The sequence below is a fragment of the Pecten maximus genome, chromosome 5 (genome assembly GCF_902652985.1).
Source record: "Pecten maximus chromosome 5, xPecMax1.1, whole genome shotgun sequence".
Lineage (NCBI taxonomy): Eukaryota > Metazoa > Mollusca > Bivalvia > Pectinida > Pectinidae > Pecten > Pecten maximus.
The window spans coordinates 4,040,837-4,162,538 of record NC_047019.1 but is presented as its reverse complement, the minus strand read 5'-3'; the positions used below and the strand labels follow the sequence as shown (position 1 = coordinate 4,162,538).

Sequence of the window (121,702 nt, the reverse complement as noted above, 5' to 3'; positions counted from 1 at the left end):
AGTTATTGATAATTTGATATATAATATGCCAACAGAGATTTATGTTTCCTATATATATGATATATGATGATTTTAAATAAATCCGTAAAAAGCTTATTAAAACTGTAATTTACAACCAAAGTCAGACACGTCACGACGTTATTGACTATCTAGGTCTCTGTCCAAATAACTTCGTGACGTTCGCCAGAACCCTTTGGGCTGATTGTGAATGTATTGCGTCTAGCACAACACATTCGATTCTAGATTAATTGTAAAATCTGCTTCTTTGAAATAAACACTGTTTGATGAATGTTCTCCCTTGTGTAACCAGAGACCTATATTAATTAATTTAGTATATATAGGTCTCTGGTGAACACAAACGCTGCATTAGACTATACAATTACGACAAACATTTATTCGACAAATAATGCACCAGTTGAATTTCTTTCAGTTGGCATTCATAGACAGTATAAATGTCAACCTGGATAAAGAGGCAAATTCAATGAAGTGCCTATTATGTAGTAATTATAAATGACAAAGCTTTGTAGGAAAACATCACGTTGTATTTACACTTTGGTGGCAAAGCCACGATATAAACTAAGTAAAAAGATTTGCAGTCTATGTGCTAGTGCACAATATGACGTTTGTTTGCTAAGCTCTGGCATCTATATCGACCATAAACACCAAAAAAAAGACAGTTTAATCCTTCAATAACCATATTCCAGAAAATATCGGTAGTATCTAACGTTACAATATTACGTCACAATAATGATGACATCAACAATTGTGCTACACCATTCATTGACTATGAATGCCATCTGAAAGCCGTTCAATGCTTATATTTACCATCTGCGATGTTTTATTTGTCGTGCGATTTTTTTTTTTGAAATTTTCAAATTCAAATTGTTGGCAGTTCATAAGCTGGTGAACTCGCAACTGAATTGGTAAGGTTATATAGTGGCAGTGCCATACAATGGTAAATATAGAGATATGAATGCCATTTAACATTGTTAGAACTGCCATACAATGATAAATATCGCTTTGAACATTCACACAAGTGTAGAGAGCATCAGATTGCTCATCATCAATGGTAACATAAAAAAAACTCCCTTTTTGAAGAGGTCGCGGGGGTGTGGCGGTAACATCTATGGATATTTCTGGGCGATGAGATTTGGCGTTCGAGATCCGGACATACAACTATGTGTCCGAATTTGTCTCGAGATCCGGGTGGACAGAAAAGGAGTCAGCATTAGCCTTTCATGGTATTTCTTAATGCAAAGTATCGATGTATCAGTGTGTGTTGATTTGATCATGGTTTAAGCACAGGAGCTTGACATGTTCTTATGACGTCATCTAAGGGTTCGACACTAGCTTTTTTTTTCATTCTGTGTCATAAGAACGTGTCAGGTCCCTGTGGCTTTTAAAGGTGTATGAACAGCCTGTTGTAATTGTAGGTAATATAAAAGTTTACATACATTACATACATATATATACGCATTAACTAGTTTCCCACGAGATTAACAACAGAATATCATTCAGATTATAATTATTTTCGATAAATATCATCATTAAACGTAAATAGAGAGATACATGTATACAATTATAAATATATGCGTGGCCTATTTTGGGCCCTTTGAAATACAGCCATTTCATGATTTCGATCTGTTCATTGATATGATATGTCTATAAACGGTCGACAGATCCGGCTTATTTATCTTTTTTTTTTTTTAAATGCATGGACATTTATTCTTCATATCTACAAATATTATCTATTACATACGTAATTGTAGTGATGTGCATCTCACGCGCTAAGCAGGATATATCATGTTCAAGAATATATTTTTCTCTCTTTTTTTCTCTCTCTTTCAATAATATCACGTGTTTTACGTCAACAACTTAATTTCAATGATGAAGTCATATCCTTGTGCACTCGGAACACCTCGGCCGATTCTCCTAACCTTAGAGAATCGGCCGAGGTGTTCCGAGTGATCCTTGTGTGGATTTTGATATTCCTGACCATTTGTGATTTAAATACAGTCGATATTATATCTAGATCCCGGTTAAGATATCATATCATGCACATGTTACTGATACTTAGCCCGTCAATTTACGATATATGTAGATGGCATTGCATAACCAGGTCTCTGCTTCACATGTACGCTTGAATCCATCGTCCCTACACCCCACTAACTTTAAAATATCTGATTTGAGGGAGCAATACTGTAAACAATCGGGTAAATATATTAGGCGCCGTTTTACTATGATCTATTCGAATTTTTTACATAAAAGAATAAAGACATGACATTATCTTAACACTTATTTAGCATGTATACTTCTTATCGCATGAAGGAGTCGTGTAACCGTCTAGATGAATGAAGATTACAGGTAACTATCATTTCGCATTTGTATTTTCCCGCCTGATGTACTGTGGTTCAATGTTAAAATTAATTGAAATTTTGTTCTTCTTCTTTATGTCTTATTATTATGAAAAGACTGGGTTAATAAAATTGATTGTTGACTGTGTGACAAAGTCTTTGAAGACGGTCATTATATCATGTATATATAATTCATTTAGCGGAGTCTGTGCTTTCCGAAAGGAATATTGAAATAGACTATAACTAATGAATGAAATCGAAAGTTGAAAGAGAAAGTGGACGATGTCGTAAATTACCTAGATACTTTACGGTGAAATGGAATGGATTGAGAGGGTACATACTTATTTACGGTATAATTGATAACTTAACTTGATATTAAATTTAGAATTATTTCAATGAAATACTCGTTTTGTTGATAATATAAATGTATACCGTAAAGTGGTCGTTTCTCCATGTGTTTAAAAGATGGCGGTCATAGTGCTCGACAACGGAGGCGGTTTCGCTAAAGTTGGATATTCTACCGACAAGGAACCAAGGTACCCGTTGTATAATGCACACCTGGTTTGTTTGTGCATAGCGGAATCTTTCTTTTATAATACTTGTCAAACTGCACACTTTTCATCTGTGTATGCATTCATTATGTTGCAGATTTCTATGTTGTTTATGTTAAACTCGTTTCCCGGTGCTGTGTTATAATGGATTCAACAAACTTGAAGACAAAAAACCATCATTCCATTACATGGTTTGATAAAAGAGATATTGGAGACGAATATCACTATATTTTTTAATGTTCGACCTTAGATATTGAAAGGAGAAGTTTTACCTCATATTTCTTCATCTTGAATAAATTTATAAAAATGTAATAATCGAAATGCTTCAGGTTTTGCGAATCAATGTTGATCACAATTCAATGTTTTGTCACAAACTCCTGTAACAAATGTCTTCACTATTAATGGTTGTTTTGTATTTTTTAATTATTATATGTGATTATAGTTAAATTTGGCAAATTTCTACCCTTCTTTTATATGGTTGTGACAAGTAAAACTACTTGTGATATAACGTAGTATATATTTTCTAAATGTGATATAAATCACCAGAGTGTTACCAATACATTGCACATCTATAAAAAATTCATACTGAAACATCTTATGATATGATATGATGAATAATGGATGCAGGCAATATGCCTCTATATCCATATCTCAATTATTGATTTAAAATTTTAGTATTTCTTCCAGAAACTAGAGTCACTAGAATGGTAGTCAGAAATCATAGTATTTTGTTATTGTCCAATAAATAAAATTTGACTCAAAGTCGGGGAGGCAGAGCTTAATTATTGCAGGAATGAAATACAATTTGTTAATTAGCATTGAGACATGGACAGGCTATCTGCTTATCACCAGGTATGCATGTACACCTGCTTATTTCTTGAATCATGTATTAAAGTACGAATATACAGTCACACCTGTGATGGCACACGCAAAGGCTAAAGGTACACATAACCTGAGAATCCTATTGACAGCAGATCTAGACATGTGTTAAGTTGGCAGCGAGTACTGGACTACATACACATGACGTTTATTGACAGATCCAGACTCTTGATTGAATTATGGAGATATGACATATAGTATATGTCCATTGCTGATAAATTATGCCCTGTGATATGTTTTTGTCATTCAAATAAGAATACTTTGCAGTGTACTAATCTGCATGTTTATCTCTTATTTATAATAATCATGGTATATATCATTATGTACATATACATTGTATTCAACATTATCATTTGAATTATTATGAACAGTGCTGTATGAAGTTCTTTGTTACCATCTCTATATAACAACCACATGCACCTGTCTATAATAAGTTTTATAATAGTCCTGAACCTTTTTACTATATAATGACACTGTATATATAACGACCATCTGTATTTAACGACCACTGTATATAACAACCACCTGTATATAACGACCATCTGTATTTAACAACCACGTGCACCTGTATATTATTTTTATAATGGTCCCTAGCCTTTTTACTATGACACTGTATATAACAACCACCTGTATATAACAACCACCTGTATATAACAACCACCTGAATATAACAACCACCTGTATATAACGACCATCTGTATTTAACAACCACCTGTATATAACGACCATCTGTATTTAACAACCACCTGTATATAACGACCATCTGTATTTAACGACCACTGTATATAACAACCACCTGTATATAACGACCATCTGTATTTAACAACCACGTGCACCTGTATATTATTTTTATCACGGTCCCTAGCCTTTTTACTATGACACTGTATATAACAACCACCTGTATATAACAACCACCTGTATATACTATGACACTGTATATAATGGCCACCCTTTATATAACGACCCCCTGTCTTTAGCAAGTTTTATAACAGTCCCTAGTCTTTTTACTATGACACTGTATATAACGACTCCTGTATATAACGACTGTTTTGTAACAGTCCCAAGTGTTTTTACTATGTCATGACACAGTATATAATGGCCATCTGCAAAACGCAACCAACAACTGGTCGTTTTGATCCTAGAATCTTAAGTTTAACGATATCAGTCAAAGATTGTCCATGGCAATATACATGTTGCTTTCCTATAAATACATGCATGCATAGGTGTTTCTTTTGCAAGTAGACACAATTAAAAAATTTGTTGCAAGAAAGCTATTAAATAAGTTTAATATACACCTTGTCCTTTGCATGAGAAGTATGAAGGAATCTTTAAAAAGATCCTGAACATGTCGGGCCAAACTAGCGAAACGCTCACAAAGGCAGCAGCATCCTCAGCCTAGAGCTACCAGTGACTAAAATCACCAACGGGTAATTTTCTCACATCAACCACACTGACAGAGAATTCATTGAGTGCCATTGTTCAAAATGTGCAATGATTTCATAGATCTATTAAAAGTTATGAATTTTTCATTGGTGTTGGTTGCTCTTTTAGTTTACATTGTATTATTGAATTGACTCTGGGATCTGATTGGACCTCTCAGCATGGTTGACGCGAGAAAATCGACAAATTAAACAAATCCATGAAGTTTGATATGAATTTTCTTTCATCAATTTCACGCTGAGAGATTACACTGACAACAAAGTTAGTAATATTAATACCCTTCCTTTTTTTATACTGCTTGATACAATAATACATATTTTGCTTTAAAGACCGATAACGCATGCGCATGTCATCTCATGTAATCTCTCAGCGTGAAGTAGATGTGAGAAAATTCACATCAAACTTCATTACAATTGTCAATCATAAGGCGACCCTAGACACTCGCCACTTTTACTAGCTTTTGTTAAGTTTTGACAAAGTTATTTAAACAGTGCGTACTACCAACTGGTTGTACATAGCAGTATAGTATATAAACAATTACAATGTTATTCAAAAAGAAATTTCATAGAGTTATCAAAACTGTGTGTAACTCTTTAGGAAATTAAGGAGCATATATAGCAGGTCTCTTCATATTGCCTTAAATCTTGATCTGGAGCCATTTTATTCCTGGATATTATTTGGTTTGTTTGGTTTGTTTTTGTTTAACGTCCTGTTAACAGCCAGGGTCATTTAATTAAGGACGTGCCAGGTTTGGAGGTGGAGGAAAGCCGGAGTACCAGGAGAAAAACCACCGGCCTACGGTCAGTACCTGGCAACTGCCCCACGTAGGTTTCGAACTCGCAACCCAGAGGTGGAAGGCTAGCGTTAAAATGTCGGGACACCTTAACCACTCGGGCACCGCAGCCCCCAACCTGGATATTAAATATCTGGTTGCATTTAAATTTGAACCATTCAATTTATGAATATGTTTGCTCCTGGAATTAATTCTTAGTAAAATAGTTCAGACTTCACTTACCTGTAAGGTAGAATATGTCTGTGATTTCCTGTACAGAAACACCTATATTCCATATCTCTTTTCTCCCTCAGGGATAGATCACAGTCATGAAAATCATATTTTGATTAAATTTCAGCTATCTAGGAAAAATTTACCAGTGGCAAGAAATCTTTTTGAAGAAATTGGTTTTTAAATTTTCATGTTTGGTAATTCTTCCTTCCCTGCGGAAGTCTTAGTCCGGTAGCGAGAATAGTATACAATTCTATATACAAGCAATGCATTAAAGTTCGATGACTAAAAAAAGTGTACTTTAAAATCTAAATCCACCATTGTTTCAGAATCGGTGATCCATGCTCGTAGATGATCTTAAATCAGATGTCCATAGGATGTGAACACTTTCTGATAGTTTAAAACTAGTGCGTCCCAAATTTAAAAACCTCATTCAAGGAATAAGAACCGATTATGAATATCAGTTTTGTGTCACTGTTAATTAACCCCAGCTGTATTCATCGAACTGGTAAAACAGAACATTGTAATTTGAATTATGTCAGTCAAGCGTGAGTTATATTCAGTATCTACGCAATTACATGGTGTACGGTTTGGCATTGTGTCAGTTACAGTTACATATAGGTTCTACCTTCGAAATGACACCCTGAATACAGACTCTGTTTAATAAAGAACCAAAATAGAGGTCCCGTCTGGGTCAGCGACCACAAATGGCCGTTATTTGGAGGACGATTTTAACTGATTATGTTGAAGTGTCTGTTGAGTTATTGCACGGCTGGCCTATCTAACATTACCGCCTCAAGTAATTAATAAATTCTTTGGTTTTCGGTATACAATCTAAATTTGTCATTGTCGCAGGAACTAGACGTGTATATGTATAGATATATAGTTTTATCAGGTAGATATATAGGTAAGATATGTAGAGATATATTTGTGAGGAAGAAATCTTGTAGTCCAGATTTGAATGTTAATCTCTGAAGATTGAATGTATGTAGATATGCAATCTTAATGAAAACGTATCAAAATAATTTAATAAATTTATTTATGAATTAAATACAAGCTCCACTGATGTAAGAGTACAAATAACCTGTTTTAAGCGGACAACTGTGGATAAAGGATAATTGGATTTAAACGTTACTATGCTAGTTTTATCTACCCTAATAAAAAGAGACATAGGATATGTGCTAATTATTTTATAATGCTATTTTGTAAACAACTGTCAAATTTTGAATGGAGTATTATTTCAGGGCATTGGTCGTTTAATTGTAGTATACATATCTCAGTCGTCTCTTGGATTTTAGGTGGTCTCTTTGAAACTTGATACTGTTTATCATCTTAACATGTATGACTGTGCTTTATATATAGTGAATTAGTGACATTTAATTCAACAATTTTTGTAAGAGTTAATGCCCTTTATTTATCTATTTAAAAAAAAAAAAAAATTGTCATTTTAATTTTAAACTATCCTGTTCTGAGATTTTCTCTATCACATTTCAATTGATCTCTTAATAATGCCATGCCATGAGGGGGGGGTGGACATACAGTGTTACCCATGTCCGTCCCCTCCCATCGCCGCCCAATGTAATGTACATTTGTAACTAGCTGATCTCAGGAACTGGTGATGTGATCCTCACCAAACTGTGTTTCAGGTTATCAAGAGGCAGCGGGGGCATTTATGTCTTACAGACATTTTCTAGTTTAGATTAATTATGACATGTACAATGTAGTTTTGCCTTCTAGGCATTTATGTTCAACTTTTCCATGCACTTTGATCCAAGAATGTAAGACTTTTGGCATATTGGGTAGGCATGCCACCCATTTACCCGTTGTCACTCTAATGTGTTCTTAAACAGTGTCCTAAAATTTCCAGAGTTTCTCATCACCTCTTAGATTTATTCATCTACACAAAAGTTTTGAGCTGAAAGTGTGATATAAATATGAAATATTTATTATTTTTTTTTTCTGAAAAAGTTAATTGTAACTCTAGCATGTTATTTATAGGAATCATGTTAAAATTATTTCTAAGTATCCCTGATATATTTATGTAATTAGTTTTCACAGATTATTAATTACCTTAATTAAGTAAGTAAGTAATGGAATCAAAATTAGATTGAAAACAAGGTAGTTTAGATTTCTGTCATTTTGGTTATTCCAGAGTTTTACCAAATTGTGTGACAAAAGCCAAAAATGTCAGGACGCGGATTTTCATTGGTGACCAGATCGACGATTGTAAGGATCTATCAGGACTCTACTACCTGTTGGCCTTCCAGAAGGTGGGTATATAGGAAGTCTGACATTAGTAGGGTTAGCACAGGCCCTGTTGGCCTTCCAGAAGGTGGGTATTATATAGGAAGTCTGACATTAGTAGGGTTAGCACAGGCCCTGTTGGCCTTCCAGAAGGTGGGTATTATATAGGAAGTCTGACATTAGTAGGGTTAGCACAGGCCCTGTTGGCCTTCCAGAAGGTGGGTATTATATAGGAAGTCTGACATTAGTAGGGTTAGCACAGGCCCTGTTGGCCTTCCAGAAGGTGGGTATATAGGAAGTCTGACATTAGCAGGGTTAGCACAGGCCCTGTTGGCCTTCCAGAAGGTGGGTATATAGGAAGTATGGCATTAGCAGGGTAATTAGCACAGGCCCTGTTGGCCTTCCAGAAGGTGGGTATATAGGAAGTCTGACATTAGCAGGGTAATTAGCACAGGCCCTGTTGGCCTTCCAGAAGGTGGGTATATAGGAAGTATGGCATTAGCAGGGTAATTAGCACAGGCCCTGTTGGCCTTCCAGAAGGTGGGTATATAGGAAGTCTGACATTAGCAGGGTAATTAGCACAGGCCCTGTTGGCCTTCCAGAAGGTGGGTATTATATAGGAAGTATGGCATTAGAATAACGTAGGTGATAGCTGTACTCCCTGTCAGCCTTCCAGAAGGTGGGTATATAGGAAGTCTGACATTAGCAGGGTTAGCACAGGCCCTGTTGGCCTTCCAGAAGGTGGGTATTATATAGGAAGTATGGCATTAGCAGGGTTAGCACAGGCCCTGTTGGCCTTCCAGAAGGTGGGTATATAGGAAGTCTGACATTAGCAGGGTTAGCACAGGCCCTGTCGGCCTTCCAGAAGGTGGGTATATAGGAAGTCTGACATTAGAATAATGTATGTGATGGCTGTACTCCCTGTTGGCCTTCCAGAAGGTGGGTATATAGGAAGTCTGACATTAGCAGGGTAATTAGCACAGGCCCTGTTGGCCTTCCAGAAGGTGGGTATATAGGAAGTCTGACATTAGCAGGGTTAGCACAGGCCCTTTTGGCCTTCCAGAAGGTGGGTATATAGGAAGTATGGCATTAGAATAATGTATGTGATGGCTGTACTCCCTGTCGGCCTTCCAGAAGGTGGGTTTATAGGAAGTATGGCATTAGAATAATGTATGTGATGGCTGTACTCCCTGTCGGCCTTCCAGAAGGTGGGTATATAGGAAGTATGGCATTAGAATAATGTATGTGATGGCTGTACTCCCTGTCGGCCTTCCAGAAGGTGGGTATATAGGAAGTATGGCATTAGAATAATGTATGTGATGGCTGTACTCCCTGTCGGCCTTCCAGAAGGTGGGTATATAGGAAGTATGGCATTAGAATAATGTATGTGATGGCTGTACTCCCTGTCGGCCTTCCAGAAGGTGGGTATATAGGAAGTATGGCATTAGAATAATGTATGTGATGGCTGTACTCCCTGTCGGCCTTCCAGAAGCTGGGTATAGTAAAGTCTGGCCTCCCAGTAGATGGGTAATGACTTGTTTATTAAAAAATAAACTTTATTTATGCTACAACAATTGCGAAACATCTCGTTCCCGGGTTTAATATATTAGAAGTACATATTTGTGTAACATTACTTTCTACTGACAGGGCTACCTTACAAACTGGGATATCGAGAGACAAGTCTGGGACTATATTTTCGGCAAAGATTTTCTCAAGGTAAGATATATTTTATGTACATGTTTGAGTGTTTCTGGTAGATACCATTTACCACCTGGTTCCCTTATCAGGCGGTTTCCACTTTACTGGACGTTTGGAATTTCATCCTCTTGTTAGCCACATTTTTAGCTCACCGGTTATGCTAATGCTGTCACCCTGGCGTCGGCGTCGGCCTCGTCGTCGGCTTCCCACCCCACTTTAAAGTTTTTGGGATCAGTTTTTGGAAAGCTTCTAAGTCCAAAAGTGTACACCTCACACCCTTCTAATTTGGTTTATACATTCATTAGATGTCCAGGAGTGATATTATGGCAAAATCATGCAAAAAAAAATTGTGATTTTTTGGGGGTATTTTACCATTTAGTAGACTTAATTTTTTTGGCACAAAAACCCTCTTTATAGATTTTTGGAAAGCTTGCAAGTCCACACCCTTCCTATTATCCCCCGCGAAACGGGTTTGCGGGGGATATTAAATTGGGCTCCGTCCGTCCGTGCGTCCTTCCGTGCATCCTTCCGTGTGTCCGTCCGAGATTCTTTTCCGGGCTATAACTCCATAACCGTTCAACGCAGCTCCTTGAAACTTTCTGTATATATCGGACTAGTGCCCTAGTTGTGCCTTTTGCTATTGAGGACCTTCCATTTTCAGTATTATTTCTGTCACCATGGAAACTTAGTCAAAAATACCAAATTACTGTTTCCTTTTGTTTCCGGGCTATAACTCACAAACCATTCGACGCAGCTCCTTGAAAATTTCTGTATATATCAGACTAGTGCCCTAGTTGTGCCTTTTGCTATTGAGGACCTTCCATTTTCGGTATTTTTTCTGTCACCATGGAAACTTAATCAAAAATACCAAATTACTGTTTCCTTTTGTTTCCGGGCTATAACTCCATAACTGTTCAACGCAGCTCCTTGAAACTTTCTGTATATATCAGACTAGTGCCCTAGTTGTGCCTTTTGCTATTGCGGACCTTCCATTTTCGGTATTTTTTCTGTCACCATGGAAACTTAGTCAAAAATATCAAATTACTGCTTCCTTTTGTTTCCGGGCTATAACTCAAAAACCGTTCGACGCAGCTCCTTGAAAATTTCTGTATATATCAGACTAGTGCCCTAGTTGTGCCTTTTGCTATTGAAGACCTTCCATTTTTGGTGGTTTTTTTCTGTCACCATGGAAACTTAGTCAAAAATATCAAATTACTGTTTCCTTTTGTTTCCGGGATATAACTCAAAAAACGTTCGTCGCAGCTCCTTGAAAATTTCTGTATATATCAGACTAGTGCCCTAGTTGTGCCTTTTGCTATTGAAGACCTTCCATTTTTGGTGGTTTTTTTCTGTCACCATGGAAACTTAGTCAAAAATATCAAATTACTGTTTCCTTTTGTTTCCGGGATATAACTCAAAAAACGTTCGTCGCAGCTCCTTGAAAATTTCTGTATATATCAGACTAGTGCCCTAGTTGTGCCTTTTGCTATTGAAGACCTTCCATTTTCGGTATTTTTTTCTGTCACCATGGAAACTTAATAAATACCAAAAATACCAAATTACTGTTTCCTTAATAACTATTACTTTGAGCTTGATATATACATGTATTTGGGTTTTCATACCAACTGCAGGGCGCGGGGGATAATGCCAAGCTTTGCGGCTCCTTGTTTGGTTTATACATCCATTAGAGGTCTAGGAGCGATATTATGTGACGTACAATTTCAAAATGACATGCTTATACATACATAAAAAATGAATGCATAGTGTGATTGCTGCCGCCGGTGAGCTTTCGCAATCATTGATTGCACTTGTTTATAAAGGGACTGACCAGAGATGTAAATATGTGGCTTTATTCAGAAGTATAGCCAAATGCAAGCTAAAAATTTCCCTCAATAAAGCAAGGACTAAAAATCTCACCCAAAAAAACCAAAAAAAAAACCACAAACAAGTTGTCACATAAAAGTAATTTTATGATAAAAAAAACCTCTACAGCCACCTTAGCTGTTAGGGACTGCAATTGTTCTTACACATTGTTGTTGTATTTACATTTACATTGTATGTGACAATAAAAAGTAAATACATGTATCTACTCATCTGTGACTGCAATGGGTAAAATGAGTGAGAAATTATTCAGATCACTGGAGTAAAGTAAATCTGGAGAAATGTTTGTTTCAGGTCGACTTCAACGAGACCAGTATCATAATAACAGATCCGTACTTCAACTTTGCATCCATCCAGGAGGCCATGAATGAGATTTTGTATGAGGAGTACCAGTTTAAATCTGTTCTCCACTGTAACCGTAAGTAAATACTGTAAATCTGTTCTCCACTGTAACCGTAAGTATATATATATATGTAGATGCTGTAAATCTGTTCTCCACTGTAACCGTAAGTATATATATATATGTAGATGCTGTAAATCTGTTCTTTACTGTAACCGTAAGTATATATATGTATGTAGATGCTGTAAATCTGTTCTCCACTGTAACCGTAAGTATATATATATATGTAGATGCTGTAAATCTGTTCTCCGCTGTAACTATATGTACATACTGTAAATCTGTTCTCCGCTGTAACCATAAGTATATATATATATGTAGATGCTGTAAATCTGTTCTCCGCTTTAACTATAAATACATACTGTAAATCTGTTCTTCTCTGTAACTATAAATACATACTGTAAATCTGTTCTTCTCTGTAACTATAAATACATACTGTAAATCTGTTCTTCTCTGTAACTATAAATACATACTATAAATCTGCTCTTCTCTGTAACCGTAAGTACATACTGTAAATCTGTTCTTCTCTGTAACTATAAATACATACTGTAAATCTGTTCTTCTCTGTAACTATAAATACATACTGTAAATCTGTTCTTCTCTGTAACTATAAATACATACTGTAAATCTGTTCTCCGCTGTAACCATAAGTTCATACTACAAATCTGGTCTCTTCTGTAACCATGAGTAATGACCATGAGTAATGGGTGTACATACTTACCATAATCCTAAGATGTACTGGTATGTAATTTTAGGAGATGCGTTCAATAACCAGTTTAGGGACTGGAACCATTCAGCATTTTCTCAGATTGGTTCAATTTTGATCCCCACATTTTTGATTTTTAATGCCATAACTTTAAGTATAAAATAACAATAAATTGTAGCTCATATCTTCATTTAAGGCTTCAATCAACAAAGCCGTATATACAAACACCATAAAAATCTGATCCCCCAAAACTAGCAATGTCTTTCCAATTTCTTGCTGCCATTTTGTCAGGGGCCACAATAGCTCAGTCGGTTAGAGCGCCGGCCACGTAATTTCAGGTGAAGATCTGAGGTGTGTGGTTCAACGCTCCCTACCCGTGTCGGTTTGCGTTTCTTGGGACGCTGAAAAACAGGACCGGTCTGTGCTGTCATGGTTGTGTCCTTAAGCAAGACACTTTACCCTAATTGCTCTGGATGGCATGTGACAGAACTCCCATATGTTGTTCAGTGATGTAGTCACCAACTACTACAAGGAGACTCCACCGTAAAATGACCTTGGCTGTTCATGGGGCGATAAACCAGCAAACAAACAAACAAACAAGCTATTTTGTTGTCGCGATGCAAATTGTAAAATTAAGACCAAACAGGAACAGAATGGTTCAACCTAACAAGACCATACTGTATTATAGATAGTGATGGGACAGTGACCGCATAAAATCAATTACTTAATTGTTTAACATCAACTGATTTGATTATTGATTGTACTTTTTCCATAATCAATCATCGGCAGATTGATATTTTCCTGTGTTTAAGATTAAACATTTCATTGCCTACTTAGAATGCATATTAAAGATGTGAATCATAAGTGAATCTTAGATATAATTAAAGTGGCCCACTTTTAACTTAAATTTACACAAAAATAATATGACAACAACTGATAATTTATTTATTTTATAAAAAATTTGAATAAACTTGTCATCCAATCATGTTACAGATAAACTTTACATCGGAGCGCCACCTTTCTGATTATAACCGATAATCAATTTTGAATTTGCAACCAATTTATTGTCACAAATTATTGATTTATTTTCTGTTTGTCTGGATATCTAATTGCTAATGTTAATGGCCTCAGGTACAACTCTCTTATTTTTTTTGGTTACTACTCGTAGATGAAGGTTTGAGATGTTTTGCTGTTGTTTACTTTGACCTTTGACCTTTACAGCGTCCTATCTCAGTCAGTATAAGTACCAGAAGGAGTGTCCAGAGAAACAGTTCTGTACCATGGTAGTGGACACTGGCTATTCCTTCACTCACCTCGTACCCTACTTCAAAGGCAAGAAGATCGAAAACTCCGTCAGAAGGTATATTAAAATAAAATATTTTTGTGAATATTAAGTTCAAATTTTGAGGTATTTTTAATTTTTTTTTTTCAATGAAAAAGTTTGAGGTTATTTGATTTTGTAGCTTAGAACACTGAAAAAATAACTTATTCATTGAAATTGAGATTGAAAGCAGCTTTTAGAAGTGAAAGCAGATATCTGAGATTGTATAACAGCATTTCTACTGAGTTTTTTCTCTGACGCTATTTAACTAGTAATTGTTCTAATGTAAATGATATTATTATTATTGCATTCGATTTTCCTAACTTTATGCATAAGTTATGTTTTGAACTATTTCACAGCTTAAATGACTATTGCATGGTCACATGCGAACTATTGAACACCTGTAACGTATCAGAATTTAGTCCTACCCTTTCAAGCATCTAAGTCACTCAGATGTCAACACTGCCAGACGACAGTCATGGCGACTTTTAGGCAAACAGGAAAGTCGAGATTTCAGTGATTCTAAGTGTGTTTTAGTGATTATAAATCAAGTATATCAAGGGTGTCTGTGCAATAGTCCAGAATATTTGACACGAGGTACTGGTATTAAATTATAATCAACTGATGTTCTATTGCATGCGGCGTTCGACTATTGCATGCACCCTTCGGCCCGGTGCAATAGAACATGGGTCAATTACCAGTACCTTGTGTCAAATATTCTGGGCTATTTCACAAACACCCATGATATATTTGTATGATATTTAGTGTGTGGTAAAGGGTTACTCATGGACATATAGAATCCTGGACTATTTAGATATCTTAACACAATTCTGGTTTAATAATGGAATTATGCAATTAATTGTTACATAAGGGTGACACAATGTATATATTTATAGTAGTTTTATTTACACATACTACACCACGCCAGCATTTCAAAGAAATTGGTTTATATAGATCTTGAGTTTCTACTGTGTAATCAAGATTTACTATATTTTTTCGCTGTAACATTAAAAATTAATTATCTTTTGCAGGATAAATATTGGAGGGAAAATCCTTACAAATCATCTGAAAGAAATTATTTCATATAGGTAAGATATAAATGTGGCAGAACTGGACTGGGTCGAACATCGGCGACCAGGTAGCTCAATTGGTAGAGCATCCGGCTAGTGTTCGGAGGTACTGAGTTCGAACCCCGGTCTGGCCTTGCATTTTTCCACTCCTCCTCCTACCTACATGTAAGTAGGTAAATTTCAACAGCCTGATCTTGTTGTTAACTGTCAGTATGAATATCAACCAAAGTTTTCTCTGACCCCAACACCAGACATTGGACAGCTTTACTGAGTTTCCTCTGACCCCAACACCAGACATTGGACAGCTTTACTGAGTTTCCTCTGACCCCAACACCAGACATGGGACAGCTTTACTGAGTTTCCTCTGACCCAACACCAGACATGGGACAGCTTTACTGAGTTTCCTCTGACCCCAACATCAGACATGGGACAGCTTTACTGAGTTTCCTCTGACCCCAACACCAGACATTGGACAGCTTTACTGAGTTTCCTCTGACCCCAACACAAGACATGGGACAGCTTTACTGAGTTTCCTCTGACCCCAACACCAGACATGGGACAGCTTTACTGAGTTTCCTCTGACCCCAACACCAGACATTGGACAGCTTTACTGAGTTTCCTCTGACCCCAACACCAGACATTGGACAGCTTTACTGAGTTTCCTCTGACCCCAACACCAGACATGGGACAGCTTTACTGAGTTTCCTCTGACCCCAACACCAGACATGGGACAGCTTTACTGAGTTTCCTCTGACCCCAACACCAGACATGGGACAGCTTTACTGAGTTTCCTCTGACCCCAACACCAGACATGGGACAGCTTTACTGAGTTTCCTCTGACCCCAACACCAGACATGGGACAGCTTTACTGAGTTTCCTCTGACCCCAACATCAGACATGGGACAGTTTTACTGAGTTTCCTCTGACCCCAACACCAGACATGGGACAGCTTTACTGAGTTTAGAGTTGTCTCTGGCCCAGACACCAGTCAAGGTGTTCTACATTTTGATGGACAGATGTCTTGCGTTTGGCCAGATCACAACCATGTCCATATAATATATAATATAAAAAAATAGAATTTCTCTAATATTATTTGGTATTGCTAAAAGTTTGAGTATATACCAAATGAATTTGCTACGACATAACACCTACCTTATATATTCCATATAATAAGAATTCTTTAGAAGCTGAGATTTCTGGTCAGGACATTTTCAGTAGACCTACAACCTTTCAGTGTTCAAATAAAGGGAATTGAAGCTAATTCAAACTGTGATCAAATGGGAAATTATTTTCATTTAAAAAAATGTTTGTTAATACTAAATGAACAGATCAAGCGTTACCATATTCAAGTTATCAATGGATGACTCAGCAGAAATATCAGAATTTTTTTCTTTATTTTTCTCAGACAACTGATGGTGATGGATGAAACCTACGTCATCAACCAGGTGAAGGAGGATGTGTGTTACGTTTCCCAGCAATTTACCAAAGACATGGACATAGCCAGGTAAGGGGAGGTAACCCATCTGATAATATTACCCTCACTTACACTGATTTCTGCATTAAACACTGGGTGCACTATAAGTAAAAATCTCACTGCCTATTTACAGCTTGGACTTTAGGACTTGAGCTTTATACAGATCTAAAGCTTACTTGATGTTAGATTAATATTTAATCAAATTAAGTAAAAAGTGGCAATTTTAAAGTGCGCTAGCCGCTCTAGACAGCTGGCTGCTGGCCATGCCTACGGCCAGTTACTGGGTTGACCGTGAATTACCCTATCAGGATCAGGGAGGTTTCATTTTGGTGATCCCTCACATCGCCTCAGTTGTGTGGCCTCATGACCTATTGTGTTTATAAGCACTACCTAGTACCTATATGCATACTCAATTACTGTAAACGTGGAAATTTACGTGTGGGGGAAATTTACACTAATTACACAGAGTCCTTTTGATCTCAAAAATTTCCCCCACGCGTATTATTTTGATATCAATTTGCGTTATTTCAAACTACAAACGAATGTGGATCGATCGCAAAAATTATCCCAAGGCGTAAAGTTTACATATCGAAATCACAAAATTAACCCCCTGCGAAAACAACCCTGTTTACAGTACTGCATTGTGACTTTGTCAGTGCATTTCTGTAATATGCATTTATCTTTTCTAAGTGAAATGTTAAAAAAAAACATCACTAAAAATACCAATAATTACAACTAAGAATTCCTATAATACAAACAGAAAAACTGAATTCTAACACTCATTTTAAAGGATAGGGGTAGATTAGTGTTATGCCAAATATTCAGCAATAGCCTCTTGTAGTTAGGATGAAACCTAATGTAAGTGCTGAACACGTAAGTTGGTATGAAACCTGTTTTGGAACCCTGTCTAACATTCGGCAATAAGCCCTTAATATCCCTTTATTTCCTACTAGGGGTGGGTGGCCCTTTATTTCCTACTCAGGTTGGGGGCTGTTTATTGCCAGTTGAGTATGGTATGCTATTTACCATACAATTTGTTCGGGAAATGATTCACAGCCACAGGGACTTGGCACGACTTCCCAACCCACATTATAAGTGAAAATCAACTCTTTCCTCTACAGATTAGTTGGTATTTTATCAATCTAATTAAAATCTAGATGGTCATGAACATCTAACAACATCCCATATGGGGTCACATTCTGATGACCTTTGAGATATGTGTATGTCACTTTCAGGGCGAATTGTCTATTTGTCGATGAAATTGAAGCAAACCATTTCGTCACAGCATGCATCTGAAGCAAACCATTTCGGCACATCATTATTTAGCTATATATGCTTGATGGGACGAAATGACTCGAAACAAATTGACAGATAATGCAAGATATACTCTCTAGTCATGCTAATTCGCACATATAAAAGTCATTTGATTGGCTAATCCAAAAGGTCACCCTGACGTGACCCATAATAGGATGTTGTTAGATGTTCATGTAACGTAGTGAAAATGACCATCTAGATTTTAATTAGATTGGTATTTTATTAAGTTTGTGAACTTGTTGAACAGATTGAAAGGTCCAGCCAACACGATAGCCAGGGACTACGTATTACCGGATTATACTCACATTAAGAGGGGGTATGTTAGACCTCAAGGTGACACTACAGGAAAAGCTAAAGATGGAGAACAGGTAATTTCTTCCTTCCTTTATTACAGGTTTGTAATCTCATCCTTTATTATACATATATATATATATATTCTTATTTCTTCCACTTTCTTCCGCTGAGGATTTCGACATGTTTCTTGAAAATTGTAGGGCAGAATTCCACAAAACTTTGCTTTCAATAGTGTGCAAGAGTGTTTTTCATTTTTTGATTGGTCATGATCAGCTGGACTGTAGTCTCTGATTGGTCAAAATTTAGTTAATTGTCAAATTTTGATAAAATTTGCTATATAGATGTAGTATGACAATACAAACACAGTTGGGATATGAACTACTTTATTTACAACTGTCGTTTGGGGGACATATATAACTGTTACAATAGGCGCTTGTTTCGTATATTCTGAATTTTATTGTCATTTATTAAACTCCAATTCTTGCAATATCTTTGCTGATAAAATATTGAACACATTTTGTTCAAGTGGAGGAAAAACAGCTGTTTTAGTGAAACAGGGTAAAGGTAACTGACTCATGTTCATTATCAAGTGTAAAATTTTCTATTCACTTCCTCAGAGTTAAAAAATCATTTAACTCAACAATTGGAAACCATTTAAAGATATGATTAATGGCCTCTGTTTCACTCTGTACATCAGACCTTTTCTCACTTCAGTCGCGGTGGCCAAGTGGTTAAGGTGTCCCGACACTTTATCACTAGCCCTCCACCTCTGGGTCGCGAGTTTGAAACCCATGTGGGGTAGATGCCTGGTATTGACAGTAGGTTTTTCTCCTGGTACTTCGGCTTTCCTCCACGTCCAAAACCAGACACGTCCCTAAATGACCCTGGCTGTTAATCAGACGCTAAACAAAATAAACCAAACCCGGAGTAATGAATTAAATTGATCTCTATTTTTCGCTGTAGATCATTCGGATGAGTAATGAGAGATTTGCTGTACCGGAGCTGCTGTTCCATCCATCAGACGTTGGTATACAGGAGATGGGAATTGCCGAGGGACTTGTCCACACAATCGGCACTATGCCAGAAGGTAGTAAACCTGAGGATGACTCCGAATATTTTCATGTGTGCAAAACACGATTAAAAAATATGTAACATTGACTTTGTATAAATTGAAAGTCTTGTATTTTATGGTGAATTTGCATTTTAGAGATCATGGATACTTCTTCTTTCATATTGAAAACACAGGGATTTGGCACAAATTCCCAATCCACTGTACATTTATTTTGGTTGGGAATTGATGTCAGGCCACTGTGATGAAAATAATGTATTTTGATTTTTGTCTAAAAATTCTCAATTAATTTCTCAAACATTTGTGAAGAACAATACATTTTTAGCTCACCGGTTACGAGTAACCGAGAGCTAATGCTGTCACCCCGGCGTCGGCGTCCCACCCCAAAAAGTTTTTGGAGTAAGTTTTTTGAAAGCTTGTAAGTCCAAAAGTATACACCTCTTGCCCTTCTTATTTAGTTTATACATTCATTAGAGGTTTATACATTCATTAGAGGTCTAGGAATGATGTTATGGCAAAATCATGCAGAAAACAAATGTGATTTTTTCGTATTTTACCATTTTGTGGACTTAACTTTTTTGGCACCAAAACCCACTTTAAAGTTTTTGGGGTCATTTTTTGGAAAGTTTGTGAGTCCAAAAGTATACACCTCATGTCCTTCTAAATTGGTTTATACATTCATTATTAGAGGTCTAAGAGTGATGTTATGGCAAAATCATGCAGAAAAAAATTGTGATTTTTTTCGCATTTTACCATTTTGTGGACTTAACTTTTTTGGCACCAAAACTCCCTTTAAAATTTTGCACCAAAACTCACTTTAAAATTTTGGGGGTAAGTCCAAAAGTATACAGCTATCACCCTTCTAATTTGGTTTATACATTCATTAGAGATCCAGGAGTGATACTGTGGCAAACTTGCAGAAAAAAGTTCGCATTTTGGCATTTTACTATTTAGTGGACTTACTTTTTTTGACACAAAAACTCACTTTAAAGATTTTGGGGGTTAGTTTTTAAAAGCTTGTAAGTCCACACCCTTCTTATTTGGTTTATACATCCATTAGAGGTCTAGGAGCAATATTATGTGACATACAATTTCAAAATGACATGCTTATACATGTACATACATAAAAAATGAATGCAAAGTGTGATTGCTGCCGCCGGTGAGCTTTCACAATCATTGATTGCACTTATTATTGCTTTTGCATATACAGTAAAACCCCGTTATAATGCCACCTTTTGTTCTGGGAGATTTTGGCGTTATATCGAGTTTGGCGAAAAAACGAATTTGATCCAATAATGAGATAGGCCCGACATGTTTTAAGAAGGCAGTGTTGGATCAACGTGTACCTTTTATATTGTAGAAATGATGTTAAAAATTCACAAAATATATACAAAATATGTTTTTATTATCATACAATTTGACATTTTAAATATATGTAGAAATAGATTGATTGCATAAAATACATCAGTAAAATCAGTCAAAATTATTCACGGCTAGGAGTCCGACGTCGACAATAACAACGATCATGTCACTGTAAATATTTTACATGTTCAAAAAGTCGTACATTGTTTTCTGTTTTGAATTCAATATTTTGGCTTTATCGTTCAAAATATCACCGACAGTTCGTCGTTTCACGGTAATATCCCATATGGTGGAAAAATGATTGGAAATACTTTGTTGCGTAGCCGTTGGATGAGACTCGGCATATTTGATTATTTGAGATTTTTTGTCAATATCCAACGCAGTACGTTTTCTCTTGAGAGAAGCCATGGTAAAAATGAGTTATGAAATGCATTGACAATAGACTGACCACAGTGATTATATTTAAAGGTAAATGAGTGTGCAGGGTGTGAACAACGTCTCACTCGATAACACATGATTTTAAATGCTGATCGGCTGTAAACACAATTCTATTTTTAGCCGAGTGAAATTACCTGGTGGACCTATCGGGGGTGCGGTAAGGGGAAATTGAACATTTGTTTTGAAAAATGTGTGGCGGATGGCGATAAGCGCGTTCGGCGCTAAACCGGGTGTATTAACGTGGAGAGAAATCTGTTTTTTCTAAATGTGTGGCGATAAGTGAGTTTGGCGCTATAACGGGTGGCGTTATAAAGGAGTTATACTGTACATGACAATAGTATACTTTTATGAAAGTATTCAACGCTATCCCAGGGATTAGGATAAGGTACTCTCTCATGTATGAGATCATAACCTCTGGAGTATTAAGGGTGAAAGGTATAGCGTATTTAGAGAGAAGTGTGTACAGGGTGCTATTTATATTTTCACAGATATCCAGCCACACATGTACAATAATATCGTGCTAACAGGCGGTAATTGTCTCCTCCCTGGATTTTATCAAAGGATGTAAGTTTCGACTGAATTAGAATCTTGAATTATCTCCCTTTAGTTCAGTGATAATAAAATTCCCAGCCATTTTCTTGAATTGTGAGAAATTTCTTCAGGTTTAACAGAATTTTTTTTTTCTTATTCAAAGTGTACCACATTGTGAACACAGATATAGCTCTGTAGAAAATACTATCTTAACATGACATAAGTGATCAACGAAGCATGTTTCTACTGAAAAAGTGATGTCTGGATTCTGGAATTGTCTCCCTTTAATTGAATAATGAAAATAAGATTTCCAGTCATATGCTTGAATTGAGAAATTTCTTGATAGAAAAAATGATTTTTATACATAATTTTTACACAGGTATAATTTAAATGTTTCTAATACCACATAATTAACATAGATATATCTCTGTGCAAAACACCATTTTCAAAAATAAATTGACATAAGCAATTGCAGTTTATACTATATTGTATTTCAATTTGAAAATGTAGATATATTTTTAGAGATATTCAAAATTTGTATGAATATATTAAAATTTAATTATTTAATCCAGGGTGGCAGATACAAGGAGTATGGCCCCAGATGAATATGACTTGACAGTCACAAATCCACCCAAGTAAGTCAATCCAAAAATCAGTCCAGTTTGTCAAGTTTGTTTACAAAAACATCTTTTTGACGTAAAGTGAATTAATAATCCTTATGAAATACATAGGGGGAACATTACAAATATGTACAATTTACAAACAAGGGAATTTGTTTAGCATGAGTGAGGAAAGATGAAAATGAAAAAAACATTAGAATTTTGTACATTTGTATGTTAATTGACTGTCCATATACCTGGTATTTACTTTGCAGTAGTTGCAGAAAATTACTAATAATTTGAAATTCTAAATTTTCAAAGTGATTGATATAAAAGCCAATTACCTGTATACATGTATGATGTTGAATATGGCTCCTATTATGAAACCAATAGTTTTCCTCACTTCTGACATCATTTTCACTGTGTACACAGGAAAATGTTTGGTATTTGTTTTAACACGACATATATAAACACTTATACATTAATAGATAATCGATATATATAATAAATTAACATATTTTCATACTGAAAAAAAAAATCACAATTACTTGCAGTGACTAGGATCGTTTTAGCCAATGGTAAATGCTGTACCCTTTCTGTTAGAGTGTATCACTTTGTTAGCCTGTACTGATAACTTTACTTTTTCCGTTCCAGTCCAGCGACGTATTCCTGGTCCGGTGGAGCGATGCTAGCCGCTGACACAAGCTTCAGTAAATTATGTGTTTCACGTGAAGATTACGAGGAAAATGGACACAGTTTATGCCTGGAAAAATTTGATGTGTGACCCATAATGACTGCCAGTAAAATTGAAGAGGCAGACATGAGAAGACTTACCATGCGTCTTGAAACAAAGATTTGAAACGAAACAAGAAGATTTCAGATCGAGTAAGGAGAATCGCCAGACAGCAGAAAACCTAAAAAAATCTTATGGTCTCGTCACTTGGCTACACTGTAAATTGTTACCGCAAATGAAGTGGGCGAGATTCATGTAGATCTGCATTGACTATCTTTTCGTGACTTTATTTTAATGTCGTGTCCGAGTCAATTAATTCAGCCTTACTGATGTTTCAAGAGTAATATCCTCTCAGTAATGAAAACCTATTTCAAGAATATTATCAATGCGAAAACTGTTTTCGGAGGATATTGCAGCGAGAGCTGTTCGTGGTTTTTTTCTTCACACAAACCACAACTTTGTTCCACTGTTCCACTTACAGGAACAAACCACCAGTATTGTGTTCAAAAGATTTTAAAATTAAAAAAATTTTTTTAACACTGTCAGACTGCTATGTGATGTAACATATGTAGATACCTATTGTTGTCGTAACAATGGGCCTGTTTGTTTGTGTTGACAAAAAAGTAGGTCTTTGCTTTAAGGCATAAATCCTGATGGACAAGTAGGTGTCAATACTGGCCATGAAAGCCTTTACCATCTATAGATCTCTGTAGGTCTGTTTTTGTTAGCTCACCTGCCCAAAGGGCAGGTGAGCTTATGACGTGGCGCGGCGTCCGTCGTCCGTCCGGCTGTCCGTCCGGCGTCAACTTTTCCATTCAAGCAACTTCTTCTCAATAACCAAAAGGCCCAGAGACCTAATATTGGGCCTGTAGCATGCTGGGGTGAAGGGCTACCAAGTTTGTTCAAATGAATAACGTTGACCTTCATTCAAGGTCACAGGAGTCAAAAAGGCTAAAATCTTTAAACAACTTCTTCTCAATAACCAAGAGTCCCAGGGAGTTGATATTGGGTCTATAGCATGCTGGGGTGAAGGGCTCCCAAGTTTGTTCAAATGAATGACCTTGACCTTCATTCAAGGTCACAGGAGTCAAAAAGGCTAAAATCTTTAAACAACTTCTTCTCAATAACCAAGAGTCCCAGGGAGTTGATATTGGGAGAGTCCCAGGGAGTTGATATTGGGTCTGTAGCATGCTGGGGTAAAGGGCTACCAAGTTTGTTCAAATGAATGACCTTGACCTTCATTCAAGGTCACAGGAGTCAAAAAGGCTAAAATCTTTAAACGACGTCTTCTCAATAACCAAGAGGCCCAGGGAGTTGATATTGGGTCTGTAGCATGCTGGGGTAAAGGGCTACCAAGTTTGTTCAAATGAATGACCTTGGCCCTCATTCAAGGTCACGTTGATCAAGTATGCTTAAATCTTTAAATGACTTTTAGTGAAAAGCCAAAGTGCAGAGAGACATTATATTGGTCCTGTAGCATGCTTTCAAATAACTGCAGGATCCATATATGAAAAGATCACTGCATTGCAGGTGAGCGATTCGGGCCCATTGGGCCCTTGTTTCATAAACAAATAGTTCTGGTCAATTCAGTCAAACTTAGAAGAAAATCGCCTAGGTGAGCATCATGGCAATAAAATCTTGCAAATTTGCATATACCTGTAATTTTACAAAATTATTGAATCTCGGGGACCAATATGAATTAAGTAATTTTGAAGACAACACTTTGAAAACGTAATGTTCACCAGAAGTGTTCGTGATAGATCATTACATTAAAGTCATATCGCATACATTGACATCACATACATTGACCATCACATACATTGACATCACATACATTGACATCACATTCATTGACCATCAAGTGGCCAACAAGCTGGTATCTATCCTCATTGTCAGACCTGACCAGCATATATGTTAAATCTTGTAGAGGTTTAATTTTGATTTGATCATTTTTGTTTGTTTATAAAGGTAGTTTTGACCAAAGTACTTGATTTCAAGAATGAGTTTTTGAAGTAAAAGTAAAAAATTCACAGAAATGCTCCAGATGCTGGCATCTGAACTGCACCGGATGATATAACATTAAATCAGGTAACTAATTACCACTGTCTGAAACATAACAGATATATGTGTATATACAAATGTCATTGGCATTAAAAATCAATGTACTACTTTCATAATAGTTTGACTTATTTTTTCACTTTCTTGTTCTTGAAGTGTATATTTTGTAGATAGTGCTGTCCTCAATAGAATCATGGTTAGTCAAGAGCAGCTTTATAATACAAGGTGTTTAGTTTGATGTATTAATTTGTGAAGATCTAAAAATCTGCTGCTTTAAAGTTTGAAAATTTTGAACATGTACATTCTCCCCACGAAAATTTTGAGGGTTGCAAGTATGTTTGTTTATTTTCTGGGTTTATCGCCCCTTGAACAGACAGGGTCATCTTAAAGCAGGGTTTCCTTGTAGTAGTTGGTGACTACCTCACTGAACAACATACGGGAGGCCCATTGTATATAGGGAGAGGCGAACCACACACCTCAGATTTTCACCTGAGGTTACGTGGTCAGTGCTGTAACTGCATGTAGTAAGACAAGTGCAATCAATGATTGTGAAGCACAACGGCGCCAGCTATTGCAAAATTCTTATACTAAATGGCAATAACTTATTAGGATAGAAATTCTCACTGCCAAATTAATATATTTTATATACACGTACAAACATCAAACATTTTTGTAACTTGATGTAAAATTCTAAAAATACAGAGCAAAAAATTTGATGAACAATTATTTCCAAAATATGTGAAAAAAAAAAAAAAAAAACCCAAATATTTCCAACACTCAATGGTCATTTTATGGTATCTAGACCTATAACGATAATATAAACCAAACGACAAGGGTATGGTATGTATACTTATGGACTTGGAAGCCTTTAAAAAACTCTAAAAGTGAGATTTGATTGAACAAAAAAATGAAGTCCAAAATCTGGTAAATTTGAAAAATCACGCATTATCTTGCCATAGTATCACTTGGTTTGGTTTGTTTTTGTTTAACGTCCTATTAACAGCCAGGGTCATTTAAGGACGTGCCAGGTTTTGGAGGTGGAGGAAAGCCGGAGTACCCTGAGAAAAACCACCGGCCTACGGTCAGTACGTAGGTTTCGAACTCGCAACCCAGTGATGGAGGGCTAGTATTAAAGTGTCAGGACACCTTAACCACTCAACCACTGCGGCCACTATCTTACCATAGTATCACTCCTAGACCTCTAATGAATGTATTGGAAGTGTATACTTATTGACTTTCAATATCTTGGATGGGTGCCGTGGTGACACCATCAGCTCACTGTTACTCATAACTGGTGAGCTAATAATGAAAACAACAATTAGTTTCATTATACACTTGTATGATACAATCGTGTAATTGTAAGTTATTCTAAAGTTGGAATACAAAAGAAATAGTTTCATTACTAGTCAAGATAATGTCAAACACATATACACAATACTATAAAAAAATATTTAAATTCACATCATGTATATAAAACAGAACAACATACCCAGGCAGGAAACAATTAATATTGGTTTATAACCATTAACAACATCACAATTTCTTTGGCACATTTGCGATAATAGGTTTAGGTCGTGTTTTAAATAGGAGTCTCTTTCGTATGATGGCCTTTACGAGGTAATGAACGTCTCTGTGTTGGTCCATTGTGCTATCCTGGTCTGAAATTGTATCACTGTCCGAGTGTTTCTTTGTCATTAAAGCAAGCGGTTTCTCCAAATCACACAATTTTCCGTACAGAATATGATGACCTATGACCAGCACTGGAATGTTCTGAAATAACAAAATACTAATTTGAAACAAAGTCGACAAAGTTAAATAAATGACTTGACCTACTGTATACCTGGTAATTTTCGCCCTTTGGTGATAGGGCAAATTTAAGATGACGGCGAACATTTCAAGCTGAATTGAAGAATTTACAAGTCATCGTATATAGGCCAATTGTAATTGGAACCGAAACATACCCCTGTGCTTTTCAAGTGTGTTTTATTCTATACCATCACAAGCAACACGTGTTATATATTTACACTAAATTCATAAAGCAATTCACTGTTTTATTTCAATCTATGCATGTGAAATATAATATCTAGATCTAAATCCAGGTCTAGTAAATTTGCAACATCACGTTGAGTTAAATCGAGAAAATGGTCTAAGATAGCATACTAGTAACTAGGTTTAATATATTTGATTTTTAAAAAATCTATAAATACTAAGTAACTTTAGAAATGATGCACACAAAATAGCATCAAATTCCTGTCATTGTGAGTTCCCCGTCGCTTGTGGCTTCCATCGATGTACAAGTGAACAAGAGAAAACACTGGTCAGTAACTAGTCACGGCACAGTAAACTTACCTTTCATTGTGTTTGCTTAAAATCGCCCATGCCTATAGCTACCTAATACTATTTGAATCAATAGGGGCTAAACGTAAATCTGAACACATGTTAACATTGTATATTTCAAACCTGATTGCATTTCACACCTCAGCGGGATATATACAAGGAAAAGAAAATAGGGGAACTCGATAACTCCAGATCGCGAGTGCAACTGTATAGAGAATTTCGAACAGAATTTTCCGATTGTAAACGAGGAAAAGACATTTCATAAAGTAGTTTAGTGCGAATTTAAAACGGGGCGAATATCTTTTGTGTTGCTCAAGGGCGAAAATAACATGGGTTGGAAAATACCAGGTATACAGTATATTCATGATCAAGGTCACAGGGATCAACTAGGCAAAATCTTTAAATGACTTCTCACTAATCAAGAGGCCAAGGGACTTAATATTTGGCCTGTAGTATGCTTCGCTAAAGAGCTACCAAGTTTATTTAAATTGAATGACCTTGACCTCCATTCAAGGTCACAGGGATCAAATGGGCTAAACTCTTCAAGCAACTTCTACTCGATAACCAAGAGACCCAGAGACTTAAAGCTGGGTGTGTAGCATATATGGGGAAAAGGGTTACCAAGTTTATTCAAATTAATTATCTTGACCTAAATTCAAGGTCACATGGCCATGGGTCAAATAGGCTAAATCTTTAAACAACCTTCTTCTCAATAACCAAGAGTCCCAGGGACCTGATATTGGGTCTGTATACGTAGCATGCTGTGTTGAAGGGCTACCAAGTTTGTTATAAATGAACTAGACCTCGATTTAAGAATACAATACTGGACTTCAAGACCTGAAATTAAGCCAATAATATGTTCAAATGAAGGACTAGAAAAAATGATTAAATGAATAAAGCTTTTTTTTAAGCCTACTCTGATATTTGAATAAAGTGGTTATCAGCATAGTATCTGCAGAAATGACTTAGATCAACTTCAAATAAAGTTGCTGTAGAATCAGGTGAGCAAATCGGGCCCATTAGTCCTCTTGTTTTATATGTTGCACTGGTACAAGTACAATTCAAAATTCTAAATACAAGTGTATTGCAGATCGGAAGCTAAAAAATTGAAAATTTAGATGATTCTATTGGGATGCAATGTAATGCATTCATTTCTCAGAAATGATAATTGTAATGTTAGAAATGATATTTAATTAGATAACATTTTAATACACTTTTTGTATACAGAATGTATATATATAGGGCTTTTTCTGGTGCTGTTAATGGGCCCCATTCCCAATTGAATTATTTCATATTTAAGCCAAATATGCAGTTTATTCCTGAAAAAATCTTTCCCAATTAACCAATTTTCTTCCCAATAGGCCCTTTCCCAAACCAGCGAGAAAAAGCCATGTTATACATGTATTAAAGTAGCCAACCAATGCAATCTGTTATGTTTTTTTCAAGTATCATGAGAATTTTTCTTTTTCAAAATTATAAGAAATAAACTCTTACCTTGTGTGTAAAATGGAGATCACCAATGAACCGTCCCTGGAGAGAAACATTGTTCCGAGTCTCCAGTCCTCCCTGGAGGTCAATGATGGCCCACTCCGGACATTCTCCAATATTTCCTGGTCTGTTCAGAAATAGAATTACTACATATATTCAGAATAAAAACTTGGTGGCTTAGATCAGTGGACATATTTAAAGAAATGTTGAAATTAATTTGGAACAAATTACATTTAGTCAAATTTATGACCTGCTAAATCTGAATACCGTATTTGACCTAATAAGGGCGCCTACCCTAATAAGGGCGCCCCTACCTTTTTTTCAAGGAAATCAATATATGACTGAGTGTCAAAATGGTGTTAAAAAGTAATAATTCATGTGAAATATTTTACTACTTATGTGTTCAATTTTCTTCAGCAAATTAAGTAACTGGAACACATGTTTTCGCCACATTTTGTGTATTCCTACAGGCTACATATGACATGTCAGTGCAAAGTTCTCAGCACCCAAAACTAAACACACATACAAATAATAACTTACCATCTTTATTTGAAGATAAAGTAAACACTTCATTCTTGTTGATAAATAACTTTTGTTCAGAACAGAAAGCTAGTAAAAGACATTGTAAATCAATTATTAGGTCAAAGAAAACGATGTCTGATATGATCTGGGAAATCACCTGTTTCTATATATAAATAGAACACAAAAGAGTTCCATTTGAACATAAATGGTGGAACACACGTTCTCTGGTCTAAAGATCAGCTGGCATGGTTTACAAGTTTACAGGAGTATTCAAGTGATGTTTAAGCTTAATATATGGTAATGAATAGATATCTTCATCTGGAATATTTTTATGACTGAATATTTTACCGTTTCCACAACCTTGGGTATTCTGCTATAAGGTATAGTCTGTTTCATAAAACTTCAGAATAACTAATCTTAATAAGGGCGCCCCCACTGTCATTTACCCGCGCCCTGCGCCTTTATTAGGTCAAATACGGTATGTGTTTATTTAAAACTACCAGCTGATATGAGAGCATGTATACTACATATGAATGTTTGTAAAATATTTGCAATATTACATATACAATGTATATGACTGTATATCAAAACTTCCTGAAATTGAGTTAAATTATGCTGCGTAACCCTTTCAACCCTAAGAAACTTTAGTGGACTCTACCATTCTTTCATAATTTGAAGTCCAATATGGTCAGTAGGGGTGAAAGGCTTAATAACAATTCAAAAGTGACACCTGTATTGCAACATTATGATTCACATGTAGTACATAGTCTTATGACAGTTTCGGTTCAATGGATATTGGATACCAATTAAGTTTGTTCAAATGAACATTACATGACCTACTTTCATAGTTACAGGGGTCTAATTGGTCAAAATTTCCTAAAACTTCTCAATAACCAATCATAATTATTATCTAAATCGAGTAACATACATTGTACCAATGTATTAATAATAATTTGTAATTTCAAACAATTTAATTTTATCAAATTTTATTTAAACAAATAATTATTTAATAGCTTATGATTATCAATAAAAATTTATAATGTACTGGTATGTTTTAATTAAATTACGCTATATGCATTTACACGAATGTGAGATCACAAATTTATCAGAAAATAAACAAAACCTCTCAGATTTATTTCCTTTAAAATGACTTATTTCGACCTAGACGGTAAGTTGTCATCACCAAATCACCATTGATTCATTACCTCACTATAGTTTTTACAAAATGTATGACATATATGACGTATGTTGTGTAAATGTATGTAGGTTGTATGGGTGTTACGAGATCACATAATAGTACAGTCTAGGGGAGATAATCTAACTCCATATGTATATGAGTTATTCCCCTTTGTTGTAATTCTTTTCGTTTGTGAGATACATTTTGATTATTCATATAAAGACTTGGAACAGGAAAGACGTTTGTGGTTTTGTCTGACGATATCATAATGTAACGTACAGCGAGTTCCCATAACTCACAACATTACATGGTGGAGAATCCAAAGCAGTTAGTTGAGTAATGCCAGAACAAACGATTTAGATGTCTCTTAAACATGTATCGTTATTGAATCTTGAGCTTGATAGAATGTTACAGAAGTTTAACTTCTGATATGCTTAGCTGAATATCTAAAGTCATCTGTATGTAAAATCTCTTTCATCTTTGCTATTGTTGTCTAGAAGTTGTATGTGTGATCCATATTGAGCTCAATGGAAAATGCAAGTGTGAGAGTTAGTTATCAGGAATTGCATTGTATGAGAATGATTTTTATACTACCAGGTACATATCATTGATGCAAATTTTAGACATTGTCTTCTGGTTACAGTACTTCAACAATTTTCATAACAGGTCAAATGCAGTATATCTATTTGGTTCAATATTATTTTCACCTTTTCATCATTTATGATAATCTCGTACACCCATGGTAAAATTGTGTATGCCAAATTTTATTTTGTGGGCGGGGATGTTGTGTATGTAGGTTGTATGGGTGTTACGAGATCACATAATTGTACAATCTAGGGGAGATAATCTAACTCCATATGTATACGAGTTATTCCCCTTTGTTGTTATTCTTTTCGTTTGTGAGATACATTTTGATTATTCATATAAAGACTTGGAACAGGAAAGACGTTTGTGGTTTTGTCTGACGATATCATAATGTAACGTATAGCGAGTTCCCATAACTCACAACATTACACGTAACATGCCAGTTGTATCACAGAGGGGAATCACGATATCTGAAGATACAAATTCAAAATGGTGTCCACCAGTGTAGAAAGCATAAAATGAGGTAAGACACTGAAAATACTCATTACATAGGCTTTTCATTGTAGCGAGCATATTCTATACTATAATCTCGATATATCCATACCTCATGTGTGCTGGGACAGTTTGTAGTTATCCGTAACATTCTGACCAAAATTTCGAATCGAAAGGATTCAACTGACGAATTTGATTCAAAATTTGATTCCACTGACGAATTTGATTCAAAATTTGGTCAGAATGTTACGGAAAACTACACTGTTCCAGCACACATGAGGTATGGTCCGTATGGATATGTCGAGATTATAGTATGACATATGCTTGCTACAATAAAAAACCTATGCAATGAGTATTTTAAATATCTTACCTCATTTTATGCTTTTTGCACTAGCGGCTGCCATTTTGAATTCGTATCTTCTGACCATGTGATTCCCCACTGTGACGAGGCACTGACTGGGTCAAGATATTATATATATTGGACCATTGTATACAGGAAGTATATATGCTGGGATGAAAATTATTCAAATGAATAAACTTGGCCAATCGTATCTTTTTGAATGAAGAGGTAATCAGCTTGGCATCCCAATAAATGACATAGAAAAAAACTGAAGTTGTGCTGTCAACAGGTGATGATCAAGAGCTACTTATACATTAAATAAAACTAATATTTTGCTTGATTATAACCATTTGAACATTAAATGGATTATTGTATCTTCAATTTTTTTGGTGCTGTGACCAGGACTTTGTTGCCCAATGATACTTTGTTTACTCATCTGTCCAAAGGACTCAGTTATCAAGTTTATTCATATGGATTACCTTAACCTACATAAACCATTCAATATCACATTTATAGGTCAGATGCATTAAAAAATAAACAGATATACCTAAAAGTAAATGTCCATAGTTATAATATTAGAAAAGTAGTATGCATAGGTGAATGACTATCAAATTTGTTCAATTAAATGACCTTGACCCAAATTAATAAAGGAATGACCGTCATCCACATTCATACATGTATAAGTTAGTATAAGATCACAGGAGTAATGTGTGCTGATATTGTCTCTTTTGAATAACCATGAAGCAAATTATGGATGGTTTGATCTGCTAAAACTGATTATATACTGTTGATTGTGATCATGAACACTTTGAAAATCCAACTGGTTGTTGCCTGTTGATGCAGCATATATATAGTGTAATTAGTTGATCGTGACTATACCTAATTAACACGATAGATCTACATGCATCAGACTGTCAAAATCATATCAATTTCAGTTCGTTACAAATTTCGATGTTTGAATTATTCATAACATCAGTTGTTTTAACACGATCTAATTAAGATGTAATACTAGTTCATGGTTTGATCATTCATGAGTGATGCAGGCCCATTGAACCTCTTATTACTTTTTTTTCAAATTTGGATATTATCAGTATTCATTACAGTGTGTATGGTGCAACTCAATGGCTGAATGTCTACATGTAGGTATATCTAGTACATGCGCTTAGACAAAGAGGTTGGTTGACCAAAACAAACGGAAAAACCTTTTACAGGAAAGGGAAAATGGTCCCATCTAACATCTTATCTTAGATCACAGGGACACGTTACAATAATAATGTATGTATAAAATGTATGGGGGTCGATATAAGCTTAGATTTTGGAAGTTGCACTACTTTGCAGATCAGGTGTTAATCAAGCAGTGTAAAGCAACGTCCCCCATACTTACATCTTGATAGGTATCTGCATGCTGCTCAGATTTTTGTTGTTAATGATTGGAAACTCGGAAACGTTGTTTACAAGCTGACGGAACGAAATTTACCGCCAAGTTTTTATCACATAAATTTAGAGTTACTTCCCTTATCGCGCGTCTCCTTTCACATTTCCGGCAACATGGCAACCGTAGAATCGATGGTAGTTGAAGACCAAAAAGAACCAGAAAAGCCGATTGATAGGGAAAAGGTACTTTTCTTTTGCTATTTCGATGCACTGTATAATGTGTAGATGTTGTTATTTATGTTGCATTAGTAAAAAGGGGACACACTACTTCCAGAAGAACACAAGCTCAAGTCTTGACAAGAGGTTGTATTTCGACATACAAAATCATACAAATAAAATAATTCTGATTATGTTCATATGATAATGCACGTACATTTATCATGTCTATATAGATATATTATGTATAGGTCTTCTATAAAAAAAACTATGTTATGAAGTATATTATTTACTTGATGGAATCAAATTTAGTTTTAAACATGAATAAATGATTACTCATTTGCTTGTTTTCAGACATGTCCACTATTATTGAGGGTGTTTTGTAGTTCAGGAAGACACAACCCACTTAGCGAGTTTGCACGTGGTCAGACACCATCCAACGAACTACAAATTTACACATGGTAATGATATAAACATTCATATATCTGCATTCTTGCCATGCAACTTCTTGGAAGTTCCGTGTGGAAGATTTTTAGAGTGTTCAAAATTTCAAGTCTCAGGAATGAACATTAAGCTTAATTAAAAGTAAACAACATATTTTAAGCAAAACTTGCTTTTGAACTAATTGGATTTTTGAAATCTAGAACAATACAAGCGTACTGATAATGTGTATCTTTAATTTAGGGTCGAAAACTGAACCTCTTTCCCTTACTCATTGAAAGTTGACATCTATGTATTTTGTAGCAGTTGCATTCAACATCTTATTGATCTTTGTATCCATAAAGGTAAGGTCTAGCCACAGGGTTAGTATCAATAGAAAAAAATATTAGCCCCTACTATTACTTCAACAAGGTGTAACAAATGGAAATCTGGAATTCTGGGTTAGCTTCTTGATTCACTTTGAATTTAAGTTAATTCCGACAGAGACCTATATACTAGGGACTCGCAACAACCGCTTTTCTCGCATAGTCACGACCTCACCTATTGTTCTCATAACCGGAGGTATATTTAGCACGAGATCTAGCGAGACCAAGCGCTGCGGCTGCGCAATAGGTGGATATCGGAGTTGTTTATATTAGTGACATGTGCCGTGCAGAGAGATGGCGACGACTGTCTGTGCACATGTGTCACCGCGTTTGGCCGAGATAACTTCATACTGGCGATAGTTATACCTATGCACTGTAATGTATATCGGCAGATGTGAACAACGATATTTAAGTAGTGTCTAACCGAAAAAAGCACCATTTTTCCGTTAAAGATTCATATAGAAACACATGGAAAATGTCGTCCGATTTTCTGCCATTAGACGATGATCTAAATTTAGATGATATAGAGAAATATACTGACGACGATTCTTATATTTTCGATAGTGATACTGACTTCAGTCAGTGCTTCCCTAATTATACCGGACTCTTACAAGGGGAAATATAATCACCTGTGTTATTTTCTTTGTATCTAAATACACTTTATTAATGACAACTGTCCAAGAATTGAATTACAGATGCTTAATCTTTTCTTGCTAATGTATACATACCGACGACATGGCTTTATTTGTTAACTGCCCAGAAGATTTACAAATTATGTTTGGATATATTTGTTAACTGCCCAGAAGATTTACAAATTATGTTGGATTCTGTATATGCATATACCATAAAATGGAATCTGGAGGTCAATGTTGATATAACTAAAATCATGGTGTTTAGAAATTGTGGACAAATAAAAAATAATGAGCCATGGAAATATAATAATGAAAAATAATGACAATATAGAAATTGTTGACAGTTTTAAATTATTGGGTATGCTGTTCAACTACAATGGGAAGTTTTACAAAACACAAAAACATTTTGCAGAACAAGGCAGAAAAGCTTTATTTTAATTCTCTGACAACTTCTCTTAGAAATCATTGCTTGAATGTAGAAACTTATTGTTTTATTTTTGATTCGTATGTAAATAGTATTTTACGTTATGCATCGGAAATATGGGGATTTCATAAAGCACCAGATGTCGAAAGTGTAAATTAGAAATTCTGTAAAAAAAAAATACTTAATTTAATAAGGTGCCTAAATCAACTTGCAATGACTGTTTACTGTGAATTGGGTAGATTACCATTAACTATTATGAGAAAATTAAGAGTGTTCAAATATTGGTGAAACAGTCGGATAATCTGGTATTGAAAACATGTCTTGATGAAATGGTAAATGAGAATGACGTGTGGATATGTGACATTAAGAATGAATTAGCCGCTTTAGGTATTGAGTACATGTTTTATTCTAATTCACCAGTAGACTATGTTTTTAAAAGCATTGAGCAGAGATTGACCGATGTTACAAAACAAAACATGTTAACAGATATCTAGTTCGTCGAAAGGTAGATTATATATCGATATCTGATAGATAGCCACTGTGTACAGTTTTAAACCTATAGAAACTAAATATAAATGTATGTGGAGCATTCTCACACAAATTAAATATAGAAATAGGTAGACATAATAATATTACCCAAAGAAATATAACCTGTAACAATTGTGATTTGTGTGACATCGAGGGCGAGTTTCATTTTTTTTGATATGTCCATTATATACAGGTCTGAGGGTAAAATGTATAAAACAATATTACTACAAAAGACATTCTGTTTTTAAATTAATCCAACTATTATCTGTTAATAATGTTAGAGAGTTGTCAAATTTAGGTTACATGTAATATCTATATTTGGCTTGCAAAAGACAAAATTTATTAGTGTAGATAATTTTATATTGAACAGTTTTCATGTACATGTATGTATAACACTCTCCTGTAACACATCTGTAGTTGTTTAATGTTATATATCTTGTATACCTATAGGCCTTATAGAGCTCATCTGCACCCACCACTAGACCAGTGATTCGTTGATTTATTTCACCAGCAGTTTTACAGTATAAAAACCAGCATTAAAACTATGCCTTTTATCTTTTTTTAGAGATATTTCTTGTTTATTAGACAAATGCTATAGCAAAAGTCTTAAGTAAAATGAAAAAAAAAAAAAAAAAAACTGTCATGTTTGATGATTGATAATATTTTATTATTTAGTATTGAAAACTTTGATAGTACTTAGGTCATGTACCAATGGTAGATCTTTTCTTCTTTGGCATTCTGAAAAAAAAAATCAAGTTTAATAAGTATTGATACATTATGGTATAGAATAGGCAGAGAAGCTTCTATAAGATTTAAATTTGAAACATTCAAATTTCAAATACCCTGCAGTAAATTCATATACCCCAAATGTTGATTAAACAGATTCGTAAATTCAAAATTAACCTAAAAACATATATATCTAAATATGAATGGACTCATTTAAGTTTAATTAGGGAATGAGGACACACCTGAGGGATTTTTGTCTTCCCGAGTACAGGTAAATATTTAGATTGTATACTGCACAGCATGCCTTTAGTGAACTCTAGTATTTTGGGGAGATGGACATGGCCAGCCTCAGGACAGGTGTTGACAATGTGACACACCTGTTGATTCATGTATATCTCAAAGGTAATAAAGGTGTGGTCAATGTCCCTATGGTTTGGATGGAGTGGGGGAGCCCAGGTGATCACCATGACAATATTTTTTTTTCTGTAGACCCAGAAGTACAGGTACATACAGGTATATACTCTACATATATTCTGAATGGACCCCCCTTTGAGTTTATTAGGAGATGCCCCATGACCAGGTGTTAATGTTTTTATCAAAGGTGAGGTGTGATCAATGCCCCAAAGGGTGGGTGGGGGTATATATAGTGGTCATAATGGGGAAAAATATATATATACAACCTTTTGATTTTATTAATTTCCCACACAATACAATAAAATATATACCGCAGTATTTAATGTTTTGCTATGTGCAAAAGATATCATGTTGCAGTCTTAACTGCTGTTAGATCATAGCTATTATATTCCAACACACTCATTCCTCGATCAATCCCTGCAATTCTGTATCAAATATCTGTTTTGAAACACTAAATAATTTACAAAAAGTATAATATTTAATTTAATTTACATTAGACTGATTAATGCTTTTTTCAATTAGTTTCAATTAATGCATTTCTTTCAATAATGGCTTTATTATTCATGAGATCAATGTTAACAGAAGTCATGCTTATACTATATAAAATTCTACAGATTATAGCTATCAAATCACTAATCTAATTATAAATATGATATTAAAGACAATGAATTACACAACAAATTTGACTAAACGCGATAGAGTAACTACCGAGCAACAATTATTTGAAAACCATTTTGAAATTGGTCAATAAATAAAAAAGGAGTTAATTATATAAACTGAAACCATGTAGCACTGTCCTTAACACCAGCCATTCACAGTATAACCATAATTTGTTTTGTTTACTTATTTTCACTGGGCAATAACTAAATATTCACAATGAATTACACAACAAATTTGACTAAACGCGATAGAGTAACTACCGAGCAACAATTATTTGAAAACCATTTTGAAATTGGTCAATAAATAAAAAAGGAGTTAATAATATAAACTGAAACCATGTAGCACTGTCCTTAACACCAGCCATTCACAGTATAACCATAATTTGTTTTGTTTACTTATTTTCACTTGGCAATAACTAAATATTCACAATGAATTACACAACAAATTTGACTAAACGCGATACAGTAACTATCGAGCAACAATTATTTGAAAACCATTTTGAAATTGGTCAAAAAATAAAAAAGGAGTTAATAATATAAACTGAAACCATGTAGCACTGTCCTTAACACCAGCCATTCTCAGTATAACCATAATTTGTTTTGTTTACTTATTTTCACTGGGCAATAACTAAATATTCACAATGAATTACACAACAAATTTGACTAAACGCGATAGAGTAACTACCGAGCAACAATTATTTGAAAACCATTTTGAAATTGGTCAATAAATAAAAAAGGAGTAAATTATATAAACTGAAACCATGTAGCATCGTCTTTAACACCAGACATAAGCTAACCAGCGTGGTAATCGCCGTGAAAAGAACGGTCACATGTGCAGTCTTCCGAACATAAAGTACGACGGAATACGTTTGAAACACCAGTTTACATAAAAATAATTGCACTTACGTTTGATTCCCGTGATTTGTTATCGGACAATAGTCTTCTATGAGCTGTCATAAAGCTGACCGTGTTTCAGGCGTACCTTCAATATGGCGTCTAAACAGTAGGAGCAGCAATGCACTATGGGATAAATTACCCGAACTTCCGCTCGGCGGTGACGTTTGGTAAGCCAAAGAGCTTGTTGCGAATCCCTAGTATATAGGTCTCTGATTCCGATTAAAATATCAAATCACATAAAGTTCAGTAACATACTTTGGTATAGAATCCTTAAATATGAAGGCATGTTATTCTTTTGTTAGTGACAATGATTTAAAGATGAGAAGGTGGATGAAAAGTGATCGCGATAGCTACATGTAGAACGGATGTATATTATTTTAGCAGTATGCAGGGAGGCAATCTGATTGGTCGACATGTACAGCCCTATAAACAATACTCACTCAATTCCGTTCCACAGTCAATGCATCGATCGTAGATCCTCGAGGGTTACACCTTGATGATAAAGTAAGAGTAGATCGAGGCTAATTTTTTTCCTATTAACTCTTTATACGTACTCATTCAAATTTCGCGGTCGCTACCAGAAGTGAATGCTGGGTAGGTCCTTTGTGTATTGGAGCATATGGCTATCACATCAGACGTCGATAAAACAATCTTTTACTGTTGCGTGATGCTTTTTTAAATATTAAATGAAAATTATCGTATGGGACGAGTATTGAGTACAGAAACTCTTTTACCCAATTTTTCCTTTGAAATACGGCGAAATCAACAGGCAGAATCGCGGGAAATGACATGTTGATTGGCACATGTGTCACACGTGTGCAAGTAATCATGCAGCCAAAACATTGTTTTTTCGTTGTATAAAAATATTTTACATATTTCATAATTATTTTGATGATAAAGGTTACTCAATTATATATATTCTATCGTTTTTAATAACTTTATTGTGTTTAACACCTCCATAATCTCGCAGAAAACGAAAGTAAATTTGAGGCCGCCATTTTGTAGCTATGTAAACAACCGCGGCATGAACCGGCAGAATTCTTTGAAATAGACAATCTTAACGAATGAATATGCTTCTGGTACGTAAAATAATTCATCAATACAATATTTACATTGCTTATTATTTCTTAAAAACATCATTTCCGTGTCAATTCCTTCGTATGACTATGCTGAACAAGCAAGTAATATCAACATTTTTCCTGATGTTTTCCGATGATTTGAGTCGTCACAAAGGATTGAAGGCATGTTAATTACGGCGTGTGTAGTCGTCATGAAGGATACAAGAGCACGTTTTTGTGACGTGTGTAGTCGTCGTGAGTACGGAAAGAGTTAATACTAACCAGAAGAAGACCCCTGTAGTTTTGCTATGAAATTGTGTTACCATATAAATTTTAAATCCATTTTTAGCTCACCTGGACCGAAGGTCCGGTGAGCTTATGTCATGGCGCAGCGTCCGTCGTCCGTCCGTCGGTCCGTCCGTCCGTCGTCCGTCCGTCCGTCGTCCGTCAACATTTGCTTCAAATCGCTACTAGTCAAAAAGTTCTTATTGGATTTTGACCAAATTCGGCCAGAAACATCCTTGGCAGAAGGGGAACAGATTTTGCATAAATGGTGACTCTGACCCCCGAAGGGCCAAAGGGGCGGGGCCCAATAGGGGAAATAGAGGTAATTCCTTTAAATCGCTACTAGTCATAAAGTTATGAATGGATTTGAACCCAATTTGGTCAGAAACATCCTTGGGGGAAGGGGAACAGATTTTGCATAAATGGTAGCTCTGACCCCGGAGGGGCCAAAGGGACGGGGCCCAATAGGGGAAATAGAGGTAATTCCTTTAAAGCGCTACTAGGCATCAAGTTATGAATGGATTTGAACCGAATTTGGTCAGAAACATGCTTGGCAGAAGGGGAACAGATTTTGCATAAATGGTGACTCTGACCCCAGAGGGGCCAAAAGGGCGGGGCCCATTAGGGGAAATAGAGGTAATTCCTTTAAATCGCTACTAGTTGTTAAGTTATGAAGGGATTTGAACCCAATTTGGTCAGAAACATCCTTGGGAGAAGGGGAACAGATTTTGCATAAATGGTGACTCTGACCCCTGAGGGGCCAAAGGGGCGGGGCCCAATAGGGGAAATAGAGGTAATTCCTTTAAATCGCTACTTGTCATAAAGTTATGAATGGATTTGAACCCAATTTGGTCAGAAACATCCTTGGGGGAAGGGGAACAGATTTTGCATAAATGGTGACTCTGACCCCCGAGGGGCCAAAGGGGCGGGGCCCAATAGGGGAAATAGAGGTAATTCCTTTGAATCACTACTACTAGTCATAAAGTTATGAATGGATTTGAACCCAATTTGGTCAGAAACATCCTTGGGGGAAGAAGAATAGATTTTGCATAAATGGTGACTCTGACCGCAAAGGGGCCAAAGGGGCGGGGCCCAATAGGGGAAATAGAGGTAATTCCTTTAAATCGCTACTAGTCATAAAGATTTGAATGGATTTGAACCCAAGTTGGTCAGAAGCATCCTTTGGGGAAGGGGAACAGATTTTGCATAAATGGTAGCTCTGACCCCAGAGGGGCCAAAGGGGCGGGGCCCAATAGGGGAAATAGAGGTAATTCCTTTAAATCGCTACTTGTCATAAAATTATGAATGGATTTGAACCCAATTTGGTCAGAAACATCCTTGGTGGAAGGGGAACAGATTGTGCATAAATGGTGACTCTGACCCCCGAGGGGCCAAAAGGGCGGGGCCCAATAGGTGAAATAGAGGTAATTCCTTTGAATCGCTACTAGTCATAAAGTTATGAATGGATTTGAACCCAATTTGGTCAGAAACATCCTTGGGGGAAGAAGAACAGATTTTGCATAAATGGTGACTCTGACCCCAAAGGGGCCAAAGGGGCGGGGCCCAATAGGGGAAATAGAGGTAATTCCTTTAAATCGCTACTAGTTATTAAGTTATGAATGGATTTGAACCCAATTTGGTCAGAAACATCCTTGGGGGAAGGGGAAGAGATATTGCATAAATGGTGACTCTGACCCCAAAGGGGCGGGGCCCAATAGGGGAAATAGGGGTAATTATTTTAAATCGCTACTAATCATAAAGTTATGAATGGATTTGAACCCAATTTAATTAGAAACATCCTTGGGGGAAGAAGAACAGATTTTGCGTAAATGGTGACTCTGACCCCAAAGGGGCCAAAGGGGCGGGGCCCAAAAGGGGAAATAGAGGTAATTCCTTTAAATCACTACTAGTCATACAGATTTGAATGGATTTGAACCCAATTTGGTCAGAAACATCCTTGGGGGAAGGGGAACAGATTTTGCATAAATGGTGACTCTGACCCCAGAGGGGCCAAAGGGACGGGGCCCAATAGGGGAAATAGAGGTAATTCCTTTAAATCGCTACTAGTTGTTAAGTTATGAATGGATTTGAACCCAATTTGGTCAGAAACATCCTTGGCAGAAGGGGAACAGATTTTGCATAAATGGTGACTCTGACCCCAGAGGGGCCAAAAGGGCAGGCCCATTAGGGGAAATAGAGGTAATTCCTTTAAATCGCTACTAGTTGTTAAGTTATGAATGGATTTGAACCCAATTTGGTCAGAAACATCCTTGGGAGAAGGGGAACAGATTTTGCATAAATGGTGACTCTGACCCCCGAGGGGCCAAAGGGACGGGGCCCAATAGGGGAAATAGAGGTAATTCCTTTAAATCGCTACTTGTCATAAAGTTATAAATGGATTTGAACCCAATTTGGTCAGAAACATCCTTGGGGGAAGGGAAACAGATTTTGCATAAATGGTGACTCTGACCCCCGAGGGGCCAAAGATGCGGGGCCCAATAGGGGAAATAGAGGTAATTCCTTTGAATCACTACTAGTCATAAAGTTATGAATGGATTTGAACCCAATTTGGTCAGAAACATCCTTCGGGGAAGAAGAACAGATTTTGCATAAATGGTGACTCTGACCGCAAAGGGGCCAAAGGGGCGGGGCCCAATAGGGGAAATAGAGGTAATTCCTTTAAATCGCTACTAGTCATAAAGATTTGAATGGATTTGAACCCAAGTTGGTCAGAAGCATCCTTTGGGGAAGGGGAACAGATTTTGCATAAATGGTAGCTCTGACCCCAGAGGGGCCAAAGGGGCGGGGCCCAATAGGGGAAATAGAGGTAATTCCTTTAAATCGCTACTTGTCATAAAATTATGAATGGATTTGAACCCAATTTGGTCAGAAACATCCTTGGTGGAAGGGGAACAGATTGTGCATAAATGGTGACTCTGACCCCCGAGGGGCCAAAAGGGCGGGGCCCAATAGGTGAAATAGAGGTAATTCCTTTGAATCGCTACTAGTCATAAAGTTATGAATGGATTTGAACCCAATTTGGTCAGAAACATCCTTGGGGGAAGAAGAACAGATTTTGCATAAATGGTGACTCTGACCCCAAAGGGGCCAAAAGGGCGGGGCCCAATAGGGGAAATAGAGGTAATTCCTTTAAATCGCTACTAGTTATTAAGTTATGAATGGATTTGAACCCAATTTGGTCAGAAACATCCTTGGGGGAAGGGGAAGAGATATTGCATAAATGGTAACTCTGACCCGAAAGGGGCGGGGCCCAATAGGGGAAATAGGGGTAATTATTTTAAATCGCTACTTATCATAAAGTTATGAATAGATTTGAACCCAATTTAATTAGAAACATCCTTGGGGGAAGAAGAACAGATTTTGCATAAATGGTGACTCTGACCCCCGAGGGGCCAAAGGGGCGGGGCCCAATAGGTGAAATAGAGGTAATTCCTTTGAATCACTACTAGTCATAAAGTGAGGAATGCATGTTCTAAAAGCAATTCTTGAGGTCTTTCAGACCTTAGAGAGTCAGGACTTCATTAATCTTTAAAGCAGTTTGGATTCCCACACTATAACCATATATAGCATTGTTAGAGATTAACAAATAAAACAAATTGAATATGAACATTATTTTGACATTTGGCCTAATCCAACCAGGTGAGCGATGCAGGCCCCATGGGCCTCTTGTTTGTTATATATATTCTCTCTTTTCCATCGATATTTATTTAACCAATTAAGCACACTTGCCTATAAGCACCCCCCTCCCAGGTGAGCTACATGTAATTGAAAACATAAAAAGTTCCTTACTTCAGTGATCTGACATTATAATCTAAGTCTTTTAACCAAGGACTGGATTGTTTTCCCAGCAAAAAGGTATGTAAATGAAGGGGGGAAAAATTTATAAAATCCATCCATATTTCACACAGAAACTTTTTTTTGTACATGGTTTTATGAAGTGCACCCTGTTGCCTTATGTCACGGCGCGGCGTCCGTCGTCCGTCCGTCCGTCAACATTTGCTTCAAATCGCTACTAGTCAAAAAGTTCTTATTGGATTTTTACCAAATTTGGTCAGAAACATCCTTGGCGGAAGGGGATCAGAATTTGCATAAATGGTGGCTCTGAACCCCCAGGGGCCGGAGGGGCGGGCCCAATAGGGGAAATAGGGGCAATTCCTTTAAATCGCTACTAGTCATAAAGTTGTGAATGCATTTGAACCCAATTTGGTCAGAGACATCCTTGGGGGAAGGGGAACAGATTTTGCATAAATGGTGGTTCTGACCCAAAAGGGGCAAAAGGGGCGGGGCCCAATAGGGGAAATAGAGGTAATTCCTTTAAATCGCTACTTGTCATAAAGTTATGAATGGATTTGAACCCAATTTAGTCAGAAACATCCTCGGGGGAAGGGGAACAGATTTTGCATAAATGGTGATTCTGACCCCTATTGGGCCAAAGGGGCAGGGCCCAATAGGGGAAATAGAGGTAATTCCTTTAAATCGCTACTAGTCATAAAGTTATGAATGGACTTGAACCCAATTTGGTCAGAAACATCCTTGGGGAAAGGGGAACATATTTTGCATAAATGGTGACTCTGACCCCAAAGGGGCCAAATGGGCGGGGCCCAATAGGGGAAATAGAGGTAATTCCTTTAAATCACTACTAGTCATCAAGTTATAAATGGATTTGAACCCAATTGTTCAGAAGCATCCTTGGCAGAAGGGAAACAGATTTTGCATAAATGGTGACTCTGACCCCCGAGGGGCCAAAGGGGTGGGGCCCTATAGGGGAAATAGAGGTAATTCCTTTAAATCGCTACTAGTCATAAAGTTATGAATGGATTTGAACCCAATTTGGTCAGAAACATCCTTGGGGAAGGGGAACAGATTTTGCATAAATGGTGACTTTGACCCTAAAGGGGCGGGGCCCAATAGGGGAGTTATAGTTAATTCCTTTAAATCGCTACTAGTCATAAAGTGATGAATGCATGTTCTAAAAACAATTCTTGAGGTCTTTCAGACCTTAGAGAGTCTGGACTTCTTTAATCTTTAAAGCTATTCGGATTCCCACACTATAACTATATATAGCATTGTTAGAGATTTACAAATAAAACAAATTGAGTATGAACATTATTTTGACATTTGGTCTAATCCAACCAGGTGAGCGATTCAGGCCCCATGGGCCTCTTGTTTAAAGTTAGAAATTAATTTGTCTTCTTGTGATTATTTTGTTGAAAAATTTTCCCTTATTCATATTGTTGCAAATTTTTATATTTAAAGGAATCATTAAATGTAACTTTTATCCAGTCCTGAAATAGAATGATTGAAACTAATTTTATTTGAAGCATCAATATTGTACTGTTTATAATCAGCCAATTTTGCCAAAGTTAATCTTTGTGTGTAAACAGCATCCTCTAGAAGATTTTCCTGGTTTTACACAATATGTAGTATCGGGTTAATATTTTCTTTCTGAACATTTTGGTCACATCATGACCCTGCAAATTCTACATAAAATATTGTACATGCTATTGGTTGGATAGAAATTGTCTAATCATAATTTTTTCTATGTATTTGATTTGCTGTATGCAAATTCCCAAGAAATATTTTTCTTCTAAACAGTGCCTATTTGGTGATAAGATTTTAGTTCATTTTGACCTTAAATAACCTGCAGAAATTAGGTTGAAAAAAAGAAGTTCTGTTTAATTTTAACTCTGACAGACTAAATGTTAAATTTCCAATTACAGATCTATGTAACCACAAGGTTGTATAATCAACCAAGGAGTTATTGTAGTTTAATACAAATCACTTCTCCAAAATCATGATTGTTTTTATCCTTGTTTAGTCTGTGCTGTACAGACATAAGGACACATTCAGACTTGTGAGGTGCAGTCTTTTGTTCGTTGGCTTGTGGGTGCACCTTGCAAGTTGATCTACATTTCAAAATATGTTTTTATTTCTTTTCATTCTGTCGCTAAAGAAATACATGTGCCTGAAGGTGTTATTTTAGGAATGAGATAGGTACCGGGTATATAAACAAATACAAAGTAATTTAAAGTTAAATGGTAAACTTTGATATGGACGATTCCAGAAAATTCTTATCTTTGATTATATTGGACCAGGCCTACTGACAGCTACACACCAATCTACATAGTACAATGTATAATATATTTAGATTTAAATGCTAAATTTACATACTAGAACTGTACGTAGCTGAACTTTGTAGTTAAAGGTCTGTAGTGTTTCTGGATTTGTTTGGTTTAGACAGGTTTATATGAACAGGTAATACAAGACCTACAATCAAATATCAATGGTCTGCCCAAACTTGACTATTAACCAAAGAAAGAAAGCTCCTACTTGAAATATTCGTAGAATTTCCATCTCACAATGTCCCGCGTTATGTTTTCTGTTTTGAAAGTAAAGCTTTCTAGATGGATCAATTGGTCTTTTAAAGAAATTATAGAATTAGAAATATGTAATCTGAGGAGTCAAAATATAGGTCATATGTTTGTATCATGTACAGTTACCGGTTTAAAGTAGTTTATAGTATGGTAACGGACTTGATATTAGTCCTGTAGCATGCTGGGGTGAAGGGCTATCAAGTTTGTTCAAATGAATGACCTTGACTCACATTCAAGGTCACAGGGGTCAAATAGGCTAAAAATTTTATATGACTTTTCAATAACCAAGGTGCCCAGAGACTTGATATTGGGTCTTTAGCAGGCTTGGCTGAACGGCTACCAAGTTTGTTCAAAGGTCACATTGGTCGAATCGGCTAAAATCTTTAAACAACTTCTCCTCAATATCCAAGAGACCCAAGGACTTCATATAAGGCCTGTAGCAGGCTGGGGTTAAGGGCTACCAAGTTTGTACAATTGAATGACTTGGACCTTCATTCAAGGTCACAGGGGTCAAGTTGGCTGAAATGTTTAAACGACTTCTTTGCAATAACCAACTAGCACTGTTAGGGACTTGATATTGGTTATTTAGGATGCTTGGATGAAGGACTACCAAGTTTGTTCAAATTAGTGATCTTGACCTTTATTCAAGGTCACATGGGTCAAATAGGCTAAAATCTTCAAATAACTTCTAAATAACCAGCAGGCACATTACAGAGACTTGATATTATTCATGTAGGATGCTTGGATGAAGGACTACCAAGTTCGTTCGAAAGGATGACCTGGACCTTCATTCAAGATAACATGGGTCAGCTGCACTAAAATATTTCTATGATCTAATTTTAATAACGAAAATGTCCAGAGACCTGATATTTGGCTTGTAACATGCATATGCTTAGGTGAAGGCTAGGAATTTTGTGTAAATAGTTAAAAATATGATCTACACCTTTTAAAAAATGGCGAGACCCTGAGATCTTATATTTGGTCTCTGATACATCTGTTCTTAATTGTGTTTATGTACTAAAAGGATCACTGGTTAGCAGGTGAGCGATTCAGGGCCCATTGGGCCCTTGTTAGGTCAAAGACTGTTTGATGATAAGCTGGGTTTTTCTAATGTTAAGTTTTTGGTGCAAGTGTTGAAAGGCATAGGTATTAATACATCACTTTATAATTGTACTAGGGTGCTGATAATTGGCAATAGAGTCCCTCTGGAGTTAAACTATCGGATCCCCTGCTGGAGTTAAACTAAAAGATTTTTTGAGGAAAAAAACAGAATTTTCGAATTTTTGGACTTAGAATATTTCTGCATTAAGTTTTTGGTGCAAGTGTTGAAAGGTATTAATACATCACTTTATAATTGTACTAGGGTGCTGATAATTGGTAATAGACTCCCTCTTGGGTTAGACTATCCCCTGCCAGAGTTAAACTTCAAGATTTTTTTGAAAAGAAACCCAGATTTTTCAAATTTTTGGACTTAGAATATTTCTGCGTTAAGTTTTTGGTGCAAGTGTTAAGAGGTTTTAATACATCACTTTATAATTGTACTAGGGTGCTGATATTTGGCAATAGAGTCCCTATGGAGTAAGACAATCCCTTCCTGGAGTAAAACTTTAAATAAATTGGATTTTTTCTTTTTAAATCTGTGTTTTTTTGTTTTTGTTTTTAAATCTTTGGACTTTGTGTTAAGTTCATGTTGTGAGTGTTGAAAGGCATAGTAATACATGGTATTAGGTTCCCTGTGAGGGTTAAACTATCCCTTGCCTGAGTTAAACTGAAATATTCTTTGGGGGAAAAACAGATTTTTTAAAATTTTTGTGCAAATGTTGAAAGCTATTAACACATCACTTTATGATTGTACTAGGGTGCTGATATTTGGTTAAAAGAGTCCCTTTGGAGTTACACTATCCCTTCTGGGAGTGAAACTGAAAATAAAACAATGTGAAAATGCTCACATTAGACAATTTATACCGGTCCACATTTTTCAAGGGAGACAACTCTCATAAGGATAATATTTTATCAAAAAATTGAAGAAATATGTCCAAAAGCAATAACATTTGTATTTAATATATTCATTTAATCTACAACAGCATAGCTTGTCTCCCGAATGTTTGTCAATAAATAATTTATATATATATAAATTGGTATGGTTTTGAAAATTGCATGAATTCACAAAACACAATCTGATTAAGTAAACAATATAAATACTATCAATGCAATTTGCGAAACCATTCCAATTGATATATTTTAATTATTTATTGACAAACATTTGCGAGACGAGCTATGCTGTTCTCCAACAGCTCTTGTTCAATATATGCTTCAATACGTTGTTTTTTTTTTTATCTAAAGGATGGATGCCACGTTGAAGGAACTGACCAGCTTAGTAAAGGAAGTGAATCCAGATGCCAGAAGAAAGGGAACATTTTTTGACTTTGCCATTGTTTATCCCGACCCTCGGACTCCTGTGTACAGAATGCGAGAGATTGGCACAACATGTGCCGGACATCGTGGTCAGGATGACGGCCAATCCTTGACCTCGAAGAGATTTCAGATTGGTGACTACCTAGATATCGCCGTAACCCCACCCAGGGGTGGAGGCGGCCCTCCTCCCCGTCGAAATCGTCCATACTGATCATCTGCGCAATCGTCAATTCTGATAATCTGTTTTCAAAAACTGAAATTTCAACATCATAGCCATTGATATAAATGTTTTGTGAGGTGGATCTAAATTTTCAGCATCTTCATCAATCTAAATGTTTTGTGAGATTGATTGATCAGAACTCTCGACATCATCTTCATCAATGTAAACATTTTGTGAGAATGATCTAAGCTTTCAGCATCATCTTCATCAATTTAAATGTTTTGTGAGATTGATCTGAACTTTCAGCATCGTCTTAATCAATCGGTGTATAATTTGATATGATGTCTGTTACTTTTATTTTGTTTGAATGATAAGTGTGGTGATTTGAAGGCTGTACGAATGGAATAAGTATGAGGATTCATAACAAATCAGGAAAGTTGATGAGAGATTTTTATGACAGTACATTTATTGTAAGATTTGGAGATAGTAGGTGATATATTATCTAGATTGGAGGTACTACTTTTAAACTTAAGTGATAATCCTATCTTTGAGTGCATAATGCACAGATCTGCAGGTTATGAAAAAAATGTAGTGAAAAATGTTATGTTATTATGAAAAGTTCAAATTCTCAAATTGTCATTAATGCATTGAAATATGAGAAATCATATGATTTCTTTGCAAATTTCATTATATGAAGACTAAATTATTAAACAGAAACGGTCAGAAACCCTTTAGCACAAAACAGAAAGACAACAGTAGGTTTTTATTTGAGGTTATCAAGACATTTTGTGACATGAAATAATTTGTCCAAAATTCTGACGATTTTATGTTCTGTTTGGAATTTTTAAACACTCAAAGTTACATTTCTATAATTAATCAAAAAATTTACGTTTCAGTGTTTTGAGTTGGCTCATTTTAAATATTTTTTTAATGAATTTTAAAATAAATTTGTGGATATAAAACAGCTATTATTTACAAATTACATATATGAAAATTAATACCTTAGTCTATACCTGTTAAACAATTTGAGTAGATTTTAGAGAAATTGACAAGAGACCTTCTCATATTGCATACTTGCAAAGGTTTACACATTTCTAGAGGCAAAATTACACTTGTTCACTACTTCAAGCCTCACAACGGTAATTTTATAGATGTACTTTTGACAAACTTACACCTCAAAAAACATATTTTCAACTTCAAATTATAAATGTTACTGATGATTTATGCCTAGATTGAGAAAAAAAGCAAGAGTACCTCTTCAAAGTAGGGAGCATTTGCAAGTAACAGTATGGCATTATAACAGGTGTTTATGTGTATGGCATTAAAAGGCCTCCTTTAATACAGAAATGCCCCATAAAAGTCTGAAGTAAAATTGTAGGTCTGTATGCAAGGTAGTCAACTAGTATGTAAGGTGAATTGGTTGGTGTGCGAGTAACTTGTTTTCTACGATAAATATAACACTGTGTTCAGTATGAGAAGTTAGAAATAAAAGAATAAAAAAATTACGTAATCAATGTTTTTATTGCAGTGATTTAATTTTCATTCGCCACATTTTATCTACATGTATAAGTAAATTCCTTATTTGTTTATATCGAGAATGTGTACATGTAAACAATGCACACTGTATATAAATATATAAACTTCAGATACATTACAAGGCACAAAACATGACATGACTCTGAAAATTGTCTTGTATTGATTTCAAAAATATAAATATATAATTTCTAAATTATAATTCATAATAATGTTATTTGATGAAATTGATGATTTGTATTTTTAGCTCACCTGGACCGAAGGTCCGGTGAGCTTATGCCATGGTGCGGCGTCCGTCGTCCGTCGTCCGGTGTCCGGTGTCCGTCGTCCGTCCGTCAACATTTGCTTCAAATCGCTACTAGTCAAAAAGTTCTTATTGGATTTTGACCAAATTTGGTCAGAAACATCCTTGGCAGAAGGGGATAAGATTTTGCATAAATGGTGACTCTGACCCCCAAGGGGCCTGAGGGGCGGGGTCCAATAGGGGAAATTGAGGCAATTCCTTTAAATCGCTACTAGTCATAAAGTTATGAATGGATTTGAACCCAATTTGGTCCGAAACATCCTTTGGGGAAGGGGAACAGATTTTGCATAAATGGTGACTCTGACCCCCAAGGGGCCAAAGGGGCGGGGCCTAATGGGGAAATAGAGGTAATTCCTTCAAATCGCTACTAGTCATAAAGTTATGAATGGATTTGAACCCAATTTGGTCAGAAACATCCTTTGGGGAAGGGGAACAGATTTTGCATAAATGGTTACTCTGACCCCCAAGGGTCCAAAGGGGCGGGGCCTAATGGGGAAATAGAGGTAATTCCTTCAAATCGCTACTAGTCATAAAGTTATGAATGGATTTGAACCCAATTTGGTCAGAAACATCCTTCAGGGAAGGGGATCAGATTTTGCATAAATGGTGACTCTGACCCCCAAGGGGCCTGAGGGGTGGGGCCCAATGGGGAAATTAAGGCAATTCCTTTAAATCGCTACTAGTCATAAAGTTATGAATGGATTTGAACCCAATATGGTCAGAAACATCCTTTGGGGAAGGGGAACAGATTTTGCATAAATGGTGACTCTGACCCCCCAAGGGGCCAAAGGGGCGGGGCCTAATGGGGAAATAGAGGTAATTCCTTCAAATCGCTACTAGTCATAAAGTTATGAATGGATTTGAACCCAATATGGTCAGAAACATCCTTTGGGGAAGGGGAACAGATTTTGCATAAATGGTGACTCTGACCCCCGAGGGGCCAAAGGGGCGGGGCCCCATATGGGAAATAGAGGTTATTCCTTTAAATCGCTACTAGTCATAAATTTATGAATGGATTTGAACCCAATTGAGTAAGAAACATTCTTTGGGGAAGGGGAACAGATTTTGCATAAATGGTGACTCTGACCCCAAAGGGGCCAAAGGGGCGGGGCCTAATGGGGAAATAGAGGTAATTCCTTAAAATCGCTACTAGTTATAAAGTTATGAATGGATTTGAACCCAATTTGGTAAGAAACATTCTTGGGGGAAGGGGAACAGATTTTGCATAAATGGTGACTCTGACCCCCGAGGGGCAAAAGGGGCGGGGCCCCATATGGGAAATAGAGGTAATTCCTTTAAATCACTACTAGTCATAAAGTTATAAATGCATGTTGTAAACTCAGAGAGTCTGGACTTCATTATTTCTTTAAAGCAGTTCGGATCCCCACGCTATAACCATAAATAGCATTGTTTGAGGTTAACAAACAAAAGGAATTGAACATGAACATTATTTTGACATTTGGTCAAATCCAACCAGGTGAGCGATACAGGCCCTATGGGCCTCTTGTTATAAAATTCAGATTATCAATCATCATTATACACTACGTGAATAAGGGTTAACATACAGTAACTAGTCTGAAATGCTTGTACTTTAATGAATTACAGTGGTATACCTTGGAACCATGTCGGCTTAATGGCAAATAGAAAGAATCTAATGTTACATACAGTTTTATCTATCTTTATTTATCAAAACAATGATATATTTTCATACCTTAAAACAATTAAGGTTGTATGCTACCTTGCTTCATTCACTAAAAATCCTTAAAGGGACATTCAATTGTTTGAATAAAGTTTAAGTCATCAAAATTAAACTTACTGGAAAATATGTACTACATGTTTGTATTTCAAAGTTGTAATCTTTACATCAATAAGGCAGTTTTACCCTCAAGATAATCCGAAGTTCTTTGAGTATTAGGTCCTAAAATTCTCATTTCGACCGGAAGTATCCCTAATTGCGGCAAAGACATACAATATGCCTTGTTCTTGTACATTTCGGCGTTAATTTCATAACCTGTAACCACAAACACTCATATAATCATCGTGCGGACATAGATTTCATCAATAGAAATTGTGCATGTTTCTGATGTCCGAAGGAAGGAATGACCCTTTAAAATATCATGCATGTTGAATTAATTTTGTACTGATGGAAAAGTATGAAAGATACATGATACCTCTACTATCGAGGTATATATATTGTCACAAATCATATATAAATAAGCACTTAACAGGACAATTCATTGAATTATAGTCCACCCAATAGGTGTGAAATTATATGCCAAGAATGCACAGATGATGAATTTGTGTAGAAATTAATTCTACACACTTAATTTTCGACGAACTCATTGTATTAAATAAATCAAATCATTGCACTTGGTGATATAAATGTGAATAAATTTAGGAATATCACAAATTTAAGTTGGTCATATCAATAATATAATGCAACTGAACCCATGCCCCAAGTAAGTTCAAGTGACAAGATCTGCAGCGGTGTTGATCAAAGATAAAACAAATATAGGCTATAGTGACCAACTTTTGACCCACTGCCTCACCTAGGTAAACCCATGTTACAAGTATGAAGTTGAACAGCACTGCAGGAGACCAGATTTTTAATTTTTTTTATGTAGGTCAAAAGTCAAAATATAGGTCAGAGTGACCCATTTTCTTTACATAACAAACTAAACCTATGTGAATTCCTTCCCAATGTATTAAGTTTCAGTGACTACGAGAGAAAAAAAAATTATTAAGCAGAATAAACGTAATAAATATTCTTTTCTCTCGTGTCCTATATACACTTCCGTAGAGAAAAAAAATGATGTAAAAGATAAAAGAAAAAGATCATATATATCTTAAAAAAATAAAAAAAGATGTTGGTGATACCAATATATATTTCTGGCCACTTTGAAACAAAGCATTTTACCTCTAACTTTCTGGACGGTGACTCCAATACATGTCAAATGAGATACAAAATAGCTTTACTCACTACTACAATGAAACCTCACCTTAAAATGATAATGGATCCAATTAAACTATAGGAAGACAAGTCTGCATAAATAACCTGACCAAACCGCATAATAACAATATAAAACGAAATATTGAATATTTCATGAACATTCAAACGCCTACTATTGTATATACATATATGTTTAAAAACATTCACGTATTATATTGCAACACAACTGGTCTTAAAAGGCCTTACTTTAAACATGTTGATTACATGCATACGAAAAAAACTTGGTGAATTATCAATTATCATGGGCAGCTACGGGTAGAACGGAAATCTAAACTCTTACAGCTTATCACTATATTGAGAGCAGTATGATAGAGTTATACAATTCGTTATTATTTAAAGGTAGGCAAAGGCAAAACTTGATAGCGCTCGACATTTTTTCTTTGACTTTTTTCTCTCCACTGTTTGGTTTCTTTTTGCTTAACGTCCTATTAACAGCCAGGGTCATTTAAGGACGTGCCAGGTTTTGGAGGTGGAGGAAAGCCGGAGTACCCGGAGAAAAACCACCGGCCTACAGTCAGTACCTGGCAACTGCCCCACGTAGGTTTCGAACTCGCAACCCAGAGGTGGAGGGCTAGTGATAAAGTGTCGGTACACCTTAACCACTCAGCCACCACGGCCCCTCCACTGATTAATGACATATATATATAGTTACAACAAATTTAACGTTAACAGCGAATAGATGAGTCGATTGTGGATTTCAACTACATTTTATCACATACACACGTATAATGACACTATTAAATTAGCTCGGTTTACCATGGCATAAGCAAATGTCATGTCATACTACCGTAAGACACGTATAATGACACTATTAAATTAGCCTGGTCTATCATGTCATAATGTCATGTCATACTACTGTAAGACACGTATAATGACACTATTAAATTAGCCTGGTCTATCATGTCATACTACCGTAAGACACGTATAATGACACTATTAAATTAGCCTGGTCTATCGTGTCATAATGTCATGTCATACTACCGTAAGACACGTATAATGACACTATTAAATTAGCCTGGTCTATCGTGTCATAATGTCATGTCATACTACCGTAAGACACGTATAATGACACTATTAAATTAGCCTGGTCTATCGTGTCATAATGTCATGTCATACTACCGTAAGACACGTATAATGACACTATTAAATTAGCCTGGTCTATCATGTCATAATGTCATGTCATACTACCGTAAGACACGTATAATGACACTATTTAATAAGCCTGGTCTATCATGTCATACTACCGTAAGACACGTATAATGACACTATTTAATTAGCCTGGTCTATCATGTCATAATGTCATGTCATACTACCGTAAGACACGTATAATGACACTATTAAATTAGCCTGGTCTATCATGTCATAATGTCATGTCATTCTACCGTAAGACACGCATGATAATACTATTAAATTAGCCTGGTCTGTCATGTCATGTCATACTACCGTAAGACACATAATATAGTAAATATAGCTCCCTTCAGTACCTAGTCGCTGTTACGACTGTCTCAAAACCCATTTTGAGCGACCGTCTTAAAACCCCTTTCGAGATGGCAAGCTGTGGCCGTCGTTTGGTAGTTCCTAACTTTATGACAAATGTTTCCCCGGGTACTTCTAATTTTGAACGATTTCCATTTTCTGGATGACACAACCAGTAACACAAGTAGATGAAGTCCAATTTCTTAACGGACTTTTTAAGTAAAGTGTAACCTTTCCGACTCCATGGGTTTTCTCCGGGACCTCCGATTTCATTCCAAAACGGTTCTTTTTAATTCCTTAAAAATAAGATACATAATGTTCGGGGCCTCCATGCAGTTGACCCTTGAATTTTAGCCACTCCATAAGTCAAATCACTATTTCTCAGAGATCTGAATGGTCAAAACCTTTGTCAAACTGATGTTTCTTCAAACCCAAGAGTCGGATCCCATTTTGGGAGAGTCCAAGCAAACTTTCAAGGGTATACTGGAAGCCCTGAAGTTAACATTGATACATTGTCCCAGTTTTAGTTAGTTTTCAATCGACGAGAAACACAAAACAATACGTTGTCTCTTATTTAAACCCACAAAAGCGCACCAAAAATATGCATCGCTCACTGCAGAAACATCTTCAGCACGTGTCCTCATTAATATGGCTGCTCACCAATTTACCATCGTCGGCATTCGTCACATCAATGCACACTGATTCCGATGGCCGGGGCCGGAAGGCTGTCACAACGTTTGTCAATGCACTTAAGGTTCTGATGTTCCTGGACGGAGAAGGGAGGATTGAAGACCATCGCTGTAAAGGCTGAGGGGGAGCAGGGTTCTCACTTTGCTGAGGTACGTTTGCATACATACTAGGGCCAATTGCAAGCCCACTAAGTCTTTTCTCCAACGTCCTCTCCTTCGCTTTGATATTTTGGAGAGTTTGACCTATAACAGCTTCTTTCTCTTGTATCTCCGATTCTCTCCTCTTCAAAGCTTCCTTCTTTCTCCGTAATCTTTTTTTCCTCCTTTTCACTTTTTCCAAATTATCCTGGAAAGCCTTCTGTGCCCGAAACAATGCAAGAGGAGGCAGACGTTTCGGTTGCAAGGGGACGCCATTGATATTTTCATCTTCCTCGCCTCCGTCCTTATGTTTGTCCTCTTCATTGAATGCACCTCCGGCGCGAATAAGCGCGATAGGCGGTAGTTTATTTCGCGGATTTATTCCTAACGGCTCGGGTGCAACGTTGTTTGGCTTGAATGTAGACCGTGGGGCTGTCTGGGTACCTGTAGGAATGAATCCGGCCAAGATGGGACTCTCAAACTGTGAGCTCAACGACTTTTCGTCTGATTCTTGTGTCTGAAAAATTATCAAATCGTTTAAAACGTTCGTTAATACTTGGTATATCTGATATTTTCTGAAATGTAATATAACTAGCATATCGTAAATCGTATAACGTTTTGCATTTCCCTTGGAAACCAATGCCATTACATAGTCATTGTTCTAAAAATTCTTACTTTAAACAGTAGCAATCAAACCTTGATTTCGAGAAGAAGAAAACAACAACAACAACAACAACAACAACAACAACAACAACGTACAAATCAATTCGGCTTTAACAAAAACAGCGTACAAATTAATTCGGCTTTAACAAAAACAACGTACAAATTAATTCGGCTTTAACAACAACAGCGTACAAATTAATTCGGCTTTAACAACAACAGCGTACAAATTAACTCGGCTTCTTTGTTATAAAGTGCTAGATAGTATATGTTTGTATGTCTATAAAGTACAACGTAATAATGAAGAAGAAAAACATACATGTATGTTATAAATGTTTGCAAAGACTGATTCTAAACAAATATAAAAACAAATAACGTCAAATAGAAAAACAACAACATGGACGAACATCGTCTGTAGTATTGGTATATATCAGTTTTCTATATACGGACACAAACCTTGTCTTTACAGCAACATTCTTTGATTTTGTCTCGGTGGAACAGAAGGATCAGGATAATGATCAGTAAGATAAAGACGATGATGACAACGATGATGATCCAGGTATCTATGTAATAGTAAACATGAACTACTTACTAACTGAGGCAAACGCAAAATAAACAATAATTATAACTCAAAAACATGGGAAATATGTAAACAAAGTTATAGATTTGCATGGGGGCCTTCGAAAGAGAACAAGGATAATAAGACCAGGTACTACGAAATAGTAAGCGTCCTCTGCATCACCCGCCATGTGAATCTATAGAGGTGAATTCCGGATTCAATCTCATTCTATACAAATTATAGAACAGGGAAGTATGACTTATATTTTCACTGTATATAAAATGTTAGAAAACAAATATACAATTTATTTACTGTACGTCAGTGGGGCTTTCACAAATGTAAAATATATATCTAATCTATAAATCACTCAAATAACATCTCTAATAATAGATGACGTATAATACATGTACCGGAGACACTATTATTAGAACTAATTCATCAAATTGAAATAAAATATATGAAGACTCACCTTTACAATTGTATTTTCAAAATCATATACTGTAAACGTAGTAATTTTGGCGCACTCGAATTTTCGCGCATTTCCAAATTATAACAAATTAGTGCAATGAAGAATTAGCGCATTTGATATTTTCTGTACATGTAAATAGTGCAATCATAATTTAGCGCAATGCTTCAACAGCGAAAAGCGCTAAAATATATTTACCGCTAAAATATGTGACGTTTACTGTAGTCCTGTGTAATGTAACATAGGTACAATGTACATGCATATAACACTGCCTTCCGAAAGAGCAATGATAATCTGTTGTAATGTTTCCGATTTCTTCCTAAAGCATTGGTTAATTATTTGATAAGTATTAAACACTCACATGATGTGCCTTGCTCTTCACCTCCTGTGGGTGTATTTCCATTTCCGGCGGAAGTGACAGAAATTGTGCGTTTTGGTGTTGTGTTTGGTGTTGACGGCGGTGTTGATGGTGATGGTGTTGTAGGCGATGGTGTTGTTGGTGATGGTGTTGTAGGTGATGGTGTTGTTAGCGAACACTGCGGAATGTCCGCTTGTTGTATATAACCTTTTCCTTTGGAAGTTCCACAAGCTAAAGTAAGATTTGCCAAAGGATTCATGGCTGAAATATATAAATGTATCATGGAATCAAATGTAATGGAAACAGAAGAAGTAGAATTGTTAATATAATAGGTGATATGGCTTCGTTCATTTTTTATTTCTTCATGCAGTTATTTTTATACTTATTAAGCAATAAGAATATATTTAAGAATTGTTGCTGTTACTCACTTAGATCTCGCGAATATTTATTTCACCATCTTACCTTTTCAGACATATTCGCGAAGACATGATTCCGCAAACGCTGATCTAGAAATGACTTTAAATTCACGAAAACATATTCCTCGCGAAATATGAATGATTTACAGTAACTTTTTATATAATTATATGCATTTTGATCTGTCAAAGAAACTTTAATCAACACGTACCTGTAACCAATAGAAAGAATTTTCCTGCGTTATTTCCGAGTGTGTTATTCGCCTCAATCTCCAGATAGTAAGACTCGCTGTCGTAGATGTAAACTGGTATCAGATCAGTGTTTGATTCACAGTCAACGACTGTACTTTTCCCGCCATCCTTTATCGTCAATGATTGGCTACATACACCGGCGTTAGAGGTCAACATAAGGTTAAGAGCACGAATGCGCAGTTGCGATACACAGGAAGCGGTCACTGAGCATGAGTAGGAAGAGGATTTCGTCATATTTCCATCCGGGTACCCAGTGTTCCAAAGAAATACTTCAGCATCTGTTGTACTGGAGTTTCCACTGATGGTTTGTATGTCGTTTTCTAAATAGAAACCGGTATGTTAACAACAACCAATTAAATAGCCTTGTTCAAGAACCAATGATAATGTCGCATTTCATTTTATCTTTTGTGCAATCTAAACTAAATCATGATCATCTCTCAAGAACGACAGGGAAAACAATATACATGCAATTTTACTGCAACATAAGCTAGACCTGAGAACAATATCTTACAAATATTACATTTTATTTTCATGAATTACTTTGTTTTTCTTGTCTTTGTTTCTCTGATTAATTATTTTTGATTAGGGTTTTTATGCCATGGCGCGGGGTCCCTTCACATTTGCTTTAAATCGCTACTTGTCGTAAAATACTTAGTGGATTTTAAGCAAATTTGGTCAGAAAGATCCTTGGGGGAAGGGTAAAAAGTCCTGCATGGATTTGAACCAAGGTCAGAACGATCCTTGGGGGAAGGGGAACAGATTTTGCATAAATGATAGCAGTGCCCTTCCTTGGGCCTGAGAGGCGGGCCGAATAAAGGAAATGCAGGTTATTCCTTTAAATCACTACTAGTCATAAAGTTATGAATGGATTTGAACCCAATTTGGTAATAAACATCGTTGGGGTAAGGGGGATAGATTTTGCATAAACAGTGACGCTGACCCCCAAGGCGCCAGAGCCCGATAGAGGAGATAGTGGTTATTCCGTTAAATCGCTTCTTGTCATAAAGTTACGAATGGATTTTAAGACAATTCAGTCAAAAACATCTTTAGAAAAAGGGGACTAGATTTTGAATGGTGACTCTAACCCCACTTGCTCTAGGGGCATGGAACCCTATAGGGGATATAGAGGTTTGTTTGTTTGTTTGTTTTTGTTTAACGTCCTATTAACAGCCAGTGTCATTTAAGGACGTGCCAGGTTTTGGAGGCGGAGGAAAGCCGGAGTACCCGGAGAAAAACCACCGGCCTACGGTCAGTACCTGGCAACTGCCCCACGTAGGTTTCGAACTAGCAATATAGAGGTAAGTCCTTTGAATCGCTTCTTAGTCATAAAGTACTGAATATATTTTAACCAAACATCCTTGGGAGAGGGAAATAGGTATTTTCGTAAATAGTAACTCTGACCAACCCAAACATATGCCCTGGGGTTATCCCCGCACCCCTATGTACTTCTTTGATATATCTTAAAACCCTTGAGAACCCAACCATATAACCATATATAGCATTGTTGTTATATTTTTGAAACTGTTGAGAGGCCCACCCCATAACCATATATAGCATTATTGGGCATCAAGAGATAAACACAATCCTGTTGTAAAAATGGGCCCTGGGGTCTTTCCACACCCCTAGTGATTTACCAGTAGTGTCTTTGTTATATTTTGAAACTGTTGAGATCCCCATCCCATAACCATGTAGAGCATCGCTCGACGTTAAGGGATAAACACAGTCCTTGTGTAAAAGACGGCCCAAGGGTCTTTCCTCATCCCAAGGGGCCTATAGTTTCTTTAAACACAATCATGTTGTAAAAACAATCCCTGGGGTCTTTTCACACCCTTAGAGAGTCTGGACTTCATTTCTGGGTTATTTCTTTAAAGCAGTTGAGATCCCATCACTATTACCATATATAGCATTGTTTGAGATCGACATATAAAGCTATTAACGACATGAATATTTGACGTTTGGTCAAATCCAACTAGGTGAGCGATACAGACCCTATGGGCCTCTTGTTTTTTTCCCCTGACATTATATATACCTGCCACGCAATAAAAATTAGCCACCATGTAATTTGTCCGGTCCAGAAAAGTATTGCCAGTGCAGTTGGGTGTTTCTTCCCACGAAACAGGCGTAGTAATACATGTTGTCTGCCCATCACAGTTCTTATAATACTCTTGATGCTTTTCACCCTCATACTTCTTCCCACAGTCGTTTTCGTCAAACTCACAGCATGAGGAAGGTACATTTGTTAACGTCATTATGTTTGGACAACCTTTGGAAACAGGTTTTGCGTAGACGTAGACTGATTCCATTACTATAGTCTCCCCAGTGGAACAGGAACCCCTGATGAAAGTTAGGTTTGTATTCCCATAACAAGCCGAGTAACTTTGGAGCTGAGCTCCATAACTATGTCCTACAAAATAAGACATCAAACATTATCTGCTGCAAAACCAGGGGGACGGTTGTAATTATAATCGACAAGGCGGAAAATTTCTTCACACCGAATAAAACATGTCTGTCTAGCAGTCAGACTGAAATGTTTTTGTGTCTTTAATATATACACGTGCAATCAATTCACGGAGATATTTTAAGTATACATATCACATGTATTGCACAACAAATCAAGTAATATTATAAGCACTGGTCCAATTTTACAGCAAACATTAGAATACCCTTTTTCATGGTGACACGCCATACTTAATGGTCGATATCATGATTACTGCTAAGTCAGACCCAATGCATTTTATTTCTGAATGAATAACATATCAATGCATTTATAAAAGTAGTTAGTTGTTATACGCATTGCCGTATTAATTGGTCTGAGATCGAGCCAGAACAAATATATACTTTATCTACATGCTATTCACTGTTTATCATGTCATGTACTTCTTGTATTGTTCTCTTACTTATAATTTCGTTTGAAAGAGTAAAGGTCTTTGTGTTCTATGCTTGAATAGTTTTGCACTACGCCATGTTCAATGAAATTACATTCTGTTACACATATAATGGAGCTTTATTGATCAGGAAGTGATATGCTTGTAACCAGGGACGACTTTTCCTTACTATTTTTATTACTAAGTACAAACATCAAATCAAATTATAGAAATTCGTCAGCATTGAGTAAATTATATTTATTTAGAAATAAATTGTGTTTTAAGTGTTTTATTCAAAGTGGTTCTGTGTTACCTTGGAAGTGCATTGATCGATAATTATTTTATATCTGGAAAACAATTCTGCAAAATGCGCTCACACTGCAACGGTAAGGTTGGCATACAGTAATATATGTATATATAAAGCTGGATAACTCATTTACCAGACTTATTAGTTATATACATACCTATTAATGGTTTAAAACATCAATGACGTCCAAACTGGAACGGTAAACTCAGAATACAGTAACACTGTGTATTTAAAAAACTGGATAACTCATTTACCAGACTTTTCAGTTATATACTTACATTGTACATATTAATAGGTTACAAGCATCAATGAGCAATCTTATAAATAAATTCTTATAGAATAATAGTTACCAATAAAAACATGTAAGTTAATTAGAACCAATTAGAAGTTGTATTGTTACTGATTAACACCCAACAATACTTACCAATTAATAGTAAAATACCAAATCCGACATACAGGAGGTGACCAAACATTGACATAATTTTAGAATTGTAAGAATCCGTCCATTTGCTGCTGCAGCTACGTAAGCACAAATGCCAAATACAATGACATAGACTTAATCCGAATTAACGCCACTGGTAAAATACAATATGCTCTGTCTGCCCGAATACACTGCGCATGTGCGCTAGGCTGTGACCGAACTGTCACCACTGAGCTACAAACCGATACTGAGCCTCAAATCAATGTGAAGAATTCACACCACTGCTAGACAGTTTTACCTCTTCACCTGTGTTGCATTTTCGTGCTATATATATTTTTTATCGACTTGTAATAGTCACAATGTTGATTATAAATCGTAATTTGTTTATCTAACAACAAGAAGTTGATAAGATAGCTATACATGGCCATACACAATTAAAGCACGTAAGGTTTTGGGTGATTTAATTTAAACTGAATGAGTACCCGAGTTAGAGTTTGGACGGCTGTGGTGCATTGTTAGTGTGGAATTCAATAAAACAATCTATATTCTCACACGCATGGAAACTCTATTACACACACATAATAAGGAAGTACAGAGATACCTGTTATTTTTTATGTCTTGCTAACCAAGTGATATCTCAAGCAAAATAGGATACAATAGGGTGTCAATCAAATTAATCTTTAAATGCATCTTTTTATCTTAACCTGCCATATCAAAGCGCGGATGATTCGCTTCATGCTGATCCTAAATGGTGGAATAAGTCATTGATAAAAGGTGATATGATACCATGACGATAAGGCTATTATGATTTTATAAATATACATGTATATGTTTTTATATACACCTTATGGTATCGAAGTGCCCTTTAACGTGCGAGTAAGGAATCATTATTTGTCTACCACACGCCTCATTCCTCTGGTAATTTCAGATTAAATCGCGTCAGATTCTCATTCCCTCTTCCTACTGGCAAAATACGAGTTCGATATTCATGATGAAATCTAAAAGAAATATACCTGGTTTTACCTACTAAATGTATCCAAGATCAACAGTTTAACCTATGATTTAATCATGCGCTCTCTAAGCTTGAACCTTTGAAGGCACTAAAATAAATAAGTTGGTTTCACTGCCATATTTAGTATCTTTATTTACATGTTGTGACGACCCTCTTTCTAAACCCATGCTTTTGATTTTAGAATCAAGCTTCTTTCCAAGCGAAGACCGTTAATTGGTCCTCTCCTTGTGGCTAGACAAATCAGATTATTAAGTACTGCATTACCTGCACCGAGCTTTCAGCTTTCAATTATTTGGCGGTAAGAACCGATAAGCCCGTTGATAGTATCATGTGACTGGAAGGGGTGTCGTACTAACCTGTTCAAGCTATGACATTTCAATCTGATAACACTATAAAAAGTGGTCATCAGTGGTCACTTCCAAAGTGGACAACATTGTCATAGAATCTCAGCTGAAGCGTGAATGAAAGGCTCCTACTACATAAACGACTCCTCTGTATATCGTTTGATTATCAGAATTCTCCAATTTGCAACTTACAAACAGATTTAATGGACGTTTGGACGTTCAGAACTGTAGTACATAGATATGTATTATTTTGTTCACACTATTGGTTGTCTGTTATTCGGTAAGCGCCTGGGATTCTATTGTGTGGATGTTGATCTAACAAAGGAATCGCAATCAGTATGGTTGTACGTGTATATTTTCACGAGGGATCTATTACACCCTTCCACAATCGACACAATGCCCGTGAGTAATGCAATACCTCGTCACAAAACGAGTCCACCAATCGACCCGTTACGCCAATCAGGAAGTTAAATACACAGGCAAAATGTCTTCATGTCAATTCATGTCAATTTCAGGTCAATATTTACAGGTCAAATTGACTTGCAAAGAGCAGATTAGTCAATTCATGTCAAGAAATTGACCTGAACTTGACCTGAAATTGACGTGAATTTTAGGTCAATTTCAGGTCAATATTTTTTATACCTCAAGACATTTTGCCTGTGTACGTGAACTGGTCAATATTCAATTTGGAAAAAAAAAATAAAGAAAAAGAAACAACATTCAAACAATAAATTAGGTTTAATAAACAAATGATTACAACGTAAACATAGTCTACATATAAGAGGAGGAGAATACCGGTATATATAATGACACATTAACAACAATGTGATCCGAAATCAAAGCTTCATTTTTGAAGAATGTCAAACTGTAGCAAGGACTGAAATGACAATCGATTAACAAGTAGTATACAGCAAGCGACATTGCGTCAGCCCTAAAAATAATCATAAAATCGTGTGTATATATTATATTTTTCTGAAAGGAGTATGGATCAATATTAAATCTTTGACAAATACTAAAAAGCAAAAATGCCTATATCATGAACCGATGGAAGATAATTGCTTGGTAGCCTGAAAGCCACGTGTCCGTTTTGGAGGTTGTGTACATACCATGGTGTGTATTAAACGGTTTTTAATTACAATGTAGTACTTGCCAACTACATAGTAGTATCGAGTATTTCACAACTACTCGCGATCAAGGAAGTTGATATACCTAAACCTACATACGAACCAGGAAGTTTATTAACATTTATTCAGTTATTGCAATTACACACTTCTATTACTGACGTGCATTATTAATTACCAAAAAAGTTTTGGCACTAACAAAGAGAAAAACAATAAATAAAGGATCGGTCAATATAACAAATTATGAACACTTAACGATGAAACACTTATTGCCAAATATACATTATATATATTTGGAACCATGCCTTTGAGTCATGATCTCCGATATGAAATCGGTCAGACGAAAAACTTCCTTATCGGCAATGGTACTTAGAACGCACCTATTATTAATATTCTAGTTTATATTTTGAATGCATATCATAAACACTATGTATATCAAATACAAAAATTTACAAATATATGTTGATTATAATATTTCCACTTGGATTTAGGCATCTATAAGTATTTATTGTGGATTACCATTATCATTATTGTTATTTTGTAAGAAATATATGCGTCCATGACGAATTATAACTCAAAAATATCTTAACGACAAACCTAAACTTGGGATGAAATGTGAACATGGGTGAATGTTATTCAATAAAACACTGGATAAAAGGTTATACCATATACATTTTTATTAAAACCAAATGTCAGACAGCATCAATATTTACTGACAAAGGTAACATAGAATTCAAGGGAGTGGTGGGGGAGGGGGCGTGGGCAATGCGGTTACTTAGAAGTGGATCCCGGGTTGGGGGGAGGGGGTGGGGATGGTTGAAGACCGTAACATGAAACACACCATATTTATATCAACATATCTCTTCATATGATCAATAGTAACATTGTATTTAACATGACATTGTGACTCCGTTTGTGAAATATTACTAATATGGCCACTCTATGAAAAAGCATTACCGTACACTATTTATTTTGTCGCACACAAATTTTAGCGCAATACCAACTTATAAAGACATGCACGTTTACAGTATAAGAAATCATTATAAGTGTATCAAAGACAATTTCCTTATTTTTAGAGTGTACCATTGCAACACCATACAGATCAAGGTTTTACGATACCACGGTTTCATTTACCGTTGTAGATGTGGGCTTGATAGACGAACTCGAATCGTCAATCTTTGTTACGTCATCGAAAATTTTCTTCTTTTTGTTCTTTTTGCGTTTCTTTTTCTTACGTTTTTCGTTGTCAGTTTTCTTTTCCTTATGTATTTCTGACTCTATTCTATTACCTTTAATTAGAGACGTTTTAATAATTGGAGGCAGGTTATGCTTTCCGCTTACAGATGGTAGGCGATTCTGCATGAGTGCCGACACAGGAGCCACTTGGGGTAAAACCATTTCCCGAAATGGGCCAAACAGATAGTTTTCATCTAAAGTTTCTGCCTCCAATTCAGACGGGTCCTTTTCAGTATCTGGCTGTATTCCATTCTGAAAAGATAATGCATTCATATCATAATATTAGTCCAATAAATGATTTTAGAAAATATCAACTTTTTATTGTTTCATTATCTGTTTTAATGGTTACGAGTTTATAGTACAATAAAGGCTATAACCATATCAATTAGCCCGTTATGAATGTTGAAACCCCTTTTTCAAATTGTTCAAGACATTGGATTTTGTTCCAATATCATCTGTCACTTAAAAGACGAAAACATAATGCAGGGAATATATAACAACCTTCATGTGGTAAGTTAACTATGTCTTTAAAAAGTAAAATGAATATTTAAACAATTTGATAAGCACTCCACGACTTAAATAAATAGTTAATAAGTATGCAATCAATTTTACATAAGGAAGTGATGATTGCACCTTTATTTTGGTCACACGATTTGGGATTATGCACACTAACATGTTTTGTTATCATGTACTGTAAACAAACTGATTTTTGCGGCGACTTAATTTCGCTATTTCATACATAACACAATTTTCGCGGCGATTTAATTTTGCGATTTACAGTCATAAAAGTCCTATTGTACATATGATTGAAACTATTTCGCTGCGATTACTTACTGCGAATATCAATCGCCCGGGAAATTTGCAAAAATTAACCGCACGCGAAAATGATTCATTTTTCGGTATATATATATATCATTTTTGAGTGGATTTTGACTAAATCCGAAAAAGCATTTACTTCATATTCATTATATTACAATTTGCTTCGGCTATGGTTAAGAAAAAGCATTGCTTCGGCTATGGTTATGAAAAAGCATTACTGTACACTATTTATTTTGTCGCACACAAATTTTAGCGCAATACCAACTTATAAGTGATATTTTAATCGATACTTACTTTGCATTTTTTGATATACAGGTCCTTTATTTGTTTCCTGAAGAAGAGAGCCCCGACGAAAGCCATCAGTAGAACACCAGCTATTACACCAATAATGATTCCTAAAACTTTAGAAGATAAAACAAAATGTAACAATAGGTTATTATTTTCAGACATAACATTTCTTTAAAGAGGCTTGCCAGCAGAGAGATCAGAAAAATTGGCTAATAGAAAAAGATTTTTTACACATGACAGATTGTTGGAATTGTTGAGTTTTTCATTTTATTTTCCTTATAAAACGCTGAAAAGTGATATTAAAACCTCATTTTTAAATATTATTTATTTAATCGCAACCCGCAATAAGTCTAATTTGATTGACACATCAAAGAAACAAGCACGTGCACAGTGATAACTTCAAAGGCAGCGGCGATTTACAAAGAAGATTTGCCGTTATATTCCATACATTTCCCTCTCAGGTTGAGTTTTAAAACGTCTTTTAAATACATATTCTGTAATTGTTTTCAAGAAATAAAGTCGGAAAGTCTCTAATTTTGTCACATAGAAACGTGTACTGACGTTTATTTAGTGATCGGAGATGTGCCGTTTACCGGTCCGTCTGCGGGTAAGCCTCTTTAAGAATATCCGGCACCAGGCGTCTGCATCATTTTAAAGACATTTTCATTCCATAAAAACGTTATATATACACCAAGTCTAAAAGTTATGGTTTGTAATCATCATCATCATAATCATATAAGATCATTATTCTTCTATCATCCATTACAAGTTATCATAATCATGAACATCATCATAGAAAAATATTAGTACCTACTCCAAACTAGATTATCTATATCAACAAGGTGTAACATTTTATTTATCGGAAGTGGGAATGAGCTTGGATTCACTTTGAATCTATGTTCAATCCGAAGTTCATATCAAATGCATACAAGCTTCAGAAACATACCTTGGTTTAGAATCCTGAAATATTAAGGCATGTTGTTCTTTTGTTTCGTGACAATGATCAAAGATGAGAAAAAGAGAGAGCGCTTGTGACAACCAACGATGCATCATCTAAGGAATTGAAGTGGCCTTTAAATTTTACAGTGGTTTTGCAAATCTTATTGCTCGACAGGTCTGTAAACAATACTGACTATAATTGTCGACCAATCAGACTGTCCGTTTCAAAACGGCTCGGAGATAGATAGCCTACTTCCGTTCCACAGTCGATGCATTGTCCGATCTTCAAGTGTTATACCCGGTTGATGTAGGAGACTAATATTTTTGTCTATGACTAGTAACCAGATACAGACGCCTCCGGCTTGATATTGTTTGAAAATGAAATCCGAAAATATATCAAAAGGGGACAGAAACATTGAAACGTTCTTGTTTTCACTCTCTATTCTTTATTTTGTCGCCATTAACCGTTGTTGTATAAGACATACACTTACAACAGCCACATTTAATGCCATCGTGATGTTTTGCGATGCTGAAAAATAAATTGAGGTGTCGCCATTGTTTACTTGACCGACCCACAGGCGTATGCTTCTGGTTAGTATTAATAGAAAAAAAGTATTAGACCCTACTCATACCTAATATCAACAAGGTGTCTAACACTTGAAGATCTACGATGCATCGACTGTGGAACGGATGCAGGCTTGATTGGAAAACAGTATTGTTTATAGAGCTGTCAATCAATCTAAATATACAGGACTATTCCCGTTCCACAGTCGATGCATCGTCAGCGATCACGATCGCGTTTGATCCATATTCTCATCTTTAATTCATTGTCATACGACAAAAGAATAACATGCATTGATATTAGATGATTCTAAACCAAGGTACGATACAGAAGTTTACGTGCATTTGATATTTTAATCGGACTGAACTTCAATTCAAAGTGAATCAAAGCTCTCGCTCACTTCCGGTTTCTCGAGTGTTACACCTTGTCGATGAAGTAGGGGTAGGACTCATATCTTATTCCCTTTTAATACTAACCAAAAGCAGACGCCTGTGACCGACCAAAAAAGGGTTTCTGTCGTTCCCAGTCAATAGATATATTTATCAGAAAATGTCAAAATTCTGGTGTTTGTGTTATCCCGGGCTTGAAATTTCTTGAAGTGCTGGCTTTGCGTACAGGAAGTATTATATGCCTTATCTTTATTAGTTTTTGTTGAGAAAATGTATTGTCTGTGTCACATTGAAAATCATGTAAATAAAATCAAATACAGGACTTACGATTGGATTCGTCCTGTGATACTGATGATTCTGTTCCTGATGAGTCTGCTGTAGGTTCAGATATAGTTTTCGTGATAGTGCTATTGTCAACGGGTACTGTTTTGTTGGGACAATCGGGGAGATCTCCGGCAGCTACTTTTCCTTCCCCTACGGATGTCCCACACGCCAATGTCACAGGGTCATCACCGCCGTCTGCAATATCAAAATATTCTTTATCATGGAGAAAAATAGTAAATCAATCGAAAATTTTAACGTCAATGTCAGGCGATACAAAATATAAACAGTTACACCGATTAAGGACACACACGTTTTTATATTCCCTACTTCTGGATCCCCCCCCCCCCCAAAAAAAAGAAATAAAAATAAAAAAGACAAAAAAAAAAAAGACAAAAAGACAAAAACAAAAAAAAAAAAACAACTAGATTCCTTGTTGATGTCATTTATTTTAGTTTTTTGTTTTTGTTTTGTTTTCTGATCCTTATTACTATGGTTGACAGAAAATCACAGACCAGATTTTCATAGATAACAACCGATCTTTTAAAGTATTTTCTAAATGTAGCTATACTTACCTCCTATTTGGAGAAGAAAATACCCAGCGTCTGTACCCAGAGTGTTGTTCACTTGTATTTCGAGATAATAGGTTTTGTTTGCGACATAAAGATCAGACGGAAGAAAGTTGGTATTATTATCACACGATAACACTTGTGTGTTTGTCCCGTCTGATATGGTCAGTGATTGTCCACAAATCCCTCCTTCTTTTGTGAAATTTAAACTTAGGGTCCGTATTTTGAGAGTTGCGGCACACGTTGCTGAAATGGAACATCTGAACGAGGAATTTGCTGGCAATGAGCCAGTGTCGTTTCCAGAAACATACCCAGGATTCAACAGTATGGCAGTCGTTGTGTTGACACTTCCGTCCTCACTGACGTCTTTCACTTCATTTTCTAAAAGAAAATATTCACATTGTTGAACTGTCTACATTTTTTATTGTCGTCATGGCTTCAGTACAAAAATGTATGTATTTATAGAAATATATGACGTAACCATACTAAATTGGAACTACAAAACAGGCAATCCCAAATCACATAGGAAAATTGGTATACAATTCATAGTATAAGCTAAGTAGGGAAATAATGCTGATTTAATTGTTTGAAAGGAATAACATTGGTAAACATTAGCTAAGCATAATTTTCCAAGCAAATTAGGGATAATTTATTGCAGAAGTCATGTACCTGTGCTGATATAGGTGAGTTAAGCATACTATATTTATCAAAATATTTCCATTGTTTCTGCATTCTCACTATTGTCAAAAAGTTAACAAATCATCATTATCATAAACTTCCCATTGGTGAGGTCATATGAAGGACAATGTTCTTGACGTCACTAGACCACGTCATTCAGTTTGACGTCACTATAATAAGGATATGCTCTTCTGAGGTTTTAGTCACATTGACGTCTCGTTTCGATAAAAAGATTTTGTAATGTATCACCACAAAATAACAATTTTATAATAAGATTGTATCTGAAAAAATGTGTCAAAATTTCAGATTTCTCATGTAAGTAAATTTGTTTTTAGAAGAATTTTATTAAATCGTCCATTTGGTGATCATTTTGAAAATTGCTGTTTCTTGCATTTTGCTCAAATTTCATATTTTTGGACTTAACTGAAACCATTAAAACCATCATTGCGTGTTTCGAATTTTTTTTTGATGTAAAACTTTTTCATGTTCAATACAATGAAATTAGCAAACAACAAAGTGGGAAATTGTTTGTTCCCATGGACAGTTTTTTTTGCCAGGAACGCACGCGTCATTCAATTTACATCTATATCTGCAATCCTCTCAGAATAAAAGTCACTGGGTTTTTTTCCCGAGGATTTATTGTAATGACTATCAAAATAATTAGTAGCAGTGAAACACTAAAATAACACTCCACTAACACCGGAAAATGTAGATAAAAATGATTGACCTTCACTGCATACCTGATATACAGAAGAAGGAAACCTCCATATAGTTTGTCCGAGGAGGATATACAGAGGTGTTGCAGGGTGTGTTTGCCCAGGAAACTGGCGTCCAATAACATGCTGTAAGCGCATGACAATTTTGGTAGTATGTGTTCTTGTTGGACCCTTCATACTCGAATCCACAATCGCCATTCATCGTGCTGACAGCAAGATGCCGATGTATTCGATGAACTTGTCATAGTTTGGGGGCAACCTGATGACAAAGGTTTCGCGTAGGCATATATTTTATCCATCACAATTTTCTCATCACCGGGGCAGGAAGCCTTAATGAAACTATCTGTGGTGGTTCCATAGCAGGCGGAATACGTGTGACGATTCTTGCCCATCGTACCTATGCAGAAAATTCAATTCAAATATCATATAATCAAAAAAGTTCCGTATGAAAAAGAACCTGAGTGAACTACACGTAAATATTTTTCTGAGCATATTGATCACATACGTGAAATTAAAAAAATGATATTCACAAACAACACAGTCTTTAATTAAGTAAAAAAAAAAAAATTCTGTTTTCACTACTTCTATAATCAACTTCCTATCGCAATGTTGACTCATATATTACTGTGGTATGATTTTATTTCTCATAAATAACATAAAGGAGCTTTGTTACGTCACTGTTACATCCATGAGTGATGCTTTATATTCAAATATATACTCCAACCTATCCATCGATAGCTGTACCTTAGCGATTTTACAACACAGTAAAGTATACCGTAACGATTGGTTCAAACTACTTCGTCTTCTTATGTCCACAGTATAACATACATAGGGACAGTCTTAGGGAATCCCTACATAGTCAACAATACTTTAATGTTAATATTTTACTAAATGGATCAGATGATCTTAATGATGAGGAAAATACTCACATCTTAGAAAATGTACTTAAATATGTAAATAACACAAGGAGACTCTGGATGCTGAAAATCTACCTATACAAATATAGATTCACTATCTATGATCATAAATAAGTACATAGAATACATTAATTGAATTAAGGTATACTATGTCTGTCCATCCTTATAACTGTCTATCAATCTATGTAATGATTCGCATTGAACATGTATACCTTGATGCTGATAATATACATGATTAATGTCGCTATGTTAAAAATGTACCGGTGACAAGTATTTCTTATTGCGTAAAATAGCAAATATACACTGATTGAGAATATTAATAACAGCATACATGTTTTCTGTTATTATGATCATATACATATAATCATCATTCACTAGTTAAGTAGTATCATAACAAAGGGCCAGGTAACACATATATACACATATACATATCACTATGAGTCTGTGCAAACTATCTCTTACTTTATAATTTAATAATCATATAATATGTATATAAATATTCAATTACGGATGCTGTCACTGTGTTTGTATGTTAATGATTTTCTAATTATTTTCTGCTTTCTATAGTAATCACTGTACATCTATTAAATGATATTATCAACATACAAATGCATATATATAATATATATATAAACAAAAGTGAATAGTGTCAATGTGATTGTAACCCTCTTAACTAAGCATCATTATATTGATTACATGCCTTACAGGGTAAAGTTGGGTGAGATGTGGTGACTTGCTAGTTATGTATAATTGATTTATCTCCTTACTATGAACAATCTCAATTAATACTCTTATTTCATTTCATTTCAAAATATTTTATTAACAATACACATATAAAATACAGTATTGTCAAAAGAATAAGACAACAGGCTAGGCCTATATAAGTCTTCTTCTGAAGATATTCCGGTTGGACCTGGCAGAAAGATGTTATGTTCCATATTTAGATACTAAAATTAATGATATATTGCTAGAAAAAAAAGCACTATTGGTTACTGAATAGACGGTAGTATAGTATTAGTTATATCAAAATAGAAATAATTACAATTAATGGAATAATTCTCCAAAATAGAATTGGTCAATAGTTAAGTGGAACCATAACATATCAATGCCAGACCCAAAAATGAAAACTAGTATGTAATACATAGATACATATTTGTACACACTAATATAAGAACTCACTCACACATTCATTCACACATTTGTACTAGAAAGGTATAATGTTACAGTATTAAAATATAAGGATAAGAAACTTGCTGCAAATTTTATATGCATAATGACAGAATTTTTACTACATGTAGTTTATTATGTATACATAGAAAAACGCTTTGAAGATTTAATATATAGATTAACATGATAAAGAATAGAATTATTCAAATGATCAGGTGCATTGATGATACCAGATACTAAACAGTGAAGATTTACATAACCTAACAAATTATAAATGGATGTAATATGATGTCTTGAATTGGAATATAAAGAACATTGAAAGAAAAAATGCACTGTATCCTCTTTAGGAGCACCACATGGACAGGAAGCATTATCAATCAGGTGATCTTGGAACCTATCATAATTAAGATCACTTTTAAAATTTCTAAGCTGGCATAAGATTATATTAAGTTTTCTCGGAACAGAATTAATAAAAAAATCAGATACAGTAATATCAATAGTTGTTTTTAGTTTACGTTTAAAGGAAGAAATTGAGACAGAGTCCCTTAGGGAACTATCAAGTGCATTCCACATAGTCATAGTTGCTGGAAAGAAGCTTTTCATATAGCTATTAGTTCGTGCTTGAGGTACATTAAAGACTCTGTTATTTCTGAAGGTATATATATTGTTTACATTTAGAAATGGTTGTATTATATTGAAAAGATATGATGGAGTGTAATTATTAATAATTTTAAACATAAGCATTAGTTTATGGTTTCGTCTTCTTGTACTTAAAGACTCGAGTTGCGTTTCATTGTATAGAATGTATAAGAATACTCTTATTTGATTTGTACTTAATCAGAATTAGACAATTGTATGTTTTATCTTAAATTCTTATATGGTACCAGTTTATATGCGGTAGGGAGATGCGTGTTTGGTCAACACATGAGCAGAAGACTACTGGTATTTACCAGATGGACATTATAGTCTGAAACTCTGTTGTTGATCAGGCACTTGTCTCTCTCCTGCATAGTAAACGAGTTCTCATACATATTTAACAATAATTTGAAAATTATTATAAAGAAAAAGAAAATACATCAGATTATCATTATATATTAATCACAAATACTCTTTCTATATAGATACGGTAATTTCCATTCTTGGCTAATAACTAGATATATTGAATACTAGATGTTATGGAGAGAACTTTAATATAGGCTTAGCCTGATGTTCAATCCATTTGATTTCCAATAAAATATGTTGAAATGAACAATTGGTTTGTTCAGGGACAATGTTTTCTAGCTAAATGTAGATATCATCTGATCTGTGATGTTATTCTGGGTATATATATACATGTATATATATATATATGTATGTATACGCAAAATTGTCCTACCCCTATTGACTTTTCGCTGTACAATCACTTCGAAAAGAAATGTGTAACCGATCGGTACTGCAGCGTCGAGCGGGGTCACAGTCGACTGAACTTTAACTGATGCATATTTTATAGTACACGGAGGTAGCTCAGTTGAAATTGAATTTAGACCATGCTTCTAAAGCTTAGATGAGAAAAACCGAACTTGCGTTTCTTTTTATTCCTCATTAGTATATATTTACATTTGCTCCGCATTTCCCCATTGACACAATGCGAAGAGGCAGTTGCCATCATACGCCTATAACACCTGGTGCCTCAGGCTATAACACCAAGTGGGTCGTGTGGCATTAAAAAAGGCGGGATTTTTTTGTGTTGGTTTAATTATTTTCAAAGTTGACAAAATGGTAAGACAACGTAAATATAAGTATTGAACAGTGGTTTTAATGTTGTTATAGTCGATATGGAAGCAAGATGTATGGTGGGCAAATGTAGCATGGGAACCCTAACGGGATACCATGCCATTTGCCCCACCATACATCTTGCTTCCATATCGACTTTAACAACATTACAAACACTGTTCATTGCTTAAATATGTTCTTTATGACCCGACTGTGAACCTGTGTATCTTAATAATATATATATATTGTCGCCATTAACCGTGGTTATATAAGACATTATTTTACTACCTCCGTATGTTATGACATCGTGATGGTTTGCGATGTCCAGAGATAAAATGTAGTATCGCCAATGTGTTTTTGACATCGAATACCGAAGAACGTTTTTCGGTCGTTCCTAGTCCAATATAAAATCTGAAAATATCAAAATTCTTGCGTTTGGGCTATCATAGACCGCAAATACTTGAAGTGATTGGTTTGTTTACAGAAAGGATAGTTTGTTTTTGTTTTTGTTTTTCGTATTTTTGTTGTTTTTTTGTTGTCTTTTTTTAGAAAATTTATTTTTAAAGTAACATTCAAAATCTTATCAGGTCAATAGATTTAGGATAACTCGACTTTATTTATCGACTACATCATTTCAAATAATTTATGAGATGGGGTTGATTTACTCATTTAAATAGGAAATTCTAATCCTTAATTACAGGACTTACGATTGGAATTTATTCCTGATGAGTCTGTTGTAGGCACAGATACAGTTGTCGTGATAGTGCTGTTGTCAGTGGATGCAGTTTCATTTGAACACTCTGGAAGATCTTTAGCAGCTACTCTTCCTCCCCCCACAGATGCCCCACACCCTAACGTCACAGGATCATTGCTATTGCCGTCTACAATATTTAGAAATATTACATCAGTATGTATACATGGGGCTGAAAAAGCACGCCAATTGTAAACAAAACAACATCACCAACAAAACAAAACAAAAACAAAAAAAAATAAAAAAACAAAAACAAAAAACAAAAAAACAAAAAAACAACAACAAAAGATGACAAACGATATATAATATAACAGTCATGTATAAACATCAACCATTTCCAAATCGATATTCCCGACTCCCTTCTGATTATTTTAACACATTTTTCATATAATAATACTATATATTTGATAATAACCGACCTATCTAAAATAATTTCTAAAAGTGGATATACATACCTCCTATTTGGAGAAGAAAATACCCAGCGTCTGTACCCAGAGTGTTGTTCACTTGTATTTCGAGGTAATAGGTGTTGTTTGTGACTTGAAGGTCAGTGGGAAGGAAGTTGGTATTATTATCACACGATAGCACTTGTGTGTTTGTCCCGTCTGATATGGTGAGAGATTGTCCACAAATTCCTCCTTCTTTTGTGAAATTTAAACTTAAGGTCCGTATTTTGAGAGTTGCGGCACACGATGCTGAAATGGAACATTTGAACGAGGAATTTGCTGGCAATGAGCCAGTGTCGTTTCCAGAAACATACCCAGGATTCAACAGTATGGCAGTCGTGGTGTTGACACTTCCGTCCTCACTGACGTCTTTCACTTCATTTTCTAAATGAAAATATTCACATTTTTGAACGCTCTACATTCTTTGTCAACGTCATGGCCTCATTACAAACATGTATGTATTTATAGAAATATATGACGTTACCATGCTAAACGGAAACTACAAAACAGGCAATCCCAAATCATCTAGGGAAATTCTTTTACAATTCATAGTGTAAGATATGTAGGAAAATATTGCTGAGTCGATGGTTTAAAAGGCATAACATTGCATTGGTAAAGATCAACTTAGCACAATTTCAAAGTAAATGAGGGGAAAATTATTTAACAAGTGATGTACCTGTGCTGATATGGTGAGGTAAGCATATTATATATATCAAAATATTTCCATTGGTTCTGAATTCTCACTATTGTCACACAATTAACTTATGATAATTCTCATCAACGTCCCATTGGTGTGGTCAGATGAAGGACAATGTTCGTGAAGTAACTAGACCACGTCGTTCAGTTTGACGTCACTGTATTAAGGAGATCTGCTCTTCTGAGGTTTTAGTCACGTTGAAGTCTCGTTTCGATCTTGCATAAAACATTTTTTTGTAATTTATAACCACACAATAGCAATTTTATAGCAAGATTGATCTGAAAAATGTGTCAAAATTTCAGATTTCTCATGTAAGTAAATGTGTTTTTAGAAGAATTTTACCAAATGGTCCATATGGTGGTCATTTTGAAAATTGCTGTTTCTTGCATTTTGCTCAAATTTCACATTTTTGGACTTAACTGTTTTCACTAAAACCATTATTGCGTTGGCAATTTTGAATGTTTCGAATTCTTTATTGCTGTAAAACTTTTTCATGTTCAATACAATGAAAATAGCAAACAACAAAGTGTGAAATTATTTGTTCCCGTGAACTTTTTTTTCTTTATTTCTTTATTTTTCTTTTCCCAGAACGCACGCGTTATTCAATTTACATTTGTATCCGCAATCCGCTGAGAATAAAAGTCACTATTTTCCCCAAATAATCCATTTTAATTCTTAAACATGTATATCAATTTTATTGACTGTTAAAATAATTAGTAGCAGTGAAACACTAAGATAACACTCGACTAACACCGGAAAATGTAGATAAAATGATTGACCTTCACTACATACCTGATATACAAAAGAAGGAAACCTCCATATAGTTTGTCCGAGGAGGATATACAGAGGTGTTACAGGGTGTGTTTGCCCAGGCAACGGGCGTCCAATAACATGCTGTAAGCGCATGACAATTTTGGTAGTATGTGTTCTTGTTGGACCCTTCATACTCGAATCCACAATCACCATCCTCGTGCTGACAGCAAGATGCCGATGTATTCGATGAACTTGTCATAGTTTGGGGGCAACCTGATGACAAAGGTTTCGCGTAGGCATAAATTTTATCCATCACGATTTTCTCATCACCGGGGCAGGAAGCTTTAATGAAACTATCTGTGGTGGTTCCATAGCAGGCGGAATACGTGTGATGATTCTGGCCCATCGTACCTATGCAGATAATTCCATTTAAATATCGTGAGATAAAAAGTTCCGTATAAAAAAGAACCTGAGTGAACTACACGTAAATATTTTTCTGAACATATTTATTACATACCTGAAATTAAAAAAAATGATATTCACAAACAACACAGTCTTTAATCAAGTAAAAATATTCATTTTACTACTTCTATAATCACTTTTTTACCGCAGTGTGGACTCAGAGATCACTGTGGCATGATTTCATTTCTAATAAATGACAAAGGAGCTTTGTTACGTTACTGTTACATCCATGAGTGATGCTTTATATTCAATTCTACCACAATACCCTGTGTTATTCAACTCTCAGACCATCAGTTAATCATTAAAGCTGTTGATTAACAATCTGTTTATACCACACGTGGTATAAACTCTGTACGCATTTTGATTGGCTAACACGGTGAACTTTGACCCAAGCTGCAATTGTTATTGATGTCATCAATAATCTAATGACGTCACATCACCGGGTCCCGGACGTCACCGGTACTTTATTTGCATACGCGAAATTATACTTGGCCACGTTTTCCATTGATTCAAGCCGATATTATTATGGTAGAAACAGGTCACACGACTCGAAATTGTTGGATATGGAATTTATTTCACACTCCTAAGTTATTTTTTAAAAGTTGCAAAAAACACTCGCTAAAGCTCGTGTCTTTTGTAACTTTAAAAAATAACTTACTCGTGTGAAATAAATTCCATATCCAACAACCACTCGTTGTGTAACCTCTATATATATACTCCAACCTTTCCATCGATAGCTGTACCTTAGCGTTTGTCCAATACAGTAAAGTATACCGTAACAATTGGTTTGTTCAGGGACAATGTTTTCTAGCTGAATGTAGATATCATCTGATCTGTGATGTTATTCTGAGAATATATATATATATGTATACGCAGAATTGTCCTACCCCTACTGACTTTTCGCTGTACAATCACTTCGAAAAAAAATGTCGTGTAACTGATCTGTACTGCTGCGTCGACCGGGTTCACTGTCGACTGAATTTTAACTGAAGAACACTTTTATAGTGCACGGAGGTAGCTCAGTTGAAATTGAATTTAGACCATGCGTCTAAAGCTTAGATGAGAAAAACCGAACTTTCCTTTCTTTTTTTCCTCATTAGCATATATGTTCTTGATGACCCGACTGTGTACCTGTGTATCTTAATAATATATATATATATATTCGCCATTAACCCTGGTTATATAAGATATTCTTTTACTACATCTGTATGCTATGACATCGTGATGTTTTGCGATGTCGAGTAGATAATATGTAGTATCGCCAATGTTTTTTTGACATTGAATACCACAGGAAGGTTTTCTGTCGTTCCTAGTCCAATATAAAATCTGGAAAATATAAATCTTCTGGCGTTTGGGCTATCCCGGACCGCAAATACTTGAAGTGATTGGTTTGTTTACAGAAAGAACAGCTTGTTGTTGGTGTTGTTGTTGTTGTTTTTTTTTGAGAAAAGTTATTTTTTAAGTAAAATTCAAAGTCTTATCAGGTGAATAAATTTAGGATTACTCGACTTTATTTATCAACTACAACATTTCAAATAATTTATGAAATGGGGTTGATTTACTCATTTGAATAGGAAATCCTAATCCTTAATTACAGGACTTACGATTGGAATTTATTCCTGATGAGTCTGTTGTAGGCACAGATAAAGTTGTCGCGATAGTGCTGTTGTCAGTGGATGCTGTTTCATTGGAACACTCTGGAAGATCTTCAGCAGCTACTCTTCCTTCCCCCACAGATGCCCCACACCCTAACGTCACAGGATCATTGCTATTGCCGTCTGCAATATTTAGAAAAAAACCACCAGTATATATGGGGCCGAAATAGCACGCCAATTGTAAAACAACAAACAAAAATACAAAAAAAAAAAAAAAAAACGATACATAATATAACAGTCATGCATAAACATCAAACATTTCCAAATTGATATTCCGGATTCCGTTCTGATTTCTTTTACACAATTTTGTCCCGATCATCCATTTTGAGTCCTGGAAGGACGAGATAACTATGGAATGTTATTCCGTGACTCAATTTACATTGAAGGATGTCCTCTATTAGTCTTCTTGCACTAAACATCCTTGAAACAATGATGGAAAAAAATCACAAAACAAAAATAAATAATATTAATTGATAGATATTATAAATAATTAGATAATGCTCAATTATATATTTGATCATAACCGATCTATTTAAAGTAATTCTTAAAAGTGGATATCCATACCTCCTATTTGGAGCAGAAAATAGCCCGAGTCCGTACTCAGAGTGTTGTTGACTTGTATTTCAAGGTAATGGGTGTTGTTTGCGACTTGAAGGTCGGTGGGAAGAAAGTTGGTGTTAGACCCACACGATAAAACCTGAGTGTTTGTCCCGTCTGATATGGTCAGTGATTGTCCACAAATTCCTCCTTCTTTTGTGAAATTTAAACTTAGGGCCCGTATTTTGAGGGTTGTGGCACACGATGCTGAAATGGAACATCTGAACGAGGAATTTGCTGGCAATGAGCCAGTGTTGTTTCCAGAAACATACCCAGGATTCAACAGTATGGCAGTCGTGGTGTTGACACTTCCGTCCTCACTGACGTCTTTCACTTCATTTTCTGGAAGGAAATATTTACATGAATAAATTGGCTACATTCTTTATCGACGTCATGGCTTCAGTACAAAAATATATATATTTGTAAGGGCTCCATATGTAGCAATATAGATTTATAACGTAATCAATATGAAATGGAAACTACAGAACATCAAGTTAAAAACTAAACATACAAGAAAATATGAAATTCTAAGCAATGTCAAAATCTTTAAAATCAACAAAACTAGGACATCCTATGATTGTCTTTTGCTTCTTTGAAGACTATCACCGCATATACATATACATGTATATATATGCAATTTGTTATGTCATGCCATCAAATTGAGAAACGAGATAGTGATATTGTGTGGGTTTATGTTTGTTATTGATAAATGATAATCACTGATTTACATTTTGAAACATAATAACAAAAAAATAAACTTTGTTATATTACTCCATAACAAAGTGGTCGACTTAATACAACGTTATCGTTAACCAGTCCATGCAAACTTTTTATAGGGTCGCGAAGCCTTTGCGGTAAAATTGGAAAATATTTATTTGAAGATTTCCACGTGTGTTGCAATTTTGGCCATATCTTCGAGGATGAATTTTGAGTGTTGAGAAATCTTGAGAGATTGACATATAACTTCCTTAATATGAACCAATACGAAAATATAAGGAACATACCAGTTCATGATATAAACAAGAAATGCGGGTATAATAATTGAATATTATGTCATTATCAATTGGATAAAAAGTATTTCACAGGTAATTAATAAGGGAAATTTAGAACACAATATACATTTAAGTAAAAAAAAAATTGTTTAAAAGGCATAATATCATTGGTGAAAAAATAGAAAGTTTCAAGGATATAAATATACCTCAATTTCCAGTTTGACACTATATAACCTTAGCAAACACAATAGAAAGTTATCAGATCATAATTCTTATATGCTTCCCATTGGTGTAGTGGTATGAAGTACAATGTCTGTGACGTCATCACAAAATAAAAATATTATGTGTATTTCTGACGTCACGAATTTTCGTGCTGCCGGATTAAAAAAAAACAGAGATTGATCAACATTACTTGCATTATTTTCTGTAGTTCTGTTGTATAAAAGGCAAATATCCTCACGGAGGAATACAATGGTTAACATTTTGATATTTGTTTTGCCGAGGACGCCCACTTAAATATGTACATGGAGTTGAGTAACAATATAGACATATATAGTTGCAGTGAAGCGTAAATAAATTAACACCAACAAAAGAAGCGGAAAATGTAGATCAAAAGGCTTGATGTTCACTATATACCTGATATACAGTAGAAGGAAACCTCCATATAGTTTGTCCGAGGAGGATACACAGATGCGTTACAGGGCGCGTTTGCCCAGGCAACGGGCGTCCAATAACACGCATTTAGGCCATGGCAATTTTCGTAGTATGTGTTCTTGTTGAACCCATCGTATTCGAATCCACAATCGCCTTCCTCGTGCTGACAGCAAGAAGCATTCACTGAACTTATCATAGTTGAGGGGCAACCTGATGACAAAGGTTTCGCGTAGGCATAGACTGCATCCATCACAATTTTCTCATCGCCAGGGCAGGACGCCTTAATGAAATTTTCTGTGGTGATTCCATAGCAGGCGGAATACGTGTGACGATACAGGCCCATCGTACCTATATGGAAAAATAAATTTAATATAAGTTAATACAAAGATTCATGTAAATACAAAACAGATTGAAGTACAGTATTATTAATCATAATATTATTAATGATAAATACAATATATCAGAAAATAATTAATATAAATGAAAAATAATCTTAAAACATATTCAATATACACGAGAATTGGTAGTAGTCTTCAACAAGAAACTCTTTAATTCAGAAAAAATATTCTTTTTACGACGTCTACAGTCTACCTCCCGCCAAGATATTAACTCTTAATAATTCTGTGTAATGGTTTCATTACACAATTATATAAAACTGAGGACGAAGAATGACATAATTATTTAGATACTTGTCAGACATCGGACAGATAGAGGACGGCAGGACACTTGTGTCCCAACACTTACGTGGATGGGACAAAATAACAAGCTTATATATTACATAATATATACATAATATATTATACATTAATCTATGTTATACCATACCCCTACAATACTATAACCTATGATAAACACATAATTAAATTTTATATTATATACCTTACATATACATTTATATATACTCACCGCTGATGCTGACTACCAACCATAATACTATATAAACTCTTCCTCTGTCCATTGGTAGCTGTACTTTAACGTCTGTATAACACAGTACATTACACATTAACCAGCGGTAAGTTCCGGGACAAGGTTTAATAGCTAAATGAAGATACCATCTTATCTGTGATGTCATTCTGCATGTATATGCTTTATGCTCGGACCTGCTACCTGTGTATTAGAAACAATTGTCTGGCAGGTTTTTGTTTCACGAGTACATGATCATATCATGAATGCCAATATATATATATATATATATATATATATATACACTTGAGACATGAGTTGGCGTCCTGTCATTATTTTCATAAACGGAGAACAAAATTATATTTCCTATATCCGTATCAGATTTTCATATAATTTTTATGTTAACCCTTCCTCTCGTGAATTGGAATCTAGGGGATATATCAAGATTCCCTTCTTAAGATTTAAAGAGGTGCACTGTAATTCCGTCTACTTCTTGTAGATTTTATAATCTTCTTTCATTGTATTTTCGATTGGGAATTGTAGCCTGAGGTCGTGTATATTTCTAAACTTTCTAAACATTTCCATATACCTATCTCCCGTTGTAGATTTTATAATCTTCGTTCATTGTACATGTATTTCCGATTGGGACTTGTAGCCTGAGGTTTTTGTATATTTCTAAACGTTTCCTAGATAGAGGGATAGTGGGAGGAGGAAAACTACATGGTCGGGCTGGTGACCGCTTACCTTTCACATCCGATCGCGAGCACCTCTGTCTTACTCTGATCCGGAAGGGCACGTCGTAACTAGCGATCTAAAAAATTATCTAAAGGACAAAACTACAAGAGAATATACAATGTATATTTGTTATTTTGAGCTTGAGGGCAACATCTTTCAGCAGGGATATTGACATACCTGACGTTTCCAATATCTTTTTGGAATTGCAATGAAATAATTCTACGAATGGATTATCAAAACATATAACAGAGTCAATAATTATTAGTATCAGCACTTTTTGATATTACCCTTTTTCATACATTATATCAAAGATATGGATGTAAGCTGTATTTTGGTGAGGGCCAAGGCTCGCCACTTTTGTCTTTCTATCCCGAGCTAAAAATACAGTTTATATTTGAAGACACTGACCATGTATTCTATTTATCCTGCAACAGTCATAAAAATAAGCATTTTAAGTGAAACGGTATCAATAATATTCCAAATATATTCGCCTTTGAACGTTGTTTCACTAAGAAGTAGGTCAGTCGAATTGACGCACGCGCTAAGATTCTAAAATACAACTGTTTCCCGTCACTACCGAATACAACAAAAATATATATAGGGGATGTATTCCGACAATGCGGAGCCAGTTGCATGATAAAACATATGCAATTCTAATTCTAATTCAATTATAAATCTAGATCAAATCCTGGTCAAGGCACGGGAGTCTAGTTGACAGCTACTGTTGATTAGTTATTCAGGTACTATCGAATCAACCAGGTCATTCGAACATCTTAGATAGGGGGAGCGGGAATGTTTCTATCAAGAAAGGGAAAGTTGACGCTTGTGTCCACTTCACATTCTGATGATATTCCGGATTACCATTGCAGCAAACTGCAGAAAACTGCAGAAAACTGCAGAAAACTATTTTTATGTTATATTATTATGGTTTATTTCATTTAATGTACAATGCATGATTTCCCTGTAACGCCTGGTATTTGGGTGTTGTTCTCTCTCTATATATCAAGAATTATTACTACTATAGTACTTTATCTCGAGCTGCAAGAAACCTTAGTGCACACTATGATAACTCTCTGAACAAGGCGAAACCGTTAAACATCATCGCAACTTCCTGTTATTACCAAATTAGAAACATATGATGTATCCAGTTTTTTTTTCACCACAGATGCATGCAAGGGATTGGTACATTCGTTTGTTACTTCTAGATTAGCCGCTTACGGAGGGTCCAGGGCACTGCAGCACGCCTGGTTTCCTGTACTCGAAAGAGGGAACACATCAGACCAGGGCTTTATTCATTGAATAGGCTACCTGTGTGTTTAAGATCATATTAGATTTTGATGTACACATACAAGGCAATAAATGGAACAGTTTCGGAGTTTTTACATTGACATGTCGCTCTCTACCAGCCGTCGCGACCACTACAATCGGAGACAGAGTTCCAAACTCACGTACAGTGGCAGAGTGGTTAAGGTGTCCCGACACTTTATCACTAGCCCTCCACCTCTGGGTTGCGAGTTCGAAACCTACGTGGGGCAGTTGCCAGGTACTGACTGTAGGCCGGTGGTTTTCCTCCCGGTACTCCGGTTTTCCTCCACCTCCAGACCTGGCACGTCCTTAAATGACCCTGGCTGTTAATAGGACGTTAAACAAAAAACAAACCAAAATCGTACAGTGACTTATGGTAACCGGTGCTTTGGAAAGGCAGTGGCCACTTTGTGGAACATCTTACTAGCTGCTACCGGGAAGACCAAAACACTGGCCTAATTCAAGAAGCAGATTCCTTTAGATTCAGGTTCTTTATTTCCTTTTATTTTTCAACACATCAGAGAGACATTACAAAACAATACAATGTGATATAGTATAACACAATACACAATCACAAAAGTACATGTCCATTACGCTTAATATACACATAATGTATAGGTACACTTTAGTATTACTATATATTATAAAAATGAACATAACGTTATAAATAAACTAACGTATAGTAAATTAAACATTTAATTTTTTTTTAGCTTACTCTATTCAGAAACATTTTGAACACTTAACAATTGTATTAACTTAAAAACACTTGGTCTTCTATAATGATATGGCTTCATGTATGCACTTCGAATATGTTATAAACATTACATCTTGACATAATGTACATATTCTTTGCTCTCTCTGCTGGTTTCTGTATCTTCCTTGTTCTATGTTGAGATTGTGAGAGCTTAATCTAAATTTAGCTATTTGTTTTTATACTGGTCATCTATAGGCTTACACAAGCTATTTTCTCGCTACAATCAGAATTCCATAAATGATTTAATCCTAATTTGTTCAGCTCAGCTTGAATATTCAATAGCCAGCTGTCATTAGATGCTACCCTTTCTTCAAAACATGATTTAAAAATACAATTATTTGTCGACTTCAGTTTAAACAAATATCTGAGAATTTTGAGCTTCCTACATGACCAAAGTGGTAGTCGTCCTAGATCACAATATACCAGATTATTACAAGTTATTTTGTGTACACCCAGTAATCGTTTGCAAAAAATTAAATGTACCTTTTTTGTATCTAAAGCTTTGTGAAATCCTCATATTTCAGCACGGTAACTTAAAATGCTATTAACAAATGTGTCAAAAACTGAAATCTGTGTTTGAATATTAAATTTGTGATTTTTTTAAACTTGCTTTTGTAATATGTCTTTTCCCTTGATCCGCCACATGTTTTCGGGTTACATTAAATTTACGATTGAAGTTGAGATTCAAACTCACTTGTTTATGAGTGCTTTTTAGTGTCCCTTGAAGACATCCAGTACACATTATCATCTAACTGCTCCAGTCGATATAGGTTATATAAATTGTGTACATTGTGTTCATTAGAGTAATTAAAAAAAATTAGATATTGCGCTATATAAATAATGTATACTATTATTGTCATTATCAATGTCGTTCTAGTCCCCTCAATATCGATGTCAAGAGCTCTGAAATTTCCACTGCGGTCTTTCCTTATAATATGTATTTTCGCTTCAAAATTATTATTTTAAAGAATAGCCTTTCCATGAGAGTTTTCGATCTTAAAGAAATAAAATCAATATGATATTCCCATTCTTTCTCATGATATATTCCCGATCTGAAGTAAAATGAGTGCCATGCAAACAATAGATATATAAACCTTTTATCCCCTAGATAAGAGAAAACTTATTTATTCCACTACCGGGTACATCTATCTATGTAGATCAAGTTGAACACAAAGTTAACATATTCATACTTCATGGCAATGCCCTGTTGTTTTCCTATGACCAACAATACATCCATGACTATATGTAACATGTATCAGTGCTCACAGGGGAAATAACTTTTATAAGCTGGTACTCAAACGTAGGTATAACGTTCGGTTTGAAATCTTTTTTCCAGAAGGTAGCATTTTATGAGTGTTTCACGCAAGCCTCAGACCACAATTAGTTTCCTTATATATTATACTGAAGGAAACTTAAAATATTAAAAAATAATAATAATAATAATAATAATAAATGTTTTCATATCATGTTGTAAAACTATTCAAACTGAACCTACAGTGAGCTGGAAAGTACCTCATGACCAGGATTTGAAAAGTGTCACCACCCCACTTTGTTATGGGAAAATCCGAAAAATAAAATATTACAAATATTACAAATCGAACCATATCACTCCCTGTGCCCTGCTACACAAACAAACAAGGAATTGGTGTCAAAACAAAACTCTATCACTAGAACAAATTTTGCAGTTTAAATTTACATATCAGCAAAAACTAAGTCAGAAAAAAATATTCAGCAAGTCCTGAAATGTCTTTATGTGCTATATTTGTGTATAACGACCCGGAAGTATAATTGTGGTCTGAGGCCTGTATATACGTGAAACATTGAAAAATAACAATTTTCATTATGTATGCGATATTCCATATTAATGATTATTTGAACACAAAATTTGATGTTATTCTGTTCAATAATAATAATAATAATATATTTATACATATTTGGTCATTTTACTACCTCTACTCCTGGCCAGGAGCCAATTTTCACAAACTGTGCAGCGTCACCATACAAGCATTGACGTCATGGTGGAATACTTGCAGCGAATTAATTACAATATTACAAAGTAAGTAGAAAACCGTGTCTCTTAATTTTATAATCCTTTAAAAAAAATGAAAAATGATAATTATATATTAAGCAGGTTAATCAGTGAAAACTAGAAAATTCAAGACTTCTGTGTAGATTAGTTAATAACTTTTTTATTTGATACCTCAGTCTGTCTAGCTTTTTGAAGGACACGTTTTTAAAGATTATATTTACATGGAATATAATCAGGGGTCATTTTGTTGCAATCAGGTAATTAGTGGTCAAGTGGTCAAGGGTACACTGTTGTGGAAGTCTACTTATTAAAGAAAGTACAATATGAACTGGCACCAAGCAATGTGATTTTTCACGTTAAGTACTTCTAAGTAGTTACACAACATCTCACCATTTAAATTATTTGTTTCATTTCAAGTTTTCAATAAAATTCATTTCAATGCTTGAAATTTGCAATTAAATTAATTATTCTAAATAAAATACTTCAATAATATCAAGTTATATTATAAGTGTACTTAATTATGCAAAGACAATTAAAATATTTGAATTAGTATGGATATCACAATGAGTTTAATGTGCATAGGTATGCCTCATACTTTACTAATATTCCGACCAAAATCAGGAGCGGCGTGACGGACAAACTTTAAAATTACCCATGAATGCTTTAAAACAAAAGTCCCAATAGTACAAATTTCATTTAGATAGATTTGTGAAATTTGACTGTATATCTACATTATGTGTCCTTCAGTGAGACCATGTCCTTGGACAGGGCAAAATCCTAACATCTGCTTTTGCATTAATAGCAAATTTTCAATGACCTGCTGTTTTGTTAAAATATAATACAAACATATTTAAACTGTAAATTTAAATTGATTTAAAAGAACTGCATTATATTACAAGATACATATATTATACTGTATGCCCAGCTCATAAAAACAGTGCATGCTTTGATGTACAATGTCAAGATTCTTGACAGAGAATGTGAAATTTCAGAAAATATCTTGATTAGTTCAAATGATAATGACCTAATCACCTTGCTATGTGGCCAGTCATTTAACATGTCATCACACTATGTACTACTGGAAAATATAGCCCCTGACTTTGTACAGCATATGTAACTAGTGAAATTTGCAAAAAACGGTATACAATATTCTGGTTTTTACTATTAAAAATATATCAAAATACAGCGTAAAGCGGTTTATTTTTCTTAAAAAGTTCCAGTACACCTTTAACATCTAAACTTTAAATTAACCTCAAAGTGAATGCTAGAAATGTGTTGCAATCACAAATACCGACAGAATTTCGCAACAAACATGTACTATAGGGAACAACCAACCAATTGAACAATAGACTTTTAAACTTTCCCTTTTAACTTGTATACCAGGTTGAGCCAGGGATACAATGTTTGACAGCCACTGATTGGCCAGTATCTTATAAAGTTCCAAAATAGAGATAGACTCATAGGAAATGTTGATATTTGGTAAGTGAGATTGAGTTTATTAGGGATTTCCATTTCGGATGGAAATCCCTATTGTTATTGTTATGTTTTTTCTTTTTCTTCTTCTTATTATTATTATTACAAGCTAACCGATAATAAGTATTTATATATTAAAGTATTTAAAATGCTGCCGTTATCCATCCATGTAAAGAATATATAAAAGAAGTATTGTGTGACCAGTAGCATTGGGTTCTAATACTTTTTTCATGTAGGGAAAGTATAGTCTTTCATTGATATGTGCAGTATTTTTCTATCTATAGATACATTATCTTTAACATTTGTCTTTCAAATCTTAAGCTACATGTCGTATTCCAAGCAACTGGTTTTCATTTGACAGAAATAGTGACATTGACCTTTGACATCCGAGTATGAAAGAGTACTTAAGGCATTGTGCAGCAACCAAATAAGAGGCCATATGGGCCTGTATGAATCACCTTCTTCTCTGGACCTCTTTTTGATACTGAGAAAAAAAGGGTTTAAACATTTTTGACGGCAGTGACCTTGAATTTTGTATCACTTCATCAGCATACTACAGGCCCAATACCAGGTATCTTGGCCTCAAGGTTATTCAGTTGAAGATTTTCAAGTTTTTTTGCACGCCTGGCGCCAGTGGTCTTTAATGAAGGTAAAGGTCCTTCCTTAAAACAAACCTGGTAGCATTCAAGATTTGGGACCATCACTACAGAATGCATGTGCTATTAAATTGTTGAATTGTCCTTTTGTGTCCCACCCCTCCTCCTTGGGAGCCAGCATAGTGCCTCAAGATTCTTAAACAACAATCGGACCAGCCAAATACATGTAATGCCCAAGACCAAGTTTGAAAAGATCATAAAGTTAGCCATACAGAAGAAAAACAATTACCGGGGGTAAACCGGAATGTTATCTTGGACTACTGTGCTGAATATGTGCTGATCTGACAGATCCACCAATTCAAAATGTCCAACAACATTATAGGAAGTTTTAACCAAACTAAAGATTTTATTGAAATTATTGTTAAAAAGGATAGAAAGTACAACAACCATAACAATAAAATGTTACCTACATGGAAACTAAAATGGATTTTCCAGATTTCTTGAACTGGATGAATTGGAGAAATGGAAGTTAATGCGACTCAATACAATAAACCTATTCCAATTTTCACCCACTTTCAAATATCATCAGATGTATATAATGAGGTGTAGAACAATTGGAAACAAATATGAATGTCAATCTGCTAGAATAAGATGTATATAGGAAAGAAAACAAAGGGGCACAACTCTTCAAGTTAGTGAAAATCCAACCCTTAATTCAGCATATGATCATCTGTCATTTGAGAACGTGTTCCTAAACTCAAGTCAACAACTGTATGAGAGCTTGTCAGTGTCTAACTTCCGGTGGCGGGGCAAGAGGAAACTCAGAATATTCATTAATTAGTCTCATATCAAAGGTCTTTGACCTGTTAGAAGGTGAGGTTGCCAGATCTATTGATTAATAAAATCTTACATTCTGTGTATTGAAATCCGACCAAAAGTAATGCAGAATATGTCAACAAGTATTTTTGGATTGATACACCAAATATGTTAATATTAATAAAAAATATTTTCTTATTACTGCAAACACATACATGTATATTCTACAATTATTTCAATTACAGATTTGGAAAATGAAGGAAATATTTCTATATTCGAGTGGATTCAAGAAATATATAACATAGTATTCTAATTAAGTAATGTAATAATTGTGAAAATGTCACTGTCAACAAACAATATGGTGTGGAGCGCAATGGATTTTGAATGCTAAATTCTTACTGTAGTCAAGTTGTCAAGAATCATATTCTACATGACTTAAAAAGTTGTTGCAAGGATTTATAAAACAAAAACCCCACAAAAAAAAATTACAAAACAAAAAAAAACTATACACAGATGAATTTTAAAAGATAGACAATCGAAGCAGGTAATTGTGTAAAATGAACGTTATATCTTCATAACGTGTTTACACAGGCCATCAGAACTGACTGAGAAAAACCCAATTCCATTCTTTTCAAAGTTGTTGTTGACATTTCTCTGATCTTCAATAATCCAATTTTTTTTTTTAATTTCACATTTTCATGACTTAGGCTAATGTCAAATACAGTAAAACTTTCTCTACTAACCTGACTGACTCTCAAAAAAAAATCTTGCATGCTTTTTTTCCCAAAAAATTCAGTGTTTTAGGTAATGCAGATATTTGATAAGAATGTGTAGTCCATTCCCGTTTAAACATCAATCCTGGTCAGTAATACAAGGTATGTGTAAAGCGATTACACTTAATATTTGGGGAAATATTCACTGTTTTTATATGATCAAATGAAAAAGATTAAATTGATAAATATCTTCTTAATCTAAATGACAACCAAGGGAAAAACAGGTTGCCAGTGCTGGAACAAACATAAAAAATTTAAAAGTTTTCCACATTAACGGTAATATACAAGTGTATACCAAAGGAGACAAACACATACATACCGCAGACTCATCAAACAAGTATTAGTGCACCAGCGACCAGGTAGCTCAGTGGTAAAATGTACGTGTAGAGTTTGCAGGGTCTCGTGTTCGAACCCCTGTCTGGCTACTATCTTTCTCCTGTTCCATATTTAGCGAGCTTGCAAATCCTTTGGGAGGATGCTAAAGCAACGGGATATCCGAACCTGTTGTCTTTGGGGGTGAAGATTTGATAAAAGGAGGGAGGAATGTTGCGGAACTGGACTGGGTTGATCATCGGCGACCAGGTAGCTCAGTGCCGAGTGGTAGAGTGTCCGTCTAGAATTGGGAGGGTCCTGGGTTCGAACCCTGGTCTCGCTACTTAGTTTTCTCTTTCTCCTGTTATAACCTGTGACACACTTGATACATGTACATGTATGTCTGTTTACCCTGTAACTCATATCCAGTAAACCTGTGACAGGTTATTAGTCATAGAGTACAAAGACAGGTTACAATGAATTGTATGAGCTCGAGTCATATGGCTCCCTCCCCCCCCCCCTTCGAATTCTGACCACCCGGGATGTCATTTTTGCCAAATTCTAATCTAGCCCCCCAAAACGTCTCAAAATGTGCTATACACTAGGGGAGGAGGGGGTCCAAATACATGTAGCCTGTAACTAATTATCAAGTCCCTGTGGGTAAACAGAAGTATTAAGTCAATGGAGACACAACGTCCCATATACACGTCTCTGCAAGTAGGTAGAAAATTGTAGTAATACAGACGAATCTGTCGTAGATACAGACAGTCATTTATTATGAAGTGTTTACTAAGGGATACGATAGTAACGTGACCCTGTGGTCGGCTGATCATGAGGGTAGTCATATCAGACCTGCAGACCAGTCAATTTTAAACAAAGATGCACTGTACATGAGAAGTACAAATAATTTATACGACCATATCTGTAAGCTGTAAAACGAAAGTAGGTCTAGCCCAACTAGGTGACGCAAATGCTGCTATTTTCGCAATAACTGTTCGTTTTACTTTATACAATAGCAATGAACAAAATCAGTGTTACCTTCCGTTGTATTTTTAGCACATTGGTGTCTCAAAAAATGCGAAAATAATCCGGTATAATGTTCTATGTCTTCTGTTTTTATTATCGTCATGCATGTTTTCCGGGTCACGTTCTAATAGCATGTGGGCTTCCGGTTACGTCATCACATTCATTTCCCGCGAATTTATTGGGAAATCTAAATTTCCACATAAAATGAGCTGAAGTGAAAGAAATAAAAAATGTCTAAATATAAATATTGTGATTTGATTGATTTGATTTAAACATATTTTATTTGTATCAATATATACAAGAGGATTGGGCACAAGTTTTCAAACTTACATTTATGTATATGAAGCCCTTTCCCAATTATCATGATTTTTTACAATTTTTATACAAGATGACATGACATTTGAAATATTAACAATTATATTTGGGGAGAGAGAGAGAGAGAGAGAGAGAGAGAGAGAGAGAGAGAGAGAGAGAGAGAGAGAGAGAGAGAGAGAGAGAGAGAGAGACAGAGAGTCAGGGAGAGAGGTATTACGGTTCGAATTTATTCAAATATTCAATTGATAAATTTAGTTTAATTTTTTACTAAGCAAACAAAACAAATCCGATTTCGATAGCAGAAGATTAAACTGTTCGCTGCACAAAAACACACTGCTATTTCTAATGTTCGTTATATCCTGTTCCATGGTAAGCTTTCTCCGTTCGATCCATTGCCTTCTGGAAAAAAATATTCGTTTCTCTTGCGCTATCGGAATCGGAAGAGACTTTATAAATACATTTTCTTTTTTTTTTTAACTGTCAATATATATATGTATGTATAATATTTCACAATATTGATTAAGAAAAGAGAAAACGGGGAATTAAAATCTTCTTGAGTCATCAATGTATTTCTGAGTGATTTGGCTTATCATAAAATTATCTTCAATGGATAAATCATTGTTTCCATATAATAACAGTTTCAGGTCTAGTGGCATGAAATTGTTTAGATTTCGCAACAATTCGATTCTCTGTTCAAAGTAATTTTGACAAATAAAGAAGTAGTGGTATGCATCCTCAATAGGATGTCCACACTGACAATGGCGATAATCAATAAGATGTGATTGAAAAAGGTCATTTTTTAGAATACTACATTTGTTTCTTAATCTCGCATGCAATATATTAGATTTTCTATTTCCAACTGAGTAATGGGTAGGTACTTGTGTTCTATTTGAGATAGATTTTTTAAATACTGAATATGAGATACTATGTCTAATCTCTAGATCAAGTTGATTCCAAAGTCGAATAGTAGATGGGAAAAACGATTTGTTTGTTAGTTAAAGTTTGAAGTTCGATAGAGAGTAATTATTTGCATCACGTAGGTTATAATGTGAGTTTTCAGATACCAAGGGAGGTAATAAAGTGGATAAGTAACTAGGAGTGAGTTGGTTAGTAATTTTATAGAATAGTTGTAGTTTTCTTCTAGAACGACGATTTACAAGAGGTTCTAATCCACTTTCAGAGTATAATGAGAGCCTGCTAGCAAAGGAAGGTAATCCGGTAATTATTCTTGCAATTTCTAAATTTAATTTTTCCAAATTATCTGCATCACTGAGAGAACATCCATCCCAAACCTCGCAACAATATCCAAATAAAGGCAGAATATATGACTTGTAAATTTTATACAGAGTTTGTCTATTTAAAATATATTTGAGCTTTCTGAGAATACTTACTTGTTTAGATACATTTTTGCATATGCTTTCAATGTGTCGAGACCATTTACAGTTTACATCTAATGTTACGCCTAGGTGTTTGTGGTGATCAACAAATTCTACATCTATATTATTAAATCTAATGTCTATAACATGTTCATATTCATTATTTGAAATTAGTAAGGCTTCCGTTTTCAGAGGGTTAAATTTCACCAACCAGGTTTCTGCCCAATTTTGAATTTTTGCTAAGTCATTATTTATTTTAATTTCAATTTCAAGTGGTGATCGACCAGAACATAATAAAGAGGTATCATCAGCAAATAATTTTGAAAGACTATCGAGATTATCAGATATGTCGTTTATGTAAAGAATAAAAAGTAGTGGGCCCAATACAGATCCTTGTGGCACGCCAGCATTAGTAGTCCTAACGGAAGATTTACTGTTTCCTACAAAAACATGCTGTTTCCTGTTACTTACATATTTTTTTAACCAAATTAGAAGTTTCCCATTAATTCCATAATTCGCTAACTTTACATACAGTCCCTTATGCCACACACGATCGAACGCTTTGGAGATATCACAGAATACTAGACAGGTTGGTTGATTTTTTTCCAAATTTTCACATAAGGTATGGTAAATTTCTATCATTTGATGGACGGTAGAATGACCAGATTGGAAACCAGATTGGTATTTATAAATAAGTGAGTTTTCAAGCAAATAGTTATTCAAATATTTAACTACTAAACGTTCAAAACTTTGCCGATAGTGCTGAGTAATGAAATAGGCCTATAATTAGAAGAAACGTGTTTATCCCCTTTTTTGAATAATGGCATAACTATTGCTAATTTCCAGTGTTCCGGGAAAATACCAGTATCAAGAGAGTATCTAAATATTAATGATAATGGGTAGGCTATAGAAAATGCTGTATTTTTTAACATATTATGGCTAATTCCGTCGTGACCTACAGCTTTGTAAAGAGATAAAGATTTAAGTATGTCGGTAATGTCGCTGAGTTGAAAATGTATGTCTGATATCGTAGCGTCAGTCCTTAGTTCGACCTCTGGTTCGTCAATGTCTGTATCGTCAATGGTAGAAATGGAAACAAAGTAATCATTAAATATATTGGCTTTATCGACGTCTGTCATTACAAGATTTCCGTTTGTATGTACAAGCGGTGGTATAATATTAGCAGTGTCACAAGTTTTTATTAATCTCCGAACAATTTTCCAAAAATTTCGTGGATTTGAAGAAGAATAACGATCTAGAATACCATTTATATCCGCATAGAAAAGTTCTTTGGTATGTTTTTTAAGATTGTTGACATGGTTACGTTGTTTCCGAAAATTCGTCAATTTTTTTACAGAGCGATTTGATTTTAAAACTTTTAAAAGTCTGTCTCTTTTCCTAATTTCTCGGCGAAGGTCAGAATTAAACCAGGGCTTGTCGTTAGGTCTAATTATAACAGTTTTAGTAGGTATGCACTCACTGGCTATGTCCAAATATTTATCAGTAAATTTTTTACACATTTGGTCTGGGGAGTGCGTCATAGAGAACAAGTCAACCCAGTCCGTATCGTCTAGTTTGTTATTAAACAGTTCATAATTTGCTTCATTATAACATCTTATAATTCGTTTATACGTCCTTGTAATATTAGTCCCTACTGTTAGTTCTATTGTCGTCGCTTTATGGTCAGACAGGTCATCGTCGATGTCGATTACTTCAGAAAAGTTATACGTGCACGTGTCTGAGATTAAGATGGGGTCTAGTAGGGTGGAACTCGTGTGCGTCGTGCGCGTAGGTTTGTCGATCGTGTTTGTCATGTTAAAAGTGTGGATAATATCGTAAACAGCGTGTGTGTTTTCTACAGTTAACATATCAACATTTATATCTCCAACTAATATAATATGAGGAGTTTCCTGAATAGCAGTGTCAACAGAGTTGCGTAAATGGTTCCAAAATGCATGTGCGCTATTTGGAGGCCTATACAGAGTACACAGAAGATATTTTTTTGATGGAAATTGAATTTCTGTCCAAATTACCTCGCCCACTTGAAATTCTAAGTCATCTCTACGCCGGGTGCACAAAATACTGGATGTATACACGACTATCCCCCCTCCCGGAGTTCCCCGGTCCTTACGGTATAATTTATAACCACCCAGGAGTATATCAACGTCATTAATAGAAATATCAAGGTGAGTCTCGGTAACACAGACAATATCATAGTCGGACGATACATTTTCTAGTTGTGATAGCTTATTTCTAAGACTACGGATGTTTAAATGAAAGACAGATATAGAATTACTTTGATCTACAGGGCCTGGGTTTGGGTGTACGTCGTTACATGATAGTAGGAGAAGTTGTAATATTAGTAGGAAACAAGAGTTATTGGTTACGCTAGATAAAACAACATGGATAGAATGAAATAAATAAGTTAGTAATAAGTTTACTAATGACCTGCAACTATTTACAACATCAAATAATTTTAAATGATAAATAAACTTTCGTGAAAACAAAAAACAGTGAGTTCTTTGATAGAAGCAACCGATGGCCGCCCGGTATTGTGCTAAGTCATTACCCGTGGTCATCAAATATTACATAGAAATTTGGGAGGCAGTCGGCAACATCTATCAAAATTAGCATACATGTATAAAAAGAAAGGCAGCCAAAACACTCAGATACATTTACAAGAGACATATAGAAGTAAGTAAAGGAAAGAAGAGAAGAGAGAAGAAATAAGGGATATATAAAATACATATTGAAAATAACTCAGAAATTGGTGTGATAATTCAGTTTGACAGCAAAAAGAAAACACTTTAAAAAAATATTCACAAAAAAATATTTACATGCGCTAGTGAGTTTTGCTGCTTTGAGTTGTTGAAAGATTCTTTCGAGATATTTAATATACAAGTATCCACACAAATAGGTAATTTTTATATATTCTTGTGATAAAAAAGGTGAGATAATAGTATTCAAAACACCACTTGGTATAAGTAATTTTTGTTAAACTTTGTGAAAAATTTGACACATCATGTGTGCAACTTAAAACAAAACAAGAAAAACAGAAGCAGAAGAAACCAACAAAATAATGCCACTTAAAGGGACATCACGATAAAAACGTTGTAATTTTCAATGAATGTACGTGTTTTGTTCCTTTCCAGTTATGTTTCTGTGCTGTCCCAATGTTCATAGTCGATCCGCATGTCCAGCTTGACCACTTGATTTAGTTGGGAATCCCCCTCTAAATTTAGCGCGGAAATTATTTTTAAATCATCACGTAACTGTTTTGAAATCGAGGCAACACAAACACACGATAGTTTACAAGGCGAATTGGATTAGTTGGACAACGATATTATACAGTGGTTTAAATGTTAAATAACACGTTCTGTATATATTCCGGCACATATATTTTTATGTGTAAATAAGTGTAAACACCGTACATATAGTATAGTGACAGTAGCGATGTACTGGTACAGACTGTATAAATATTACCGAGTTGGTGTAAATATTACCGAGATTGTCATGACCTACTATCCAGCAATCAAGCAGAATACGAGCAGCGTCCGTATTACTGCTGTTTTCATGTTTGAACTGTATTGTACTGCTTCCAGAGTTTAATTCTAGGATTGTGTTTGACCCAATTTCCAATTATTCTCTTCATTGCGAAAGCTGTTATCGTTTTCAACCGCAGTCGATTCACATTGGAAGCCATTTTTGTTTTCAGGTGTTTTAGTGTGTTGTGCGCATACGTGTTATCGTATATGTCACAAAATTAGCATATTCAGACTATTGATCAACGAATTGTGATAACCTTTTTATAATTAATAATTGATGTTTTTTATATACATATATCATCAAATTCGAATGGTTATTGTTCATAAGGATATTTTTTTTAAAGATATACCCAATAATATGAAAAAATGCAAAATAAAAATTGGTTTACCGTGACGTCCCTTTAAGTGGTTTGACATTTTAAAAATAAATCATTGTTTATAATCATATTTGTGTGAGAACGTATAAACTGACACTATGTACATGAATACAAATGCAGTTTTAACCAAACTTTGTGAAATTTACCTTTATGAAAAAGAGTAGTTATTAGTAACATATATCAAACTTTATGAAATATTACTTTTATCAAACTTTAGGTAAACAAACAAGTGCAAAACTGAACTTTGTAACACAGTTTAGATTTAAAAAGAAAGAAAAAAAAAAAAAATACAATTGTACTTTTTTTTTTTTTTTTTTTTTAATTACCATATCGGTAATAGTAAACTGACAATTTATACATAGATACATTGTAGTAAAGAACAATCTTTGCTAACTTTGACATTATGCAATTTAGTGAATGTTTAGAAACAGATATATCTTACTTTTGTAAACATACATTGTTATAACCAAACTGAAGGTAAACAAAATAATACAAAACAAAACTGAACTTTGTACACATACAGTTATATAATGGTCATCTAACTTTAGGAAATTTGATGCAGAGTTGACAATATGCAAATATGACATACATGTATATACGTATATATATATATATTGGATATGAACAAGTATGAATAGCTTTTACTCAATTAGGCAAAAGAACTTCTAATTTTCTGGTTTAAGTTTTTTTGTTATCATATATACATTTATATACATATAGATCTGATATAGTGAGAGATTGGCATTTTGGAAACAGTGTTAATTTGAACTCTGTAAAACAACTATGAAATGGTTTTCAGAATTGTTTACAATAATGCAATAGCAATAATAATGCAACGGTCAAGGTCAAAGATCTATAAATAGAAAATTTTGGACGTTTTTTGAACGATCTTAACTCGTAACGGATCGTTTTATTTCGTTCCCGTTCAGTGTGTTATGTAGGTCATGGTCAGGGCTAACTTTTATCCATGCCATGTTATCAGAGAATATGTCAAGGTCACGGTCTTGCGAAGGGGTAAACAAAATGTCGGAAAAAAATTTCTGAAACTAAATATTGTTTTCATCTCGCTTGAAAGAGCATGAACCACTGAGACGGAGTGTGCAAATCTTTTAATAATCGGATAAAAAATGACAGAGATATGGCACTTTGAAAATTTCGAAGTTTTCCCCGCCAAAATTCAAAAATCGGCAAAAAATGATTAAAATTTTTTCAGCTCCTTCATTTATGCATATACAGATTTGATATTTGGCACAACAATAGCATGTTAGAGTAGCTACAAAAAAATCTATTTTTCATTGACCTTGACCTTCATTCAAGGTCAAATTATCAAAAAAACTAAAATTAAAAAAAAATCTTTTGAGTCAGGCTCTTTTTCTGTTCGTTTTATTCCCTGAACAATCAGTGCATCTTGTAGATCATGGTCGGCACTAACTTTTTTCTAATACATGTTATCAAAAAATATCTCAAGGTCAAGGTCTAAGCATGAGGTCAAATCAAGGTCAAAAATTTAAAATTCAAATTACTAATTTTTGTATATGAATTGGAAAGCGTATGATTAATCATGACAAACGGTGCAAGTTTTATGGTCGTGCGATAAAAAATGACGTAGAAATGGCTCTTTGAAAAATTTTGGTTTTCCCGCCAAAATTCAAATTTGTCCCAAAAATGCACTAAATTTCCTTTTACTCCTATATCTTTACACATACAGATTTGATTTTTGGTACAGTGATAGCTTTGACAAAGGGCTACAAACTTAACTGCTATTAATTGATGTTGACCTTCGCTCAAGGTCACAAAGGTCAAATGATCAAAAATCGAAAATTTCAAATTCTTTTAAGAAAATGTTTATTTTGATCCTCTATAGAAGAAAATGCTCCTATGAAGATATATGCATCGTTTCAAGGTAAAATCATAAAAAAAATGGTACAGTAAACACGATACAAGGTACGAGATACAGGTACAGTTAACACGATACAAGGTACGAGATACAGGTACAGTAAACACGATACAAGGTACGAGATACAGGTACAGTAAACACGATACAAGGTACGAGATACAGGTACAGTTAACACGATACAAGGTACGAGATACAGGTACAGTAAACACGATACAAGGTACGAGATACACGATTCACGGAGGTCAAATGATACAAAATCTAAAAATTAAAATTCTTTTAAAACGGTTTATTTTCATCGTATGTGAAAGAAAACGTTATTTTAAAAATGTTTGCAACGTTAGAAGGTCAACTGATCGGTTAAAGAAGGGAAGCGAAGAGAAAACGAATAGAAAACGAAGAGAAAACGAAGAGAAATCGTAGGTAAAACGTACAAAAGCGTTCGTCAGAACGAGAACATGTCAGCGATCATTTTCTTGTTGGAAATCCCGTGTTTTGATCTTGATCAAATCTAGTTTGTTTTTGTTTTTGTTTTTAAAAAATCTGGTCATAATAATTAACAAGTGAAATTTTCAGATTCCTTAGAATTTCTACTGTGGAATTCACTCAATTTAAAATTGCTACCATAGAAAAAGTTTGAGCTTCAGGACACAATTTTTTTTAATTAAGTGTTATATGTGACCCTAAACGTTTTTTATTAATCATCATTGCAATATTGAACTCAAGAATTTAATAATATACTCCGAAATGTTAACACTGAAGTCTATAGAAAAACAATTGGTTTGTGGGGACCTGTATGAACTTAGACGAGGATTCACGATTGAAACGACCCTCAAAATTATAACGAGCTGTTTTGGAGGTAAAAATACAGAAATGAAGCTGTTATTCACTGGAAAAAATCACAGAACGTACTTGGTATATCATCTGTACATTAGTAAAATACATACAACTGCACAGGAGCTGTAATCAGTTCGCGATGTTTCTATTTTTAGGTACACGCACTAATATTAACAACAGAAATGTGCGATATACGCATGCCTCAGAGTACAGATAACTCACTGATTTATACGTTGTAGACTGAGGTACAAGTCCGCTCTCCCTGGTTTTTTAATTCTGGAAAAATAAGCACATTTCTAACATAAGGTAATTATTAAAAAACATGGATAGGCATGTATACATTTATATTAATGTAAAACACCGAAAGCCAACTAAGTTCATCGTCGGATAACCACGGTTGATTGCACATTACAAGTTGCACTATACTGATCACCCGTGAGTCAACTCCGTGAAAAATCCTTGTTTTAAAAATGACTTCTGAATTGGGTCCGTTACATTTTCCTGTCGGAAGTTCACCGATGACATTAAGGTAGCATACGCTTTATAGAAGCTGCATAACTAACAACAATGGCGGCGAAATATCTCGAAAACCATTTCAGTAGACTATTATTGATACCCATTTGTCTGACAGAGATGTCTTACTATCATTTAAAACAGGTCAAGGTGATGGAAATGTCGGTCATCAGAAATTTCAGCCTATGTGAACATCGCAGCAAAGTTGTTGTTGATTTCGAAACTTTGTTTGGCTTTTTGGCACACAATTAAATTACATGCTAAACGCAAACCCGGGCTGTTTCTAATATTAAAAACAACCCATTGCTTTACTAGGTGATATTCGTTTAAAACACTAAAGGCCTATATGACTTCTTGCCTTCTGTATTGTATCACATAAACTGCATGCCCTCATGGGTGCAGCCATATTGTTACGTGTACTTTTTAAATTTCTCCTCTAACTGAAGAGTTCTTATTCTGAAAGGGTTATGTTGATTGCTTTCTATTTATTGACTGACGTTAGTGAAACAGGGGATTTTCACTGCGTTGACCCACGGGAAGTATGTGTAGCGTAACGTAGTGCAGTCAAATGTGGGTTTACGGCTATGCCTAAGTTTTGCTTTCCGTGTGCGATTGATTGCACATGCATTACGATTAAAAGTAATCCACATAAGGGATGCATTTTTAAACCGTTTAAACTGACCTACATTGATATAAGGTTGTTATTACCGTATCATATACAACTTAAGCTCATCATGTCAATCAATCGAAATTGCTATATTTATAGTATTTATGAGGTACTTCCACTGGATCCAAACATAGAGTCAACTCCGTATTCATTTTATAGTATTCAGTTTTGACAATGTTTCGAAAAAAGTCAATACATACCCTTCTTATACATACGAGCAATCCAATGACTACCAACAACAGGAAAATAAATATAACGAGGACTATGATGACTATGGTCTTAGTATCTTTAAAAAGAAATGAACACAGTGCAAATAAAATAACATATTTATGACGGAATATTATTTCAAAATATAGCAAAAACAAATATCCTGGGAAAACACAGAAAAAAATCCTCTCTTTTTACATGTATTCCTCCATTCAAGTTTTCGTTACCATTTCTGTTTGTGTACAGTGTACTAGCTTAATAATGTTGATGTATAAACGGTAGCGTCGTTTTACAATGATAGTACTCTAAAATGTATTCCCTACTTTCCTAAACACATGTCGAATACTTTATCAAAGTGTCAATCATCTAGATACTCGAAATGATGATTACATTTGTCCACAAATATATCAATATACATTTCCGTTGTCCGTTGTGTGTTTTGGAGAAACAAGAAATGTACAAATATGTCAAATAGAACTATTCTATTAAATCGATTCTATTACAACTGGACTGGACTAAACTAAGCAGATACGAATAATATTTAAATGTTGACTTACCCATGGTTTCATTCTTATCGAGTAGTTGAGCACATCTAGTCACATTGACGTCGTCTAAACAACCCATAGACGCAGGTTTGGTGGCGTGTGCTGTTGTTTCTGATGAGTTTGTCGTAGGTTCAGTGACGCTTAAAGTTGTTCCTGTGGAGTCTGTTGTAGATCCAGTGACGTTTACTGCTGTTTCTTGGGAGTCTGTGGTAGGTCCAGTGACGTTTACTGCTGTTCCGTGGGAGTCTGTTGTAGGTCCAGTGACGTTTACTGCTGTTCCTTGGGAGTCTGTTGTAGATCCAGTGACGTTTACTGCTGTTCCTTGGGAGTCTGTTGTAGGTCCAGTGACGTTTACTGCTGTTCCTTGGGAGTCTGTTGTAGATCCAGTGACGTTTACTGCTGTTCCTTGGGAGTCTGTTGTAGGTCCAGTGACGTTTACTGCTGTTCCTGGGGAATCTGTTGTAGATCCAGTGACGTTTACTGCTGTTCCTGGGGAATCTGTTGTAGATCCAGTGACGTTTACTGTTGTTTCTGGGGAGTCTGTTGTAGATCCAGTGACGTTTACTGCTGTTCCTTGGGAGTCTGTTGTAGATCCAGTGACGTTTACTGCTGTTCCTTGGGAGTCTGTTGTAGGTCCAGTGACGTTTACTGCTGTTCCTGGGGAGTCTGTTGTAGACCCAGTGACGTTTACTGCTGTTCCTGGGGAATCTGTTGTAGATCCAGTGACGTTTACTGCTGTTCCTGGGGAATCTGTTGTAGATCCAAAGACGTTTTCTGTAGTTTCTGGGGAGTCTTTTGTAGTTTGAGTGGCGTTTTCTGTTGTTCCTGGGGAATCTGTTGTAGGTCCAGTAACCCGTACTGTTGTTCCCGAGGAATCTGTTGTATTTCCAGTGACGTTTACTGTTGTTCCTGTGGAGTCTGTTGTAGATGCAGTAACGTTTACTGTTGTTCCTGGGGAGTCTGTTGTAGATCCAGTAACGTTTTCTGTTGTTCCTGGGGAATCTGTTGTAGGTCCAGTAACCCGTACTGTTGTTCCCGAGGAACCTGTTGTATTTCCAGTGACGTTTACTGTTGTTTCTGGGGAATCTGTAGTAGGTCCAGTAACGTTTACTGTTGTTCCGGTGGAGTCTGTTGTAGGTCCAGTGACCTGTACTGTTGTTTCTGAGGAGTCTGTTGTAGGTCCAGTAACGTTAACTGTTGTTCCTGGGGAATCTTTTGTAGTTTCAGTGACGTTTAAAGTTGTTCCTGGTGAGTCTGTGGTAGGTCCAGATACAGTTGTCGTGATAGTGCTGTTGTCAGTGGATGCTGTTTCATTGGAACACTCTGGAAGATCTTCAGCAGCTACTTTTCCTTCCCCCACAGATGCCCCACACCCTAACGTCACAGGATCATCGCCATCGCCGTCTGCAATATTTGGAATTATTTCATCAGTACATTTAGACTCCAAATAGAAGTATTAAAATAAAAACTGCAAAAATTATCAATCTATCAAAATGATTGGAAATGGAAAATATGACTTGATGACAATACGTACCTCCTATCTGGAGAAGAAAATACCCAGAATCCGTACTCAGGGTGTTGTTGACTTGTATTTCGAGGTAATGGGTGTTGTTTGCGACACTAAGGTCGGTGGGAACGAAGTTGTTATTTGAATCACAAGATAAAACCAGTATATTTTTTCCATCTGTTATGGTCAATGATTGGCCGCAGATACCTCCTTCTTTTGTGAAATGTAAGGCTAAAATCCGCATTCTGAGAATTGTGGCACATGATGCAGATATGGAACACTTGAACGAGGAGTTTGCTGGCAATGAACCAGTGTTGTTGCCGTACACGTACCCAGGATTCATCAGTATGGCAGTAATTGTGTCGACACTTCCGTCTTCGCTGACGTCTTTCACGTCCTTTCCTGGAAATTTATTATTCCGTGTACTACATTAACTAAATAACTTTTTAAAATGAGGATTATTTACGCACCAGAAAAAAAATCATATTTTCACTAACAGGTCCAAATCAGATGACCAGATTCTCTGAAAGTGTAAGCGTGTAAAAATGAAGATAAACAAAAAGAATAACTATGTCATTCGGACCAATCTGATAAAAATAAATAATCACTATACACTACGTAATGAATATTTGACATTGGCCGGTATGGCTCGTGTTTAGAACGTGTGTGCAAATTGAACGGGCTATCAAAGTATAATAGAAAACGTCAATTAGCATATGACCTTCGGTTGTTTTACTACTTCCTTCCGGGGCCGTTACAACAATTGAAAATCTACAAACTACGCATATCCTGTCTAAATTCTTTTTTTGTGTGGACATGAAGTGGCCGGCAAAGGGTGCAGCATTCTTAGTTTGGTTAAGGTTCGGAATTCTCGGATACTGTCTATTCAGTAAAGACGATTCACCAGGTGGTCGAGGGAAAGCATATACTCTCAATTTTTTTGTTAGTTGAGCTACGTTTGTTTGGTTAAAAAGTAATATAAAAATGAACACTAACCGGCCACCGTCTTATTTTCATAATGTATTTTATGATAATGATGATCTGTATTTTAATCAGATTGCATTCACACGCTGGAACAATTCAAACTTACAATTTTACAAACTACATACCTGAAATACAGTAGAAGGAAACCTCCATATAGTTTGTCCGAGGATGATATACAGAGGCGTTACAGGGCGCGTTTGCCCAGGCAACTTGTGTCGGATAACATGCAGTTAGGCCATGACAATTTCCGTAGTATGTGTTTTTGTTGATCCCGTCATACTCAAATCCACAGTCACCATCCTCATATTGACAGCAAGAAGCCGGGGTAGTCACTGAACTTGTCATAATTTCTGGGCAATCTGCCGACAAAGCTTTCGCATAGACATAAACGGCATCCATCACAATTTTTTCATTACCGGGGCAGGAAGCCTTAATGTAATTTTCTGTGGTGGTTCCATAGCAGGCGGAATACGTGTGACGATGCAGGCCCATCGTATCTATGTAGAAAAAAAATCAATTTGATATCAATTAATGATGGCACGTTCCTTTGTAAGTAAGAAACTGATTGAGTTACACGTATACATTTTTTTATAAAACAGTTATCATGAATGAAAAACAAATATTGAAAAATATTCAACATACACGTGAATTGGTTATACTCAACAACAAACTCTTCCAGTAAAACAAGGACATGGTCGTCAAGATCCCCAGCCCATGCAAATATTGTATTACATGAAATTATTGTGGGCAACATTTATAAAAAAAAAACATGACATATATCATTTAGAATCATTACATTTATATTCTTTTTCAGTCAGCAAGTTCCTGTGAAAGTAATTAACATAATTAGTAACAATTCAATAAAACGTTATACTGTACAGTGAACTATCAAAATGGGCTGATCATGCATGTATTCTCCCTTTCTTCCTGCTAGCAATCGGCTAATCAGGTCACCGCGGCGTCATTGAATATGCATTGGAATATGATCGAAATTGAGCGAGGAGTTTCGGTAATAAGTATACCTAGCAAGTTTCATCCAAATCCAATCATTACTTCAAAAGATATCATGTGGAAAGCAATCAGCCAATCAGGTCCCAGCAGTCTCATTAAATATGCGCGGAATATGTCGATGATCAAACTTGAGCGAGGGGTTCAGGTTATAAGTGTGCCAAGGAAGTTTCATCCAAATCCAATCATTCCTTCAAAAGATAGGATGTGGAAAGCAATCAGCCACCCTTCATTGGGCGAGGGATAAACACATTATCTTCACAACGTATACAATCAACTTCCAATCAAGATATTAAAACCAAATAATTCTGTATTATGATTTCATTGCATAACTGTGAAACTGAGGACGAGGGATGACATCAACATTTATATAAAGACGGCAGAAGGACACTCTTGTTCCGACACTAACGCAGGTGAGGCATAATTATAAGTTTATATATCACATAATGTACATGTATTTCTACCACAATACCTTGTGTTATTCCACTCTCAAGCTATTGTATAGATGTGCCGACTGTGGGATAAATATATGTTATATACCATTACTAGTATATGACCTTCCGGTCTTTTGATTGGTCAAAAATTCGAACTTTGACCCAAGCTGCAATTATTATTGACGTCACTAATAATCAAATGATGTCACATCACCGGGTCCCGGACATAACCGGTATACTTTATTTGCATACGCGAAATTATACTTGGCCACGTTTCCCCTTTGATTCAAGCCGATATTACCGTGGTAGAAGCAGGTCACACGACTCGTGATTGTTGGATATAGTGTAAAGCTCGTGTCTTTTGTAACTTTTAAAAAATAACTTACTCGTGTGAAATAAATTCCATATCAAGCAATCACTCGTTGTGTAACCTCTATTTATCCCATAACCACGCTTGTTTCACAACTGATATGGCACGTGATAAAATTCGTAGCAGTGTGTTATTGTTTTCGTTTACACACCGCAGTGTGTAACCACTTTCTAAGCCTCCGATTAGTCATTTGTGACCTCCAACGAATCTGATTGGCTAACCTCTGGCCTTTGACCACGGACTATTTTTACTACTCACATACTCTCACTTATCTTCTCTTTTTTTTTGTCGTCTGTCTTCAAAAGATCAGCATGAACACGTTTTGTGGATTTTTTGGTGCTCAACATTAGCATATTAAACTGTATGAGAGGGGTCCCCGGGTGTCCTCATGCATGGAAATGTCGATTAACCTAGGGTTTTAGTCGTACGAAATATAATTTGATGATGGTAAAATAGACGACGGAAGCGAGATATTGCATCGATTGTAGGCCTACAAGTAGCGAATTAAAACTGACACCCCACCCCCCCCCCCCCCCCCCCCCCCCACCCCCCAAAGAAAAAACAACAACAATGAACAAATGCAATACAAAATGGTTAAATCGCTGTCACTAAATCGTAGTGATTTGAATGAAACGGTCGCACCATCTAACGTAACTGTTAGGCAGCTTCCCTTTTAGTTGGGTGTCATTCGGTACGGAACAGAAAAAAAATCAACGAATAAACACAAGTTTTCTTATCATTCCACTTACCTTTATTACGAATATATTTATCCCAAACACAAAAACTTAAAAATCATCTTGGAACATTTGTCTCATGTCAGTAAACTGACGAGGTTTCGTGTAAACACACTGACAAACGTAAACTACATAGGCCTATATTGCTCAACAGTCCAACTCGGTTTCCGAAATATTTGTTGAAATGCACGATGTATTGAATGAATAAATCTCAGAATGAACATTTAACATCACAATAACCAGTAATAGCATACCTACGAAATCCAGGAAAGGAACGATAATTGAATCTGACAATATTTTATTAATGATTAGTCTAATATTCAGCGGTGACGTTCAACTTCGCGATGACGGTGTCGTCTTCGAATATTTTGAGCGGAGTTATTTAAACAAGTTACCTATTAATAGATTACACAGATACAAGGACTTTCAAACTTATATTTCGTTTTGTAAAATAATATCATTTACAAATATAGTACAGAAGACATGAGTCGTGCATCTAAAATAGATGATAAGCTTTCGTTCTGGTTTTGGTTCGCTAACGTTAGGCCTATAATCGATGCAATATCGCTCCGTGCGTCGTCTATTTTACCATCATTAAATTATATTTCGTACGACTCAAACCCCAGATTAATCGACATTTCCATCAGGACATCCTCTCACCCAATTATGCTAATGTTGAGCACCGACAAATCCACAAAACGCGTCCATGCTGATCTTTTGAAGACAGACGACAAAAAGGGAGAATAACAAAAATAGTCCGTGGTCAAAGGCCAGAGGTTAGCCAATCAGATTTGTTGTAGGTCACAAATGACCAATCGGAGGCTTAGAAAGTGGTTACACACTGCGGTGTGTAAACAAAAACAATAACACACTGCTATGAATTTTATCACGTGCCATATCAGTTGTGAAACAAGCGTAGTTATGGGATAAATATATGTTATACATGTATACCACATGTGGTATATGACCTTTTGGTCTTTTGATTGGTCAAAAATTCGAACTTTGACCCAAGCTGCAATTGTTATTGACGTCGTCAACAATCGAATGACGTCACATCACCGGGTCCCGGACCTCACCGGTACACTTTATTTGCAAACGCAAAATTATACTTGGCCGCGTTTCCCTTTGATTCAAGCCGATATTATTGTGGTAGAAACAGGTCACACGACTCGTGATTGTTGGATATGGTTTAAAGCTCGTGTCTTTTGTAACTTTCAAAATAAAAAAAAAAACTTACCTGTTTGAAATAAATTCCATATCCAACAAACACTCGTTGTGTAACCTCTATATATCATATAATATAATGTACATGTATATATGTTATAGGGGGTCGCGGTGGCCGAGTGGCTAAGGTGTCCCGACACTTTATCACTAGCCCTCCACCTCTGGGTTGCAAGTTTGAAACCTACGTGGGGCAGTTGCCAGGTACTGACCGTAGGCCGGTGGTTTTTCTCCGGGTACTCCGGCTTTCCTCCACCTCCAAACCTGGCACGTCCTTAAATTATCAAGGCTGTTAATAGGACGTTAAACAAAATAAACCAAACCAATATAATTATGTTATACAATACAACAACAGTACTGTAACATACGATAAATACTGTATTAGAATTGTATATATTCATTATATACTCACCGCTGATGCTGATCAGCAACCAAAATACTACATATACCATCCTTCTGTCCATTGAAATCTGTACATGTACAGTACGTTATAAAATAGCAATAAACAGTGATACCATCTAATCCCTGATGTGCATATCTATTTATGTGCTATATGCTCCGTTAATTATGTATAAGGAACTTATTCAATTATGATAGGTTTTTGTTAATGATCTCGTCAAGAATGCCAAATATAGACTTGATTTAAGGTCTATTAAACCTGCTCATAAAAAATAGAAAAAATACCTATGTTACGTAATAAAGAAGTACGCTTTAATTCCGTCGCCCCTTTGTAGATCTTATAATCTTTGTTCATTGTATTTCCGATTGGGAATTGTTGTAGCCTAATATTGTAATATATTTCTGACATAATAATATGCTTATCTCTCCTCGAACACTTTAGAATATTTTTTTATTTCTTTGTTCTTTGTAATCCAAAGGTTTTTTTTAATGTTTCGTCGGCCTCTTTAAAATCTGGTATGGGCAGGCTAACTTCAGAACTGCTGTCATAATGTAAAGGGGTTAGGAGTATAGGGAAACGAAGAATGCCATCCCGCCCTCGGCTCGGCACTTCGTCGTATGCTTTCAACATATTATTACTGTTGTGTTGATAGAAACACATCCTAGACCATTTTTCGATATACCTGACCAAACAGATCAGTCCACCCATTGTGTAATCCAAATTTCCAAACACAATTATCTGTTATATGATACAATCATGCTAATGGCGGCACATGTGTATAACATACCTGATCAATTTGTGAAGTTTAATGTACCCCACTACTATATCATAACTTTTGATTAGGCCCAATTTTAATTTCCTTAACTTCCACATTAAATTACTACACTTAGTTCCTCTCCTGTCATTAGTGATGGATCTAGGAAACAACAGAATGATTCAGATAGGTATTTATCAATCGGAATTTACTACTGTAAAAGTGGATATTTTCGCGTGTGGAAATTTTCGCTTAGCCAGCTTCCAAAGTGTTCGCGGTGTGGATATTTTCGCGCCGTCAAGATATTTTTGCGCTAACTTGTATCTTTTATATTTAGTATTTTTATGTGTTAATATATTCGCGTGTGGAAATTTTCGCGGAGATTTACTGATAGCGAAATAAGCGAAAATTTCCACACCGCTAATATTTCCAGTTTTACAGTATATAAATCTATAAATTCACACTTTATTTCATGTAAATAGTAAATCAAGTGATACTTATCCAGATTAAAAATCACCATACTGTTGCAATTTAACAGATGTTACTTGACCAATTGTTAATATGTATCATGGCTATCCGTTGGTCTTGATTTTGACATTTGACATAAAAAACATGTTTCAGGAGAACAAATAAAGCTCGTGTGGATCAGTCATATTGCCCAAAATAACCATGCCGTTATAGTCACAAGTGTCTATAGCAGGTAGTGCGAGCGCTTGTTTGACAAGATATTAGTTTATTAAAGCATAAACGTCGATTCTCTTTTGAACTTAAAAGTACTTCATTTCCTGTTGAAGATTTTGGGTCGCGTGCTTCTGTTCTGAGAGATGAATCACTGCTGGCGTGTGAATACATTCACTGAGTTTACAATGGCGATTAAGTTCTGTACCGCCTCAGACTTGAATGCACTTTCATTTTGTGAATTGTGTAACATTGTTATCAACGTATATAAACACAAGTGAAAGAGTCGCATAATGCAGACAGTTTAGAAAACAGGATCTGACAGAACACTGACACTCTCGATAGCACCGAACTTATGACCTACGCACATTATTATGTAGCCTAGCGCAGTAGGCCTAGTTGTGTCTCGAATGCCATGCTCGATAACATTTCAGTGGTCACAGAAAATAAACCTGAATTGTAACACTATTTAACCCCACTAAACAGACTGGTAGCAGCAGTGTGCTATATCGAGCTCAGGGACACATTATTATCGTAATTTGACTCATAATGATTAATCTAAACATATGCAGGACACAAGTTTCCGGCCGTCGAATACTGCCAATTTTTAAATCAATTTTTTTAATTACTATTTTCAGAATTTACATCCCAAAACGCCAGTGCAACAATGAAATTCAATATTTCAAGAACACCATATACATCATCTGGTAACCTGCGAGTAAAATCCACATTCTTACCCTTTTTCTCGAGCTCTCAATACCCCGGCTATTAGACTGCATCACATACGGTCACAGGGGTTCGGCTATAATTTTGAGTAACATATGATATCTATAAGTAATCGCAAGACTAAAAATCCAACATTTTTTCAAGGTTTTAGAGAGTATATACACATTGTCGATTTTAATGATGCGATATTCCACTGTTGTGGTTACGTTGACCTTGTGTTTATTTTTTAACAGAGTCCCTGTGTCTTGAGTTACTAAATCATACACATACTATACTATCAACACTGCATTTTAAATTCGTATTTATATTAGTATGGCTAAGTTTTGATAATACAATATCATAAATATTTGTTATAAATGAATATTTTACCTTGAACATATTCGTATTTATGTATATCAACATCTTAATAATCAAAACATGCATGGGACTATAATTTGTGTTGCCTTGGCGACGAGCATAGCTGACTGCCTGCTGTTCCACTATTGTTACAAATTGACACACTTACGTCAATCCGTTGCGACCAAATTTTGAAATCTGGCGGTAGGGTTTTTAATTTAGTCAACGTAAATATAAGGATTGATTGTCAATTTTGTTGCATGCATGAACTGATGAAGGACAGTGAACCTCGTGCAAATGGTAAATTAATTGCTTCGCAGTTCACTTAATTTGCACGAGGTTCACTTCCGTTCATCAGTCCATGCAAGAAACAAAATTGACAATCAATCCTTAACATGAACCTTAATGCGCTATTGGATTCGTGTCTAGTTCAGTTCTTTGTTTGAGGTTTGTGTACTCCCTTCCTTTGTATTTAAAATTATAAACACATTGTTTTTAAGCTTTTTAATTGCAAGCAAGTATAGTAAAACAAATAACCTTTCTACTTATGCCCTGTATAAAGAAAGCTACTGTATTCATTTGACAATAATTGTGAAATGATTTATATAAACTTATATTAATTACTCGGGATGGGATAGATTGAAAATGTTTCCTACCTTGTGAGAAGTCGAAGTTCCCAGAGAAAACCTACGTTGTCGGGCAGGTATAATTATTTTGTGATGGACAGCAAGAATTTATTTTCTAAGGATAATATAGACATACCAATATTTCCAATGTCTTGTTGGACTTACGTTGAGTTAATTTTACGAAAGGATTGTCACAACACGTAACACAGTCATTTAACTAGTATTTTTTTAAAATTTAATATCATCCTTTTTATGCAATATATCTACTATATAAATTTATGACATGCTAGCAAAACATTTACATAAAAATATACATGTTCTAATAAACACAGCTACAGAGCTTCCATATACGACTTCATTTTGTCCCATGTATCGGAATACACATACTAGGTTTGGGTGTCTTTTTTGTCCGATGAGCAATTTGTATCAGAAATGTAGGAATTTGACGGACATAAAGGGGAAAAAATCTATACATCTATCGTTTTGCTTGAATTCGATATCTGTGTTATAATTAACAGTGCACATCGTTTGCGTAAAAACGTGTAAAGCATAATACAATGTCCTACACTAGCTTTTTCATCGAAAGGAGCCTTCTTACCACGCTATATGGTACCTCTTGTGTTTCTAGATGATTGGATGAGTCTTTCTCGCCAAAGACGACAAAGATGAATTCTAAGATGCCGACTGACAATCTGTGAGGAAATATGAAATTTTCAGTTTTTGTTGTTGCATGCTTGCGGAATTTAATGAGAACGAGATAGGTAGGTAATTTATACTGTTATAATATTTATCTCGATTTACCTGTTTACCTTATTGTTGACATACATTTACAAATCTTTCCACATAAGCATTAAACCAAGAACAATTTCAGCGACAAACTTCTGTCTTAAGGCATTGCTAAAATTCAAAGTACATCAAAGTCGTAAAAAATATCCTCATATAGTTGTGACTGTGACTGCAAACGAAGCCAGATGGGGAAAAATCATCAATTTGAGTTTAATTGAAATATGCATTATCATAAGGGGATAAACCTCTTAAATATTCCATGTCTCAGTCCAAAAAAAGGAGGTCAAACTATGACATTAAACGTTACGATATTTAACACTCAGTAATAGCATCAGTATAATACCATTTCTAAAGTCTATAAATTATTTGAAATAGTTCATTTCCAAAGTATGGTTTATATACCCTTACAACAACTTACTTGTACATACATTTTATACAACAAAGGGAGATAATCCATGTGACATTTATTGAATAGCATAAATAATTGAGATAGTAATTTTGATATCATTAATATTCTCAATAAAAAAATAATCATGGCTATATAACAGTTGTGTTAAAACATTTATTAAAATGATATCTGTGATTTAGTAATAGCCCTGTAACTCTCGTCATAGTAGAATTAAGTTATAATTTGTAAGCTGAGTTTTAACACGAGAATATTGTAAAACACAATCAGATATAAAGTAATTGTACAGTGAAATGTAATACACTATTACATTTTTAATTGTCAGGCACATCACACCACATAAACAATAAATCAATTAAACAGTGTCTAAAGTCAAGAAAATCTATATGAAAGCATGACCTGCTATTTTCTGTCACTCAGTGAGCTGTTGATGAATCAAATAGTAGACTTACACAACCCTTAAGATTGCATCTTCCAAACATATCATGTTGATGACATAGCAGACAGTAGCACAATGGTTGAAATGTTTTACATTTGTACGACAATATATAAACGTTTCTGTATCAGAGTCTTGCTGTTTTCGAAGTTGATGAAGACGAAAGTTTCCTTACGTTTTTTTTTTTGCATGCTGATAGTTTACCATTTTTAATCTAGTCAGGCAGTAACATCATCACTGAAAATCTTTGGATACCTCTAAAAAAATATAAAAAAATAGATACATTCTTCAATAGATTGAAATTATCAACGATGTATTTAACTCCTCTTCCGTTTTACATCTGCCAGTTATTTATTTCATGATACACACTTCAACTCGTCAAAGTATCAACCATTTAATTCAAGAGCGAGGCTGACTGATGTTCTTTTCGACATCATATTGCTTTTGCTTTTCCGCAATTTGTTAATTAAGTCTAATCAATTTACGTCAATAGAAAGTATCGATAATTTGATTTTTTGGGAACATCACGTCCCCAGTTTCCTCTGATGATTACTTGAAGTACTTGGCCATAACATTTCACATTATTTTGCAGAATAGGACTAATCTAATCTCAAATAGTAGAAAGTATATTATGTGAACAATACTTGTAAAAGCACTCTTAATCAAATCTCATTTTAATTGATAAAACCAATGCCAGTCTCTAATACAAGCTCATCAAGCTTACCAATTTAGAAATTTTGTTCGTTTGATCAGGTTATATCCCAGCCTTAACCTTTCATTCATTCCACATTCCATTGTATTCATTTTCGGCAATGTTTCGGAAAAAATCGATACTTACCATTAAGTTCGCACTAGGCCTACGACCTCGTAAATAGCCAACGCCAAAAACACCAACCAACTAAACTGACGATGACCATGTCAGCTGTTTTCCCAGGACCTTTAAGAAGTTCAAAACATCGGTTGAAATCACATATTTATGACAGAATTGTATTTAAAAAAATGGTATAAATACATTTGCAGGGAGAGAAAACACAGATTTCTTCCTTTTTACAAAACATAAGATGTATTTCCGACTTTCCTTATCACATGTCGAGTATCATTTTCAAAATTTCAAATGTCTGGCGTTAAATTTGTTCGAACAACAATAACATGAAATAATGGCTGAATTTATCTACATAAACATAAATTGTCGTTGTCAATGTTTGTTTTGTCCTATGTCATATGTAGCGTGTACTTTGCAAGTCCGTGAGAGTTGCAAGTTCCGCTTCCAGTACTTGTAAGTTACACGGAGGGGACACCGGTCGCCGTGAGAGTTGCAAGAACCGTGAGAGTTGCAAGTCAGAACAGTTTGTCATTGAAACAGGTCATGAGTTGTGTGTTTTACGTTATTAAACATGTTTACCGATATTGCACTGTTACAATGATCGCGTTACGATGTCGGCGGCGACTGTCATTGCGTTTTTAGAATGCTACCTGCATGCATGATCGGAGTGTGTACACTAAGATACGCCACAGGGGAATTTTACATGCCGTGAAATATTAGTCATATAATTATATATTCTAGCTGCTGTTTTGCATGAGGAGACAGAGGGAGGCAACACCCGAACAGCATGATCACGTACTAGGCCTACCACTGACCACAGGAATCGGACTGCCGTTGACTGATGATGGGGGTAGTCACCACAGGCAGGGTGATACTTTACATGAGCCAAAATCTGTTGTTGTTTTTTTATTTGGTGGAAGTGTTTATGGAAATATTAAAAATAAATATTTTTAAACAACACAGCTTATACTGTAGCTCGAGTTTCCTGGTGTCAGGGCCAGAGGAAACTCGGGCTAAGCTTACTGAAGGGTAAATTATGTTTATAAATGACTATTTAGTGGAACATATGTCAACGTTGAAAAAACGACAAATTAAAAATGGAAAGGATTTAAAAAAAATATCGTTTCTTGGGTTAAAATACATTGACTTTAATTTGTTCAGATGCGCATATTCCATAGGATACTTATAATTATCTTTAACTTTGTGTGTGGTCTGTACTCAAAGCATTTAACATAATCGCATTTTTGGTGATAGCTGTCATCAAAATGATAATCATAAAATAGTTATAATTATTGACATTCACCACAAGCTGACTCAACAAAATTATATAGCTTATTTGAAAACAATAACCCACATTAAACACTGATACTATGGGTATAAACTATGGCAAGCTACAAAAAAAAGTATTTGGGTTTTTACCTATTTAATTCAGATATCTGTATTCAAATAGAGATGTCTCTATTTGAAATATTGTTATTATGTTTTTGTTTGCAACTGATAAGCAACAAAAGACAAAAACTATACTCAAATTAAACTTTATTTCAAATTATCAAACGGGCCGCTACTACTCCACTCAGAGACATATATATCTATATGTCTCTGCTCCACCTGTCCACTCACAAAAAAATATAATAACAATAATATCATTATATAAAGAGTGTCATATATCAATTTACAATGATACAAATACAATGTAAAATAATTGAATTGAATTGAATTTATAGTCAGCCAAAATAATGACCTACATGTATGAGACACTATATACCTGCTTTGTATATTGGAAGATATTGCCCTTCTGGACTAGGGGAATAGAGGCGTTAATGCATGAATCTCCTCCAGCCAAAGTAATGGATAGTCCTTGTCTCTATTACGTTTTACATAGACTCATTGTTAGTACCAATTAATGTACCATTTATGATCATATATATTTACAATAGCCGATTAAAGTCTCCCCACTCTGTTGTAGGATTGAATTTAATGGATTGTGAAATTAGGAAATGTTTGTGTAGAATGATAATTAAGCAAGACAATTTAATGTCTTTTTCTTTTTCAATGCACACAACATTCATATACAAGAGAAAGATATTCTTTTTTTAAATTCAAGTCAATTGGCTTGAAATTGGTTAAGGTTTTTTTGAAAGGCAGCAAAATGTAAGCTGTTTACAGATGGACGGTGTACAATGATAGACAAAAACAACTACACTATTGTATGGCAATTGGGTCTTTACCATTGAATAACTTTTAGGTCCTGAATCACTCACATGGCTGTAAAAGGGAAAATGGCAAAATTATTACAGTATTTCCATGTGTTGATGTTTGATTTATTTTTGTGGTGTGCAGAAAATGGTATACAATATTTCTGCTAGAGGTGATCTGATTCACTGATGCCATGGTGAACCTTAATGTAGAGTTTTGCATTGAGGTATTTTGTATTAAGGTATTGTCACTCAGTTAATAGTATTGAAATATGTAAAGCAAGAGATGTCGGAAAACAACATAGCTTGCTGAGTGAGTTGAAATTCAAAATTATCTTTTTAAAAGTAGGTCAAAGGTCACGATCAAGGTCAGCAGGTCCGCAAACGCAGTAACATGTAATGGAATGTCTTGTCACAAGCAACATGTATGTCAAATATGAAAGCCCTATCTTGTACAGTTAAAATATAGTGGCCAATTCAAGATTAAAGGTAAATTTTGTCGAAGGTCAGTCAAGGTCAGCAGGTCCACAAATGTAATATCAATGGAAAGGCCTTGTCACCAGAAACACACGTCAAATACCTAAGGTATATCCTCAATATTGACACAACACGGTTTTATTAAACTAAAACCTAGCTGTCTACGGATGCCAAAGCCAGGGGTAAATAATTATACCCCAGTGAGCTAATAAACTCATTTGGTGTTTTTGATAATTCAAGACAAAACCTATATCAAACCCAGGTTTTAAACATACTTGAGCCCAGAAAATAGGTCATTTTAATATGAGGAAGATTTATAGCACTCTGGCAAAAGACCAGGTCTCCGGGTCTTCTGGAACTTGAGATTTGACTCCTTTGACCTCGCAAATAGTTCAAGGTCATTGTTGTTAGGCAACTTCAGCACTCCATAGCAGGTAAATGTACCTACTGGCCCAGGATGTGTACTCTTTTTTTAAGAACTTAAAAAGAAGATTTTCAAAGGTATCTTTAACTATTTTTTTTTTAACTATTTGACCCATATGTGATCTTGAAAATAGGTCAAATTCATTAAGGAAAATTTATAGCACTCCATATATAGCAGGTACCTAGTTTGATTAAAAATCTTTTACAAGTATATTGAGTTGTATAGTATTCAAGCTAGTTGATAAAGTTTGTAACCGTACTTCGAACATGCCCATGCAATGGGTATCGGTCAACTTGCTGCCTATGCTGGAAGTTTTTTTTTCCAGGTGGTGTAACTTGTAGTAATTTGCTATCATAATTAGTTAACCATCTCCCCATCACTTGATATCTGCCCTTAAAGTGACCTCTGTAAGTGATGATGGAAGTATCATTCTGAAAAAATTATCAAAAATATGAAAAAATAGAACCGTTATGAATTTGAATTCAGGAACTTTTTAATTTTTAACATTTATGTAACAGATAAACAACAGCAAATTTACTAAACACCATGATAACTGGTATACAGACTTTTGTGGAAAAATACTCTCATTTTAACCAAATTGCTAAAAAGAAAAGATGACCATTATATTACAAAACTTGCATTTTGAGAATTTGTATTGTCAATAAATGGATCATATTTCGATGAACTACAAATAAATGCATTATTTGTCTACGAACTTATGATGGGCAGTGTATATGAAGTGACACTTCAGTATACATTTTGAACCTTTGAAATAACAAGCATATCCCTTTTGCTATTTATACCATCTGTGATTCTAAGTCTCTTTAATTGACCATGACAGTAAACAATAGTTATGATTGATGTGATTTTGGTCTGTCTACCTGGCCAAATACATGTAGGTGTTTTGTGTACATATATAGTGGGGACTCGATTCCTCGCCTGCCCCTAGCTAGTTCACTGACTGAAGGGAAAATTTGCTAATGTAAAAATAAAATTGCTTTGAGTCATTAGCGTTTAAAATATGATTTAAGGAAATATACATGTTTTATATAAAATACCATCATATATTTTGAGAACTTGAATATAATGGAATGCAAATTTACATGCAACAAGAGGCCCAGGGGGCCTGTATTGCTCACCTGCATTGCTTGAGCAAACATCAGAATAATTACGTTTGTTCATAGCTTAATTTGTTGATGTCTAACAATGCTATAATATATATGATTATGGGGTGGGGATCTCAACTGCTTCACAGATATAACCCAGAAACGAGGTCAAGGCTCAACATGGTTGTGTTTAAAGAAACTATCAGTCTCTTGTGGTGGGGAAAGACGCTTGGGCCTATTTTCACATCAGAAATGTGTTCATCTCTTGATGCCCAGTAATATGCTATATATGGTTATGGGGTGGGGATCTGAATGGTTTCAAAGATGTTACCACTGAAATATCAATGTCATACATTGCTTAGTTTTAGAGAAATCATTAATCTCAATATTGCCAAATGGACCCTCCCCCCTTTTGACCCTGCCTCTGGGGGGGTGGGGGGGGGGGGGGGGGGTGGGGGGGGCCCAGCCCTACCATTTGTACAATTTTGAATCTGTACATCTTATGGATGCTACCAGTCAAATATGAGCAATAGCTATTGCTTAGTTTGAAAAAAAAGTAATTTATATCAAATAAGCCAAATTGATCCCTTTTGGCTCTGCCAATCGGGCCCCATCATTTGTACAATTTTGAATCCCCATCCCGTAATGATGACCAGGCGAATATGAGCGATATCCATTGCTCGGTTTCAAGAGAAGAAGTCGTTTATATCATTAAGCCCAACCAAATTCGACAACAGACGCCATGGTATGGCATCAGCTCACCTTGGTCCTTCAGACCAGGTGAGCTAAACATTAATGATTCGGCAAAACTGAAACAGGTGGCTTATATTTGTTCGTGGAAAACATGTAATATTTGACATTTTCAACTTGTGCTTGCATTTCTCATGGCTTGATCAGGTCGGCTCAACCCCAAATGACCATAATAAACAATTATAACAGTGATATTTTACATTTTCAACTTGTGCTTGCATTTCTCATGTCTTCATCAGGTCCGCTCACCCCAAAATGACCATTATAAACCATTATAACAGTGATATTTGACATTTTCAACTTGTGCTTGCATTTCTCATGGCTGGATCAGGCTGGTTCACCGAAAATTGACCATAATCAACATGTATAACAATGATATTTGACATTTTAAACATGTGCTTGCATTTCTGATGGCTGGATCAGGTCGGCTCAACTCAAAATGACCATTAAAAACCATTATAAGAGTGATATTTGACATTTTCAACTTGTGTTTGCATTTCTCATGGCTGGATCAGACTGGTTCATCTAAAATTGACCATAATCAACATGTATAATGATGATATTTGACATTTTCAACATGTGCTTGCATTTCTCATGGCTGGATCAGACTGGTTCATCTAAAATTGACCATAATCAACATGTATAATGATGATATTTGACATTTTCAACATGTGCTTGTATTTCTCATGGCTGGATCAGGTCGGCTCAACTCAAAATGACCGATATAAACCATTATAACAGTGATATATGACATTTTCAACTTGTGTTTGCATTTCTCATGGCTGGATCAGGCTGGTTCACCGAAAATTGACCATAATCAACATGTATAACAATGATATTTGACATTTTAAACATGTGCTTGCATTTCTGATGGCTGGATCAGGTCGGCT

General features: G+C 35.4%; 6 protein-coding genes across 6 annotated transcripts; 2 read left to right on the top strand and 4 right to left on the bottom strand.

Moving 5' to 3' along the window:
• Nucleotides 1-2,805: 2,805 nt before the first annotated feature.
• LOC117326908 (actin-related protein 6-like) lies at nt 2,806-24,170 on the top strand. Its single transcript, XM_033883709.1, has 12 exons — nt 2,806-2,890; nt 8,380-8,497; nt 10,119-10,187; nt 12,345-12,468; nt 14,375-14,513; nt 15,506-15,562; nt 16,950-17,048; nt 18,580-18,700; nt 19,590-19,713; nt 21,984-22,059; nt 22,599-22,661; nt 23,280-24,170. Exons 1-12 carry the CDS (start codon nt 2,820-2,822, stop codon nt 23,407-23,409), a joined length of 1,191 nt encoding a protein of 396 aa, XP_033739600.1. The 5' UTR covers nt 2,806-2,819; the 3' UTR covers nt 23,410-24,170.
• Nucleotides 24,171-26,743: 2,573 nt separating this feature from the next.
• On the bottom strand, nt 26,744-33,860 carry LOC117326907 (chromosome transmission fidelity protein 8 homolog). The gene is made up of 3 exons (XM_033883708.1): nt 33,742-33,860; nt 29,248-29,368; nt 26,744-27,186 (listed from the first exon to the last, which is right to left on the bottom strand). Exons 1-3 carry the CDS (start codon nt 33,759-33,761, stop codon nt 26,950-26,952), a joined length of 378 nt encoding a protein of 125 aa, XP_033739599.1. The 5' UTR covers nt 33,762-33,860; the 3' UTR covers nt 26,744-26,949.
• A 5-nt stretch (nt 33,861-33,865) lies between these two features.
• LOC117326906 (histone deacetylase complex subunit SAP18-like) lies at nt 33,866-50,860 on the top strand. Its single transcript, XM_033883707.1, has 3 exons — nt 33,866-33,974; nt 34,302-34,408; nt 49,115-50,860. The coding sequence occupies exons 1-3, from the start codon at nt 33,906-33,908 to the stop codon at nt 49,395-49,397; spliced, it is 459 nt and encodes a 152-aa protein (XP_033739598.1). The 5' UTR covers nt 33,866-33,905; the 3' UTR covers nt 49,398-50,860.
• A 4,568-nt stretch (nt 50,861-55,428) lies between these two features.
• Nucleotides 55,429-61,877, bottom strand: LOC117326711. The gene is made up of 6 exons (XM_033883433.1): nt 61,868-61,877; nt 61,234-61,608; nt 59,165-59,524; nt 58,543-58,800; nt 57,613-57,719; nt 55,429-57,013 (listed from the first exon to the last, which is right to left on the bottom strand). The coding sequence occupies exons 1-6, from the start codon at nt 61,875-61,877 to the stop codon at nt 56,297-56,299; spliced, it is 1,827 nt and encodes a 608-aa protein (XP_033739324.1). The 3' UTR covers nt 55,429-56,296.
• A 2,998-nt stretch (nt 61,878-64,875) lies between these two features.
• LOC117326905 lies at nt 64,876-70,063 on the bottom strand. Its single transcript, XM_033883706.1, has 3 exons — nt 69,834-70,063; nt 67,623-67,729; nt 64,876-66,761 (listed from the first exon to the last, which is right to left on the bottom strand). The coding sequence occupies exons 2-3, from the start codon at nt 67,686-67,688 to the stop codon at nt 66,384-66,386; spliced, it is 444 nt and encodes a 147-aa protein (XP_033739597.1). The 5' UTR covers nt 67,689-67,729; nt 69,834-70,063; the 3' UTR covers nt 64,876-66,383.
• Nucleotides 70,064-71,854: 1,791 nt separating this feature from the next.
• LOC117326904 lies at nt 71,855-83,047 on the bottom strand. Its single transcript, XM_033883705.1, has 7 exons — nt 82,616-83,047; nt 80,955-81,329; nt 80,340-80,513; nt 78,313-78,684; nt 76,833-77,207; nt 76,334-76,507; nt 71,855-72,187 (listed from the first exon to the last, which is right to left on the bottom strand). The coding sequence occupies exons 1-7, from the start codon at nt 82,974-82,976 to the stop codon at nt 71,964-71,966; spliced, it is 2,055 nt and encodes a 684-aa protein (XP_033739596.1). The 5' UTR covers nt 82,977-83,047; the 3' UTR covers nt 71,855-71,963.
• Between the last annotated feature and the right edge of the window lie 38,655 nt (nt 83,048-121,702).

What these genes read in the sequence shown, in the direction of transcription:
- LOC117326908 (XM_033883709.1), top strand. Translation starts at nt 2,820, where the DNA reads ATGGCGGTCATAGTGCTCGACAACGGAGGCGGTTTCGCTAAAGTTGGA. An exon ending in TCTACCGACAAGGAACCAAG is followed by an intron (nt 2,891 to 8,379) that starts GTACCCGTTGTA and finishes TGGTTATTCCAG; the next exon opens with AGTTTTACCAAATTGTGTGA. An exon ending in AAAGACATGGACATAGCCAG is followed by an intron (nt 17,049 to 18,579) that starts GTAAGGGGAGGT and finishes CTTGTTGAACAG; the next exon opens with ATTGAAAGGTCCAGCCAACA.
- LOC117326907 (XM_033883708.1), bottom strand. Translation starts at nt 33,761, where the DNA reads ATGCAGATACCTATCAAGAT. An exon ending in ATGCAGATACCTATCAAGAT is followed by an intron (nt 29,369 to 33,741) that starts GTAAGTATGGGG and finishes ATTTCTGAACAG; the next exon opens with ACCAGGAAATATTGGAGAAT. An exon ending in ATCTCCATTTTACACACAAG is followed by an intron (nt 27,187 to 29,247) that starts GTAAGAGTTTAT and finishes TTGTTATTTCAG; the next exon opens with AACATTCCAGTGCTGGTCAT.
- LOC117326906 (XM_033883707.1), top strand. Translation starts at nt 33,906, where the DNA reads ATGGCAACCGTAGAATCGATGGTAGTTGAAGACCAAAAAGAACCAGAA. An exon ending in AGCCGATTGATAGGGAAAAG is followed by an intron (nt 33,975 to 34,301) that starts GTACTTTTCTTT and finishes GCTTGTTTTCAG; the next exon opens with ACATGTCCACTATTATTGAG. An exon ending in GAACTACAAATTTACACATG is followed by an intron (nt 34,409 to 49,114) that starts GTAATGATATAA and finishes TTTTATCTAAAG; the next exon opens with GATGGATGCCACGTTGAAGG.
- LOC117326711 (XM_033883433.1), bottom strand. An exon ending in ATTCTTTCTATTGGTTACAG is followed by an intron (nt 58,801 to 59,164) that starts GTACGTGTTGAT and finishes TATATATTTCAG; the next exon opens with CCATGAATCCTTTGGCAAAT. An exon ending in AATGTTGCTGTAAAGACAAG is followed by an intron (nt 57,014 to 57,612) that starts GTTTGTGTCCGT and finishes ATAATTTTTCAG; the next exon opens with ACACAAGAATCAGACGAAAA.
- LOC117326905 (XM_033883706.1), bottom strand. Translation starts at nt 67,688, where the DNA reads ATGGCTTTCGTCGGGGCTCTCTTCTTCAGGAAACAAATAAAGGACCTG. An exon ending in TGTATATCAAAAAATGCAAA is followed by an intron (nt 66,762 to 67,622) that starts GTAAGTATCGAT and finishes TTATCTTTTCAG; the next exon opens with AATGGAATACAGCCAGATAC.
- LOC117326904 (XM_033883705.1), bottom strand. Translation starts at nt 82,976, where the DNA reads ATGGGCCTGTATCGTCACACGTATTCCGCCTGCTATGGAATCACCACA. An exon ending in TTCCTTCTACTGTATATCAG is followed by an intron (nt 81,330 to 82,615) that starts GTATATAGTGAA and finishes ATTTCCTTCCAG; the next exon opens with AAAATGAAGTGAAAGACGTC. An exon ending in TTTTCTGCTCCAAATAGGAG is followed by an intron (nt 80,514 to 80,954) that starts GTATGGATATCC and finishes TAAATATTGCAG; the next exon opens with ACGGCAATAGCAATGATCCT.